We start from the raw sequence: 144179 nt of genomic DNA, 5'->3' as shown, positions 1-144179 counted from the left end.
TTTGGATTAAAATCGAACTGAAAACCAAAGTTTCGGTTTTATTATCTTTCAAAACCGCTCGGTTTTTTTTATTTGGGTTAAAAAAAATCAGATTTGCTAATCGGGCTAGAAATTTCCGGGTCAAAGAAATCTGACCAATGATATTTTGAGATCGGGCCTAATATTTATTTAAGAAAAAAAAATCAATTAATAGAATATTTTTGGCCTAGGATATTAAGAGCTAATAAAATATACTTACGTTTAAAATGATTAATCTCATCCATATCGATAAAACATAAACGATTAACATTAAAAATAAAACAAATATTCAAGTTTTTAAAACTATAAAAACATAAATGATTCAATAAAAAAGCAATCCAACAAATCGGTTTTTTCAGTTCTGTTTTTACTAAAAATCAAAACCGAACTAAAACCGATATTTCTGTTTTTACTAAAAATCAAAACCGAACCGTTGGTTTTTAATTCAGTTTGGTTTTTTTTGTTCGATTTCGAGTCAGTTTTTTCGATTTCGTGCACACCTAATAACAATTTTATTACACAGGTTTACAATTGAACAGCCTTCTTCAATTATGACAAAATCAGATTATGCCCCTTCTCTCTTTAGTCATGTGAGAGTTAAATTCAGTTTTCCTAGTTTTTATGATAATGTTATATAAATTTCATATTCTAAATATACCGACCACAAATTTGACTATGCAAATGCAGATACTTTAACGAACCAACACCTACCAACCGAATGAATCCATTTAACACGTTTACTACTTATTTGTAATTCGTCAACATATTTACAACATGCCAATCCATTTAACTTGTTCAAATAAAAATGTTAAGCAGGTGATGCTTGGGTTAGACAAATTTAATAAGTGTGTATTGACAAGATTAAATGGTTCTTGTTCGGATACAAAAGATTTGATGCTCCAAGTGATAGGCAAAAGGCATCTAAAAGTTTACATCTATGATATTTGGGATATCTTCTAGTGTCCTGTCATGAAAAAGAAAAATAATACTCATCAGCAGCAGTATATTCATATCTAGACGCGTAACCCTCTCCGATTACTAAACACTTAAAACAATGTGTAAGTATGCTAGCACATATTGCTAATCAACCATCTATCAACACTACCAACCCTGCAACCAATGACTCATCAGCATCATTTTAGTTATATATTTAACCTTGAAAATAAAAGTGGGGAATTTGTACAGCATTGGACAATATTGCCATTCAAAGTGTTAAGTGACACAACATGCAGGTTATATTAAAACTTTACATCTACAGGATTCATTATATCTTCTTATGTCCTGTCTTCAGAAATAATAGTCGTCATCGTCGTCGTCATCATCCCCATAATCATCATCAACATCGTCATCATCCCCATAATCATCATAAACATCCTCGTTATCCTCAAAATCATCGCCAACATTCTCATCCTCAAAATCCGTACTATCGTCTTCTTGTTCTTCTTCCTCAAGATCATCATCATCGTCATCCTCAAGAACATCATCTTCAAGAACATCATCCTCACAATCAACATCCTCATGATCATCATTATCCTCAAGAACATCATCCTCAGAATCATCATCCTCAAGAACAACCTCATCCTCATGATCATCATTATCCTCAAGAACATCATGCCCAAAATCATCATCCTCTAGGACAACATCATGCTCAATATCCATGATGTGTTCATCGTCCCAAAGAGGACAAGTGCATGTTGCCTTCTTGTTCTTCCATTCCGCTCCACATGTGTAGCAAAACTCGTATCCACATCTGCGAAATAAACAAACCTAAACCTGTAAGAATACTACGCTGCTGCTATCCATAGTTCTGCAATGCCAAATTCAAAATCTGCCTAGAAATCCAAAACGTATTTGACACATTAGAGGTGTCGGTTTCAACTCGTTGGTCTTTAAATTATTTATCAAAGAGTATTCAGTTCTACATTATTATTACTGATATTAACTGAAAGAAGGAAAATATATTGTTAATTTAAAAAGTAACAATTTTAACTTTGGAATACTTTAAATTTGTTTTCAAAAAGCATAAGATACACAAATTTACATTTACTTTACATGTAAAAATAAGAGTAAATTACATAGTCTGGTGGTATGGTAAGACAATATATTACACTTGCGGGCCAACTTTTCGGAAATAACATCTATTTTTCTCATTGTGCACTCAGCAGCAACACATTAACTCACTAACTGATGTTAAGAAATACGTTATGGAATTAGAAAACCATATATACTAGAAGAAAAAATCTACTTTAGGAATATTCTGTTTCGGGACGGATCAGGGCTATGCTCCAAGTGATAGGCACAAGGCATACTAATAATTTCCAAAAAGTATCAATGGAACAGTTTTTGGAAAGTATCAATGGAATAATAATTTTAATCATATGTTTTTAAAGAGTAACTGGTAAAATAATTTACCTGCATGTCATGTGGTAGCAACCAGCTGCTAATTCTATCATGTGTTTGCATTTTACGCATTGCCGCCACAAATTCCTTGCTGCCAGACTTTTAAGCTTTGATTCTTCCACTATTAGTGTCGGGTTTCTTCTTTTGTACTCTGCACAGTTCATATCATTATGCCATGGAACCCTGCAATTAATGCAGAAATTACCATGACATTTATAACATGTTATAGCTCCAACTTCATCAATCAATCTAGGAAGCTTAAGAGCTTCAGTTTTTGACATCAATGCAGAGCATTTAGGATAAGGGCAGTTAACTTTTTCTGTCACGGGAATTGATTCTTCTTTCACCCGTTGTCTCATCATTTCAGTAAACTTTGGGTTCAAGAACTTCTCACAGCTTTCAAATCTCAATTCATTTCCGCAACCTTCATGAGGGCATTTTGGTAAAACACCATTAAGCAATTTCACCTCTGCATGTTGCTTAATGCAAGAGTAGCAGAACCGGTGTGTACAACCTTCACTTGAAAAGAATTGGTCTACTGATTTATCATCTAAGCATATTACACAATTTTCAAGTTGTTCTTGACTTGATACCACCTTGCTTATCTGGGAATTTATTGCTTCTCTTGCAGGCTTAAATGCAAATTTGACATCCTTACGAGCAATAAGAGAAGGTTCACAGTAGGTGAAACATTGCCTGAAGAGATTCACTTTGTCCAAAAAGGTTATAACCTTTTGTTGTTTTGGCCGCCATTGCCCACTCACCTGAAATTGCCAGCAAGTGTGTTCTTATTGGAAACTTAACAAATAGTTAATACAGAGAACGAACATAACATTAGGCGGGAAGTTTGTTTATGTTCGTTCATTTTATAAATAGATGAACATGAACAATGAATTTCGTTCGATTAAATAAAAGAACAAACACGAACATAACCATGTTCGTTCAATTGTGTTTGTGAACGTTTGATAATGTGTTCGTTCACGTTCGCTAATGTTTGTTCATTTAAGGTTTTTAATACAAATTAATGACTTTTATAATCTTATCATTTAGATATCAGCAAAATTATTATTATCTAAAATACATAAATGGAAAGTTTGGTGCCGCTAAGCAGCCATTGGGCCACTTGGCGGCACTTACTTGCCCATGTCATTTTTTTTTCTGTTTGCTACCGTAACGACATAACGCCAGCTAACCGAATGGCAATTTTGTTTCTTCTTTTATTTGTTTTATTTTCGATACCATAACGAATGTGACGAAAACCAGATGAATTCGCATAAACTCAACGTCATAAACTCAACGTCTCAATGCCCGGGACTGACAATTTTCAGTTTTACCAATGTCCGAGTTTGCTGACCGACATCACCCCATTGGTCCACTCAATTTTTATATTTTTCCGTTTTTAGCTCTGGTACCGTAACAAATGTAGCCGAAACCGACCTAATACGTGTCCAGTTACCGCCTCAGTGTGCGGGAACGACACTTATCAGTTATCACCGCCCGGGTTTACCAACCAAACAAACGTCGTTTTTAATAATTTATTTTTATATGTTAATTTGACAAATATATATATTTTGGACGCTAAGGTTTTACCAATAATGTCTATACTCTATAATGTAAACGATACTAATTGATTCGCGTCAACTCACCGACGCAACGCTCGGTCTTTACCAGCGTTCGGGTTTTTACCAACACCCATGTTTCAACGTTAAGGTTTTACTTTTACCAATTGCCCCAGCGCAACGCGCTGGTAGAAAATCTAGTTTAACTATAAATATATATATATATATATATATATATATATATATATATATATATGAATATTAATGTTAAGAAAAACACCAACACAAACTTGATATCCGGACCGAACCGTGGACACTAACCATTATCGGTTAGCCAAATCAAATAAAATATTGTTTGTGTTCATTTAGTTCTTATTGGCTCATTTTATATTTCATAGAAACATCCAAACGATTTACAATGAAGTGGCAGGTAAGCGGGCAACAAGCTGCGCCGCAACCCCCTTTTGGATAGCAAACCCAATCCGACTAAAAACAAAGTTTTGATTCTTATGGGCTGATACGTTACTATACACAACTTTCTGAACCCTATTCAAAAGGTCCACAGCATCCGGAGCTAAGAAACCAAAAGTGTCAAAGGCGAAGGGGATAAACACGTGTTGATTCTCCAAACAAGCTCTCTCGTGTTTAGCAACCTTGCCCGATGCCGCCTTCAATGCTGCCTGGCCTGCTACAAATCCAGTGTCCCTAATCCCAACAAGAGGGGACACTCCTGTGAGGCCGACACAAGCGTGTTTTCCCCCTACCCACCCAAAAACAAGTATATCGGCCGGTCGTAATGTAGATCTTCCTTCTTGAGGATCCGTAAGAAAGTTTACGGGGGCTTCCTTTTTAGCCGAAATTCCGGCTCGTTTAAGAACATCGCATAGAACATCCCTCACCAAATCATGCCTGTACTTAAACCCAGGCAACTCTTTGCAGTGAACCGCATGCTCGCCAAAAGAATCCAAACAAACCTTACGGCAAACCGGGCACGGCTCATCAACCGGAAACAAAGGGATCATTAACCGATACTTCAGGATGGCCCGGTACTCCAAAGCCGACATATGTTGGCCCAATCCTTCAATAGAGAGAACACTTAAGAAATCTTGAGCCTGAGGAGCCCGAAGACACTCAAACACCGCTTTCTGACGAGGGGATAAATCAAACTTCATTTCCAAACTCTTGATGATTCCACTATAAAGGGCACTCGCCAAAGCATGTTGGGCTTTAAGGGGGGGGGGGGGGCGGTGTCTTTATTAGAGAAACCGCTATTGTCAAAATCGGGAAGTGAAATGTGCAACCGATCTATCGCACTCCCATAATCGGAGTCAAACCCATCAATACCACAACCTCGAAGAATGCGGTCTTGTAATTCCCAAGATTGCGCCCTCGAGGCCACAAACGCATAAGTAGAAACGTCTGAAGCTGAACATAAACCCAAACCTCCAAAACGAGTCGGAAGTGATGCCAACTTCCATTGAAAATCTCCAAAGAAGGGACCACCACAAACCACGAAGTCCTCAATCGCCCCCGAAGGCCATTGTCAAACACAGAAACTGCTTCCCCTACATACATAGGTTGGCATGTTCTGAGACCAAACAACAACTTTCCAACTCCCATACATGAGCGGAGCAAAAGGAGCTCGCATTGAGGGTCCCGCAAATGCGGGAGATAGCTCGTCAACTCCACAGCTCGCGAAGCCCTTTTCATAGCAAGTTCACTGATGAACCCGGCATCCCGGCTAACGGCTCCCCGAGGAGTTTCACACCTAGCACCAGTCTTCCAATCTCACAGGGAAACACCCCTTCCTGCACCTTAACCCCATTGCACGACGGCCAAAATACTTCGGTTTTCTTAATATTAAGTTCAAGGCCCAGGCGGGGACCCTCCGACCTGATAATATCTAAAGCTTTGGCAACCTCTTTAGAGTCCCCAATAATTGTACCATCATCTAGGTACCAAGCATGAAAGAGAAGCTTACAGGAACTCTGGACTAGATGAATTAGTGGGTGCAGAACTAAGGCGAAAAGAAGAGGTCCCAAAAGGTCCCCCTGCTGAACCCCAGTGGTGGACCAAATGTGGTCATCCCCCACATATAGCCTGGCCGGTTGCCCATATAAAAAGTTCACCCATAAGGAAATAGATGGACATCGGGCCCGAACCTCATTCAGAAGGGCAGTCCTATCCACCAAGTTGAAGACATTACAAAAATCAATAGTAAGCATAGCCAATGACCCATCAGAATGGAACTTACTTAAAAACCTGTTCGCGCTATGAAGAACGGCCTCTGCACCACTAGGGACTCCCACCCCAAACTGAAAGTCGCATAGGTATTTAGTAATGTCTTTCCCAACACCCCTCATAGCCACCTTAGAGATCAATCTTCTCCAAATGGCACCTACGGCAATGGGTTTAATCCCATTGTTCGGTTTGAGCAACGGTGTGAGAGGAGCCGACGCAATGAACTCTGCCAAAACCCTTGTGTTCATGAACCGTTAATTAACAAAAACGGACAACAACTTTTGTTCAGTTAGGTGTTTGCTTGTCTGATAAAAGCTTAACGTGCGAACATAAACAAAACCTTGTCTGGTTCGGTAACTTCGGTTAATTATCTGAAATACATGAAAAAGGAATCCACTCACATGTTGATACAGGGGATAATAATCACAATAGAACACAATACTCTTAAGGTCCAACGCAATCGCGGCGTGCAAAGCCTCAATCAAGGCGTGCCATTCGACATCCCGCCTACTGATCCGATCATCTTCACTCAAGTCCAGTGGCTTCTTCATCTCAAAAACGACCTCATCATCATTATTCGAATTGCATACGGCCACACCAATTCCAGCCATTGTAACTGTTTTGATTGAACAAGTAGGACTGTGGACTCTCTCATCACTTAACAAGCCCTTGAAATAAACACTAAATGTTTCTGCATTGTTAGAAGAAGAAGAAGAAGAGCAGTCGAATTGAATGATGATGAGGTCTTTAATTTCTTTCTCAAGGGTTTCCATTTCCATATAGTCAGTCGTTGATTGAGAGTGAGTGAGTGAGTGATGGTTAATTATTTTCTAACTAACAAAAAGTGCAACTGAAGATATTTTGAGTCACTCATTCGTCTTCACTCTTCACTGTTTACCTATGACCTATCGCGCTTAACGTCAAATAAACTCTGGACTAGATGAATTAGTGGGTGCAGAACTAAGGCGAAAAGAAGAGGTCCCAAAGGGTCCCCCTGCTGAACCCCAGTGGTGGACCAAATGTGGTCATCCCCCACATATAGCCTGGCCGGTTGCCCATATAAAAAGTTCACCCATAAGGAAATAGATGGACATCGGGCCCGAACCTCATTCAGAAGGGCAGTCCTATCCACCAAGTTGAAGACATTACAAAAATCAATAGTAAGCATAGCCAATGACCCATCAGAATGGAACTTACTTAAAAACCTGTTCGCGCTATGAAGAACAGCCTCTGCACCACTAGGGACTCCCACCCCAAACTGAAAGTCGCACATGTATTTAGTAATGTCTTTCCCAACACCCCTCATAGCCACCTTATAGATCAATCTTCTCCAAATGGCACCTACGGCAATGGGTTTAATCCCATTGTTTGGTTTGAGCAACGGTGTGAGAGGAGCCGACGCAATGAACTCTGCCAAAACCCTTGTGTTCATGAACCGTTAATTAACAAAAACGGACAACAACTTTTGTTCAGTTAGGTGTTTGCTTGTCTGATAAAAGCTTAACGTGCGAACATAAACAAAACCTTGTCTGGTTCGGTAACTTCGGTTAATTATCTGAAATACATGAAAAAGGAATCCACTCACATGTTGATACAGGGGATAATAATCACAATAGAACACAATACTCTTAAGGTCCAACGCAATCGCGGCGTGCAAAGCCTCAATCAAGGCGTGCCATTCGACATCCCGCCTGCTGATCCGATCATCTTCACTCAAGTCCAGTGGCTTCTTCATCTCGAAAACGACCTCATCATCATTATTCGAATTGCATACGGCCACACCAATTCCAGCCATTGTAACTGTTATGATTGAACAAGTAGGACTGTGGACTCTCTCATCACTTAACAAGCCCTTGAAATAAACACTAAATGTTTCTGCATTGTTAGAAGAAGAAGAAGAAGAAGAAGAGCAGTCGGATTGAATGATGATGAGGTCTTTAATTTCTTTCTCAAGGGTTTCCATTTCCATATAGTCAGTCGTTGATTGAGAGTGAGTGATGGTTAATTATTTTCTAACTAACAAAAAGTGCAACTGAAGATATTTTGAGTCACTCATTCGTCTTCACTCTTCACTGTTTACCTATGACCTATAGCGCTTAACGTCAAATAAACCGGTTAAGCACACAAAAAAAAATTATTAATTTAATTTATTATATGTAAAGGACATCAGGGCAATGTGATTTTATATCAACGCGGTTTGTTTAAGTTTGTTATTTTATTCTAAAGGTTTAAAATTTGCTATTTTCATTCATAAGGTTTCATTTTCATTTAATGTTCGTTAACATATTTTGGACTGAAATAATATATTTTAACAAACCACAAGAACGGAAGTCGCAGTGAAAACGAAATCTTATGGACAAAAATTGCAACGTAAATGATACCATAGGGACAAATATAGCAAATATTAAACTGTTTTACTAAATTAGTAAGTTTGAACAAACTAAAGAACGGAAACTACAGTTCTCTCACGATTTGAATTTTGACATGGGAGTCCAATATTGGAACCGTTGACTGAAATGAAACGAACCGAACCAAAACCGAATTAACTGAAAATCGGTTATTGGTTATTTTTTATACCACTGGTTGTATACATACATTTCATGTATTAGTGTTTTAAACCACCATTTCATTTATTTATACATTTATTTTAGGGTTTTTTCATCCATTTCATGTATATTTTTAAGAAAAGACTCTAACCCAAGTTTGATTTTGGCTATTAACCTAATCTAACCAAAAACTGAATAAACCGATCTAATTAACCATAAACTAATTGTTTGATTTGGTTGAGGCTAATAACCGAACTAAATCAAACCGTACACACCTTTATGTTTTTCTTATATACGTTTCGCATCCACTAACAACTTTTTGCGTTAAGCATGTTGTTAGACATAAATCATCATTTTACGCTATATTGATAGCGTGTAAGTTGTTTTCGTCTTAATTGTTTGGCAACTATTTTAAACAAAATTATGTGTCTTTAGTAGCACAATTGTGGCTCGACTATATTGCAAGTATTACATAAAGAAGGAGGTGCATATAGTGACAAAGCTTGGACGAGAAAGTTGGGGGGAGGGGGTCAAAATGTATTAGAAAAAATCATAAACGTGGGGGCCGGGAAGGCTCAAATTTTCAGTCGAAAAAGGATAAATTTAAATACGTATAATAATTTGTGGACGAAAAACGATTAAATTTATACTACTGCGCAAAACAATAGAGACGCCTGGTCTTAAAGAAGCTTCGCCAATGGGTGCATGTAGAAGATCAAGTAAGCATGTTAAATGGTACTTGTAACAACTTATTGTGACAAGCTATAATCTTTCTACTAAAGTAATTGTTTTATAGTATTTCTCCCTAACAAAACCCCCTCTCGTAAAAAACAAGCGTTACAAACAAGCACAGTAGGGGATCAATGATGCATTGTATTGTTAGTTTAGTAAGGTGAGAAAAAATATAAACAAAGATTTGTGCATACGCTCTGCCCTCTTCGTATGATGCAACGGTTAAGGATTACAAAGATTTGAACACTTCGTAGATCACTTAACGAATAAGCTGATAAGTTCTTAGTCAACTAAGATAAAACAAAATTGACCACCACTTTACAACTTCTATGCTATCTCAACATAATGACCGTGTGTACAGGGGGTTGTGTGTGGCCCAAAACACCCCCAAAGCGTCAGGTTACACGGCCCCTCGGGTGCTTTGGGTTTTATTTGGGTGGGTGGCGCCTTCTACAAACGCCGGAGGAGAAAAGGGATCTTGGTCAATGATTGATGTGTGGTTTTATTTGTTTTATTTTTAATACAAAAAGCGAAAGTAATAATAATGAGATAATGATTGGAAATTGTTTCATCTACCACACCATTTTGTCGTGAAATGCCCATATATTGACGTGACGTCACATAACACAAAACACACGATCAACAAGTACCAAGGCTACGTGTAGTGGAGAGGCTACAAAATGAGACGATTTGCGCCATGTGTCGCCTAGTCAACAAATGGTATATTTTGTTTTTGGGGTGTAATGATATTGTAGCCCTGTATATGTATATATCACACTCACAAACTTATATAATATTAATATATACAAACACAAGCACTGCGAGAAATACTCCCCCACCTCCTATCCTATCCCCAAACTAAACCCAAAGCTTGTGAGGATATGGGGAGCAGGACGCAGTCTCTTATTCAATCTCATACAACAACAACCCTAACCATAACTAACTTCTTATTATCATCGTTTCCTAAATCTATCAATTACAAAACTCAAATTAATCTCCGTTCCAAATGGTTCTCATCATCATCATCATCATCTGCTTCTTCCAGAAGATCATTATACTGCACCTGCAGCAGCAATTCAGATGTAACAAAGGACCCATTTGTCCTTACAACGCCTCTCTATTACGTGAATGCCCCTCCACACATGGGCAGTGCATACTCCACCATTGCCGCCGATTCTATTGCTCGCTTTCAGGTTCTCTTATTTTCTTTTTAACTATTTGAAACCCTAGATTGCTGATATCATTGCTGTCTGGTTGATTATACATACATTTTAGCCTTAGGGCTTTACAATTTGACTTTTTAAAGGATTTATTTATTCTTTCTTTAGTATGTAACTAGAAGCAACATGGTTCATGAGTTAAGATATGTTAATTACTTTCTTTCACATTACTTTAGGGATGGCAATGGAACCCGAACCCGATGGGGAAACCCGAAACCCGGCATAAATGGGACGGGTAATAATACCCGACCTGTTAGGGTTTGGGGCTAGTTTTATATACCCGATTACCCTACCCGATAACATAAACCCATTTACCCGATTATGTACCCGATGTACCCGACATAGCTTATTATATTATATATATAGTTATATACTATATTCCAAATATGTTATTTGTCGAAACGTGTTTATGTTAATTATTTGAGATATTTTATCTTTATGGTAACCATCTTTGTAATCGATTAGTTATATTTTGTCAAACCTGGAGGGTTTTGAGCCGGGTATACCTGACGGGTATTTTATCAAAACCCGATAGGAAACCAGACGGGTAATTACCAGATTAAAACCCGGCGGGTTTGGGACGGGTATGGGATGAACTTTAATAACCGGGTATGGGTTTGGGAATACCTAAACCCGACCCATTGCCATCCCTACATTACTTGCTAAATTTAATTTGTGACTCTTCACTTCATAGTCAAACCAAATATTAACTTGAGGCACGCGCATTGCTTTCATTCATCCGATTGATGTATTTCATTGACTGTTATAAATAAGTTATGACCACAAGTTGTAAGTTTGGTGCTGCTTCTTCCATGTACCGGTTCTAAAATCGTGGTGAGATGATAAGATAAAATAAAATATGGCTCCTGTATTTGGTTTGTTTGTCTTGTTTGCTTTCCCTTAATGGCGATGCAGTTAATAAACTTTCCAATGGCTAGATTTCTAAAAACCACATGTTAGAATTTTCGGGCTGTGTCGGTTCGGGTCGGGTCGCGTCACAGACCATAATAAAAGACGATATCATAATTAAAATATGTAATCATTAGAAAAACACACAATAAAATCACCACATTATTATAACAGGGAACGTGTAGATGGCGGTGGACCCACGTTATACAGTCTACGGATCCCCCATTGAATTTGAATTTTCAATAGTATGTATATATTATTACTTGTAAGTGACCCCATAAATATAGTTATTGTTACCCCATAACCATATGTTAGCGACACCAGACTGCCAGAGTGGTAAAGCCGTGTGTGTTGGAACCTTTTGTTAATGCAGCACCTATGCATAAGCAATAGGAAATAAGCTTGCACCTAGCAACAGGCTGTGCCATTCACATCAAACCTTTAGTTAATCCAGCACCTATGTGCCATTTTAGCAAATGTTAAAATCAAAATGGAAAAATTGCCCTAGAAAAGCAAACACATTACTGAATATTGTGATATCTTAATCAGTTTGCATCTCAAATTTCCCTTGGAAAAGCAAGCGATCAGTGGCTGTGCATACACAATTACATACATAGATTTAAACCTCATTTAAACAAAAAGGAAAGAACACTAGCTGGAACATATAATCGATTGAAAGAAATAGGAGGTGTACCTCAAGTCTGATTCATCGAAATCGTGTATGAGATCGTCTGATTTCAAGTAAGGGGGTCAAGGGCTGAAATCGGGGTTGAGCAAGTGTCGGGTTTGTGTATGTGTTGCGAACCCTAAACTAGGTTAGCTCTTGAGACTTGAACACACGTACTTTTGAAAGGAAAACCACGTCTTTACCACTTTGGCATCACTAACATATGGTTATGGGGTCACAGACATGGTAGTAATATCTAAGAGTTCACTTAGAAAGATTTCACTATTAACAAATCTTTGCATCCTTTTTTGTAAATGTATATACCATAAGTAGAATTTTCATCTCCTAACTTTGTTTAGTTCCAACAAAAAATTCAATGATTATCTGATTGACTTTTAAGAACATTCTTCATCATAAAATGTCGCTTAGGAGATAAAACTACCTTGGATCATCATAAATCAGAAATGAACATATAACGTTTACATATCCGCTAATATTCCACTTAAATTAATTCAATAAGTGAGCATATTAATCTTAATAGCCGTGCATAATTGCCTAAAGTTGCGGTATTTGCTCATTAAAATTATATCAAGTTGGATTTTTACTGATGCATGCATATGATGAATCAAGACATGTAAGTAAATGCATTATTTCACATTTCTTAACATACTTAGTAAATGATGTTCTTGATTCTTCAATCCATGGTCAGTCCAAAATCCAAATGTTAACAAGAACTACAAGTTTCTTATTATGAATTTAGAATTATGTAACATTAACCTGTACGTTTGCTTATAATGGCAGAGGCTTATTGGAAAGAAGGTTATCTTCATCACGGGCACAGATGAACACGGGGAGAAAATAGCTACTGCCGCTGCTGCAGGTGGCTCCAACCCAAACGACCATTGTGACAGAATTTCACAATCTTATAGAGCATTATGGAAAGATGTACATCATATTTATTAAGAATCTCATGTATTACCAAACGTATTCTTTTAATTCTCACTCATAATCATGTGCTTATCTTTCTTACATCTGAATTTCAGTTAGATATATCATATGACAAGTTTATTCGCACAACTGATCCTAAACATGAAGCTATTGTGGAAGAATTCTATTCAAAAGTTCTTGCTAATGGCGATATTTATCGTGCTGATTATGAAGGGCTCTATTGTGTCAATTGTGAGGAATACAAGGTAATATTCTGTTCTTGTTTTATCTCACGAATCAAAGCAAATATTTAAGTTGAAAATAAATTTGTCATATAAGCAAAGAGTTTAGACAAAAGAAGAAACCAGTCAAATGGGTCAAAGCAAAGAGTTTAGCTAAAAGTTAAACCAGTCAAGCGGGTCAAAGCAAAGAGTTAAGCTAAAAAGAGTGATCAGTCAAATCGGTCAACGCAAAGAGTTTTGCTTAAAAACAAACCAGTCAAACGGGTCAAAGCAAAGAGTTTTGCTAAAGAGGAAATCAGTTAAGCACTTAAGCGGGTCAAAGCAAAGAGTTTAACCTAAATATAAACCAGTCAAAGTAAGGACTACAAATTTTACTAAAAAATAAACAGTCAAATTGATCAAAGAAAAGAGTTTAGCTAAAAACTAAACCAATCAAACGGGTCAAAGCATAGTTCTTAGCTAAATAACAAACCAATCAGACAAAGTCAAAAATACCCTAACATGCATATTTAAGGCAGAAAACATCCCAAATCAGTTAATTCAAAAATTGATCATTAGTTTAACAAACTCAAGCAATTAGTTATATATCATTTTTAAACGAAACGAACAACAAAATTTATGTACGTATATATTGACAGATTTTTGAAAATTCTTTATATGGTTTTATGACATCCTTAGTTTTATATGACATTTACAGGATGAAAAGGAACTGCTTGAAAACAATTGTTGTCCAATGCATCTAAAGCCATGTGTTTCAAGGAAAGAAGACAATTACTTTTTTGCCCTTTCAAAATATCAGAAAAAGTTGGAAGATATTTTAGAGCACAATCCAAGTTTTGTACAACCATTGTATCGCTTAAACGAGGTGAGATGATATTTTACTGAGTTTTGTAAAGGCCACTTAATGAAATCTAGCATTGCTGATAGTAAAATTTATTTAGGTTCAAAATTGGGTGAAAACCGGGCTCAAAGATTTTTCTATTTCCCGAGCTTCAGTGGATTGGGGTATAAGGGTTCCTAACGACCCGAAACAAACCATATATGTTTGGTTTGATGCATTATTAGGGTAAGCTTTCTAATATTATTATTGTTTTAAATTTTCTGTTTTGTCTAGTATCTTATTTAGGCCTATAAGCGAACAAAATTTGCATTGAACCATTCGTGAACTGTTCAGTGGGAAGTTTGTTTGTGTTCATTCATTTAATAAACAAGCAAACATGAACACACATTTTTGTTGATTTAGTTAAATGAATGAACATGGTCAAACACATATGCCGTTTGTTCATTACGTTCATGAACACTCATTTTTGTTTGTTCTTTTACGTTCGTTCATTTTGTTGTTTGTTTAATTTTTCATTCAAGTTTATTTATTACTAGTGTTAGTTTAAAATCCATTTGATTTCATAATATTTTAAACTTTATTTTTCATTTGTGTTCGTGAACCATTCGTTTAGAATATTAACACGAACATGTTCATTTTCTAAACGAGCAAACACGAGCAGGAAAGTTTGTTCGTTCAAGTGTTCGTGTTTGTTCGGTTTTTTACAGGCCTCTTAATAATTATCAAATCTTTTATCACTTACTTTGCTTCTTTTATGCAGTTATATATCAGCATTGTCGGATGAACATGAGCAACCAAATTTACAAACTGCGGTTTCATCAGGTTGGCCCGCTTCGCTGCACTTGATTGGCAAGGTATTATTTTATAATAAAAATTACTACTGTAAGTATGATTACTGAAAGTTCCTTTTAATTACTTCTTTAAATTTAACCATTTTTTCAAACATAATGGAAACGGATCCATTCATAAGTGATACTTATATTTTAATCTGCAGGATATATTGCGTTTTCATGCGGTTTATTGGCCCGCTATGTTATTGTCGGCTGGACTGAGCCTTCCCAATACTGTTTTTGGCCATGGTTTCCTGACGAAGGTATTTACTTATGTTTCATACATGTCTCTACAAACTTAAAAGTATCATATACACCCTTAACTACTAGTTAAAACATCAAATTTACCCATTTCATTAAAAACAGTTTAAGAAATGTATTTTACCCTTGTTTTTCTAAAACTTTTATAATTTCATATTTTTCTGATTTTAACCTAAATTTACCATTAACAATATGTTTCTCAAAATATGGGATATACCCGTTTCATAAAAGGTCATTTCTAGTTACATTTTTATAATTTTCTCAATTAACTTATTTTTTTTATTTGGATTTCTGTACGACTTTGTTAATATTATTAAAACACTTATTAATCTTTTTTACTACGCTTATGAAAAATAGTTGTCAAATCAATATTTTCGACTACACTGCTCATTATCATTTTTATGATATATTTAGAAAACCTTTGTTTTTTATATACAATTATAATTAGAGAGAGTTTAATTGGTTTAAAAAACTCATATTTGATAAGGGTAAAACGGTCATACACTAAAATTTCATTTTAATTGGTAATTGGGTATATAATTGTATATGATGCCTGAAATTTGAGCTGTGTATAATAAGTTAATAAACTATAATAATTAAACAATACACTTGAAGATCTGAGTTTTCTCTTAAAAAGCACTTGGATAATAGAACACGAAATGAACACTTATTTCACGCAGATATGGTTGTATTTGTAAAATTATAGGATGGTATGAAGATGGGAAAATCACTTGGTAATACTCTTGAACCGAACGAGTTAGTGCAAAGATTTGGGCCCGATGCTGTCAGGTACTTTTTTCTTCGAGAGGTTGAATTTGGAAACGACGGGGATTATTCGGAAGAACGTTTCATTAATATTGTCAACGCACATCTCGCCAATACAATCGGTAATATTTGATTATTTTTGTTTTAATCATATTTAACATAATCAAATATTAATCACGTGAGACATGCAGGAAATCTTCTCAATCGAACACTTGGACTTTTGAAAAAGAACTGCCAGTCAACTTTGGTTGTTGACTCGAGTGATGCGGCTGAAGGAATTGAGTTCAAGGATACTGTAGAAAAGCTGGTAAGATTTATAACCTAACTACTTGTTTCACACGCTTTATGCTTCGGTTTTGTTATTCCTATTATTAGAATAATAAAGATGCATGCTTGTTACAAACTCTAGTTTTATGAAGTGTTAATCAAAACCGTTGACTTATTTGATATTGGACAATTTACATAACTTCAACATGGTATCTTTTTTATCATTTAAATAACTTTATGAAACTGTTGAGTTATTTGTATTGGACGATAATATAGAGTTGATAAAATAATATATATCAGGTTATTTTTCAGTTAAGTTGACTGTTTTCTTGGTGTAGGTTGAAAAGTCAAAGGTTCAATTCAAAAGCCTCCAGCTGTCATCTGCTTGTGAGAGTGTGATGGAAATCGGTAATGCTGGCAATCTATACATCGATGCACGTGCACCGTGGTCTCTTTTTAAACAAGGAGGTGATTCTTTTGATTCTGCTGCAAAGGTATTATTATTTCTGAATTTTATTGACTTGAATTGTGTACAAATTTAAGTGAAAATCATGAAAATGACCCACTTGTAATATCACGTGATCGGTTTCAGGATCTTGTGCTTGTGTTGGAAGCAATGAGGATTATCGCGGTTGCATTATCGCCTGTTACACCAAACTTAAGTCTTAGAATTTATCGTCAACTTGGCTACACTGACCAACAGTTTCATGCTGTCACATGGGTAGCCTCCCTCTCTAATTTAAAAAAGATTTATATTATTTTTGTAATTTGGCGAAAAGTATGGTTTTATGCATTAAAAACATACTTTTGCAGAGTGATACAAAATGGGGCGGACTAAAGGGTGGTCAAGTGATGGCTCCACCCAGTCCCATATTTGCTAGAATTGAAACGGTTGAAGAAGCCGAAAGTGGGCCCGCTACACCGAAGAAAGTTTCCAAGAAGAAAGATAAATCGTCACGGAGTCAAAGTACCATCGGAGCTTAGAAGTTATTTATTAATGAATATATTAATCTAATTGGAATTTTCATATTTATTATACCTTGATTCGTTGCTGGTCCAATGCGTTGTTGAGATGTACGGTACAATAAGAGAATGCATGGGGTTAAAAGTATAGTTTTACATGTAAAACGATCAAGAAAATCAAGTGGTTTTTTAGCCCTGTTCGATAAAATTCACGTCTTTTTAGTAACATATGCGACCAAGTGTATTAACCCTTAACTCGTATACATGGATGCATCGTTGCACAAGTGTTGTGTCACTTTTTTAGTAGTGAATCATCTTAATCAAATGTCTTTTTATCGAAAAATATGCATTGTGCATATTTTTACTTTCTCTGGTTTATACTTATTCAGAGTTCCTAATGACAAACGACTACCATAAGATACATGAGCAAATTATTCAGAGTTCCTAATGACAAACGACTACAATGTGATACATGATTGCTCGTCACATAGCTGACGCAATTACATACGCATTAATAGATATATAGGCTAGTACACCAACACAAGGTTGATACGCAACTATATAAGAGAGTCGGTATTTCGTGATTTTCTTAAAAGATATCAATTATTTATATATTTGTTTTCTTGTGTTTATGAGTCTAAATATGATGAAGCCGAAAATCGATCATATTTGGATTAATGGATATGATTTAACTTGAATTCTCTCACTTTCTGCTCTAATTGTTCGTTCATTTTTTTATTTGCTATAAGATACACATCAAAGTCCATACCACTTCCACCCAATGACACAAGTTTCCTCAAGACATTTTTAAATTAAGATTTTTGTTCAAAACTAAATGTATCATTTCCTTCCAATCAAAACTAGAGGTGCCCAAATAACCCGAACCCGGAACCGAACCCGAAATAAAAACCCGTAACCGGTTTTTTTAATGCCCGGGTTTTTAATACCCGAACCCGTACCTGACCCTACCCGTAGGGTACGGATAGGGTATGCATTTTGGCACTAAAACCCGAACCCGAACCGAACCCGATTTGTACCCGGTAATACCCGAAAACCCGACTTGTACCCGGTAATACCCGAACCTGGAACCGGGTTTTCCCAATACCCGAAACCGGGTATTTCAAATTCCCGATGTATACCCGAAAAATACCTTAAAAATACCCGAAAAATACCCCTAAAAAGTGTAAACTTTTAAAAAATCCAATCTATACTAAAAAAATACCGGAAAAAAACCCGAAAAAACCCGTAAATAGGGTTTTTTCAATACCTGATAATAGGTTATTCAAATACCCGGTTCTATACCCGACCCGAACCCGATGATAGAGTATGGTTTTCAGAGACAATACCAGACCCGAACCCGACCCGATTATTACCAATACCCGGTCATACCCGAACCCGGTTCTATACTCGAACCCGGGTATTTAAAAAATCCGATATGTGCACCTTTAATCAAAACCACCATTTATATTGGTTGTTGGTTTGACATAAATATATAAACGAACTGCACTAGAATCAACAAGTCAATTTACCAAAACTCATCATCATGCTCAATATAATCATCCTCAAGACCAACATCAAGCTCAAGATCTTCACCGTCAAGACCAACATCATCGAAAATCTCTTCACCCTCAAAACCAACATCATGCCCAAAAACATCATACTCCATAGCATCATGCATAAAATTATAATCATCCTCAACAACATCATTATTAAAACCATCATGCTCAAAATCATCACCCACAAAGCCAATATCTTGCTCAAGATCATCACCCCCGCGTCGTCTTCTTCCACATTATCCACGATGTTTTCTTCATCCCAATAGGGACAAGTGCATGTTGCACTATTGTTCTTCCATTCCTTCCACATGCGTAGCAAAATTCATATCCACATCTACGAAATAAACAAACCTAAAGCTATAAGAATATCAATGGTTCTACAAGTTTGAAATTCATTAAACGTGTTTATAGCAACAACCTCGTCGTATTCAAGATCTACTTAGAAATCCCCATGTATTTGGTACATTGTATAAAAGTATTGACCAAAAGTTATTCTTTCATTCATTGTAATTGGAATATATATACAGCTGAATACAAAATACTAGCCTAGAATCAAGGGATTAATTACAATATAATAGGTAATATAATAACTATACAATATTATCCAAAATTAACAAATCAATTCAAATGTTTCAGTGTCATCCGTTTGGAGGTAAAACACTAATATTCCCCCGCAAGATGGACGATCGACAAAGCAGTCCAATCTTGGATATGAGATTATGAAAACGCGGTTTGAGCAGCGGTTTGGTGAGGGCGTCGGCAAGTTGATCATCGCTGGAAATGTGAGTAACACGTATCGTACCTTGTTGGACCTTTTCTCGTACAAAGTGGAAGTCAAGAGCAAGGTGTTTCATACGAGAGTGAAAGACCGGGTTAGCAGAGTAGTGTGTTGCACTTAAATTATCACAATAAATTGCTGGTGTGATAGCCGATTTGTATCCAAGTTCTGATAATAGAGACATTAACCATTGAACTTCTGTGGTGGTGGAAGCGACAGCTCGAAATTCTGCCTCGGTGGATGACCTTGCCAGAGTCGGTTGGCGTTTGGAACTCCAAGCAACCGGGTTTGAACCGAGATAAACAATATAGCCTGTGATGCTACGGTATGTAGATTTGTCACTCGCCCAATCAGCATCTGTAAATGCATGGAGGTGTAGAGGAGAGTTGTGTTTGAATAATAACCCATGATGCAGTGTACCATGAAGATAACGTAATAACTGCTTGAGGGCAGCCCAATGTAAGTTGGTGGGACAATGCATAAACTGGGAAAGTTTATTAACCGCAAAAGAGATGTCGGGTCTCGTGAAAGAAAGATATTGCAATGCCCCAACGAAAGCACGATATTGAGTCGGTGATGGGAGAGGTGCGCCTTCATGAGGGCTGAGATGGTCTGAGAATGACATGGGGGTAGATGCCGGCTTGCAATCACTCATGTTTGCTCTAGTTAATATATCCAGTATGTATTTTGATTGTGACAGAAATAGACCTTTGGCGTGAGGAAGGACCTCCACACCTAGGAAATAAGAAAGAGAACCAAGATCTTTGAGAGAAAAGCGAGAGGCAAGAGAGGATATAAAACTGTTTACGAGTGAAGGATTTGGACCAGTGAGAATAATATCGTCGACATAGACTAAAAGAAAAATCGGAGATTGAGTAGTGTGATTGACAAAAAGAGATGAGTCGGAAATCGTAGGTTTGAAGCCGACGTGATTCTTGTTTAATTTGCATACGTGATTCGGAAGAGAAGGATCGGTGAAACCGGGTGGTTGAGCCATGAAGACATCCTCATTCAATGTGCCTTGAAGAAAGGCGTTGTTGATGTCAAGTTGACGAAGACACCAATTCTTAGAGGTGGATAAAGAAAGAATGAGGTGAAGGGTAGCTGGTTTAATGACTGGGCTAAATGTTTCAACATAATCTAAGCCGGGACGTTGATGAAAACCTTTAGCTACTAAACGAGCTTTTAGGTGATCAACAGTTCCATCGGGTTTGAATTTAGTCCGGAATACCCATTTGCAACCGACAAGATTGGGTGCAGATTCGGGTGGGACGAGGGACCAAGTTTTATTGTGTTGTAAGGCGTCATATTCGTCTTGCATGGATTTTCGCCAAAGAGGGCTTTTAAGAGCTTGAGTGATGGTTAACGGTTCTTTCGGGTGAGAGGGGGTGACATTATAAAGGACAAAATTGTCATTATGATATTTGGGATTTGGCTTACGGCTGGTTCCTGTTTTAGGTGGGGAAATTATATTGGTGTTATTTGTATCGGAATCAGCGGGGGGATGATCAGTAGGGGATGGCGAGGTTTGTGAGTCGGTTGAGGGTGGTATGCTAGAGGATTGAGCTGTAGAAGTGTGTGGACCAGTGGGAGCAGTGAAGATTGTAGTTGGGTCAGTGGAATTAAAGGATGGGGATGCTTGGACTTGCGTGATATGTTGGCCAGGGGAAGTAGGGTGATTGGAGGTTGGGTTGGTAAGAATGTTATGTTGTGTATTGGCAACTGGGGGGTTATTTTGTGTATTAGCATTAGTGGAGTTGGGTTTAGGAAGGAGATGAACATAAAGGGGTAACCATTCATCAGGATTCGGAGAGAGTGGTGTTGGCGAATTGGTTAAGAGTTCATAGGGAAATTGAGTTTCAACATGACGGGATATGTAAACCTTGTCGGTTGTTGAATCTAGAAGATAGTATGCGCTTTGAGTGGAAGAATATCCCATGAAAATACATGGTTTAGATTTTGGGTGAAGTTTGTGTGCGGAATAAGGACGCAACCAAGGGTAAGCAAGACAACCGAAACTACGAAGTTTTTCATAGTTTGGTAATTTTCGAAATAAACGAATGAATGGGGAATCATTTTTTAGAGTCGAAGTGGGTAGTCGGTTGATTAAATAAGTTGCGGTTGTAAAGGCAAAAGGCCAAAATTTAAGGGGTATTTTGGCATGGGATAGGAGGGTGAGGCCTGTTTCAACGATATGACGATGTCGGCGTTCGGCATAGCCATTGTGTTCGGGTGTATGGGGCGGAGAAGTTAGATGAGAAATGCCCACACGAGGCAAGGTGAGAGGCGAGTTTAATGTACTCACCACCATTATCTGAAAATAGTTGTTTGATTTTACATTGGAGATAGTTTTCAACAAGTCGTTGAAAGTGAATGAATGTATTAAGAGAATCGGATTTTCTTTTAAGAGGATAAATCCAAGTGTATTTAGTATAATGATCAACAAAAATTATATAATATTTGTAGCCATCATAAGAAATCACGGGAGAAGACCATACATCCGAAAATAAAAGTTGTAACGGTGCATTGGAAGTAATAGATGTGACATGGAAAGGGAGCTTGTGACTTTTATTAATGCAACAAGAATTGCACGAGTCATTGAAATGAGAGATAGAGGCCACAATAGAAGATAAATGTTTTGACACTTGGGAATGCGGGTGTCCGAGACGATGATGCCACAACGATGATTTGTTTTGCTGGACATGAAAGACAAAAGGTGGCGATTTTGGGCGTAGTTCATGTTAGTATACTTCTTAACAGTTGAGGGTCTGTTTGTATAATTCCAAATGTTTAGGGTAGTTTCTGTAAATTGTTTTGAGTCTGTTAGTATTAATACTGTTGTAACAGAAGTCAAAGTATTAGTTAATAAAAATTTCGTTTTCCCTCTTTTCATCTACTTGAAACCCTAGAAACCCTAGCTTTCAGTTTTCTCTTAATTCTCCATTGTTGCTGATACCTTGCTTCAATTGGTATCAGAGCACTGGTTTCAATCGATCTTTTGCTTCAATTGATCCAACGAATTGGATCTGGAGAATCGTTTTGGTCAGCAATACACCCGGAGAAAAGCCATGGGAACTCCCGCACCGCCTCCGAGAGAGAACTACATCCTGATTCCAATTCAATGCTCGATGTTAAGTGAGACGAATTACACCATATGTGCTGTCAAATTGAAGGCTATTTTCAATTTGCACGGACTATGGGAGGTAATTCAGCCGACTGATCCGGCACCGGCAACTGTTGATGTAAAGAAGAATAACGCCGCCATAGCCTATCTCTTCCAAGCGTTAGCAGAAGAGATGGTTCTTCAGATTGCGAATCTTGAAAAAACAAGAGAGATGTGGGATGCCATCAAAACACGGTTTATTGGGGCAGACAGAGTAAAGAAAGCGCGCCTTGCGACCTTGAAGAACGAATTTGAAGGCCTGAGGATGGAAGATGGTGACAGTATAGACGGTTTTGCTGCCAAGATAACAGCGATTGCGTCTAAGGCGAATGATTTGGGTGAACCATTTGAACAGAAGAAACTAGTTCACAAATTACTCAATGCTGTGCCAGAAAAGTTTATCCAGATAGTAGCTTCAATAGAATAGTTCTTAGATCTTGATACGATGCTATTTCAAGAAGCCATTGGTCGTCTAAAGACGTTTGAAGAAAGGACTAATCTGAAACATAAGCAAACAATGGCTAAAGATGACCAGTTATTGCTTACTTTTACAGAATGGCAGGCTAAGAAGAGGGATAATGGGTCCAAGAACAAGAAATGGGGATCAAAATCTGGTCAGAAAGGAAAAGATACAGATCGTAGTTCCAAGAACCAAAGAAATTCAGATAGGCCAAAGAGAGATAAGTCACAAGTTAAGTGTTTTAAATGTGAACAATTAGGACACTATGCGAGTGAGTGTTCTGGTTTGAAAGCCAAGAATCAAGAAGCTAATCTCTCTAAGACTCAAGAGGAAAGAAGTGGGCAAGGAGAGAACGGTCCAGCTCTGTTTATGGCTCAGTTGATTGATTCAGAAAACAAGGAAAGAGTTTTTCTGAATGAGCATAGAGTGAATCCTTCAAGTTTTGAATCTAAGGATGATCAAGAGATGGAGTGGTATCTTGATAATGGGGCTTCCAACCATATGACTGGTAATGTTTCAATGTTTTCTCAGATTGATAAAGGTGTAGGTGGTTCTGTAAAACTTGGTGATGGATCTTGTGTTGAGATACAAGGAAAAGGTTCTGTAATTCTAGAAGGGAAGAATCATGAACATAGATTACTAACAAATGTGTACTTTATACCACATTTGAAGAGTAATATATTAAGTCTCGGCCAGATTACCGAAGGTGGTTGTGAGGTCAAGATGAAGGGGGATTTTCTTTGGTTGTTTGACAAAGATGAAAAGTTACTAATGAAGGTAATTAAGTCTGCAAACAGACTGTACAAGATTAGTTTGAAGATTGGTTCACCAATGTGTTTCCAAGCAAAAATTGATAGTTCACCATGGTTATGGCATGGTAGACTTGGACATGTCAATTTTGAATCATTAAGAGTGATGACAAGTAAACAGATGGTGAAAGGAGTACCATTGATTAATCACCCTTCTCAAGTTTGTGAAGCATGCTTGGCCGGTAAACACACCAGAGATCCATTCCCACAACAATCCCAATATAGAACTGATAAGCCTCTCATGATGATCTCAGTTGACCTTTGTGGACCTATACAACCTACAACTTCAGCAGGTAATAAGTACTTTATGCTTTTACTTGATGACTACACAAGGTTTATGTGGTGCTACATGTTAAAAAGTAAAGATCAAGCATATAATTTCTTCAAGTTGTTTAAAGGAAAAGTAGAAAATGAGTTTGAGTTGAAGATTAAGTGTTTGAGGTCTGATAGAGGAGGGGAGTTTACTTCTCAAGAATTTAATATGTTTTGTGAAAAGGAGGGTATTACAAGACTGTTAACAGCTCCATATTCTCCTCAGCAGAATGGAGCGGTAGAGAGAAGAAACAGATCAGTGTTGAATATGACTAGAAGTATGCTCAAAGCTATGAGTATGCCTCAAGATTTTTGGGCAGAAGGGGTAAGACATTCAGTGTATCTTCTGAATAGACTTCACACAAAATCATTAGATCATACTCCTTATGAGGCTTTGAAGGGTAGGAAGCCAGATTTGCATCATTTAAGAGTTTTTGGTTGTGTAGGCCATGTGAAAATCACACAACCAGTGCTTAGGAAGCTAGATGGTAGAAGTTGTCCAATGGTCTATCTAGGAGTAGAAGCTGTAACAAAGGCTAATAGAATGTATGATCCAGTGAGAAAGAGAATTGTAGTTAGTAGAGATGTGAAGTTTGAAGAGAATAGAGAATGGGAATGGGCTGAATATCTAAAAGAGGTTAGTACTGATGATCCTAGTTGGATTGATTTTTCTGTACACGAAGATGAGGTTGTGGTTGCACATGAAAATGTGATTCAAACTGATACAACACCTAATTCATATCAGTATGAAGAAGGTGAGTCATCTGGTACAAGTCATGAAGAGACTGAAGGAGGGTTAAGAAGGTCTAGTAGAGTATCCAATTTACCTCCTAGATTTGGTGATTATGTTCTTGATGGGAACATAAGGTATGGTTTGAATAGAGAAGAAGAATCTCAGTTTGTGCAGTTGGAAGTTCACTATGTCGAGTTACTTCTTGTACAAAAAGGAGAACCATTGTCCTATCAAGAAGCAGTTAAGGAAAGTGTTTGGAGAATGGCTATGGATGAAGAGATTGAAGCCATAGAAAAGAACAAGACTTGGGTGTTAGTAGATCCTCCTCCTAAGTGTAATCCAATAGGTCTTAAGTGGGTGTTTAAGATAAAAAAGGATGCTTTAGGTAAAGTAACAAGACACAAAGCCAGGTTGGTTGCTAAAGGGTATGTACAACAATATGGTGTAGATTTTGAAGAAGCTTTTGCACCCGTTGCTAGGATTGAAACTATAAGGCTGATCATGGCATTGTCAGCAAAGATGGGCTGGAATGTGTATCATATGGATGTAAAGGCGGCTTTTTTACATGGGGACTTAAAGGAAGTTGTATATGTGAAGCAGCCAGAAGGGTATACTAGGAAAGGGGCTGAACTGAAAGTGTTTAAATTGTCAAAAGCCCTTTATGGCTTGAGACAGGCACCAAGAGCTTGGAATATCAAGCTTTGATACAGTTTTAAAGGAGTTGAAATTTAAAAGGTGTCAGCATGAACAAGCACTTTATGTTAAGTCAAACAAAGATTCATTGTTGATTATCGGAGTATATGTGGATGATCTTCTTGTTACTGGAAGTTGCATACAAGAGGTAGAAGAGTTCAAACTCCAAATGAAGTCTAAGTTTGAAATGACTAATCTTGGTTTATTGAATTACTATCTTGGCGTTGAGGTTGAGCAAACGAAAGAAGGAATATTCATTAAGCAGACTGCTTATGCAAAAAGGATACTGCAGATGGCTGAGTTAGAAGACTGCAATGCAACCAAACTGCCTATGGAAGCTGGATTGAATCTATACAAAGATGAAGGTGGTGAGGATGTTGATGCAACAGTTTATAGGAGACTTGTGGTCTCATTGAGTGTAACATCCTAAAATATTATAATGTTAAATAAAGAAAGTTACGTTTAGTGATTTCGCGTTATTTATTAATTAACATCGAGTATAGAACGGACCATGGACTTGGATTAATTAAGATGGATTAAGGGTAATGGGCCTTAGGTCCATGGGCTTTAAGGGATTTAAATATCCCCTTAACCCATCCTAAAACCCTAACTATCATTTCCATCTTATTCTCTAACACACTCCAAACACACACACACACACCATATTTCGGCCGAGAGAGAGAGAGACGTCCAAGACCAAAATCGAGCCAACCATTATTAGATCTTCTATATACGAGATAACCAAGCAAACCGCGACCACACCGAACGTATAAAAGGTATGTTCTTGACCTTTAAAGTTTACGTTTTATTGAACGTTTAGCCTTTTGAATGTCCTTAAGTTTAAAGATCCAAGCTTTATAGTATATACGGGATATATATACGAACGAAATGGTTAGGGAACGTTAGTGGGTGATGTCGAACCATAACAAGGGTATTAAAATCGCCAAAATGCTTGATAAAAACCAAACCCGTAGCTGAACTGGGCAACTTCGCCTGCGAACTGGGCAACTTCGCCTGCAAACTGATAAGTTCGCCTAAATTGATAACTTCGCCTAAGGCTAAGTTCGCCTAACTGATAACTTCGCCTGGCATAAGTTCGCTCAAGGTTAACTTCGCCAAACTTAACTTCGCTTGATGTTAAGTTCGCTTATTGTTAATTTCGCTTATTGTTAAGTTCGCTTAATGATAAGTTCGCTGGGGTTAGCAATTTAGAAAATAAATTAAAAACCTAATGAAAAATGTGTCAAGACAGTTAATGGAAATAAAATTTTTCCAAGCTGACCTGGCAGCTCGACCCCAGCCAGGGGCTCTGCCCCTTGGACCCTGCTAGGGGCTGCCGCCCCTGGACCCCGCTGCCAGGGGCGCTGCCCCCGGACCCCCGTTCGTTGTGGGTCATATAAAGTTAGAAATACAACATGAGTAGTAGTAGTTAATTGATACGTGTAAATATTATACAGTTAGCCGTGCACAGCTCAAGAAGGGAATAACTATTAACGGAGAGCGTAACAGGATTCAGGTGAGTTTCTAGCCCCACTTCTGTGTTATGTTTTCGGGGATGTGTGCATACTCTATATGTTTGTTAATACACTTATCCTAAATGATAAGTGTATGCCTTATATGAATGATGTGAAATGTATGAATGATTGCTTGTTAGTACGTGAACGATCTTCGGATATTGCACGTACTGTCAGGTTGTACGCTATGTATAAGGTAAGTATGATATGTATGCTTATATGTATGAACGTGATAAAGTTAATAAAAGAAGGAAATGATGGTTGTATGGTTGTATGGTTACGAAAAGGGTACCGAGCCCTAATAATACTCGAGGAAAGAGGGTACCGAGCCCTAATAATACTCGAGGAAGGAGGGTACCGAGCCCTAATAATACTCGAGGAATGTAGGGCGTAATGCTCTTTATAACGTAAGATGTGAAAGTAAGAAAGTATGAAAGTAAGAAAGTATGAAAGTATGAATGAAAGAATATAAGTTATCGTGTATTGTATAATGTATGATTAACTAGAACTTACTCAGCGTAGCTGACTTTTAGTATGCACGCAGGTGAGTAGGATGAGACAGCTGGCTTGAGTGGGGACACATGGCAGAAGAATAAGAGTCTGGCATCTGAAGACATATGATGTTTTAATTTTAATGCTTTAATGTTGAAAGACAAAGGATGTTTTGAGACAAGTTATGAATTATGTAATGTTTGATGAAAGTTTTATATTCCGCGTAAAGTTTTAATTAACTCTGATATTTAGAACTGTGTTTATGAGTAAATCCAACACGAAAGTAGGGCTACCGGTAACGGGGCCTTACATTGAGGTACTTAACTCAGACAAGACCTGACATATGTTATGCAGTTGGTTATGTGAGTAGATTCATGCAAAGTCCTAAAGAATCTCATATGAAAGCTGTTAAGTTTTTGCTCAGGTATGTTAAAGGTACTCTTCATTATGGTATAAAGTATGGTAGGTTTGCTGGTGGTGGCTTGGTGGGTTTTAGTGACAGTAATCATCTAACGGATAGTGATGATGGGAAGAGTACTAGTAGCAATGTGTTTTACTATAATGATTGTCTTGTGTCATGGCATTCACAAAAACAACAAACAGTAGCTTTGTCTTCCTGTGAAGCTAAGTTTATGGCTGCAACTTCTGCAGCATGCGAGGCACTTTGGTTACAAGGCTTAATACAAGAAATTACTGGAAATAAACAAGAAGCTGTGGTAATTTGGGTTGATAACAAATCAGCTATAGCTTTGATGAAAACCCTGTTTTTCATGGTAGGAGCAAACATATCAATACTAGATATCACTTTATAAGAGAGTGTATTGAAAAGGGTCAAATCCGTGTTGACTTCATAAGTGGTAATCTACAAAGAGCTGATATTTTAACCAAGGCATTACCAAGGTTGAAATTTGCAGAATTAAGGTGTATGCTTGGTGTTGAAGTAGCAGATTGGTTAGAGTAAGGTTTTGGAATTAGAGGGGAGTATGTTAGTATACTTCTTAACATTTGAGGGGTCTGTTTGTATATTTCCAAATGTTTAGGGTAGTTTCTGTAAATTGTTTTGAGTCTTTTAGTATTAATACTGTTGTAACAGAAGTCAAAGTATTAGTTAATAAAAATTTCGTTTTCCCTCTTTTCATCTACTTGAAACCCTAGAAACACTAGCTTTCAGTTTTCTCTTAATTCTCCATTGTTGCTGATACCTTGCTTCAGTTCATAGAGCCCATGTGTAGCTTGTCCCCGAAGGAGAGGGAGTTGAGTGTGGCAATCCTTGATAACAAAGTTAAGAGAGAAAAATTGGATTGTTACATTATTATCAAGGCATAAACGGGAGATTGATAGGATAATTCGAGATATAGATGGAACACACAGAACATTATGTAAAATGAAAGATGTATTTTCAAAATGAAGTGTTAAAGAGCCAACATGAGTGATACCAAGAGACGAACCATCACCGATGATGAGTTCTTGTGTACCACCGTATGGAGCATGGAAAGACAAAGCATTTAGGTCATTAGTGATGTGGTGTGAGGCACCACTATCAAAGAGCCAAGGGCGATTTCCGTTGTTTGTAACATCTGCAGCGGACATCGTATGTGTTTGGGGTGGGTTATTTTGAGGGTTTTTTGGTAGTGGTGGCAAGTAAATATTTGGATACATGTTTTTGAAAGCATAACATGAAGACAAAGGATGGCCTGTATTAAAACAAAACTGGCATTTGCTTTGAAAGTGGGGGCTGTTGGTAGATGTTTGTGAGGTGAACGTGTGGTGTGGGTTTTGAGAAGGGATGGTTGTGATATGTAAAGAACTTCTAGAATACATGGTGACCGGAAAAAAAATAACAATTATGAGCAGTAGAGAGGAGGGGATCGGAATTTTGGCTGTGATATCATATAAAAGTATTAACCAAAAGTTATTCTTTCATTCATTGTAATTGGAATATATATACAGCTAATACAAAATACTAGCCTAGAATCAAGGGATTGATTACAATATAATATGTAATATAATAACTATACAATATTATCCAATATTAACAAATCAATTCAAATGTTTCAATATCATCCGTTTTGAGGTAAAACACTAATACATTAGATGTGTCAATTTCAACTCGATAGCCCTTTAACTTATTTGTAAATAATAATAAGCTCTAAAACCTAATAAACAATCTTAAGATACACAAATTTATATTTACCTTACATGTAAAAGAAGAGTAAACTACACAGTCCGATGGTAGGACCATATCGCACTTTCGAGCCAACCTTTTCAAAAGTAACACGTACATCAACTCATTAACGAACGTTACAAAATCTGTTATTGAAGAGGTAGGTCCCAGCAGAGATCAGTTGGTCCCGCAAGACTCACCTTGAACAGGGACGTCTGCGCAAAGGCCATCTGCTCCCGCAGGACCCACCATGCTCATAGGATCTTACGCGCAGTACACAAGCTGAACACGCAGGGAAAGCCTCCCAATGGTGAAGTACCCCGCCTGTTCCCGCAGTTGCGGATACAAGCCATCAGGGAAGGCTACCCGCAGACAGCAGGGCTACACGCACAAGACACTAGCTACTTCAGTAGTCACATGAAGAAATGAGCAAGGCGGGAACAATCCCGCCTAAATGAGCCAGTCTGATTCTGAAAGATCTTTTGTACCATGCCTACCAAGGTATGGACAGGACAGACGATCTGACCAGAACAGCCCATGAGCCAATCACAGGGTGACAGCTCATCGACAACAGGGCGAGGAGGAGCACCCTCTAGTACTGTTTGTCACTATTAGCCGCTGCCTACTCACCAACCCTTACTGAGGAGCATGCGCGGCCTACAGTTGGTGGAATAGTGTTACTGTTGGCCGTAACCTATTCACCAACCAGCATGGCCTGCGTACAATCCACAGTAAGTGGGACGTGCATAAACTACAGTTGGTGGAATAGTGCAGCCGACTTTGTTACTGTTGGCCGTAACCTACCCACCAACCAGTATGGCCTGTGCATAGTCCACTGTTGGTTGAACAGGAATACTATTCAGCCGGCTGTACCTTCTTGGAAACCTACCTTCGGCTATAAATACTCCAATATCTTGGAATGGTAAGATGATCTGCTATCCAGTTATCTAGCAATCTCTTAATATACACTTATATTCAGAGCAACCTAGTCTGATTCTCACGCCGGAGGGTGGTCACAAGGAGGAACCCCCCCCCTTCTCAGTGACGAGCTTACGGTGTTTGTTTTGCAGGTCTCCTGAAGAACAGCCTTCTCAGCTAGACCTCATCCGTGGGAAACATTACTTAACCCCCAGATTATCTATAATCTGTGCAGGGTCACTTAGTGTTTCTTCATTGGCGCCATCCGTGTATAAAAGCTAGAACTATTTTAGTTTTTTCACAATTTCTGAAGAAATGGTTAACGTTACTCCGGTTCAAAGGCCAGTAACCGACCAAGAAACCCCGGTAACAACCCCAGCAACTGGGGGGAACACCGGCGGTTATACAATCCTTACGAACACTACCCCGACTACCCAAGCCGGGGCAAATGGAGTAAATATTCCATTGGGGTTCTCCGATACCCAACTGGAAAAACGAACGAAGGTTCCTCGCCAAACACTAGATCAAGTGAAGGCATGGGCCGAAGCACGGCAAAGAGAATTCCAAGCCGAATTGGACGAACGCTTGCGTTCAGTTCAACAGGCTGACGAATTCGCCAGTACTCGCCAACACCTCAATATGAGCAGTGACTGCGAGTACTCAGACGACGAGTTGGAGTCCGACACCGACGCGAACCCTCGCCATAAGGCGAAAGGGAAGCGTAAGGAAACGGACGTCCAACCAAAAAGGAATTTTGGGGAAGCCTTTAAACCAATCGTGGAGAGAAACCCGCGTGACTTTTCCAAAACCTTTAGACCAACTGCTACAAATGCAGGGAAGTCAAAGTTCGCAAGGGACATTGCGGAAGCAATCGCCCCGAGAAGTGCCAAACAAATGTCCAACATTGGCACTTACGATGGTCTATCCGACCCAGACGACCATTTGAACAGGTTCATTGCGGGGGCTACCGTCAGCAACTGGACGGAACCCACGTGGTGCTACATGTTCCAGATGACTCTGGTCGGAGCGGCCAGGGCATGGTTCGATCGTTTACCGATCCACCACATATATGACTGGGCGGACTTTCAGAACAAGTTCAGCCAGCATTTCAGCCAACAGAGGAAGTACACTGAAGAGCAGTGGACGATCCTTAACTGCGTGAGAGAGGAGGATGAATCTCTACTAGACTTCATCACTCGCTTCAACTCCAAAAAGCTTAGTCTCGGCAACATAAGTGAAGATCTGGTTCGCGCCGCCTTCATCCAAGGCGCCGAATACCCAGAACTTATCCGCACATTGACGGGTAAGGATGGCATGCCATCAACTTGGGATGCCATCATGACGGCGGCAAAGCGCTTTGCCGAGACGGAAAAGCAACTGGGAAGAGACCTTCCCCAGAGTACACACCTCTACACGCAGAGGACCAGAGAGAACAATGTCCGGATCGCCCGGCAAAACAAAAAGAGGAGGCTAGGTATTTGGCAGTCAAGGGTAAACTTTGACACCTCATCCAGCTCTCGCCCTCTTGTTGGCGGAAGGGACAACACACACCCTTCAAACCGAAAACACCGGTGGACGCCACTCACGAAGAGCGTCACGGAGATATTTGCCACGGAAAAATTACCATGGCCTAAAGTCCCATTGATCCGGCAGAAACCTAATGCGGATCAAAGCAAATCCTGTGATTTCCACGGGACAAAGGGTCATGGTACTGAAGAGTGCACATCCTTGAAGGATATTATTGAGACATTTGTCAAGGACGGAAGGCTTGCACATCTTGTGGCATCGATCAGGAAGGGAGGAAGGAATGACAACCGATACAGAGGTAACGGACGAAAGCCCGTCGATATCAGCATCAACATGGTTCATGGCAAGGTCAGAGGAAGAAAAAGACGGGTGGCAGAACCATGCGCGTGGAAAGAAGCTGAGGTGCGCTTCCCGAGAGTGCCAGGAGGCCCCAGCAAAGAAGGCCCCATCGTCATCAGAAGCCAGCTGGGGCACTACATCACTTCACGCACTCTTGCTGACAACGGCGCTTCGTCGACAGTGATGTACAGACAGTTCTTTGATAAGCTGGATGATGAAGACAAAGAACGCTTGGAAACGGTCAACGCTTCAGTGGAAGGGTTTGACGGAAGTACAGAAACACCCCTGGGTATCCTATCTTTCCCCGTTACTCTTACTGATGGGAATCATTCACGCACAGAAGACGTGGATTTTGTCGTAATGAAAAAGCCACATCATACGTACGACATCCTATTCGGAAGAGACGGGATGGCAAGATTCAACGCCGTGGTATCTTCAGTCCATGGCATGATGGGATGGCCAACAGCTGAGGGTGTAGCAATGATCTCTGGCATTCCCCAGGTATGCATTGCATCTGTTTCATCTAAACCCAAACCGAAAAAGGCTAAACCAACCATCACTGAACCAGAAAAATGGGCCTTCAATGGCAAATACCCCGACCAGGCCGTTACCATCGGACCTACAATCGTTGATCCCACCCGCACCTTACTCAAACGCTTACTGCAGAAAAACGCTGACATCTTTGCGTGGGCACCAGCTGACATGACTGGTGTACCCCGAAGTAAGGCAGAGCATAAACTCAAATGCGATCCGGCTGTTACGCCGATCGTACAAAAGCGCAGAGTGATGGGGCCTGAGCAAACTAACGCGTGTAGAACCCAAGTCAAGGAACTCCTTGACGCAGGCATCGTACGCGTTAGTAGATATCAAACATGGGTTGCAAATCCCGTAATGGTACCGAAGAATGACAAACAATGGCGCATGTGCATAGATTTCAAAGATTTGAACAAAGCATGCCCCAAAGATTGTTATCCGTTACCAGAAATTGATCTCAAAGTGGATTCGTTGGCACCATTCCGCCTTAAATGCTTCTTGGATGCGTATAAGGGGTACCACCAAATCCACATGGCCATTGATGACCAGGACAAAACCGCATTTCGGACGCCCGATGGTACATTTTGTTATAAAATGATGCCATTCGGACTTAAGAATGCAGGGTCCACGTACCAACGACTAATGGACAAAGAGTTTCATGCCCAAATCGGGAGAAACTTGGAAGTCTATATGGATGATTTGGTCATCAAAAGCCTCGAGCCTGAGGCGATGTTGAAAGACATTGAAGAAACTTTCAACACGCTCCGAAAGATAAACATGAAGCTCAACCCGAGCAAGTGTTCATTTGGGATGGAAGAAGGGAAGTTCTTGGGAGTCATTGTTACTAAAGATGGCTTTAGAGCGAACCCTGAAAAGGTTGAAGCCATTGTTAAAATGGAATCACCTACCACCATCAAACAGGCTCAGACACTGAATGGACGACTAGTCGCACTTAATCGCTTCTTGGCAAACCATGCAGATAAGTCGTTTCCTTTCGTGTCAACATTGAGAAACTGCTTGAAGAAAACGCACTTCCGCTGGACACCAGAAGCGGAAGCAGCTTTTCAGGAGATTCGGTCACGCCTGATCGAACTCCCAACACTTACAGCACCACAAGCGGGAGAGGAGTTAATCCTATACCTTTCCGCAACAGATAGAGCAACCGGGGCAGTCCTGCTAGTAGAACGAAAGGGCGTCCAGATGCCAATCTATTATGTTAGCCGTGTACTAACAGACGTAGAAACCCGGTACTCTACCCTCGAAAAATTAGTCTTAGCACTTATACATGCTTCACGCAGGTTAAGACGATATTTCCAGGGCCACCCAATCACCATTCTCACCAACTTCAAACTCTCAAACGTTCTAGGCAAACCCGAATTATCGGGACGTCTAGCCAAATGGGCAATTGAATTGGGAGAATATGCAATTAAGTACAAGCCAAGACCAGCCATAAAAGGCCAGGTCCTGGCCGATTTTATTGCAGAAGTCCCCGCTTCGCGGGAGAAAGAGTGCCAGGAGGAGGCTCAACCCTCCCCAGCACAGGACGTCAATGATGTCTGGCGACTCTATACTGATGGAGCAGCCAGTAACGAGGGTTCAGGCGCAGGGTTAAAATTAACCAACCCAGCGGGCCAAGAATATACTTTCGCTATTCTGCTGGACTTTCCAAGTACGAATAACGAAGCCGAATATGAAGCATTCTTGGCCGGTTTGAGAATTGCGCGTAAGATGGGAGTGAAAAACTTGGAAGCCCATGTGGATTCTATGCTGGTGGCCAACCAAATAAATGGAACATACACGGCTGTGAACGACACCATGGCCCTGTACCTCGCCCAGGCAAAAACCCTTATGCGTGATTTTAGTGATTGTAAAGTCATACATGTCAAGCGCAGCGAAAACAAATCTGCGGATGCGTTAAGCAAGCTTGCATCACTAGCCTTCACCCACCTGGGAAAGGACATCCGCATTGAACTCCTCGAAGCGCCATCAGTCCCGCACAAGGAAATTTGTGTCATCCAAACCAGTACAGAAACGTGGATGACACCAATAATAAATTACCTTGCAGCTGGAATACTACCAGAGTCAAAAACACAGGCAAGAAAACTACGCTGTAAAGCACTGAATTATCAACTCGTCAATGACATCCTTTACAGACGTAACTTTCTTGGCCCACTCTTGAGATGCGTGGACAACCAAGATGCCAACTACCTCCTAAGGGAAGTACACGAAGGCATCTGTGGGGTACACGCAGGTCCCCGCGCTGTTGTAGCCAAGCTAAACAACGCGGGATACTTTTGGCCGGGGATGCATACGGATGCACTGGCATACATCAGAAAATGCAGGTCTTGCCAGCTTTACGCACCTAACACGCATCGCCCGAAAAACGAACTGGTTCCAGTCACTTCTTCATGGCCATTTCAGAAGTGGGCCATCGATGTGACAGGCCCATTTTCTACAGCAGCAGGAAATGTTCAGTTCCTAGTGGTAGCCATCGACTACTTCACCAAGTGGATAGAAGCAAAACCTTTAGCCCAAACAACCGCAAAGCATATCAAAAAATTTATTTGGGAATTTATAATTTGTCGTTTTGGACTTCCACAGAATTTGGTGAGCGATAACGGCACCAACTTTGCTGACAAAAAGCTACAACAATGGCTAAAAGAACTTCAAATCACCCACACCTTTACCTCAGTGGCACACCCGCAAGGAAATGGTGAGGTGGAAAGAGCAAATAAAAGCATCGTTGAAGGCATAAAGAAAAGACTCTTGAAACACAGATCCGGCTGGGTGGACGAGCTTCCGCACGTCCTTTGGGCAAACAGAACGTTGAAGAAGGCCAGTACGGGAGAAACCCCGTTCAGCCTCACTTATGGCACTGAAGCCATGGTCCCGGTCGAAATTGGTCTACCCTCACCAAGGGTCTTGAGTCAGCCAGAAGACAATGATGCGGAAAGACGGTTGGATCTTATGCTAACCGAGGAACGCAGAGACTTAGCCGCAGTGCGTGAAGAGAACTACAAACGACAAATGCAAAAGTACTACAACACGCGGGTAAAACTCTGCAACTTCAAGGAAGGAGACTACATACTGCGTAACAACGAGGCTTCGAACCAAGAACGCCCAGGAAAGTTGGCCCCGATCTGGGAAGGGCCATACGTTATCAAACAGGTTCTGGGAAAGGGCGCATACCGGCTCGAAAGGCTCGATGGCACTCCCATCCCAAGAACATGGAATGGAGCTCAATTACGCAAATGTTATATGTAGATCAATTCCAAAACTTGTAAAGAAAAGGCCAAGAGCCACTTCTAATGGAAATGATTCTCCTTTCATAATGTGTTTACCTTTATCCTTATGAACTCCCCACTGGTGCCGGTATTTACCGCATAAATGAGGAGAAGTAAGTCATTGCGTGTGGAAGGCGGCAAAACCCGCATAAACACAACGTTAAAAATAGGGGAAACCTACACGCAGGTATGATGTAAGTAAAGTTTAGCCATCTTTGTAAGTGCAAGTGACGGTCTTATCCGCACAATCACAAATAAGGAAGCAAAACTTCAAACTATCATCTACCACGTTCAAAGGTTATCCTAAAAAAAAAAAAAAAAAAAAAAAAAAAAAAAAAAATATATATATATATATAATACTTAGAAATAAGGATAAGGAAAACCTACACGCAGGTCAGGTATGGGTAAAGTTTAGCCATCCTACCAAGTGCAAGTGACGGTTCAACCCGCACAATCACGAAAGAGGAAGCAAAACTTTAACCCACTATCAACCACGTTCAAAGGTTAACTTATCCTAAATACTTAGAAATTTCGAGGAAAAATGAGGAAAACCTACACGCAGGTCAGATGACAGTTAAAATTTAGCCATCCTACCAAGTGCAAGTGACGGTTCTACCCGCACAATCACGAAGGAGGAAGCGAAACTTTAACCCATCATCAACCACGTTCAACAGGTTAACTTATTCTAAAACACTTGGAAAATTGCTAAAACTAAGTATGCAAGTTATGAGTTTATAAAGCAAGGAATCCAAAGAAGGAAATAACAATCTTATCCGCAAAAAGATTTATATTTCAATGATATATTACAAGAATGGCCGGGTTACTACCCGCCTGAAAGAGTAAATCTATACAAGTCTATCTTAGCAATGGAAAGGGATCTTCAGGATCAAGCTTCAGGGCCGCTTCCACTTGGACCCGCTCTGTCAGAAGAACGGGGTGGTTCGAGGAACGCTTTGAGAACAGCTAACCCATCATCAGCAACAGCTACTTCGTCCACCTTTTCCACCACTGGATGCGGGAAGGCGGCGTATTGGTTCAATGCTTGGTCATAAATGGCTTCGGTATCCACATCGAACAAAGGGAAGTTGGAAGGCGGGACGCCTTTCTCAACAAACCCTAGACCAAGCAGGAAGCCGGCCTTTTCCCCATCCTCATGAGAAGCGTTGAGGGCTGCGGTCATAGCATCATCGTAAGAGGTCTCTGAAAAGACCCGACGCACAACCTACAAAAAAAAAAAAAAAAAAAAAAAATATATATATATATATACAAGTGTTAGAACCTTTTCTTACAAAAGAAAAGCGTGAAGACAAAGTTAAACATACCTGAGGCAACGCTTCTCGAAGAAGCCATTGGAGGGCAGCTTGAGCTTCGTTATGGGCGCGTTCGGCTTCGCTCTTGTTAAGGTTGGCAAGTAAAACTTCCTTTGCGGCAGCCTCTTCGACGCCCTTAAGCTTCCGCTGGGTCTGGTCAAGCACCCCCCTCTGGTCCAGGATTTTCTGGAGTTTCTTGGCATCTTCCATTGCCAAGGCATCATGAGCGCGTTGGAGAGCCTCTAATTTGCCTTTCAGCTCCTCATTCTCCACACGCAGAGGCTCAGCAACGGCTTCAGCCTGGGCAGCCCTCTCGGTTGCGTTTCGCGCAGTCTCCCTGGCCAGCCGAAGCTGTTCATTCACAGCTTGGGCAGCCTTGGAGCGGGCCTCGAGTCGCGCCTGAACTTCAACCTCGAGGGCCTTGAAGGCCTTCTCCTTGTCGGCGGCAGCTGCCGCCAGCTGTTGGTTCTCCTCCCGAAGAGCACGCGCCTCAGATACGTCCTTGGCGCGAGCTGCTTTCAACTTGTCGTTTTCACGACAAAGCAGCTCGACGCGCGGCTGCATCCGGGCCTGGAGAACCCGGAGCTCATTGGTTAGCCTACCCTCCTGGTAGCTAACCATGGCTTCCCCCAACGCACCCGGGGGAGCAGCGTGGCGAACCCAGTCCACGCACTCCACAGGTGTGCGAAGGGTTGTTCCTCGGCGTATGTTCCATCGCGGAACATACACTTCATTGGAATCCGTCACTGCAAAAGAAACAAAGGCAGTAAGGAAAAGATGATAAAAAACATAAGGGAAAAAGAAAGGAACCCTACGCACCTGTAGGGTCAATGACAGGCCGATAGCCGCCAAACCCATCACCTGAACCTAAAGGAAATCCATCCAACAGGTCAGGCAGACGGGAAGGTGGCAAAGATCGGCGGGAAGCCCTGCGCGTACCTGATGGTCCGGCCATCGGTGCCGGTGGCGCGGGCATGGTGGCAGCCGCCGTGGTCGCCGTTGTGGTCGCCGCCTCATCAGCAGCAGCAGTAACCGCCGGCTCCGTGAAGGATGCTGTAAAAATCGCACTCACGGACGGCGGTGACGTCATCTCGATCGGAACAGTTGGCCCAAATGAATGAGCAACTGGACCAACGGATGCAGACGCAGGCGCCTGGGTCGACGCCTCAGGAAGGCTGACCGAGCCTACCGTCATTGGCGGGGAGGTACCCCCCTGGGCTTCACCACGGAATGCGTCAACATACACGCCTGCACAAAGAATGTTAAATTTAAGAAGTAATAAATCTGCAGACATTATGATTGTACTTACGGGTTTTCTTGACCCTGAACGTACGGACGGGCGGGGAGGAACCCGATGGAGCCGGCCTATTGGTCCCGGTCACCGTCGTCTTCGTTGGTTCTCCGGCGGTAACGGTCGCAGCCTCCGGAACAGTGGTCTCCTCACCACCGGGCTTCCCCGCCACCTCTTCACTATCTGACTCCGAGTCAGATAGAACCACCGGACCAGCCGTGGAGGCCTTCTCCTTCCCTTTCCCGCCGGCAGCAGCTTTCTTCTTCCGCACCAATGGAGGAGCATCTGAGGATTCCTCAGAAGAAGACAGGTCAAGAATTCCAACAGCGGGTACAACATTAAGGGGTTGAGGAAGGAATATCGCCTTACCTGGCCGCCGTTGGCTCAGGATCTCGTGGCCCAGCGGATAGACCTCCACAAACCGATCCGCTGTTTGCTCCAGGATGGGCAACTCGCCCTCGTCCAAAGCACGAGTACCCATCCGCGCGGGACCGTCGGCTTCCCGCGGAAACAGAAGCGACTCCAAATCATTTCCCTCTGAAAAAAAAGAAACAGTTAGAAGACAAACTTGTATCAAAAAAGAAAAACAAGACATACCATAGGGAATAGAGTTCAAACCGTATTCGAGGAGGATGGGAACCAGAGATGCATCTTTCCACACCCGGCTCATCCCTAACATGACCATCCCGGACTCCGCAAACCGGTAAACTGGAGATTGGATCCGGGATATCTTCGAAAACCATTCCGCCTCCTGGTAGTTGGGGGCGTGAAGGCTCGGTATCGCTTGGCCATTTTTAAACTTCATGGCAAGGGGGATGGCGCGGGCAGAAATGTAGAAGAATTTCTGCTTCCACGCGCGAAGACTGCGCTTGGTGTCGCATATCTTCAGACCCTTAATACGGGTCGTCAGGGTGTACCACCCTTGGATGCACCTCCAGGTATAGAAGGTCATCAGGCGGTCCACATGGGGATCGATGCCCAAAATCCGGCACACCCACTCAAAATGGCGAATCTTGGCGATCGCCATGGGGTGCAGCTCGGTCAAATGGACACCGTGCCTCTCAAGGACACGGTAAACAAATTTTGTCAATGGGAATCTAAGATTCCCATAGACAAAAAATGCAGCATAAACCCCGATCTTGCCACTGGGGGCATCGTACACGGTCTGGTGGGATTCAGGAAACTCAGGCTCGAGATGATCGAGCATGAACTTCCTGACAACATACCGGTACTGATCGCCGGGCAGAGCACACTGGCACTCACCAGCAGTACCCCTGTCGTCAGCTATAGCTTCAGCATCACGAGAGGACATTATTGCAGAAAGAAGAGTGATTTCGGGAAAATGCTTGCCTGAAAAAGGGGAGTATTTGCCGGAAATCACTAAGAAGAAGAAGAGTGAAAAGTGTGAATTGCAAATAACCCTCTCCCCCTTTATATAGTAATCGCAATTAATGCGGTGAATTTAATGCGGATGAGAGAGAAATCAAGGGTGCAATGAAACTATGACACGTGGCAAAAAGCAAGCTGGCAACAGCTGCTGAAAGGACGTGTGCCAGTAATTTCGCGGCCACGCGCCCGAAAAATCATGCCCACGCGCCTGAAAAAGCGACTGGAATGACCATGTTCTGTCACGTCACCATAACTTCCTGCACGACCTGACACAGTCAGAAGAAACCGTCACACGGCGTTTCAGATGTTTGGACTGTTCTTATCCTCACCAACCTTTCGAATTTCAAAATTCAAAATTCAAAAAGATTCAAAGGTAAGCGGGAAAATACCCCTTACCTTGGCAATCAAGTAACCATAAGACGGATGCGGGTACAGTGTTAAGGCAAAACCTTCCACATACCTAGCACCCGCAGGGAATTGAAGCCAAGAATACTCCGGCAACAAAGTAACTATAAGACGGGTGCGGATACAGTGTTAAGGCAAAACCCTTCGCGTATCCAGCACCCGCAGGGAATTGACGCCAGGAGTACCTTGAAAGTAAAGTAACCGTAAGACGAGCGCGGGTACAGTGTTAAGGCAAAACCCTTAACATACCTAGCGCCCGGCAGGGAATTGAAACCAGGAAGGATCTTCTGGGCAATGCTTGTGGAAACGGAAATAACATCCCCGCAGAGCGGGAACGTCGAGAAATACATTGTTTGAGGCTCCAGGATGGAATTGGTGGTTTAAACATAATTGATCACTATGTTCAAAACCACTAAAACCTCAAGGAGAATCCACACAAGTGAGACTCAACGCTCCTGACTTGCGAGAAAGTTACATACCTACCCGCATCATACCCAAAGATCAAGCAAAAAAATCGGGAATTTTTGCAAGTGACATTAGGAAACCCGCGGGAAGAATCCCCACGGAGAACCTTAAAACTAGAAACCCCTTTTCAAAACCCCTTTGCAAGTGACATTAGTCCAAAAGTTCACCTCACTTTATTAAACATTCATGAGAAGAACATTGGACTGGGGGGACTTGAAGAGGTAGGTCCCAGCAGAGATCAGTTGGTCCCGCAAGACTCACCTTGAACAGGGACGTCTGCGCAAAGGCCATCTGCTCCCGCAGGACCCACCATGCTCATAGGATCTTACGCGCAGTACACAAGCTGAACACGCAGGGAAAGCCTCCCAATGGTGAAGTACCCCGCCTGTTCCCGCAGTTGCGGATACAAGCCATCAGGGAAGGCTACCCGCAGACAGCAGGGCTACACGCACAAGACACTAGCTACTTCAGTAGTCACATGAAGAAATGAGCAAGGCGGGAACAATCCCGCCTAAATGAGCCAGTCTGATTCTGAAAGATCTTTTGTACCATGCCTACCAAGGTATGGACAGGACAGACGATCTGACCAGAACAACCCATGAGCCAATCACAGGGTGACAGCTCATCGACAACAGGGCGAGGAGGAGCACCCTCTAGTACTGTTTGTCACTATTAGCCGCTGCCTACTCACCAACCCTTACTGAGGAGCATGCGCGGCCTACAGTTGGTGGAATAGTGTTACTGTTGGCCGTAACCTATTCACCAACCAGCATGGCCTGCGTACAATCCACAGTAAGTGGGACGTGCATAAACTACAGTTGGTGGAATAGTGCAGCCGACTTTGTTACTGTTGGCCGTAACCTACCCACCAACCAGTATGGCCTGTGCATAGTCCACTGTTGGTTGAACAGGAATACTATTCAGCCGGCTGTACCTTCTTGGAAACCTACCTTCGGCTATAAATACTCCAATATCTTGGAATGGTAAGATGATCTGCTATCCAGTTATCTAGCAATCTCTTAAGATACACTTATATTCAGAGCAACCTAGTCTGATTCTCACGCCGGAGGGTGGTCACAAGGAGGAACCCCCCCCTTCTCAGTGACGAGCTTACGGTGTTTGTTTTGCAGGTCTCCTGAAGAACAGCCTTCTCAGCTAGACCTCATCCGTGGGAAACATTACTTAACCCCCAGATTATCTATAATCTGTGCAGGGTCACTTAGTGTTTCTTCAGTTATGCAATTACATTTTGGAAAACCGCATATATTATAAGTAAAAACCCACTTTAATTAGGATTAGATTTAAAAGACTGACCTGCATGTCATGTGGTAGCAACCGGCTGCTAATTCTATCATATGCTTGCATTTTATGCACTGCCTCCACAAATTCCTTGCTGCCAGACTTTTAAGCTTTGATTCTTCCACAAGTTGTGTTGGGTTTCTTCGCTTATACTCTTCACAATTCATATATTTATGCCACGGAACCCTGCAATGAATGCAAAAACTACCATAACATTTATAACATGTTACACTTCCAACTTCATTAACCAAAGCTTCATTTTTTGAATCAACATGGAGCATTTAGGATATGGGCAGTAAACTTTTTCTGTCACCGGAATCGACTCTTCCTTCACCCGTTGTCTCATCATTTCAGAAAACTTCGGGTTCAAGAACTTCTCGCATCTTTCAATTCTCAACGCAACCTTCGTGACGGCATTTTGGTAACACACCAGTACTAAGCAGTTTCACCTCAACATGTTGCTTCATGCAAGAATAACAATATCGGTGTGTACAACCTTCAACTGAAAAGAATTGGTCTATAGACTTATCTAAACATATCACACAACTTTCAAGTGTTTCTTGACATGAAGGGTTCGTGTGCTCATGGATTAGCATATAACCTTAAAAAAATGTTATTAAATAATTTTTTTATTAATACTTGATAATCTAAAGTGTTAAATTTATATATTATTTTTATTTTTAAAAGAAGTTATTTTAAAAGATGTCGATTTACTCTAAAATGTGGTATAGTGATAGGAAACCGGAGTTCTTCAACAAAGACTCGGGTTCGATTCTCATATACAACACTTTGGGAAACGCATGGCTGATGGGTGGCTCAATGAAGGAAGACCGGGATCTTTGTGATCTCCGGTTTGATCTTGAGGGCGTCCGGATTTTACCACTAGTTGGCCTTCATGCGAGTGAGTTTTCTCCAGAACTGGAGATACCTTGGAGGAGCTCAAGGGCTCTGTACTGCTAGGTTGGGCCAGTTGACGGTGGTCTGTTGCCATTGTGTCACCTCGTACGGAGTACCTAGACAATTATTTGTTTGTTGGTCTTTTTTAAAATTTAAAAAAAAATTGATAGAAAGGCATCTGAATAATTTAATATGTTACATAAATGGGTTTGAAGGTGAACCCATTGAAAAATATCCAGAAACCATTTGAAAATTCGGGCCCTTATAACGAGTAGGGTTGTAAACTAACACGACCTTGTTCATGTTCGTTTGTTAAAGAAATAATGCGTTCCGGACGGTTCGCGAATACTTACTGAACAAGATTTATGCTCGTGTTCGTTCATTAAGGAAATGAATGTTTTCATGAACGATTTACGAACATAAACAAACACGAAATAAAATCGGGCGGAGCCTAGAGATTGAGATCTATGTATTCATCAATTTGAATGATGGGAAAGGACATGTGAGCAATGCAAAAACGATATGAGAGTATGATATTTTATATATGTTAGAGGTAATAAATTAAAGAACATAAAATGTTTAGATAAAATAAATAAATGTACATAAAACTTTCATGAACAACATATACAAATGAATATGAACGAACGCATGTGAACACATTACCGAATGTTCACGAACATAATTAAACGAGCTGGGGGCTTTGTTCGTGTTCGTTTGTTTAATTAATCTAATGAAATTTCTTGTTCGTGTTCGTTCATTTATTAAACAAACAAACATATACGAACTTCCCGCCGAACAGTTCACGAACTGTTCGCTTAACTTTTGATTCGTTTACAACCCTAATAATAAGGATTATTATGAAGGAGGTATGATATATGAGAAAAGGTGGTAATACAATGGTCGAGCGATATATTTTTTTCAAACGGTTCGATCAGTGATAGGAGGGGGATGAATGGGATGATGAGGCAGATGAAAAGTGGGTTGGGTACAAAAGATTAATAAAAGAATAAAAAAAATGCCACCTATGCATGCCAAGTCATCAAAAAATGTCACGACAGCAAGAAAACTAATGGAGTTAGGGTCCGTTAAGTTCGGGAGTACCGGAAACAAATATAGTAAGTTCGGAGTGAGGGGTAACAAATCGTAAGTTGGAGTGATATCAACCAACGAGTTAAATGTATTAAAAATCAATATTCCTTTGATTATCATATTCTTAGTAGTTTTTAATTAGTATTATGTAATGCTGAATCAGTTTCCACTCAAGTAAAATGGAACCACACAATGACACACCATGGTCTAAACAACTGTGGTAATTATCAACTATCCAATTTGTAACCTAGAATCACCTTGATGATATTTGTTTATGGATATTCTTCTTGTAATTATTAAGTTTTAATTAATAAACTATGTTATAATATAATTGTTGTTAAATAGAAGAAAAAAAAACCCCTTTTGAGTTTAGATCTTTAAACGCAAAGGAAAACCACCTACTAATGAAAACAGTGTCGTACACGGGCAACAAAGACCACCTAGAATTCAACATTCGCAAGAAAAACAATCAACAAAGTCAATCTATCACTTTTTTTTAATGGCCAATACCATCAACCACACAATAAGGCTCCATAACACACTTTGAATCATTTTCATATTAATAAATACGGAAGGTAGTTATTAAATTAAAAAAGAAGGTAGCGCGTAACAAACTGCGTCACTACCATGTTTTGAATTGCAACCCCCCATCTTTTAAAATCTACATTCACCGCTCTTGGAGTCATACCATTACTATGTATGACCCGTTGAACTTGGCTAAGTAACTCCACAACTTCAGGTGCGAGGAAACCAAAAGTGTCAAAAGCAAAAAAGAATAAATACATGTTAGCTGTTAAGACACGTCTTCCCATGTTTAGTCACCTTGACTGAAGCAGCTTTTAAAACAGTTTGTTCGACTATGAAACCACTACTCCCTAAGCTCACCAGAGAGGAACGAATTAAAATGCATAGCTTTAAAACAGTAAAACCTTATAACACAAAACTCTCATACCAAAAGTACCGAGTATGAACATATTTAAAATGCATAGCTTTAAAACAGAACGGAATAACAAATGAACATGTTTAAAATGCATAGCTCCTCCGGGTCCACTGTCCGCTGTCAATGACATGTCATTGCCAATATGCAACAACAAAACCATCTTGTCGTGTTCGATATTCCGAATTCTAGGCTGGGGATATCATGTGAAATCTGCTCGTACGTAGAGTCACGTCAGATATGGTTTCTTGTAACTTGTCTTCCTGTTCATAATTGATAATACTATGCTTTACGTACTACTTACTATATAAATTATGGGATATGTTATTCATACACCCTTTATAGGGTGTATATAGGGTTTAAATGTGTGTTAAAGGGGGGGTGTAAATAACTAAAAAGGGTGTATGAATAACCATTGCCTAAATTATTGTTCACTATGATAGTGACTTTGTTATTACTTTATGTGCCAGAATTGTCACGGGGTATTTTAAGAGGTTTCTCGTAAATGTAATCATTATTATGTTTTTTTTTAATTTATTTTGTTATTTTATATATTTACTGAATTATATTTATAAGCTAGAAAAATGATTACGGAACATAACTAATCAAATACATAATCCCCCCCCCCCCCCCCCCACATGTGACATTGCATATAAAGTGAATAGAAGTAATTCCTAATAAATCTAAGCTTGATGAGAAAAGAAAATAGGGGCTGTAAATCAATTCAAATAGACAGGGGAGTTTCAAACCAACAACCTAGCAAGCCTATAGCCCTCTCTCTTTCTAATGTCCTAGCTAAGGCAGGTGAAAGCCCAATAGATCCCCGCTCCACCACATAGCTACGACAAGAAATCTCTTAGATGGGCATGCGACGAATCTAGCTGGATCTATCAATGGAGCAATTGATCGATGTCGAAAGGTCAATTAAAACTATTTATAAAAAGGTTTTGAATTCACATGGAATCAACGGAAAATGCACGTTCAGTCTAATGCTTTTACTTAATTATACTATGGCGGACAAACGATGTCAATCGGTTTAAAAGTGATTTGTAAAACGATAATATGAAAATAACCAATCTCCAAGTTTTAGGTTTTGAAGCAAGTTAGACAATTGATAAACCTATTTAGACAAATCCTTGTTATATGTAAACCAAAAGACTTAATATTTGGCTATGCTGATTGTCAGAACTTAATCCAAACAATTGACACACCTTAATAAAATCTATTTGACTATCAATTTTAGATTTTGAGACACAAAATCAATACTATGGTTAATGATAAACGGGTCAATGACGAAAAGAACTCAATCCTAATTATTGATGACCTCAAATCGATTAAATGATAAAAGATTAAGCAATCAAATACTAAAAACTGTTTAAGCACATGAACAAATATAAAGAGTTGATCAACCGAATGATTAACCAAATCCAAATCCAAAGTAAAGGTTTAGAATACCAAAAATCCAGCGTACAACTCAACCCTACGCCTATAGATGGTTATGAAGTCTTTAGCCTTGCATTATTCAGATTAGTTGATTCAATTAACTTGAAAATTTATTATTCGATTCGATGAATATTCCTACTAAAATATAATGCACATGCATGTTTATCGCAATGTACAAGTGGGTTCATGCAATTTCCAATCTTTACTTAACAAATACTCCAAGCTATTTGATACAACCTATATAATATTCATCAAACTCTTCATGCTCTTTGCCCAACTTTCTCTCTCTCTCATCAATGGCTTCCATTGCAGGATCATTCACTTTCATGCCATGCTGTAAACTCAAACAGGTTAAATTCTTAACTTAAACCCTAATTTATATTTTGTTCAATTTTGTTTCTCTTGTGTTTGATTCTAATCAGCTTGTTGCTCGTACGCCTTCTGTATCTATGTAAATACAACTTTTAGTGAAATATAAATATAAATATTGATTTTGTATATTTTTTTTTGGTGATCAAATTTGTTTTATGTTGTCAGTCATGTAACTTCAATGCCGTCAAGCTTGTTATCAATCGAAGATCATTCCCGTCCCTTAAATTGTGTTCTGCCCGGGTTTCTTGTAAGGTATATGTTCTTCACTCTTAAACGTCGTTGCTAAATTTGATGAACAAATGGTGATGGTATGCAGTGGCGAAGGAACCCCCCTGTTTTTTTACGCGGTAGTGTAAATTTACTAGTTTTCGGCTGAAATTTTTTGTACGTAGTGTAAATTTAGCCGCGTTCAACCGAAATGTCATATACGTAATGTAAAATTTAGCCGTTTTCCCCCGAAATTTTTTATACGTAGTGTAAATTTAGCCGTTTTCGACCAAAATTTTATATACGTAGTGTAAAATTTAGCCGTTTTCGCCCAACAATTTCTATACGTAGTGTAAATTTAGCAGTTTTCGATAGAAATTTTATATACGTAGTGTAAAATTTAGCCGTTTTCGGTAGAAATTTTTTATATGTAGTGTAAAATTTAGCTGTTTTCGCCCAAAATTTTCTATACGTAATGTAAATTTAGCCGTTTTCGGCCAAAAATTTAAGTCCGCCCCTCTTTGTTTGTGAAATTCTTTGTACATTTTGAGTCTGACCCCCGGTGTCTTAATGTAAATGTATGTATATATATATGCATGATGTTTAAAGGTCTAAACGAGCCGAACGCGTTACAAGCTTCAACTTTTATTCTATATTTTTATCTTTTTATGTAGTTATGTATGTAACACAATATGTATTGTTTAGGTTAATTGTTGCAACATGTAAAACATATTACATTTTCATCTTCTTACAGGCGACGAGCGATACACTTAACAGAGTTTGTAAAATTGTTGGGCAACAGCTGGGGATACCCGACGGTTATCCTGTAACCGGAGAGACCAAATTTGCTGTGCTCGGAGCTGATTCTCTCTTTACGGTATTGTGGTTTTTGTTTTGTTTTATATTGTTTTATGTTGTTGCGAGGTACACGACAGTAGCTAAATGTACAGGTGTAAACGAGCCATCCCAAGCTTGTCTAGACTCGAGCCAGACTTAAGTTCAATCTCGGCTCGCGAGTGTTTTTACAAGCTCAAGCTTAGCTCGGGGTTGACTCGTTTATTATTATTATATTTTAATTTACTATTTATGAGTATATTTTTTATATTTTAATTATATATTTTTATATATTATTTGATATGTGCATGTTCAAAAGAAAACCAAAAAAAAGTTAAGAAGTAGGAACATCTCTTTTACATTTAAAAAATAATACAAAATTCATTTTTACATGTAAAAAACACCTTTTTATATATTCTATTTTTGAGCTTTTACATACAAGTAAAAGTCGTTTTCATTAAATTTAAAAAAAATCAATTAAAAAACTGTAAAAAAAGTAAATTTTACAAAAAAAAAAATCAATGGAATGATTTTTGCATGTGTTTATAAGCAAAAATCCCCGATTCCTCACCTTTTTTTTTTAGTTTCCCATTAAACCATCTCATTACTTGATATATATTATGTACTTTTTTTCTTCACAGATTTAAATACAACTATTATTACAAAACGATATATATTTAATATGTTAAATAAAAGCCATATAAATTTATAGCTTGTTTAGGCTAGCAAGCTAGCTCAAGCACGACAAGTAAGCTTAGGCCGGCTCATTTGTTAAAAAAATTTGGCACGGTCTTACAAATCCAAATTATTAAATTACTTTAGAAGAAATACAGGTTAATCCATCATTGTTTCTCAGTTGAACTACTATTTGTATAGAATATAATAAATCATAAAATGTATTAAATAGGGTTTTTCTTAGTAATATATTTTTAATACAGGTTGAGTTTGTGATGGATCTTGAAAAAGAATTTGGAATCCGTATAGAGGAAGTAAGTTCTCGATCTATTACAACTGTTCAGGATGCAGCAGATTTTATTGAGGAGCTCATTGCAATGTAAGAATAATTTTTTTTTATTCCAAATTTCCGGTTGGATCTTATTATTATGTTCAAGAATCTTCATAAGATTATGTGGGTGCATCAAACATGTTATAATATGTTGTGTTTGTTTCTAGAATGGGACTTATGCGGAATTATATGTGGTGTTAATTATTTATAGGGATTTTCTAACATATGCCCTAAGGGCACATGTAAGAAACATTTATTATGTGAAATATTCTTAAAAAACTAATAGTTCATATTAATTATGTAATAACTACTATATATAACCTTCTATTATTCATTCTTAAATGTTCCTTCCATACATGAATACTAATTATTATTTTTTTAATTTCCTCTAAAATTACTCTTTTATCATATTTAAATTCCCTTCATTTTTCTATTTATCTATATGTAAAGAATATTGAAATATGAAAGTGATTTTTTCATTGTACACACAAATTAACGGTGACTTTTTTAATATTAAAATACGAAATTTTAAAAACCAAAAGAATAAATAATTTCATTATTATATGATAACAAAAACAGAACATTGATCAATGAATGGTTCATCATAAATTGTTTAATTGTTTCCACTTTGTTCTTCAATAGCATCTTCTTTAACAGAAAGCTCACTCAGATTTAAAAAAAAATGTCCATCCATTTGCATAATGATACTAATGCTTTATATCATTTAATCTTAAAAAAATAGATAGAAATGTAATGAAAGTGGGTGTCTAATATTAAATATTTATAATAAATGATGGAAAATTAGAAGTGATGAAATAGTAATTTTAGTGGAAATTAAAATAAATTAATTAGCAGTCATGAATAATGAAGAAAAGATTTAAGAGGAGATAATAAAAGGTTATATATGGTAATTATTAAAAGATTAATGCAACTAATGTTAAATGATAGTTTAATAAGAATATTCCACAAATATGTGGTTCTTACATGTGCCCTTAGGGCACATGTTAGAAAATCCCTTATTTATATTATTAGCTTTTATCTATCGTATTACAATGTTGTATTATATTATTTATTTATAATATTTATAAATTTTTTTGGATTTAAATTTTATTTATTGTAGGGAAGTTAATAATACACTTAAAATTTGATAATGAAAGAGATTCACAAATAAATGAGATGTTATAACACGGTTTAAAAGTTATCTGGGGTTTAGTGAGAACCATGACTAAATCTAAATGTTGTCCTAAAATAAATCGATTCCTTCCGAACTTTCCGAGACTCAAAAGCATGATCATAGATATCTCTAATTAGTATTTTTAACATCCAATGACCTAAAATGCAAAAACACACTTGAAGTATCATTGTTCACACTAAAAACTTAATAAAAATTATACGATAATACATATAAATACATGATTTACACTATATAATAAATATTTCACAACGTACTTGGTGAAATCCAAAAATTAACAACAAACCATGTTTGTTAAGATTGAAAATAAGATAATCTTAATTGTTATCGTTAACATATTATACTATGTATATTGTTGAATATTGTAAATAAAAAAAAACTCTAATACGCTTTCATTATACGAAGAAACTTTTTTAATCATTAAATTATAAATATATGCTTAAAAGTTGACCCATTTTTTTAAAATCAATTCATTTATCTATTGATTTTTTGTACATTGTCATCTAAATTTATAAATTATAAATATATGATTTAAATCCATCAATTTGTTTTTCTGGTTAATTTAGTATGTAAACTGTATATATATGTTAAATTGTAAGGATGATATATACCAGTTACTTTCAAATATATAAAGTTTATAATATTTAGTTTCTTGGTTTTTTATATCAATGATTTGTTTCGGGTTTTTTGCAGAACTTAAATCTGATTGTTACGGGTTAAAAATTGGTAAATAGATTGTTTTGTTCAAATTAACTACATTTGGCTTAAAATCTGTTACGGGTAAAAAATTGGTAATCTGTATATTTTTTAAAGTTTGAGAATGCAAATAGATTTATTGTCAACCTTGTTACGAGTTCAAAGTTTTAACTTGAAAATGTATAAGAAATGAAAGTCAGAATTTTAAATGTATATGTTGGGCTCATGAGGGATAGGCTTTGTATACTAGTTAGAATAAAAGGTGTGGAAGAGTTGGAGAAAGCACGAGTTAACATGTTAACTTTAGTTCATTTTGCTAGTTGTGATTGTGGACTTTGTAATGTGATCCTGTATGAGTCTAGCAATAGTGATAGTCTCGGTCTTGGAAAACCATTGTCTAGGGCTTATATATATTGAAGAAACACTAAGTGACCCGGGGCAGATTACGGATAATCTGAGGGTTAAGTAATGTTTCCTACGAGGATGAGGTCCAGCAGAGAAGGTTGTTCTTCAGGTGACCTGCAAAATAGACACCGTAAGCTCGTCGCTGAGAAGGGGGGGGGGTTCCTCCTTGTGACCACCCTCCGGCGTGAGAATCAGACTAGATTGCTCTGAATATAAGTGTATATTAAGAGATTGCTAGATAAGATAAGATATCAGATGATGATGTCCTTACCATTCCAAGGTGTTGGAGTATTTATAGCCGAAGGTAGGTTTCCTAGAAGGTACAGCCGGCTGAATAGTATTCCTGTTCTACCAACAGTGGGCTACGCTCAAGCCATGCTGGTTGGTGGATAGGCTGCGGCCTACAGTGACAAGGTCGGCTGTATACTGTTCCTTTACTGTCGGCTATGCACTGTTCCACCAACTGTAGGCTGCGCACGTCCCACAGTAAGGGTTGGTGAGTAGGCAGCGGCTAATAGTGAAACAGTACTAGAGGGTGCTCCTCCTCGTACTGTTGTCGGTGAGCTGTCACCCTGTGATTGGTTCATGGGCGTCTCTGGTCAGATCGTCTGTTTTGCCCATACCTTGGTAGGTATAGTACAAAAGATCTTCCAGAAGCATACGGACTGGCTCATTTGGGCGGGAGTATTCCCGCCTTGCTCATTCCTTCATGTGACTACTGAAGTAGCTAGTGCCTTGTGCGTGTAGCCTTGCTGTCAGTGCGGGTAGCCTTCCCTGATGGCTTGTATCGCAACTGCGGGAACAAGCGGGGTACTTCACCATTGGGAGGCTTTCCCTGCGGGTACAGCTGGCGTACTGCGCGTAAGGTTTTCTAAGCATGGTTGGTCCTGCGGAAGAAGTTGCTCGTTGCGCAGACGTCCCTGTTCAAGGTGAGTCTTGCGGGTCCAACTGGGCTCTGCTGGGACCTACCTCTTCATATATATAGTGTTGGGTGCTGTTGTAAGCTTTAGAATTGGACATGTACGTCCTAAGAAGATTTAAGGCTTTCTACTTAATTTTCTAACTTTATAAAAGTTTTGCCGGGTACCATTCCCCTTTACTTAAAAAAAACCTTAATTTTCTAACTCTATTCATATGTTTATAATTAGTATTATGTAATATTTAAATTAATATTAAATAATGTTTATTTTATATTCAGCTTCATTGTAAAAAATTAATCCTTTAGTTTTGATCTCTTACCACAAAGGAAACCTCTTACTAATTAAACTTGGCCATTCCCACTTTGATGGGGGTGATAAAGTAGATAAGATATGAAATAAGAGGTCATGGATTTAAACTCTATAGTGTATAAACTAGGTTATTGACCCGTGTACTGACACGGGTGGAAATATAGAAATCGTCAAGTAACTAATATATAATTTCAAACGGCAAGGAATTGTTTTAATATTTTATTTGAGACAACAACATGCATGATTTATAAATGAAATTTATATCAACATAGAAAGAAAATAGTAAAAGATAAAATGTTACAAAACACGATGTTACATGGTAGATTATTTACAAATAAAATTCAAAAGTTTCAAACATAATTTTCATAAGCTACTAAATATATTCTTGTAAAGCATACTTCTTGTTTTGTTTGTAAATTTACCGCGTCTATCTAAAATAAGCATTTTAACACCGTCTCCACTCTTCACACAGTTGGCCATGTGTATACATCCTACTCTTCCTCCATGAAATGAAGATTAAGGTTCATTAATAAAAAAACCATATAAAATAAATTGAAGAAACGATAAATTGATGATGAAGATCCTTTATTAATCCAGAATAACAAACCTTGGGTGTTTGATTTTTTTGGAGCGGCGCTTGAGAAAGAAGAAGAAATTTCGTAGGGTTTGATCGATGAAAATGCAACAACGACAGTTCATATTGTTTAGGGTGATATTTTATATTTTTTTAAATTTATTTTAATATATAGAAATCATATAATTAGAAGTTATTTATATAAAATTACAATATAAATAAATATTTAACAATAAATAGAAAACAATAACAAAAGTTAAGTTTAATAATATACAAAATTACATATATTTAGTGATATAGGACTTGCTACAGCAACCACAAGAGCCATTAGTTTCCTTCCATAAAGAAGCTCATTAGTCATTGTTTGAGATAAATTAAGATGATGCGGAATAGAAACTCTCCTGAAAGAAAAACTATAAAGCATTACAACATATTATATATATATATATATATATTAGAAGGTAACTTTCTGTTACCTCACATAATTCAACTATTCATCAAATAAACTTATTAACTAGTTACTTACACGTATGCTTTACCCTCACCAATTTCAATACAGCGGTTACATTTACCCTTGCCACGTCTCTGACTTTTCCCTGATTCCCTTCCCAAAGATGGTTGTTGTCGCCGAACAACCACGTGTTCTCTACTGGTGTTAAACCGGCTTTCGATTCATGCAGGTTAGCCGCCCCTCCAATTACCATGTTAATCGCTTGCTCTTCTGATCTCGGTAGGGTTTCACTAACGAAGTCTACTGTGTTTGACTACATGGGTAATTTGGTGTATGCTTATGTGTTGCGGGGTTGCTTTTTGTAGGTGGATTTGAGGATAATTCAGTTTCCTATTTTTGATTTTGCTTTTGGTATTAGCTTTTGTTTGAAAGGGGATTTTTTTTGTTTTCTGGTGCTATTTGTGCTACATAATCAGGTAATGTTTTTGGGATTTAAATTGCTGCATTTGACTTGCTTAGTGTTTAACTACATGTAAAGAATGATTGTGTGATTTATGTTTTGCCATTTGGCACAACATTTTGGTCCCTCTGTAGCAATATGATTTTATTATTCTTATTTTTGTTTAATGTGTTTACATAATGTATGTTAGTTGTTTGTGTAAATAACTTGGTGTAGGACCTTGATTACAAGGCTGTAATATATTAATTACCATTATGCAGTTTATGAGTATTCTCGAAAGTGAGGACGTCAACATCATTAGACACTTGGTTTTAAAATGAGATCATAGGTATGCAACTAATTAAAATCGCTACCAATAAACCCATGGGTGTAGAGCAACTCAACTCGAATGTGCTGATAACTGGAAAAGGATAAAAGACTGCTGACAAGTTGACACATAAGAGGCCATAAAAAGTCACCATTACAGATCTGCTCAAAAAAAAAAAAAAAAATTCCTAAAACAGCACACTGTAATTGCAGTATCCCTATGTTTTGATCCTAATATGTTTCTCACATGAATATTTATCAACTCAGATTAAGTTAACCATATACTCTTTGTGTTTGTATGTTATAAATAACCATTGGCAAACCTATCAAACCTCAACTTCCTTTATTGTCTTCTGGGTTTTATAAACACCACTAGCAGTACTGTCAGATTCACAAAAACAAAATCTGTTCTAGCTCTATCTACACAAAACCAACTAAGGGATGACCCGTTAACAAGGAAGATGACAAAGAAAAACTTTAGACGTAAAAGATCACGCCGCAACGCGCGGGTAAAGAAACTAGTATTAAATTATTTTACAAATAATAAAACATATTTAATGATGGTGATTTCTTACACTCAAAAGGTAAAATCCAAAGAAGAATGCATGGATTCCACTTGCTGCTGAATTGCATTTGTGTACTTGTGTGTTCCATCATTCCTAGTGACATGTTAAGTAAACTTGGCTCTACATTGACTCGCAAAACATCTTAAAGACGGGAACAACATAAGCCTTAAAACGGTCAACTAAAATCTAGTATGACTTATATGAAACTAATAAGAGAAATGGGTAAAACTAACTTCCAAGACCACATGGACAAGAGTGATAAATAATACCTTTTTTGGTTGTTGAATAGAAAGGCGAGCATTTGCAGTTGCGCCAACCTCAAGAATAATGTTGAGGTTCCCTGCCATCCCTTTCCAGTGGTTGAAGATGCCGAATCCCTCCAACCCCCAGTGACTTTGAACTCGTAATAATACCCAAAGACATGATGTATGAGCAAGATGTATAAGGTAAATACTTAAAGAGAGTTAGAATGCAAGGAACTTACTTCCCTGGTGCAAGACAAACCTCCAGCGAGCCTCCAATATGTTAAATTCAAGTCATATAATATATAAATTAGAACAAAATTAAAAAGTAACTATTAGGAAGAAAGCAACAAAATAAACATTGTAAATTAAGAAATAAGTTACAATTTAAATTTAATACTAATAATAATAAGTCAATTGTCAATAAATTAAATTAATATGACGTTTGTCGAAACACGAAATGAAATCTGACCTGATCCATGACGATGTTTCCACGGATTTTGAGATGAACGAACCACGTCTTGATCTTCTTCTTCTTCTGCTTGAGACCTGCAATGGTTTTTTGGGGGTGTGGAGGTGACTGCTAAGAAATCCTGAGGAATCTTTTGTTTACATACACAAAAAAGTGGTGGTGGCTCTTATTGAGCATGACCCTTTAATAAGGAGGTGGAGACCTCCTTATATAGAGAGACTCATGGCCACCATCATGGTACCCTAATGGGCCTAGCCCAGTTAGGGTTACCTCCACAAAACCCCCTCAGCCCAATAACATTGTATTAGTCCATATAATAAAATAAGCCAAACATAATAAATTTAGGGTCGTAAAACCGGGTTTAGTACCATACCCCTACAAGCCCCCCCAAGTCCAGCGTTGCTCCTGGGTGCGCAAGCGTCTAGGTGGAGCGCTGGACTTTATGAGGTGTGTTAGGTCATAGGGCGGTTTTTTTCCCTTTTCTTTGGCCTTGTCTTTATTGTCTTTGAGTTTTGGGAGGTTTTCCTCATGATGGTGACATGTTGTGGTCCTTATGATAATGATGGAGACCTGTCATAAATAAGATATAGCACGCATCATAGTGGCGCGAGGCCCGATAAAAGATGGAGCGCGCATCTCGATAATAATGTAACATAACTTGCGCGCGAGGCAGCTTACGAGTTATGAGAATAATAAAGCCTGGGCGTGAGGCGACTTACGAGCTATAAGAATAATGAAGCCTGCGCGCATGGCGGCTTACGAGCTATAATAATAATAAAGCTGGCGCGCGAGTCGACTTATGAGCTATAATAATAATGAAGCTTGCGCGTGAGGCGACTTACGAGCTACAAGAATAATGAAGCCTGCGCGCATGGCGGCTTACGAGCTATAAGAATAATAAAGCTGGCGCGCGAGGCGACTTATGAGCTATAATAATAGTGGAGCCTGCGCGAGTTGCGGCTTACGAGCTATAATAATAATGAAGCTTGCGCGTGAGGTGACTTACGAGCTATAAGAATAATGAAGCCTGCGCGCATGGCGGCTTACGAGCTATAAGAAAAATAACAGCTTGCGCGCGAGGCGTCTTATGAGTTGTACGAATAATAAAGCTTGCGCGCGAGGCGTCTTACGAGCTGTATGAATAATAGAAGCTTGCGCGTGAGGCGTCTTACGAGCTATAAGAAAAATAACAGCATGCGCGCGAGGCGTCTTATGAGCTGTATGAATAACAAAGCTTGCGCGCGTGGCGTCTTACGAGCTATAAGAATAATGACAGCTTGCGCGCGAGGCGTCTTATGAGCTGTATGAATAATAGAAGCTTGCGCGTGAGGCGTCTTACGAGCTATAAGAAAAATGACAGCCTGCGCGCGAGGCGTCTTATGAGCTGTATGAATAATAAAGCTTGCGCGCGAGGCGTCTTACGAGCTATAAGAATAATAACAGCCTGCGCGCGAGGCGTCTTATGAGTTGTATGAATAATAAAGCTTGCGCGCGTGGCGTCTTACGAGCTATAAGAATAATGACAGCTTGCGCGCGAGGCGTCTTATGAGCTATATGAATAATAGAAGCTTGCGCGTGAGGCGTCTTACGAGCTATAAGAAAAATAACAGCTTGCGCGCGAGGCGTCTTATGAGCTACTTTATGTCCCGCGCCACGCGCAGATGTTGCATGCGTGTGCGCGTAGACTTTGGTTTTGTGTTATGCGCCACGCGCAGATGTTGCATGCGCGTGCGCGTAGGCTTTATGTCCCGCGCCGCGCGCAGATGTTGCATGCGCGTGCGCGTAGACTGATATGTGTGAGCATGTGATGCGTAAGCATGTGTAATATGCGTGAGCATATGTGATGCGTGATCATATGTGGTGCATGAGCATGTGGTATGAGGATTCCCAACCTTGAAGTTTGGCGCGTAGCCATATGGGATATTATGAGGACTCCCAACCTTGAAGTTTGGCGCGTAGCCATATGGGATATTATGAGGACTCCCAACCTTGAAGTTTGGCGCGTAGCCATATGGGATATTATGAGGATTCCCAACCTTGGAGTTTGGCGCGTAGCCATATGGGATATTATGAGGATTCCCAACCTTGAAGTTTGGCGCGTAGCCCTATGGGATATTATGAGGACTCCCAACCTTGAAGTTTGGCGCGTAGCCATATGGGATATTATGAGGACTCCCAACCTTGAAGTTTGGCGCGTATCCATATGGGATATTATGAGGACTCCCAACCTTGAAGTTTGGCGCGTAGCCATATGGGATATTATGAGGACTCCCAACCTTGAAGTTTGGCGCGTAGCCATATGGGATATTATGAGGACTCCCAACCTTGAAGTTTGGCGCGTAGCCATATGGGATATTATGAGGACTCCCAACCTTGAAGTTTGGCGCGTAGCCATATGGGATATTATGAGGACTCCCAACCTTGAAGTTTGGCGCGTAGCCATATGGGATATTATGAGGACTCCCAACCTTGAAGTTTGGCGCGTAGCCATATGGGATATTATGAGGACTCCCAACCTTGAAGTTTGGCGCGTAGCCATATGGGATATTATGAGGACTCCCAACCTTGAAGTTTGGCGCGTGGCCTGATGCGCGCATGCACGGCGATGGAGTGGTGACTCGTGAATGCGCGTGCACGGCGGAGGTCTCTTGCGCAAAACCCAGATGTTGGTTTCCGCGGCGGCACATGCACGGCTGCGGAGTGAGAATCCGCGGGCGCGCGTACATGGCGGCGGAAGCGTGGTAATTTCTGGATCTGCAATTTTAGAGTCAGACCTGCAACTTTAGACCTAAAATCCAGGTCTATAATCTAGATCTAGATCTTTAAATCAGATCTAGGTAGATCTGAAGCTCGGAGCAGATTTAAAACCATCACAGATCCGGAGACCTGATCATTCGAATCAGGCTGTTTCTTTTCGCACAGATCTGGAAGCCTCTTTTAGATCTATGGATCTTTTTGAGCTTTAATAGATCAAGCCTTGAAGCCTTTTTCTGTAAACTTCCAGATCTGGGTTTTTCCTGGGAGAGATCTGACAGCCGAGATGAAGATCGAAGGGTAGTTCGTTGCCGTCCCACAGATGGCGCCAATGTCGAAACACGAAATGAAATCTGACCTGATCCATGACGATGTTTCCACGGATTTTGAGATGAACGAACCACGTCTTGATCTTCTTCTTCTTCTGCTTGAGACCTGCAATGGTTTTTCGGGGGTGTGGAGGTGACTGCTAAGAAATCCTGAGGAATCTCTTGTTTACAGACACAAAAAAGTGGTGGTGGCTCTTATTGAGCATGACCCTTTAATAAGGAGGTGGAGACCTCCTTATATAGAGAGTCTCATGGCCACCATCATGGTACCCTAATGGGCCTAGCCCAGTTAGGGTTACCTCCACAAAACCCCCTCAGTCCAATAACATTGTATTAGTCCATATAATAAAATAAGCCAAACATAATAAATTTAGGGTCGTAAAACCGGGTTTAGTACCATACCCCTACAACGTTCAAATGTAAACATTATGAAATTTGTAACAGCCAATGACAATAATTGACTTATTATTTTACTTTGACTAAAACAGAACTTTTAAAAACGGAATGAAACTGAAAACGAACAGAAACCAAAAACCGATAAATCCGGAAATGCACCACCATCAAAAATGTAATATGCTAATGTTATGTAGGTTTCCTTACATATGCTTGCATCCTGTCACCCTGTTACATTATTAATACGACAAACAATGTTTGTTATTAAATCTACAAAAATGAGGAAGAAAAAAAATTTACTAAAAACAAATGTATTTCTATAGAATAATACCATCTCATCTTGTAAAATCATTTCAATGGACCAATTCTCTCCGGTTTTATTGTTGTCCTTCAAACACCATAGTCCGAGAATACGAACCTTTAGTACACAGTCGGTGTTGGAAACATCCAAATCCTTGAACATGGTAATGTTTGATGCTTCCATGTTGCTGTGTCAGAAAAAATAATATTAAAGCAAAGATTAAAGATTCAATCACTGATATTTATAATTTGAAGAAAATAAAAAAACCTTGAGAATGACACAAATATGAATGTTCAGTAAGGAAGTGAGAAATGTGAGATTTTCTTTATTCTGTTTTGTAGTATTTATAGATGAACATATTCTGTTACAAAATTTGAATTGTTAAATTAAAAGGAAATGTGTAAATATAGTAAATTTATGGAATAAAATTAGGGATTTAAAAAATGTAATTGATAATTCATATTTACTTAATTTGGTAGTAATAACCGAATGCAATTAGGGGTTGATTAATGACACAATAACAATAATAACAATAATAAGTCATAACTCATATCATACGAATATTGAATATTTTTTAGTTGATTTTAGAATCAGTTACACATTAAAAATTGAATATTTAACAAATACCATAATTGCCAAAATAAACATAGGAAACATAGGAAACCTATTAATATGATCAATATGAATAAATTAAATAAAATGGCCGATTCATGTTTACAAAATTAAACAAACTAAGTTGAATTTGAATTCAAATTGAAATCCGTAAAAAGTTGTAAACTTATAGTAATGATATGATTTAATAAAAATCAATTATTGTTAATGAAATTTGGAAACAGTTACACATTAAACAATTTAAATTACTAATAAATACCATAATTTATTAGGAAACATATCAATTAACAATTACACATTTAAAATATAAGAAATAGCATAATTTAAATTTTTTTTACATTACACATTGAACATTAAACAATAAACATTACACATGAAACAAAGGAAACATATAAATTTATATAAACAATTAACAATTCAACCTAACAAAATAACAATGTAAAATACTAACCTAGGTTAATAATATAAAATATAGGTTAAAAAGTTTACATTAAACATTAATCATTAACCATAGGAAACATATCAATTAAACATTAAACATAGTAACCTAAGAATGTAAAATAATAACCTAGGTTAATACGTTAATGTAATACTAACCATTGATGTGAAGATACAAACCTAACAAATTAAAATACTAACCATCGATGTGAAGATCTGATTAACAACCGTCATGTATCTTATGAAATCGATTCTAGGATCGAATCAAAGCAATCGTTATTATCAAATAACGGACAGCTCGTTTTACCATCGATTGCCCAATTTATAATCCGATATCCGGTGTCGATTTTATATGAAGAACCTAATCAAATCTTTATCCGATTGATATACAATAATGGGTGATTGAATGGAGGCTTTGGTTGATTAGGTTTTTTAGGTTTGGTATGAAAGAGAGTGTGTACTCAATTGAGGATGAAAGAAAACAAAATAGGAAATCGGGTTTCTCTTTCATGGTTACATAACTATTTTAATTATTAGTATTTTTAATTTATTTAATTGGTAAGAAAAATAGAGAATTGGTAGTTATATTTGGAAAATAAGGAAATCGTCCAATAGGAAAAGGCCATGTGGAGGCAAACTAATTTGTTTTAATAGTATAGTAGGATATTTAGTCGTTCAAAAAAAATTAAACCGTTAGCCTATTGGAACTGCATCATGGATGGGCAACAAAGATCACCAAGATTTCAACATTCGAAAAGCAATCAACGAAGTCACAATCCTTAAATCACATTTAATAACATCAACCACATAAGCGACTTGACTCTAGAAGCACGGCGGCTTGATCCGAAAACTCACAACAAGTGAGGGTATATGTGCACAATTAAGTTGTTAAACGAAGCAACCGTGTAAATAGTGTTACTAGTTGTGCGTAGGTAAGTAGCGAGCGTACCAATAGTAGAAGTGAAATAGCTATTTTAAAGGGGAAATTTGAAAAAAATAATAATAAAATAAATAAAAAATTGAGCGGCTAATGAATAAAAGCCTAGCTACTCATGGAAAGTTGGAAACCCCATGGCAAAAGGTGACCATATACACCCGCGATTGCAAACAACATTGGGTAGCCAAACCCACCATCTCCATCTTCGGGAAAAACCCCCGTTGGAACTCAGAAGGCCCACTGCGGTAAAATTCATTAGGATCGGATTTGAACTTGGAGTTGAGACATTCCAGCCTTTAACCCAAATTTTCACAATGTCAGTTGAGCTAAGCTAATGCTCATGAGTTTAAAGTGCAGTGCATACATGCAATTGCCCCTTTGATTTTATTGAAAATTATTAAAGTGACGTTTCACCCGTCTTAAAATATAAGATTTACATAATTTTCAACATTTTTTTGTAATGTATTAAAGGTAAGGGTATAAATGTATAACTAGAAAAACAATATTTCTAAAAAAGTTTTAAAAATATGAAAGATATCTTGTTCAACCCATTTATGATTTATTACAACTCTTAACCAGGTGAAGTTTGGGTGTATTTGACAAAATTAGTTATATAAATTCTTTGTTTGAATCAAAAGATTTCATGCTTCAAGTGATAGACAAGGCATACTATAACTTTACATCTATCAGATTCCGGATATCTTCTTGTATCCTAACTTAAAAAAAATAATACTAATTATCAGAAGCATTCACATTCTCAAAATCGCCAAACATCCTCACCGTCAAACTCATCATCATCGTCTTCTTGCTCAATATCCACGATGTTTTCTTCATCCCAAAGAGGACAACTGCATGCTGATGTTGCCTTCTTGTTCTTCCATTCCGCATTCATCTCCACATCTGCAAAATAAACAAACCTAAACCTGTAACAATATGCTGCTAACAATAATCCACACATGTTTGGTTAATATCATTTCATTAAGATAATAGACATAGTGTACCAACAAAACTAGACAAGAAAAAACATGTAAAATTAGTGAGAAATGTAAAAAATGTACCAGCACGCCATCCTGAAAAAAACCATCATCGTCATCGTCCTCGGGGGCGATTTCTTCTTCATCGGTATCCACGATGTTTTCTTCATCCCAAAGAGGACAACTGCATGTTGCCTTCTTGTTCTTCCATTCCGCTCCACACGTATAACAGAATTCATATCCACATCTGCAATACAAACATAAAACTGTGAGAATATGCTTTTGAGCATTAACTTCGGTTTCCACAGCAGCTTCTGTTCCAAAACATCTATGTGCTATTGACAAATTTATATAAAGATACTGGTTTTAAGTGTTATTTACTGTTGCTTAGTGAAAATAATGTACCTGCATGTCATGTGGTAGCAACCAGCGACTAATTCTATTATATGTTTGCATTTTATGCACTGCCTCCACGAATTCCTTGCAGCCAGATTTTTAACCTTTGATTCTTCCACAAGTTGTGTCGGATTTCTACTTTTATACTCGGAACACCTCATATTTTCATGCCATGGAACCCTGCAATTAATGCAGAAACTACCATGACACTTGTAACATATTCTAGCTCCATATACATAATTCAATCCACGAGTCTTAAGTTCACTCCTCGACATCAACGTAGAGCATTTAGGATACGGGCAATAAACTTTTTCTGTAACCGGAATCGACTCTTCTTTCATCCGTTGTCTCATCATCTCAATAAACTTCGGGCTCAAGAACTTTTCACATCTTTCAAATCTCAAATCAATCTTGCAACCTTCATGAGGGCAATTTGGTAACACACCATTAAGTAGTTTCACCTCTACGTGTTGCTTCATGCAAGAATAACAATATCGGTGTGTGCAACCTTCAACTGAAAAGAATTGGTCGATAGATTTATCATCTAAGCATATTACACAATTTTCAATCATATCTTGACTTGATATCGCCTTGGTTATTTGAGAGTTTATTGCTTCTCTTGCAAGCTTCATTGCAAATTTAACATCCTTACTAGCAATAAGAGTAGGTTCACAGTAGGTGAAACAATCTCGGAAGAGATTCAGTTGATCCAAAAAAGTTATCATCTTTTGTTGTTTTGGCCGCCACTTACCACTAACCTGAATTTGCCAACACAAATCATAAATAACCAAGATTGAATATTTAATAAGGGTGAGTGTAGTGGGCGGAAAAAGTGGGCGATAAAGGAGGGGGGGGGGCGAGAACTATATGTCGCCTGGTTTTGTGTGTGTGTGTATTATTATTATAAATGTGTGTGTGAGATATATATATATATATATATATGTGTGTGTGTGTGTGTGTGTATATATGGGGCTACAACACCATTACACCCCTAAAACAAAAACTCACCCTTTGCTGACTGGGCGCCACATGGCGCAAGTTGCCCCATTTTGTAGCCCCTCCGCTAAACAAACTGAACGTTAATGTTCGTGAACTGTTTGGCGAGACATCTATTTTTGTTCATTCGTTTAATAAATGAATGAACATGAACAAAAAACTATGTTCGACTAACTAAACGAACGAACGTTCGATGATGTGTACGTGTGTGATCATTAATGTTTGTTTGTTTTAAGTTTGTTCATTAAAGGTTTTCAATTTTTCTATGATTTTTCTAATCTTAATCTTATCGTATAGCTATAAGCAAAATTATTAACTATAAAACAAAAAACGTTTATTAGTATCATGCGATTAATTTACATGTAAAATTAACATATGAATATTATAAAAACACTAAAACAAATCCCAAAAAACATTTGTGTTCGTTTAATTAGTGTTCATGAACAGTTCACGAACAAGAAATTTTGTTCGCCTTTTCCGATAAAAGCTTAACGAACGAACATGAACAAATAAGCGAACTTGTAAAAGGGTGAAACCCACTCACATATTGATACAGGGGATGATAATCACAATAAAACACAATCCTTTTAATCTCCAACGCAGCCGCGGCGTGCAAAGCCTCAATCAACGCCTGCCCCTCGACACTCCGCCTACTCACCCTCTCATCATAACCCAACTCCAAATTCTTCCCCAATTCAAAAACCACCTCATCCTTCGAGTCGCATATCGCGACACCAATCCCCGCCATTGTCACCGTCTTATTCAAACCCTTAACTCTCTCATCACTCAACAACCCCTTAAAATAAACCCTAAACACCTCTTCACTGTCTTCTTTGTTCTTCTTCGAACAGCCTTCGCCGTACGGCCGGTTGATATTATCACCGATTATTATCCATTGATCCTCTGGCATTGGAGGGTTGATATTCAATTGGGTTTTGATGATCATGGGGTCTTTTATTTCTAGGGTTTGTGATGATGTTGATGAAGGTTGGATTGCGATTGATGCAGCCATGGCTTCTTCGAGTTGGAGACGGTAGGCTAGTTCTACGTCGGACTCGAAAGCCATTAACTCGCGGTGTTGGTCGTCGATCAGCTGTTGTTCTATGTTGTCGTCGACGTTCATGTTCCTGTTCTTGTTTGGAAGTTGTATAATTTAGGAGTATCCAAATATAGTTATAGTTAGGGTTTGTTTGTTGCCCAAATTGTCGGGTGTTATTTGGAAGTTGTGAAAAGAAATTGATTTGATTTGATTTGATAGTCAACTAGGGTATAGGCCCGCGTGACACACGAGTGAAATAACTTGTCACTAAATATATTGAAATATAAAAACTTTTCTTGGCCGTCATTTTATACTTCAAATTTTATACTCTTCTAAAACAACCTGTTTTAAAATATTTTCAAAATAGTTACAAAAAATAAAAAAATTGGAATTAGTCAACTTTAAAAAATTATGAAATTGTGTTTGATTTTTGACCAATTATGGTAAGTATTTATAGTTTGACAATCAGTATTTTGAATATTAAAATGATAACTTATTCTAGTTAATGCCAAATCACAAAAATTAAAATCAAATCGGTTTTAATTTTACTAATATGACTAATTAATTTAGAAATAATTACCAAAATGAAAATTAAATCGGTTAATTTGAAAACTTCAAAAAGTTATGTAAAGATTTTGAAATGAGTTTAAAATTATGTAGAGTATTAAAACTTTTAATAATTTGTTGAAAGATTGGTCAATATTCGAATTTAAAAAGAGTTTAAATATGTTAATTAAAAAGGAGTTTTAATTTTGTAGTTTTAAATTTGAATTTGGTCTTCTATGTAAAGATAAAAATAATTCGAAATATCTTGATTTATGAGAACAATAATATTAATAAATTATAAAAAGTTGTCATGTTTAATAATATTCACTAAATCATATGTGACGAATAATATTTATAAATGATGATAAAACGGTTATTTAATTTATGATATATTAGGTATTGATTACTAGAAATTATGTCAATTTGAATATTGTGTTCTAAAATAACACGGTTATTATTTACTAATATGACTAATTAATTTAGAAAAAAACTATAAATATGAAAATCAAATCGGTTACTTTGAAACCCTAAAAAAATTATGGAAAGATTTTGAAATGAGTTTAAAATTATGGAGAGTTTTAAAACTTTTAAAAATTTGTTAAAAGATTAGTTAATTTTCGAATTTAAAAGAAGTCTAAATATCTTGTAATTAAAATCATGAAAACTTTATAACTTATTTATTGGGTTTTCAATATATAACGTAATTGGTTACATATAGAAAATATAATGTATCTTACAAAATAATAACATAATAATGTTTTAAGTCAAATATATCGAAATATAAAAATGGTAAGGTGTAAATGTTATTATTTATGTTAAAATAAGATGCAACAACTAATTAGAAAAGGTAATGAATTAATAATAACAAAATTACTAAAATTATAATAATTATTATAAATTATAGAGATTATCATTAATAAATAGATAAATATAAGATACAAAAATAAAATTTTCTTTAATACATCGGTTCTGATTAAAATATATTAAATGGACAGAACCAACAACTATATATGATTGATTATATAAAAATCAAATAAATTACATGAATTGTGAAAAATACATAAATACATGAATAATAACAAAAATATATATCAATATTAAACAAAAAATAAGATATCTTATCAACAAATCTTCAACCCATGAAATTAGCTATATCAACTTGGGAACATAACCTGAAATGAGAAAATTAAATATTAATATTCGTTTTACAAATAATAAATTTTAATCATGGTAATGTTACATTTAATAAAAATTTTACCCAATAATTCATAAAATTCAACTTTAATTTAAATTTGGAAATTTATAAATTTTAAATTGCATCGTTTTAGAAATAATAAATATTAGTGATGGTAATTTTAGAAATTATGAATGTTTGTTTAATCACCCATTTAAAAAGTTCAACTTAAAGTTAAAATCAACTTTAATGTTTGACCAGACAATTTAAAAATGTTTGACCAACTTAAAGGTTTGACCAGCAATTAAATAAAAAATCAACTTAAATTTAAATTTGGAAATTTAAACTTTTTTAATCAAATAGTTTTAGAAAATAATAAATTGTAATGATGGTAAGTTTAGACGTTATGGAATATTGACCAACCATTTACAAATTTCAACTTTAACTTAAATTTGGAATTTAAAAGTCGAAATTGTAATCGTTTTAGAAATATAAAAAATTTAGTCCCGGTAATACTACATCTTATGGAATGTTAAACCACTAATTTACAATTTATTATTGGTCTTACCGGAAAAAGAATAATAATAATGTCCATGAATAAAACTTTTTATTTAGAACCTAGAAGAACAAAATGTGAAAGAAAAAAACATATATAATAATTAATGCAATTATGGCGTCAATCAATTAATGTTCCTAATTAATAATAAACTCAAATAATGTAAAATCAATTGTTTTGTTTAATTAAATAATTTTTTAACTATAAATAAATGGTAGAATTAACAAATATAATTATAGCTTTTCCTTTTTCTTCAAAAATACGTAATTATGTCAATCAATTAATGTTCCTAATTAATAATATACTCAATTAATGCAAAATCAATTGTTTTGTTTAATTAAAAAAACTCAATTAATGCAAAATCAATTAATGCAAAATTATGTCAATCAATTAATGTTTCTAATTAATAAAAAACTCAATTAATGCAAAATAAATTGTTTTGTTTAATTAAATAAATTGTTAACCATAAATAAATGGTAGAATTAACAAATATAATTTTAGCTTTTCCTTTTTCTTCCAGAATTCGTAATTATGGCGTCAATCAATTGAATTTTTGGAAACCGTAATTACAGGTTCAATTAATTGAATTTATAGAAACGTCGTAACCTTCCAAATTCTTACTCCAAATTGGCGTTCACGGTTTCAACTGAATCAGATCGTGGTTCGAATTTATAACACATGAACGGAAAAACGTTAAAACGTAGAAATATTAGCTTCATCGCCTTTTTTGATTTAGAACCTAAACTAATTTTAAAAAAATTAGTTAACAATGAAAACAAAGATAAAAAGGTTAGATCTACAATAACCGGAAGAAAATATGATGTTGCCAGAAAAATACAAACAAAAACGGAAAACAAAAATCTTACCGGAAAACCGTAATAACTTCAAAATATCAATTCAATCTTGGACTTTGATATACAACCTAAAGAGATTATTACAAAATCATATAACAATTAAAATAAATATAAAACCATATCGAAAAACCTTACCGGAAAAGATATTACCTTGCCGGAAAATCAAATAACATTGTTGGCCATTACCGGAAAACGATTAATCTCGATGGTGGAAATTACCGAAAAGAGAGAGGGAGGGAGGGAGGGAGGGAGAGAGAGAGAGAGAGAGAAATTATAATGATTAAAATGATGGTGGAAAATTATAAGGTTTAAATAGTATGTGAGATGACAAATGGCACAATATTAGACAATCTTATAATGGAAATAAGATGACATGGATGCCTAGGTGGACACCCTAGGAGAAGAACATGTGGAGACATTGTTTTGATTTAATAGATTAGTAAGATGTTCTTGACTAAACTAGAGGTGCCCAAAATCGGGTTTTTTTTACCCACGGGTCGGGTTGGATAATAATTGGTTTTGGGTTTTTGTCGGGTTTCGGGTAAGGTTGAGTTTTGGCCGGGTATTTTCAGTACAAGTTCTATCGGTTTTGGTTCCGAGGAGAAATCTAATATCAGGTCGTACCCGCAAATCGGATACGGGTAGGAACTGGTTCTGGATCGAATACACCAGGTATTTTGTGCACCTCTGTTCTTGACCTCTTGCTATGAAGATTCACTTGCATTATTTTACAAATCAATAATCATTACCTTTTCTTCTTTTTTTTTTTAAATGGCATTAGTGAAACTGGTTACTGACTGGGGTCTCTAATGGCTTAGCGTTCACATAAAACTCATATTACCTGAGTTTAAATCCTATACTGATCAAAGCCATGTTCAAAAAATAACTTAATATTTCGCATTTGAGATGTGTTTCCAAAGACAATACAAAACAAAGCAAATAAAATTGCTCATATATCATATCATGCCATTATAACATATTATTATATTATAAGCAAAGTCCATTAGTGTCAATCAATTATCATGGATGGCGTGGTGTAGCTAACCTATACGTCTATACGGAAATAGAAGTGCGGGCAAATCACACAACTTATTCCCCTGGTAACAAAGTCATCTAAATTATCATAAACATAGCCTCTTAAGTCAAGCTTATAGTTATAAGTTTGAGACATCTAGTGTCACTTCATTGTATGCAAAATGATGAGTTAGTTGGTCGACTTGGGTATCACAATGCAATACATATATAATTTGTGAGCATGTGAAATAACTTGTTCTGCAATCATAGTCATAACACATCTTCAATATGCTTTCAAATTTCATAACGTGTTTAAAATAGTACCCATGTGACGAAAAGCAAAAAAGATTCATATGCATAGAAAAGTTTTCACTTTTCAGATAGTTAAAGTTGTGTAACTTTGTCTAAAAAATTTAAAAAAACCTAAATCAATTCTATTCGAGATTTCAAGATTGTTCTTTGAGTTTTAAAATTTGAGGGTATTTTTGACGTTAAGGGTAAGACCAATTTTAGAAGATTTAACTTCTAACCCTTAACGCCCTCAGTCTATTTATGTGAGCTCATTTGAGTGTTAAAATATGACCAATTATAAATTGCACAAGTCTTGAACTTTGTATATCCGAAGTTTTGGATGTTACAATTGTAAATCATACCTAATGACCAAAATAAGTTGTAGTGCATTGCATTAAAATAAAGTTCGTGCGTGATTACATAAATCATCCTTGAACGATAACTCTTTGACACATTGAGGATCGCCCCAACTAACAAACCCATGTTTGATACACGTTCATGTTTTCCAGAAATAGGTTCGATTTATTCGTTTTGGAACATCAAATATTAGCTTACTACTCTAGCACAACAATAGAAACGATGCCTAGGATTTGAGAACATCATGAGTTGTGAATTGATGTTGGAGAACCACGTTAATAAATCACCATTATTAATCTCTCATGTTCCATCATTTGCGTGGACGAGAAAGAAGTTTGAAGAAACAAGTGGCATGAACATCTAAATGAAATATTTGAAAGAGGGAAAGAAATCACACATTAAACCTTACCATTAATTATACGCAATTATAAGATTGGGAAAGGGCGTCAAAGGGCAAGTTGCCCTTAGGGGCGCTACTTGGTTAACAGGGAAATGGGCTCTTTTAGTGGGGTCCGTCAACTTTCCAACCAATCAAAATCATATGTTCTTTTTTTATATAAAAATGATAATAGTAGAAAAGTTAGTAAGAGCATTCATGCATACATGATAGTGATGTGCCTGGTGTTTTTCAATTTTTAGTTGGATCACTACACGTACTCTTAGTACTAGGGGTGTTCACGGTTCGGTTTAAAACTGTGAAACCGCCCAAACCGGTCATCGGTTTGGTTTCATTGTTGGTTTTTAATCCTAACTTTTGGTTGGTTGGTTTCAGTAGCGAACGGTTTGGTATACTGTGTATGTCGATAACCAACCGTAGACCAAACCATATGATTTACTTGATATGAATTTTTAAATACTTTCTATTATACATGATTACATGCATGTACACAAATATTTTGATAGACATAATTAAAATATAGTTATTAGTGTTATAAAATACTAATAGGAAAATATAAATGGGCCAAGCCCCAAATCCCAATCACTATGTTAGGCTTACTATTAGACTTGTGTTTTTGCATATTTCAAAACATTTTGTTCTGGACAACATGTGTATAAAATTATCAAATTCTGCAAATTATTTACAACTTTTTTATAAATGTATCATAAGGCATCATGTAACCTAACAATCCTAAACCGTGAAACCAAACCGTTACTAATAATTCGGTTTAAAAGTTTTATGATTTAGTTTCGGTTTACAAAATTCAGAAACCGTTACTAACAGTTTGATTCATGATTTGACTTAAAAACCACGAAAACCGAACCGTAACCACCCCTACTTAGTACTTTAACGCTTCTAATTAATCTCATGCGTCAACATATGACTATGTGACCCTAATATTCAACCCACTCACTTCCACTTGCAACAACTTTTCTTCATATTTAAAAAACCAACCAACCATATTTACACATGTCCAACTCCCTCCAAAAATATATCAAATTCAAAACAAAACCACCTTAAAAAAACATGGTCCCATCAAATGGACAAAATCATCATAATCCAAACAACAATCAAACCAACTAGAAATGTATCCAAGTGGGCCGCGCCTTCTCCATCCTAGTTTCACCATACGGTTCTGAAGAAATACGGATTCGCTTCCCGGGTATGGGTCCCGGATCCAATGTGTACACATGGTACAATACGATAACTACCGCACGATATGAGTAATACTTCCCAAAGTCCAGTGACCGGAACCTGCAAAACAAACACCGTGAGTCTCGTTACAGGAAGGACAAGAGGGGGGGTCTTCCTGTAACCACCCTCCGGCGTGAGAATCAGTAACGTTCGTAATAAAGAAAGTACTGAAGTATATAGACTAAGTATAGTCAGAATATAGATGAGTGAATATCTATTGAATATATATGATAATGATGTACCTCATACCGTTGGACAAGGTATTTATAGCCGAAGGATGATGGAAGATGATAGGGGCAGCTGTCCTCTTCTATAAGATCTTTGATAACTGCCTGGAGACGTGTCCTCTTATGATAGGTTGAGCTATACGTCCCATGTGCATGGGTATAACAACCTGGACACGCGTCACCCAATGATAGGATGAATTGCACCCTGGCCATGTGCACGGTTATAACATACTTGGCCAGGTGTCCTTTGTTCATTGGTTAGTATGTCACGTATTCCCTAAGTAAGAATCATGAGTATTCTTTTAGAGGATATATGAGCGATGACAGTCGTCCGCTGGCATTGTCTTACGGATGTTTTAGGCGGACAGATGTTCTGTTCTGCGGATGACTTGTGAGAATGCCATGATGCTTCAGCGCATATTATGAGGATGTTCCTCCTTATCTATGGTATGCAGATGACCCCTGTGTCCCGCAGGTGTCCTGCATAAGGACCTTTTATGACCCGCATGTGGTATTTAAGGGTATTTGGGTCTTTTTAGTACCCTACCTCTACAAGTCCCCCCAGTCCAGTGTTTCTTCCGTGTGAAATCTTTAGGCGGGTGAAATTCTGGACTTAATGTATTTTTGGGGATTTTTTGTTGTCCGAGGTTAGGTAGAAAATATCTTATGTTGGTGTGGATAGTCATGAAAAAGGACAAGTTGACCACTCGCAGGCACGTGAACAGGTGATGTGACGTTTTTTACGGCTGTCACTGTACCCGACTGTGCAACTTTTTCTCTTTTTCGAATTTCCCGCGTGACGTGACGGTCACTGATTGGGTGATGTTTCTCTCTCTCTACTATTCGTATCCGATCGCATTGATTGCGATGGGTATAAATAGTGAGAGGCTTCTTCTGTTAGAAGTTTTATCGCTCTCTTCTTCTGATTATCTTTGCGTTTTCTCTCTAATAAATCATCAGATTTTTTGTTATATGTCTTCTTCTAAGATGTCAAATGTCCAGACTGAAGTTGATGAGATCGAGGTTTCATGGGATTATTCGGACTATGAAAAGTTATTGGAGACGTATGGTATTCCTCCCGGATGGGAACCTGAGTTTCCCGCCGACGGTTCTATAGCCAGTTTCCCACCGCCTGGGAAAATGGCTTTGTACTCCGATTATTTCGTTCATGGGAACTTTCGTCTTCCTATAACGAAATTTCTCGAGAGGCTTCTGACTGCTTATGGAATTCATCTGTCTCAACTACACCCTCGTGCGATGATGCGGATTCGTCATTATGAATTCGTATGCATAGCACGTGACTTGGTACCGCATGTTGATCGATTTCCGGTTTTTTATCGTCTTGCCATGCGTAATGGCTGGTATACATGCCAGGGGGTTCTGACCGGAGCATCGGGTATGAAGTTGAGAAGGTATCTAAAGACTGGCGGAACAAGTTATTTTGGATTTCTGAGGACGTGGTGCCATTAAACATGGTACGCCGTCCGGTAAATTCTGCCCTTCCCGACGTTGTTATCGCCAAACATGAGGGTCAAGAATGGTACCGCGTACTTACGATGGAACCAACACCCATGCGGGCTTTACCGGAGGAAGCTTTAGTATGGGCAGGCATGAGTCGCTTGTGGCCAACCGAATTCATGGAGCCCATTTTTGTGGACTTGAATGAACGTGAGTTACTTTTACATTGTCTCCTTGCTTTTTGTGAGTGTCCTCATGATTAAGTTTCTATCCTTTTTCAGGTCGGAGCTCTATGATCAATGCTCTTTTTGAGGACAGGGGATGCGTCCGCAAGAGCATCCGTGAAGCAGGGGACCAAGCTGTTCTTGAAAAAACTAAGTCCCAATTTTTATTTCCAAAGAAGGGTAGAATTGACCCCATCGCTTCCGATGCCACCTTCGAGACAGGTGCGTATGTTCTAAACCCTCCTCCCCTTATTGCTGTTACTGCCGGCGGGATGATTGGCATCTTATTGTCAAGTGATGATGATAAAGATGACTCTCAGTTCTCCGCTTCAGACGAGGAAGAGGATTCTGATGAGGATGTTTTTAAACATTCCTCCGTCTCATCTTTATTGGCAGAGTTGGAAAGAAAAAGAGCTTTTTGGAGCCAAGCGGGTATGGCGACTGTGGACTCTGAGGCAGGACCATCAAAGAAAAAACGGAAAGTCCAACGCCCCAAGAAACCTCAGTTCAGTCTTTCTGACCGCCTCGATGCTGTTGAAGGTATATGATGACCTTTAAAATACTGTATTTGTTTACTAATGTATGGCTAAGTATAACTTTGATATGTAGATCCGCTGATCTTTAGTGAGGACATCTCTGAAAGGTTACCAACGCCTACTCCTCAAACAGAACAGCAATCAACTCCTTCTCCGAAGAAGCATGTGGAGGATAAACCTCCAACTCCTCCTAGCAATACTGACATAGAGGAGCAACCATTTTCTTATTCGGCGGAAGAAAGAGTACCAACCCCTCCGATTGATACTGCTACTGTAAGTGAGGCTAACTTTCAGTCTGGGACTGATGACCGTTTTGCCTATCTTTTTTAAGCTGGGGGTGGTACTGGTGGTCAGCAGGACAATCCTGCTGTTAATGAGGAAGGTTACAGGACTGAGGAGTCTCCTCCTCGACCTCCTCCCCAACAACCTTTCTCAACCCCGGCTCGCTTTAAGCCTTCGGGTTCTCGTTATTACAGGGATACGGGCCTGGGTGACAAACATGAGTTGTTTGTCCCTCCGTGGGGTATTACAAACGGGTCCCGGTTTTCTCATCCTGGGACTTGCATGGATTTCGTTGAACATTGCACGCCACCTGCTGAAATGGCAATTCAACGAGATCTCTCTCGCCATGACCTTCACACCAACGTAGCTTATCATTTAGCTAATGCTTTGGCTGGTAGCCAGGAGGTTCTAAGTGAGTGGCGAACTCTTGGTGGCAAGGTGGCAGAGGCTCGACGGGCCATATAAGCTGCCAAAAAAGAGAGTGAGGAGCATCGAATTGCTGCCCAAACTGCTAAGTGGAAGCTGGCTGATGCAGAAAATGCCCTCAAGAGCGAGCAAGAGTGGAATGCTATTGCATCACGTCGATGGAAGGAAGCTTGTGAAAAGCAAAATGCCATCCTTGAAGCTGATCGGGTCAAGGCTCAAAAAGATAAAGATGACTTAGCCCGTGTTCAGGAGGCCAATTCTGTATTGGAAAATCAAGTGGCTCCTCAAGGTGCCCGGATCCATGATCTGGAGGAAGAGCTTAAGCTGCAGAAGGAGCGAGTCGAACTTAAAGACAAGAGTGCTATTGAAGTTCAAACTGCTTATGACTCTCTCCTTCTAGCTCATGAGGAAGCTACTGCGGAAGCCAAGGAGTTCCTGGCGCGAGCAGAACGGGCGAAGCATGACCGCCAATGGTTTCTTACTCGTGGCGTCGATGCTGTAAGTCATCCTTTATTACTTGTTTCTTGCTTAACTCTTATTTTGTTATTGAGAGTCTTGTGCTTTTGTCTTGACAGGTCGTCCGCCATATCAAGGGAAGTAAGGAGCTAAACGATAGTTTTTCCAATCTGATGACTGCTTCTTCCTCCCTTGGGCGCATTATGGGGTTCCAAGAGGGAGTAAGTTATACCCGGAGCAACCGCTCGTTCAAAGATCATCCACTTCATGGGGTTGATGTCAAGCAGGCCCGATTGACGCGGGTGAAAGAGCATGACGATATGGTGTTCCCGCTTCATCGAATGCTTCCAGAATTTGCGTCCGCGGATGATGGTCTTCAACTTTTGAAAGTTTATCTTGGTGAAGAATCTGAGGATGAATCTTCTGAGGACACATCTGTGAGAGCTCCGGAAGATCCGTCTGCCTCAAACCCTTAGATTAGACTCGTAGGGTTTTCTACTTGTAACTTTATTTTCTTTTGTAATTATTTTTTGGATAATTAATGAGAAAAAACCGTCTGTGGATCTTCCGTTGTTCAAAGAAAAATATCTTTTAGGAGATATTTCTAAAATCTTCAACTTTTTTGAAATAGCTATGCTGACGTGGCGGAAAGAGATATTTGTTAAAAACAACTGATGAAACGTGTATGACGCCTTTGACAGGTTGTTTATCTTATCTTGAACTTCCCGCCTGACGTGTCAGTTAACTGATGGTCCGCAATTTCTCTCTCCTCTGCCAATTTATGGGTCGCATTAATTGCGACGAGTATAAATATGACCTTTGCGACCCCCATTTAAACTTTATCACTTTCAGATTTCTCTGAAGCATACAAGACTTTCAGTCGTTCTCTGAAATTTCTTCCCTTTTCTGAGACTTCTTAATTATCTCTTATATTGAAATGGCTAAGGATAAGAAGAGTACCCCTACGATTACCGATGTCACCGTCAGTCTTAAAGAAGAAGAGTATAACGATGTCGTTAACGTTTATGGATTAAGGACGGAGTGGGAGCCGGAACGTCTTGTTAGTGGTTCCGTTGCCACTAGTCCGCCGCTGAATAAAATGGCTGTATATGTAGACCACTTTACAACCGGGAACTTCCGTATTCCGGTGACTAAGTTTGTCGAATCGGTTCTGACGGCTTATGGGATTCATCTCTCCCAGATCCATCCTTTTGGGATGTTGAGGAATCGGCATTTCGAGTTTTGTTGCCAATCCCGCGATCTTGAACCAACTATTGGCATGTTTGCCGTTTTTTATAAGATGACCTTCCGAGACGAATGGTATAGTTTCGCCTCCATTGAGAAGAGGACCATCGGAACAGAGTGGCTCCGCAGTCTTCACGGCTGGAAGCCCAAATTTTTCTGGATTCGTGAGGACGTCATTACCTTCACGATGACTAAACTCAAGGCGGATGCCGCCATGCCTGTGGTCCCCGCCATTGCTCATGAGGGTCAGGCGTGGTATAAAACGTTGACAGCTACACCAACTCCTCTACGCCCGCTGCATGAAGGGGCGATGGTATGTGCGAAAATGAGCCGGTTATGGCCATTTCCAACTTTGGAACCTTACTACGAGCGGACTGATAAGAGTAAGCTTGAGAATATTTACGCTTTGCTGATACCCCTTAGATTTCTAACTGTTATAATCGCTTTTTGTAGGTGAAGGTTCTGCCTTTAGCACTTTATTAGATAAGGAAGGTGGGATGATGGTGCGACGTCCGACTGACCCAAGAGATGGTCCTTTTTTGGATCGGACGAGCAATTATTTCATGTTTCCCACTGCTCTCCATCCGGAACCATTGGTCTCCGAACCAATGTATTCCCAAGGTGAGAAGTATGTTGAAGAGTGCATCCAAAAAGGTGAGGGCCCTTTGAAACCCAAACCTATAACTGCTATTACTTCTTGCGGAGTGATTATGCTCTACTCGTCTAGTGAGGAGTCGTCACTTTGTGAAGAACTTTGTTCAATTGATGTTAACAAAGCTGTGGATTCACTTATAGGTCTCCTTTGCCAGAGGGCTTCATCCAGTCAATCGGCGGACCAGGATGATGCTACCACTGTAGCGGAGGGTAAAAGACCTATTTCTGAGGACATCACTGCTGAGGGTAAGCGTCCGGTTGTTGATGCGGGTGCCTCCAAAGTGGCTGGGAAACGTAAAGTTAATCCAGTCAAGGTTGTCTTGAAGAAGAAGAAATCCAAAAAGACAACTCCTGCCACTTTGGAAGCTCGCTTGGATCAACTCGATGTTGACGATCCTTCGTTAGGTATGCCAAATCTTTTTGCTTGTTATATGTTGAGGGTTAGAATGTTTTCTAACTCAGTTGTTTGATATTTGTCAGTGAATCTGGATAACTTGTCGGAGCATGTTTCTGGCTTGAAGGATTCTCCTGTTCGTCCGCCACCACCGCCTCCAAACACTGTTGAGGATCCGGTTATTGTGGAGGACGACTCTCCGTTGAAGAAGAAGGAGGCTGACACTAGTGGTCCTGCCAAGATGTCTCCTTCTTACCATGTCCACCACTTCAGGGATCAGGGAGGAGTGAGTATGTTTCCTCATGCTCCACGGACGTCTCCTGATCCTCAAGTGGAGGATCCTACTCCTCATCAACCTTGCTGGACACTACGTCGGGATTCAACCTTCCGGGACGTAGATGTCTGTTTTGAGTATTTACGGGAGAGTCTTCCTCCCGCCGAGAGGGATGAGTTGGCGGCCTCCGCGACTGCTGCTAAGGAAGAAGCTTTTAAGGTGATGAATGAATCACAAGACGTCCGCCAGGCTCTTGAGGCGGAAAGGGCCGCTCGATCCGTAGCCGAGGAGGCTAAAGTTGTCCTCCAGGAGCAACTGGAAAAACAGGCCGAAGCAATGGCTGAACAGGCCAAGCTGATCGAGGTCCTTCAAGCTGAGTCCTTGGCCAAGGATAAGCGTTTGGCTGATCTTAATGCCAAGAACCGTGACCAGGCCTTGGAGTGTGCCGGCCATAAAATGGATCTCGTCCGAGCAAAGGCGGACCAAAAATGGTTGTTATCGGAAGCTATTCCCAAGGTATGTGTCTTTCACTCTTACCATAAATAATCTAAGTGTTTAGAGTTATTTATGTGTGATGAATTTTGACAGGTTATTGCTGACGTTCGAGCAAGTGATGAGCTTGGGAATTGTGACACTGTCCTCCTCAAAGCTTCGAAGCAAGCTGGTCGTCAACTTGGTTTTAAAGAAGGCTATGAGTTTGGCTCTACTTCCAGGATTCCTGAGGAGTATGTCTTAGCTGGTCAGGACACCAATGCCATCCTTAAACAGAAGTCCAAAGATTTTGATCTGTTGAAATTTTCTTTGACTGATCAAATATCCGAACTTGCTGACAAGGAAGAAAATATTCAACAGCTGAAGACCCTTCTCGAGCTTGATGAGGAAGAAGAAGAAGAAGAGGAAGGTACGGAGCATGCAGATGCTGTAGCATAAATTTTTTCCTTTCTTCTTGTAACTTTTGATTTTCTATTGTAACCTCGTTTGTGTATATAAAGAAGTTTTGCTTTTGTATCCGGTACACTTTTTTTTTTGTCTTTATCATAATATAAGTGTTTTTGTCGGATCTTCTTTGTGTGCCAATAAAGGGTTATATGACAATACAAGTCTGAAAAGAAAATTTCCATAACTAAGTCTTACACCAAATTACAAAGGAAGAGATTATCTAGGTGGGCGCGCATGCCCAAAGACAAACTTTCTAGATGTAACATTTTCTTAGTTGGGCCCCGTTCCAGGTTCTAGGGATTTCTGTCCCGTCCAACCTTTCGAGTTTGTAGGCACCTTTAGATAGAACTTTCTGAATTCTATAAGGTCCTTCCCAGGTAGGGGCCAACTTGCCTGCAGGCTCTTGCCCTGAGGCTTCATTACTGCGGAAGACAAAGTCTCCCACATCGAATTCACATCTTTGGATCCGAGAGTTATAATATTTTTGCAATTGGCGTTTATAGTTATGCTCTCGGATTGATGCCAATTCTCTCCTTTCCTCAAGGAGGTTAAGGTTCATCCAGAGTTCCTGATCGTTATCCTCGATCATGAGGACTCTAGTGGATGGGATTCCTATTTCGGCCCGAATCATGGCCTCGATGCCATAAGTTAAACTAAAGGGGGTTTCGGAATTGCTAGAATTCTTCTGGGTGCGGAAAGCCCATAACACATGGGGTAACTCGTCGACCCAACCCTTCCTTTTAGTACCTAGTCTGGCTTTGATTCCTTCTTTGATGGTCCGGTTGGTTCTTTCCACCTGACCATTCACTTGCGGGTGAGCTACAGAGGTGAAGGTTTGAGAAATGTGTAACTCTTTCAACCATTCTTGTAACCCACTGTCCGCAAATTGTGTCCCGTTGTCACTAACGGGCTCGAGGGGGAGGCCGAACCGGCATATGACGAATTCCCACAGGAATTTCTTAACACTTGCCGCCGTTATGGAAGCAACTGGTTTGGCCTCCACCCATTTTGTAAAGTAGTCGATGGCTACTATCAAGAATTTGACACGTCCGGGGGCTTCAGGGAAGGGTCCCATTATATCGATAGCCCACTTTTGGAACGGCCAAGCTGACGTGACTGAGACTAATTCATTCTTTGGTCGTAGTGTGTTATGAGCATGCCGTTGGCAAGAATCACACTTTCTGATTTCGTTCACGGCATCCAAGTGCATCCCCGGCCAATAATATCCGGCATTCATTAACTTCGCCACGACTATACGTGGGCCCGCGTGAAGACCACAAATACCCTCGTGAACTTCCCTGATTAAGTAGTTCGCGTCCTCGGCATCTACACATCGTAGTAATGGTCCGAGGAAGGAACGTCGGTATAGAATACCGTCAAGTATTTGGTAGTTCAAAGCTTTGTGCTTTATCTTTTGGGCTGACGTTTTTCCCTCCGGGAGTGTTCCGGACGACAGGTATGCTTTAATCGGTGTCGTCCAGGATTCTACTCCCGTTTGGATTATTAAGACTTGATGCTGCGGAACAGATGGGCGATCCAAGATTTCGATGTGGATGTCTTTGGCGAAGTGTTCGAAGTTTGTTGAGGCCAATTTGCTGAGAGCATCCGCCGATCTGTTCTCACTTCTCTTTATGTGAATGACTTTGCAAGAAGAGAATTGGAGCATTAGATCTTTCGCCTGTGACACATACGAAGCCATGATATCGTTTTTTGTCTCGTATGTGCCGTTGATCTGTCCCGCAATCAACATGGAGTCCACTCGGGCTTCCAGATGTTTAACCCCAAGTTTTTTGGCTATCCGTAAACCCGCTAAGAAAGCTTCATATTCTGCTTCATTGTTGGTACTCTTAAAGTCCAACTTTATGGCATATGTGAACTCATAGCCTTCGGGATTGACCAGCCTGAGGCCTGCGCCACATCCCTCACTACTTGAAGCCCCGTCCGTAAATAAGGACCAAATCTGTCCCGATTTCGGGGGTGCCTGGGTTGTTGTTCTAGCAAACATTCTTTTTCTTTGTGATGCGGGACTTCTGTCATGAAGTCCGCCAACACTTGCCCTTTGATTGCCGGTCTAGGTTTGTACTCAATTGCATGTTCACCTAATTCGATGGCCCACTTGGCCAGTCGCCCGGACAACTCTGGTTTGCTGAGAACGTTTTTAAGTTTGTATCCGGTTAGAACATTGATAGGATGCCCCTGAAAGTATCTGCGGAGGCGTCGGGCAGCATAGACTAATGCCAAAACAAGTTTCTCTAGCATGGAATATCTTGTTTCTGGGTCCGACGATAATCTGCTGACGTAGTAGATCGGTGTTTGAACATTCTTGCGATCTGTCAGGAGGACGGCCCCAATAGCAATGTCTGAAGCTGATAGATATATTGTTAAAGGTTTCCCCGCACATGGTGCTGTTAATGTGGGCAGTTCCATCAAACATTTTATAACTTCCAAAAAAGCTTGTTCTGCTTCCGCAGTCCAATTAAAATGTGTTTTCTTAAGGCAATTTCTCAGAGTCGAAATAAACGGATGGGACTTGGCTGCATGATTTGCCAAAAAACGGTTCAAGGCAACCAGTCGACCATTCAGTGTTTGAACCTCTTTGAGGGAAGATGGGGAAGGCATGCGGGCTATAGCCTGCACTTTATCTGGATTAGCTTTAAAGCCCGCATCCGTGACGATTACTCCCAGAAACTTTCCTTCTTCCATTCCAAATGAACATTTGGCCGGGTTCAACTTCATGTTGATGCTTTTTAAAGTTTCAAAAGTCTCTTCAATGTCCCTTAACATCTGGTCTTCCTCAAAACTTTTGATTACGAGATCATCCATGTATACTTCTAAGTTTCGACCAATTTGACTTTTGAATGCTAAATCCATCAATCGCTGATACGTGGCTCCCGCATTTTTCAGTCCGAAAGGCATCGTTTTGTAACAAAAAGTGCCTTGATCGGTACGAAATGCTGTTTTGTCTTCATCGCCCGCTGCCATGCGGATCTGATGGTAGCCTTTGTAGGCGTCTAGGAAGCATTTGAACTTGAACGGTGCCACGACATCAACTTTGAGATCTATTTTCGGAAGAGGGTAGCAATCTTTTGGACATGCCTTGTTCAGATCTTTGAAATCAATACACATCCGCCATGTTCCGTTGCTTTTGGGGACAATAACTGGGTTAGCGACCCAGGTTTTATAACGGATAGGGCGGATGATCCCAGCTTGCAAGAGGTCTTGGACTTGCTCGTTCATTGCTTTTGTTTGTTCCAGACCCATCTTACGTTGTTTCTGAACAATAGGTGTAAATAACGGGTTTACCCTTAGTTTGTGTTCCGCAATGTTCCGCGGGACACCAGTCATGTCCGCGGGTTGCCATGCGAACACATCCATGTTTCTTGATAATAACTGTTTCAAAAAAGTCCGTACTATCTCTGAAATAGCAGGTCCTATTGTTACAGTTTGATCAGGGAACTTTTTATTCAAAACCCATTTTTCCGGTTCAATCCGTAGAGATTGTTTTGGAATCTTGCTAGGTTTTGAGCTGTCGGCTGCAAAGCAGTGCCGATTGACATGAATTATCGCGATGCCAGTAGGAGTTGGCACTCCTACTGCACCGTGTGCTGTAGATGGATGAGCATTGAAATCGCCAATCGCTTCCCACCCAAAGATAATGTCATGTTTCGATGTTACTGGCAGAACCAAAAACTCGACCTCTTAGGTCCTGGAATGAATTCCATCACTAAGGGTAACTGGAAATGAAATTACCCCTCGTGGGTGCATTACTTCTCCTCCAAACCCAGATACTGGGGCGTGGATGGGTTTTAACCTTTCTTTGTCTTCTTCATCAAGCTGTTCAAAACATTGCTCATACATAATGTCTGATGTACTACCCGTGTCAAAGAAGACATAGTGAGAACGATAGTGTCCGAATAGAGCCGTAATGATCAGGGGATTTTTGTTATTCGGACCCCCTTTGACTCGCGGGAAGATCACTGGCTCATTCTTCCACTCCTCATCATCAGACTCCTTCCTCTTTTTCTCTGTGTTGTATCCTCCTTGTATCATATGGACGTTCAGATCTTTAATTTGCTTCTTGCTTGGGCCTTGAACGTCCCGCATGGGAGCTTTACCATTGCCAGGCCTTCCTCCTTTCACTAGATGCTTGTGTTTTCCAGATTTCACAGCCACCTCGATTTCGCTTTTTAGCGTTCTACATTCATTCGTATTAAGACCGATGTCATCGTGATACGAACAATGTTTCGTGGCATCTTAAATTGTTCGTTTTGTTAATGGTTGTGGCTTTCTGAAACTTATATTCTCTTTGGTGAGGATTTCAGCGGGGGTCTTTAAAAGAGGAGTCCAACTGCTGGGACCTCGACTTGAGGGTCCCGATTTGTTCTTGTTGCCTATGAGGGATCTTGCATCGAACGGTTTTACACTTCCGCACTTGGTTGAAGCCTTGACCAGATAGGGCCTTTCGCCTGTCTATTAGGTCTTGGAGTTTGAAACTCAACTTTGAATTTTTGCTTCGAGTTACCACTTCTCAATGTTTTCTCAGTATTAGCGTATTCCTTTGCCGCGGTCATAAGATCATCCCATTCTTTGGGCTTCCCATCCCTACCGGCGAGTGTTCGGACCAGGTCATCACACTTGACGTTCTTGCGGAAGGCACCGCGAAGCATATCTTTGCTTATCCCGCCAATGTTCAGACTTTCGTCGTTGAACCTAGTGATGAACTCTTCTATGGATTCATTATCACGGCGGAAGACATCCAGAATTTCTGACTGGTCTCGCGTATGTTTCTTCTGCTGGCTGAAGTGTTGAGAAAATTTTTTCACGAGATCGTCCCAGCTAGAAACTTCTCCGTCAGGTAACTTTTCAAACCATTCTCTTGCTGCCCCGGTCAGTGTTAATGCAAACATGTGACACCAATAGGGGAGCGTCCAGCCACTGACACCTCCCACTGCTATAAAATTCTGTAGATGATCGCTTGGATCAGTCATACCGTTGTATTTACCTACTGATTTAGGTATTTTAGCGTTAACAGGGAAAGGTGCTGTAGCAATACTCGCTATAAATTTTGACTTTTCAGCGAAAGCAGCCGGACGGTAAGGTTTAGTAAAGTCTCGTTCGACATTGCTATGGTACTCCGTGTGGCGGACTATGTCATGCGGACGGCTACTTCTCGCCAGTGAGCTCATCCTACTATCTCCGGTGTACGTACTGTAACCTCCCGGGTTGTAAGATGAATCATAACTATCAAACTCGTCCAAGTAAGATGGCATCCACATGTCTATGCGGGGACGAGGACGTAGCCTTGGGAGTTCGCCAAATGCTGACTCCGTTTGGTGACTGTAACGAGTTTGGCTTCCTCTCACTGTTGGTGGGGGAGAAGGAGATCCTCCAGAAGATTCTTCATAATCCAACGCGCGAGCATTTAATTGTTCGTTACGTTTCTTACATTCGTATTCCGCCATCAAACTTTGTTGTTGAGCATAGAGCCATTCTTCAGGAGTTAACGTTCCTTTGGGTCTGGAATTACGTTGTTGAATTCTGGCTCTGTCAGAATCACCTAGATCGGTTTCCGGATTGAATATTGACAGGTTTCGACGAGTCTCTTCAGTAGCTCGTCTGAAATTACCCAAATTAGAACCTTCCGGTGCCGAGGCACGTCCCATATCTGTGGGAGTACGGCCAGCCGGTACTGTAACATTTTCTGGGGTGAAACCCTCAGGTTTTACTTCAGTGATTCGCGACACCGGAGCAGTGACACATTCAAGAGCACGACCATTTGGAGTCGTGATACGTGCAAAAACACTAAGACCCGGAGGTGCTTCAGTGTTAGTTACACGTGATTCGGGTGCAGGGGTTCCCGTCGGCCATTCAGGAAGATTACTCATATCAATCGAACCAAAAAACCAACGAGAATTATTGCTATTCTAACAAAAACACGGATGGCGCCAATGAAGAAACACGGATCCGCTCCCCGGGTATAGGTCCCGGATCCAATGTGTCCACAGGGTACAATACGATAACTACCGCACGATATGAGTAATACTTCCCAAAGTCCAGTGACTGGTGTAAATAATGGCCGGAAAACACTCGCCGGAAAACCGGCTGACCGGAAAAACGGCGCCGGATTCAAGGGAGGCAGCTAGGGTTTTGTTTTTGTTAAGGTTACCATAAATAGAAATCATACTAATGTATTTATAGGTAACTTATTTAGGGTTTAAAAATTAAACCAACTTGGCTTAAGCCCAAATAACAAACAAAGCCTTTTAATCAATGTCCAGTCCATCTAATTAATCGTGTCGGGCCTAATTAGCGTAAACGTTTAAGTAGACCATTATCTTGTTACCCCCGGTGTAACTCAGTCCGGGTCAAATTCGGGTCGGTAGCGTTGACTTGACCCGAAACGACCATAAAATCCAACAGTCTCCCACTTGGACGTATTTGGGTCAAGTGTCACAACGCTGACAGCCAGAGGCGTTCTAGCTACACATAGCTGTCCCCAACCGAATATGACATTTTAAATTCATAACCAAAGTATCTTGGAATACCTTATTGCAAGATAATGAATTTATAGTAATCGTTGTCATCTATCCTTTCTGTATAAGACATTAAATGAACTATGAGACATGGATCATATCATTCTCATATGTCGTTCAATTATTGTAATTCTCGATATAGAGTCAAAGTGGTCCAATCAAACACACAGTTAGTTTGGGTGAGGCCTCACACTTTACCAGTTTGAATCAACGAGGGCGCCAATATGTCTAACTGTTACATTTAAATGTAAGAGTACAGAATCCCATCTTGACTACATACAACTCCCACTGAACTCCAGAACATTCCCAACCAATGCCTTTATGGTTGGCAGTTACGCAACAGCGGTTGACATGATCAAAGAATATTCCTCGGTAAACGAAAGTTCTAATATGTATCTCAGGTCTAAGGATACTACATGAGCATACTATTATCAAAACATCTTATGATCAAGATCCATGAAGATGATTTGATGCGAGTTACATCCAACGTCATTCATAACAAGGTCCGTGAGTTTGGAAGTCAACTACTTGAGTCCAAAGTCAGAATAGTCTTAATTCAGAATCACTCCTACGAGTCTGACCGACTACGGATAATTTAGAATACAATGTTCACGGATTAAACGTATTGAAATGAACACAGTTGTATCATTCAAAATTTGCATTTAACCATTAAATCAAAACTGAATAGAAAAGTACAACTGATAAAACGTTCATACATCCAAATACTAAATCAAAACAAATCACTAGCAAGTCTAAGCCCGATAGCATCTCTATGCTGATCATGTTTGTCCTGAGTCATTGGCTTAGTGAACGGGTCGGCTAGATTGTCACACCCTCAAAATCCACTAACGGAGTTTTACCCTCAGAGGGTGTGAACTAACAGGATCGGAATCATTAGTTATAATCAAACAATAAAACAAAGTTTCAAAACCATGAAAACGTTTACGAGTAATTAAATGCGGAAGCGTAAAACCATAGAAAACAATGTTACGTCACGCAGGACGACTTAAAACCCAATGATCACAGTTTAAAATAAGTTTGCATAATTAAAAATGTTTCAAGCAATGCATGTTCCTAGACAGCGCCCGCCTCGGCTACCTGAGAATAACATACTAAAAGTGTCAACACAAGGTTGGTGAGTTCACAAGTTTATATAAAATAAAGCGATTAGCGTTTGCGTTCAGCGTTTTGCGTTAAGCGTTTTGCGTTACAGCGTTTTGCGTTACAGCGTTTTGCGTTACCAGATAGTGTTATGTCAATTATATATCTATAGGTAGCTAGCCTATAAAACAAGTATCACTAAGTGTTCGACACCGAAGCTGACTGTTTATCATTTGCCTTGCCACCAGGTCATCCAGACCATGGTATGTGTTTAGCCAAGATTACACCCACTCGACCTCCAGTCGAGTTTAGCGTTGGGTGGGGTTTGTCAAACCCAGTAGTACTACTCAACAATGACTCGCTATTATCCAAATATTAACCGGTTCGATGTTATGAAGGACTTTAGTTAACGCGTTTGCCACTTAGTCTTTACAAGTGATATATAATCTATATTAACAAAATCTTAAATGCGTTTTCGGAGTATGTTATCTCCCCCAAGTGAAAAGCGTTTAAGGAGTTTAAAAGGGGTAAGTGAACTCACTGTTTGCGAAGAAATTCCCAAATTAAATCACCAAGATGCGCGTCACAGAAAAACTCTCTCTAGCGTTCTAAAACAACAAAGAGATTTTTCTAAGTATCGGAATATTATCGAGTCTCTAGACCCGGCACACAATACCTATGCACATAACATGTTTCGTGTTTCGTTTGTGGATCGTGTGTGACTTTAACAAGTGTATTTGTGATACATTACATGTGTAAGCAAGTATTTTCGTGTCATGTATTCATAAAGTACATCACTAGCAATTACTCCCCGTAAGGGCAATTTGGTCAACACATAACAATTAACTAGTCATTATTCCCCACGAGGGTAATTTGGTCAAATCATGACAATCAATTAGCAATTATTCCCAGCAAGGGCAATTTGGTCAAAACATAACAATTATATAGCAAGTATCATGTTTCATGCATTTTCACCAAATTCAGCCGCTAGTTTCACCGAGACAGAAATTCTACTTGAAAGATTGTACTATCTCACCGATCATAGCATCACAATTAATTTACCAAAAATCATCACAAAAGCATATATGTCTTAGGTTTCCAGAACATATTTTATTATATTTTTATTCCACATAGGTTTCTCACAATCATCAAATCATTACAGCAAACTCATAACAGTTAAATTCATGCGCAACAGAATGTTATTTGAAATTCCCGTTAAACGAAAAATCCAATAAATGTAAGACCACTTGGATTAGGTTCCTAACTCAATAAGTCAACTTCCAGAAGTGGAACCAACCCAATTGGTCTCGTAGTTCATGAGATATAACATTTACAAAACAACCTAACAGCAGGTCTAACAGCTCAGCTTTGCACACCGTTCTTGTAAAATCATAAAAGTTAACTTCTACACGTCCAAAAATTGCAAATTTATATTCCTTAGAAACTAGACTCAACCTAGTTTACTGTAGTATCAATAATCTCAACCAATTTTCAAATTTACACTTCGTTACAGTCAGTTAAACATTAATAACACAATCTATCCAGAAACTGTTTGCATCCAAACTCAACATATTAACTATCTATGGATCATCATACATTCATATAACACTCTAGACTCCATAAACACTATCCATGCACATCAATTACACATTACATGCATGATTAGGGTTTTTGTTTGAACTCAAATCAAAGACACAAGTAATTAGCATGTAACAATATCCATCTAGTTATCATATCATCATCAAATCAACAACAATCATATAAACTACATACACACATAAAAATCGGCTCTTAGGGTTTTCAATTAACCCATTAAACATCAAAATCAAGTATAAAGGATGCATAGGATAGTCGTTTATACCTTCCTAGCACCTTAATCTTCGATCAAAGGCTTGAATTCTTGATTGTATGTGTGTGTATAGGTGACGGCAGCCAAGGGAGGGGGGGAGAGGAGTTCCGATCGGGATTGTGGGGGAAAGAAAAGAATGAGTTAGGGTTTTATTATTATTATTATTTATAATAATCTATGTTACACTTTGGCCCCTCCACTTCTAAGTATTACTTATCTAGCTTAAACTAACTTGTTTACATCTTGAGTTAGTGTTTATAACGATGTTATCACATAACACATAAGTCTAACACATAATTATCACATAATTACTGTTTTGACGTTTTTCGTTTATTCACCAATCGTTTGTGTCAACTCGTTTGCGTTTCGGTGTAATTCCCGAAAGACTACACATGTAGTAAGTGTTAAGCGTCATTTAAACCCTAGTTTAAATGTAATGAAGTGTGCGTTATAGATTCAATGATCTAAAGTTTGAATTGACGGAGTTGAGTTAACGGAGTTAACCTGAAATTGACGATTGTCACATCATTCCCATGTTAGAGAATTTTCGTCCCGAAAATTTGAGTCAAGTCGTGATGAGTGTCTGAAAAAGTAAGAAAAATTTTCAGTTTGTCATATAGATTTTGATATGTGTCTACTTTGCTTATCACGATGTCACCTCGTTCCAATATTTCCCGAATAAGATGGAACTTCCTTAGAATGTGCTTGGTTCTGTGATGAGACCTTGGCTCTTTGGCTTGAGCAATAGCACCTGTGTTATCACAGAATATCTCGATTGGTTTGTGAATACTCGAAACCACATCGAGATCGGTGATTAACTTCTTCATCCAAGCAGCCTCCTTAGCAGCATCAGATGCAGCTATATATTCGGATTCGGTGGTAGAATCCGCCACAACACTCTGCTTGGAGCTCTTCCAATAAATAGCTCCTCCATTGAGAGTGAAGACGAAACCCGACTGTGAGCGAGAATCATCTCGGTCAGTCTGGAAGCTAGCATCAGTGTAACACTTTACAGTGAGCTCCTCTTCCACTCCCCCAAACACCAAGAACATGTCTTTGGTCCTATTCAAGTACCTTAGAATGTTCTTCACAACAGTCCAATGGGCAATGCCAGGACTCTGTTGAAAACGGCTGGTCATGCTCAAGGCATACGACACGTCAAGTCTGGTACATAACATAGCATACATGATAGAGCCAACCGCAGAAGCATATGGAATTGCTTGCATACGCTTAGATTCAATGTCCGTTGCCGGAGATTGTGATTTGCTCAACACAGTTCCCTTAGTCATTGGAACAACTCCTTTTTTGGAGTTTTCCATTGAGAAGCGTGCCATCACTTTGTCTATGTAGGTACTTTGACTAAGCCCTAGAATCCGCTTAGATCTATCTCTATAGATCTTAATTCCCAGAATATATGCGGCTTCTCCAAGATCTTTCATTGCAAAACAAAATTCCAACCATTGCTTAACTTCCTCAAGCATAGGAATGTTGTTTCCATTTATCAGTATGTCATCCACATACAAGATGAGGAATGATATAGTGCTCCCACTAGTTTTTCTATAAACACAAGGTTCATTTTCATTCTTGACAAAACCAAACTCTTTGATTTTCTCGTCAAAGTGAAGATTCCAGCTTCGAGATGCCTGCTTAAGCCCATAAATGGACTTGTTCAATTTGCAAACCTTATTAGGATATTTTGGATCGACAAAACCTTCGGGCTGAACCATATAGACATCTTCAGAAAGATGTCCATTTAGGAAAGAGGTTTTAACATCCATTTGCCATATCTCATAATCATAGTATGCAGCAATGGCAAGCAATATCCTAATCGACTTGGTCATAGCAACGGGAGAAAAAGTTTCATCATAGTCAACACCTTGAGTTTGAGTGAAACCTTTCGCGACTAGCCGTGCTTTGTAGGTTTGCACATTTCCATGCATGTCGGTTTTCTTCTTGAAAATCCATTTGCTCCCTACTGCCCGACAATCGGGGGGTAGCTCAACCAAGTTCCAAACTTGGTTATCATGCATGGATTGCATCTCAGCATTCATGGCATCTTGCCATTTCTTGGATTCCGGATCCAAGATAGTAGACTTGTAGTTAGTAGGCTCGTCCCCAGACTCGGCTACTAATAAGACTTCGGCACCATCTAGATGACATAAGTATCTAGAATTTGGTACGGGAGTCCTACTACTTCTGCGAACGCTTGTGTTCACGTCTGATGTATCAGCAACAGCAACCTGTTGATCAGACTCTCCAACTACCTCAGCTGTTGATTGTGGTTCTTGAATTTCTTCAAGATCGACAATATTACTTCTAGTTCCTTGACTAAGAAATTCTTCTTCAAGGAAGTAGCCTTTCCTCCTGACAGAAATCGTATTTGTATCAGGATGAAAGAAGTAATAACCGCTCTTGTAATAGTATCCGACGAAAACAACCTTTTCGCCGCGGGGATCAAGTTTGTCATCAGACTCACTTGTGATATAAGCATCACATCCCCATACTCTAAGATAAGACAACTTGGGTTTCTTTCCCTTATGCCATATCTCATATGGAGTCTTGTCTATCTTCTTAGTTGGAGCTAGATTGACAATGCGGGCGGCGGTCATAAGGGCGTAACCCCAAAAGGAGTGAGTCAAGTTGGTTCTACACATCATCGATCGAACCATGTTTAGCAAAGTTCGATTTCTCCTCTCGCTCACGCTATCAAGTTGGGGTGTGCCAGGTTGAGTGAGCTGTGAAACAATTCCATTCTCTTTTAGATGAGTGATGAACTCTGTGCTGAGATACTCTCCACCTCGATCTGATCGAAGTATCTTAATGGTTTTGTCAAGTTGGTTTTCCACTTCGCTTTGAAACTCTTTGAACTTTTCAAAAGTTTCGTGCTTCTGTTTCATAAGATACACATAAGCGTATCGACTATAATCGTCGATAAAAGAAACAAAGTATCTTTCATGGTTTCTAGTCATGGTTCTAAAAGGTCCACATACATCAGTATGTATGAGTCCTAATAGATCACTTGCTCGTTCACTTTTATTAGTGAAGGAGTCTTTGGCGAATTTGCCAGCTAAGCAAGATTCACAAGTGTTAAAAGAGTCTGGTCCTGTGTATTCAAGAATACCTTCATAATGGAGTCTTTTAACTCTTGCCTTGCTTATGTGGCCAAGTCGGTAATGCCATAGAAAGTATCGTTAACACTAGTCTTGATACGTTTTGAAAGATGATATACGTTATTGTCAGGTTGAACATCAATCTCATAAATACCATTTCGAGGTTTAGCCTCAAAATAAAAGATATCATTTAAGTAAGCAGAAATAGCCATGCCATTAAGAACATACTTAAATCCTTGTTCAAATAACAACGAAACTGAAATGATGTTTCTGGTCAAGCTAGGAGCATACAAACAATTATTTAAAGGAAAAACTAGGCCAGATGGACAAGTAAAATGAAATACTCCAGTTGCCAGAACTGGTACTCTCTTCCCATCTCCAACGATGAGTTCCATGCTGCCTTTATTCAGTTTTCTCCACTTCTCAGGCTCCTGCAAGACATTAACGATGTGGTAACCACATCCGGTATCAAATACCCATGTGTTGCTAGAGACCGTGAAAAGTTCAATAACGTATATGGAAATACCTTCAGAAGAGCCTTCACCATTGGCTCTCTTCTTTCTGATCTCAGCAAGGTGCTCGGGGCAGTTTCTCATCCAGTGCCCCATTTGGTTGCATTTGAAGCACTTGCGCTCCTCAAAGGGCGGCGGCTTTTTCTTTGCAACCACCTTGTTAGTGTTGGTGGCAACATGGGCAGCAACAGTAACTTTCTTCTTGCATTTTCCCTTAAAACCCCGATTCTTTGGTTTTGGCTTCTTGACACCAGCAGATCGAATCATCAGAACTTGATTGGTCCTAGAAGGAATGTTCATCTCAGCCGTCTTGAGCATGTTATGAAGCTCCGGTACTGTCTTCACCCAGCCATTCATATTGAAATTCATCACGAACTGGTCGTACGAGTTGGGGAGAGAGTTGAGGATGAAATCCGATGCCATTTCATCGGGCATGGAATAATCAAGTTTCTTGAGCTGATCGATGTGCCCCTTCCTCTTAAGAACATGAGCACTGATGGGAGACCCCTTTGCCATCTTGCAACTGATGAGTTGTTTCATGGTGTCGAAACGTTCTTGACGGGCTTGGATCTGGAACATGCCCTTGAGTTGCTCAAGCATCTCATAGGCACCAAAGTCTTCCAAGCCTTTAGCAAGCTCAGAATTCATGGTGGCTAGCATAATACAGGAGACCTCAGCCGAGTAATCCTTATGCTTGTCAAGAACTTTTCGTGCAGCGGCTGTGTTGTTTTCAGGCTAGGTTGGAACAGGTCCATCGAGAACATACAGGCGCCTTGTCATGGTGAGAACAAGTCTTTAGTTGCGGTGCCATTTGATGAAGTTGGTACCATTCAGTTTATCCTTCTCAAGGATAGTCTTAAGGGCGTAGGGTGAAATTTCGTTTGACGACATCTGATTAGTTAAGCAAAAGTAAATATAATTAGTATTTTCGACGTTGTAGTCCTATTATTAATGACCCAATAACATTAATTAATTAGGAGTATGAGAATCTGGCTTCTACTTATTAAAGGCAGCTGTAGCACACAACATTAATAAGTGATTAGGCAGACCGACAACGATTGTCAATTGTGAATAGAGCACAACTCTCGGTTATGAGGCCTATAGAGACAACGATTGTCTGTATGGATACGTTTAGCCTCATCTTTGCCCACTTTAAGTCTCCAGACAGCTTTAGCACGTAACAGGAGAGTAAAGTAATAGTTTTCCTAGTACCGTGACTTGTGAAACCTCCGGATGTGTCAACGAAACGCTTTCACCTTGATGGGATAGGCTAGAAAACAAGTGCGGTGCTATAGCTCCAAACACTCGAAATTTCGCAGTATGCCTCAAGTGTGACTTGTAGTAGGATTGACATAAACTATTGGTTTTAAATTGGGATTAATTTTAAAATTACCAAATAGAGTAAAAAGTCAAATTTTACTGTATTTATTACCGCGACGAATAGATGAACCCTTTCATCTCTCAAGATACTTAGTTTTAAATAACCTATTTAAAAACTAAGTTTGTAGCGATACGACTAACCAATTTTAAGTTAAAGTAACTTATTAGTTTTAGAAATCAAAACGCTTTTAATTTGTAAAACGGAATCGGTTAATAAAATGTTTATTTTCCAATTTATTTGGTATTAGGTTGGTGATAATATAATCCTATTATAATCAAACCAAGCAACCACAAATAGCAAATAACAAAAATATGTAAATCCTTATGGCCAAAAGGTGATCGGTCTCGCTAGAGCCAATTAGGGAGACCGATCGGGTCAAGGGGTTCACAACACAAACAACCACAAGGATGGACTTGTCCGTGCATCTCGTCGTCTTGTCCGAACTCCCACTAACTCCAAGATGTCCATGAGCTCGTCCTCGGTTATCTTCACGTCTTCTTAATTACAAATTTATAAACTAACAATAATATGTCCTATTACAAATTTGAACAATCTTTATGGCCAAAAGAAAACTGAAAATTAAATAATAACCTTTTACAACTTTTGAACCAACCATATGGCCAAAACAAGCTTAAACACCAAACACAACCAAACAAACACATAGGTCGGGGCCGGATTTACATATTCAAAATAAACGAATTTCGGATCGTTTTGACTTGGTCAAATAAAATAAACAAAACTTTGACCAATTCAAAATCACCCGAAAATAAATCTAGATCTATAAACTTTAAACGATTTAAAGTTTAAGATGTAGATCCGGTTTTAAACGAACCGGTATCGACTCGTACGTTGTAACCGCGGCTTTGATACCACTGTTGGGATTCAACGGTGGTTCGAGTCAAAACGGATAAACAAAATAACCCGTTTTAGTAATAATCTTGTTTCGATAATTATTAATCCATATTAATAATCAAGCTCATAAACGAAACAATAAAAACGCAGCGGATATTATACTATTTAAAACGAACCATAGACTGAAACCCGAAACCCGGATCCAATTACAAACGCGTACGAGTACGATTAACATAAAGTAAACAACCATAGGGTGTTATTCGATATACCTCGGTTAACAAGAACCGGGAAGACACCGAGGGATTAACAAGAAGAGCTAGATGACACGATTGACACCCGAGGAAGATCCGGCGGCGGCGGCGGGTGATAATCCTCAGATCCGGCAACTATAATGGACGGCAAAAGGCAGCAAACAACAAAAGCAGGCAGTAACAGCTTCAAATCACCGGAAAGGAGTTTGCCGGAAAACCGAAGCTCGCCGGAGAAGACGAACCAGGTCGCCGGAAAAACGCGAAACCAACTTTAGCAGCACCGGAGATCGTGTAGGACTGCGGTGGTGCTTGTGGTGACCAAAGGATGCAAGGTGGTGGTTGTGTGGTGTAAATAATGGCCGGAAAACACTCGTCGAAAAACCGGCTGACCGGAAAAACGGCGCCGGATTCAAGGGAGACAGCTAGGTTTTGTTTTTGTTAAGGTTACCATAAATAGAAATCATACTAATGTATTTATAGGTAACTTATTTAGGGTTTAACAATTAAACCAACTTGAGCTTAAGCCCAAATAACAAACAAAGCCTTTTAATCAATGTCCAGTCCATCTAATTAATCGTGTCGGGCCTAATTAGCGTAAACGTTTAAGTAGACCATTATCTTGTACCCCCGGTGTAACTCAGTCCGGGTCAAATTCGGGTCGGTCGCGTTGACTTGACCCGAAACGACCATAAAATCCAACAAATACATGTCAGCAGTCTCCTGATACCCACCAATGACCCGACCCGTTTTGGCACAAGCTTTTGAATCATGAATACAAGATCTGATTTTACCCCAGTAACTGTCACTGGCTACCCGGTCCTTGAGCCAACCCGAATAATCCTGCAAATGAGAGTGTTCATAAAACCGAAAAACATATCAAAAACCGACTTACCTAAATAACCAAAATGAAACAAAAACCAACGGTTTGAGTTTTCGTTTTTGTAAAAATCGAATTTACAGTTCACTTTTTTGTTTTGCGTGTAACAAAAACTGATCTTAAAACGAATGTATAGATTTTCATTTTTCATTATATATAATTTATAAAAATTTAATAATAATGTAACTTAAATATTTTAGCTAAAATATCTTATAAATTTATAATACGTTAACTATTAATTGAAAAAACGATTTACACCAAAATTACTTATTTTGAGTCTATTTTTTTATCTAAACAATTTCTAATACTTAATAACAATGCAATCTAAATATTTTAGCTTAAATATCTTATAAATTAATAATCCATTAACTATTAACTAAAAAGAATGATTTAGACCAAAATTAATTATTTTAAACCAATTTTTTTTCTAAACAATTTCTAGCTTAAATGGCAAAACAAACAAATAAAAGCTGAAACCGAACAGAACCTAAACCAACGGGTTTTTTTAATTTTAAAAATCTTAAAATTTTAAAAACCGAAGTTTTGATTTTTGGTTCAGTTTCAACCCAAAACCGACCAATGTACACCCATACCTGAAATCTAACATAACCTTAAAATTTTAAAAATATAAAAACCGAAGTTTTGGTTTTTGGTTTAGTTTCAACCCAAAACCGACCAGTGTACACCCCTACCTGCAAGTAGTAATCCGGGTAGACCCGGTTCAACACGGGTCGACCGGATCCTTTATCCGTAACCGCGTAGGCAAAAATAATAAACCCGATCAACACCGCAATAATAACAAACATTGCCCACAAGTAAAGGTACATGAGGAAGGTGTTTCTATAACACGCGCCGGCAATACCGGCGAGTGAGACGACCATGATGGAGACTCCAATGACGATTAACGGCCACTGAAGGAAAGTCATGCAATCGGAGTTGTTGGCAGGGGCGGACCCACCTTAGTGAGATCGGGGTCCCGGGACACCAATCTTTTTTAAAAATATAGTAGAGACAATAGGTTACTTTTTTAAAGTACCCCATAAAAATACTTAGGTGGAACCCGTTGTATCAAAGCTTTCTTTGGTGTAGTGGCATACCTTTTCTCTTCCAACTTAAAGGTCACAAGTTTAAGCCTCACTAAGGGTGGGTTTAACATTTTTATTTTGTATTTCTAATTTTTATTTAAACATAGTGTTTTTAAGGGTGGTTTCAACATTTTTATTTTGTTTTTCAACATAGTGTTTTGTTTGGTTTAAAAACAAATATTCTTTTTCGTTTTTCTACATTTTTATTGAGATTTCTAAATTCTAATTAAAACTAAGGGTTTTATTTGGTTTAAAAGCAATTCTTTTTTGTGTTTTTTTTTATTAAATTCTAATTTAAACTTAAGGTTTTATTTGGTTTAAAAACAATTCTTCAAAGATAATATTATACAAATCAACAAACAATTTAACGAAAACTTAGATAAGTTAAAAAGAAAGTTTGAGTCTTTATATTCTTTTAACAATATTCTCTCAACCAACCGGAATGGCAACTGCCTCAAAAATTCTAATGTTGGGTAGTGAAAAATGTACACCGAAAAAAAGGGACCCCATTGGATGAAAATCCTGGGTCCGCCACTGGTTGTTGGCGCGTGTACTGAGCCATATGCCGCCAGAGAGAATGGGTACTGAGAGGAGGAAAGTGAGGAAGTTGAGTAGGCCAATTAAGTGGTTGCTTGTTCTCATGATTTGAATCTGAAGTTGTGTCGTGTTTTGCAAAGGTTGTGGGTGGTGAATAACTGAATATTATTATATGTGAACAAATATATATTGGTGCATTTATAGGAAGACAACTACACATATTATTTAAAAAAAAATTGAACGGCGAACGAACAAAATTGTCTAGGTATTTTGTACGGGGTGACTAAATGGCAAAAGGTCACCGTCAGCTGGCCCAACCCAGTTGCATGGAGCCCTTAAACGCCTCCAAGTTATCTCCAGTTCCGGGAAAACCCACTCACCCAAAAGCCCACTGGTAATAAAACTCGTACGCCCTCATGATCGAATTGGAGATTACAAAAATTTTAATTTTTCTTCATTGAGCAACTCATGGTAATAAAACTCGGACGCCCTAAAGTGTTGTTAGTAGGGTTTGAACTTGAATTTCCATTAAAAAAACCCAAGCTTATTATCACTACATCACATTGAAAATGACTTATTAAAATTGAAAAAACTTTTTTTACATAAAAACATTTATTGGAGTAGTTATGTAACTTGTTAAACAACGGGTTCAGATAAATCGTAACTTGTCAACAGCCTATATATATTAGAAACTGAGTAGAAACAAAATGCGAAGTTGATACTCAATTAGTGGCTGTTTGTTTACATCTGAATAGAACCATTCGTATGTTAACATCTGATTAATTCAGACTTCAGACTGTTTGTTTTTAAACAAAAAAACATCTGAATGATTAAAATTATGTCTGAATCATTCAGACTTACTGTTGTTGCTAAATGGGACAGATGCTCATTCATATCTGAATGAACCAAACAGTCCCTTAGAAATCTACAGTTCAAGTTTTGTGGTGAACCATAGAGTACAATTAGTGCTAGATTAAATGAGTGTGTTTGAGTTGTTCTAACTTCTAACAACTTTTTTAAAAATAAATAAATAAATAACTCCAATAGGGCGAAACTATATGAAAGAACCTCTTGGTATCAAACGACTAATTAACCACGTAACTACAATTATAAGTTTGAATTCATGCTGTATAATTTTTATCGATTGGCTTCTAATTATTGTATTTGAGACAATTTAAGTAGTCATAATAACACGTTAGATAAACTTTTATTAATGGGTGTATATGTTGTTATTGGTCCCAAAAATTCTCTTTTAAGTCGATGTCGGTTCAAACTAACGAATTTGTTAATAACGAACCCACATATTATCATATTTGTTTCCAACGGTCCGCGACTAATAGAATTATAACGATGTTAGTTACAGGTCACCGGATAAACATTTTTGGTCGGAAGACTCATATTTTTCGGAAAACTTGATATTTTCGCCTCAAACATCTTTGTAACCTTGGATCGGTGGAACTTTTTTAGTAAAAGCCCCAATTATTGAGGTCGTTGAAACCCTAGACACATTGTCGGGGTCGGTTGGTGGTTGTGGTGGTGTTCAGGTTGAGTTTTCCGGCAGAAAATGTGAGTTTTCCGGCTAAAAACGTTTTTTTCGAAAACTTGCAAGTAATGGCGTTAGAATTATGTTAATCATAGACGTTGAGAACAAATACATTAAAAGATGGAACCTTTAGTTAGTTAAGAACGGCAATGACCAAAAAATAATATTTTTGATTAATGACCACTTATTAATATAACGTTTAATAGGTTGGATCATGCACATGTAGCGTCACCATGACTTGTTCTTAAGAAGGACTGGGAAAGGTATGGATGTGTGCATGAATGAGTTTTAACTTAAACCAAAAAACAAACGTCTAGAAGTCTTTTCGTTTGGTATAATATATAAGAGACACTTGAAAATATTAAATAACTTAATTGATCGAACTATATTCGGTTTTCAGAATATGAAATACGTGCACAAATATGCTTGCGTACACTCATATAATATATTCGTTTTTAAATAAAGAAATGTGAGAATCACGTAAGTATATGTAATGCTTGTATGGTGCAATGCAAGAAAAGAATAAATTCTTTTTTTATTATTAATTTTTGTAGAACTAACAACTTTCATTAAAAAGAAAAATACACAATTTGTTCCAAATTAAAGTTGGAGGTTAGCCATGGAATGGATATAGTGTGTCATAACTGGTCCTTAGGCACTACGAACATCTAGATAGTATACATGGCATTATACAGGATGACTCATGGCCCTATCGATATACGAGTATAGCCGTATAGCAACATTCTCGTTATTTTCGGTTGACACTGTAAGTATACTATCACAATGTGAAAAGTAGTAATGATAACTCACCTCCGATGTGGTGTAGCAAGGTTTACTATCTAAACATGGTTTTCTAGTCTCTAGGAGTGGTAATGTTCCTCACTTCTTTCCAACCTTAGACATGGTAACACAACATGTATCACCCTGCCTTCGAGAGTTCTTAATGACTAACCATGACTTGGTATTTGTCTCAGAGCGTAAGAAACTTAGATAATAACTCACTAGTTATTACCATGGTTAGCTTTGGACAATGCTACCATGTTGAACTGTTTAAGCATGTCTAATTAGTGTATGCTTAAGAGGTACTATCCATTCACCGGTCAATCATACATCGTTATTTCAATTCTACCCTCAAGTACTCGAAAACCATAAAATAACTGGAAACGCCTACCCATAAGTATCCTAAAACTTTTTTTGTAATATATGTAATAAAATGATTATTAATGGGTATTTTAATTTCTTCAAAAGTCATATAACCACACAGTAAACCTTTGCCACAAATTGTAATTTGGTAAACTACCTGACCATATAATTAGAGGTGGGTTTGTCATGCGGTAAACTACCCATGAACCTTACATACACTAGCGCCCCGGCACCTCTAAGTAAGGTTAAGTTAATTAGTTAACTCCTACCTTTACCTTTACCTTTACCTTGACCCTAACATCCTATCTTAGATAACTAATTCTAATTTATTGGGCATAACCATATCTTGGTAAATCTACGATAGTTGATGCAGGTTTCCCTCGACGCGTACACCAAAGATAACCAACTCGTAAGACCCAAAGGGTATTGCAAGCTCGGGAGTCTCAGAAGGAGCGTTCTCGTTGTGAGCCTCAAATGAGACCCTTTAGGACCTATTTATAAGTTGTCACTATGGGTATTGTAGCAACCCCCCCCCCAACCGCTGATTAGTCAGCACACATCGTGGATGCCTTTCTAGCCATGTAGCAGAGTGCTAAGCTTGGGGTAGCGATGTGTTATACCCCTTTTTTACATTATGTTTGTTGGAACATCCCAGTTTTATATATATCATGGTTTACGTAAGTTTGTAACTCATTTCCTAGCCCGATATATGCTAGTTTGAAGTCTGAATTGCACCTTGTGACATGTAATTGCGCATTTTGGGAAATCAGGGTGTTACAACTAAAAAACAAAATTTGAATCGAGTAAACACTACTTTTTTATATTCATTCAAATATATAATTGGAATACTAAACACTCCTAACTCCTATGACCAAGCTTAGATGTGAAAATGTTGGTATGAGTGAGTGTAATAAATGAGAAATACGAGTTAATTCATATTGGTAGTTAGCATGTCTTTGTGACGCATGCGCTTGTCTATTAAATGCCATTCTATTTTCGGCTAAGCGGCCCCTTCCTGTCCAATCTGGGACCGGACATGGTTTGGGAAATGTTGTGCTAGGATGATCGATTCTCTTGAACTTATCCCGATGCTAATATACTTGGACAGATGTTCTGAACCAAACCGGTCATCATATGTATTGTTACATGATGGCCATGTGTTTTCATGTGACCTAGCTTACAACATCTCATTAAAAGCAATTCCTTCCCTCTAATCATGCATCTATTTGGATAACTTTGGCTTTCATATGCAAATTAAACAAGTCAGGTTGTTTGGTTACGTCATGATTCTTAGTTTAAGTGGTTGAGGTGATACACCCAAAGACTTCTATTTAAAAAAAAAGAACGTCTTGAGTTCAAGTCCTATATATGACAAAGGTTGAACCAATAGGTTTTCTTACCTATGGTGAGTTTCTCCTAAGAATGTTTTCGGTACTCGAAGAATAGAGTTGAGTGATATGGGCCAATGGTCTGTCAGTGATCCAAATTAACCGATAACAAGAAAAGTTTGTTTGGTCTCACTTGCTCTGTGTGAGGTTGCATGCTTAAGATTAATGTATATATTCGTATTAATATATTTATGTGTTAATGTTATATATTATAATCTATTAAATGACCTATAGGATTATTTATATAATTATATATGATCAAATATTAATATCTATATAATTATATTGATCAAATATTAATATCTTATGACAATAATTACTTGATAGAGGATATTGCCCTTTTGTCATAAATCTAGAGTTTCCCCTTTGATGCATATAAATAGAAAACATAATGAAGAAAAAACACTATCACTCAAGACGTGAACCTTAAATGGAATCCGACATCATCAAGACTATGATGAGTTCAGTACTCGCCTACAACGGCATCACAGGTACACGACTTATCATTTCAACGTGTTGTTCTTCTTCTAAACGGAATTTAATCAAAAGCATGCCGAGCAAAATCATGACTCTTTTCACGAGCCTGCCTTTTTGGTAGAATCACACTTATCCGTTTTGGAGGATCAACTTGAACCACCCTCCACATCCTTCTTGTTGTCCACAGTTTGTCCTCTAAGTTCGAACCATCTGTTCGAGTGCTTATTGTTTGAATGTTTTTGTGTGTCATAATAAACAAATGCAAGTCATATATTTTGAGTTTTTGTTTTTTAATTTGTACATCTCTAAAATTTGTCTTGTAGTTTTTAAAAAAATAATAATAAAATAGATTCAAGTCTCTCTTTTTAGTTTTTACACTTATATGGATTTAAGGAGTTTTTTTCTCGTATATAACAAATTTTGTGTTTCTCATGTAACGACGTTACGATTTACCTTTTTTTTATAAATGATACTAGTTTTTATCCTTTGTATTACGGGGTTGTTTATATTGTTTGTTTCTAATATTTATTTATTTTTTGAATTTTTATTTTTTTATTGTATGAAAATTAATAATATACTTATGGTTTAATGATAAATTGTCTTACAAATAAATGAGATGTTATAACCCGGTTTAAATGCTATATGGGTTTGATGAGGCTCAAGACTCGTTTATTTTTTTTACAATAAAATTAGTTTTTTATTTATAAATAATATATATCTTTTTTAAATAAATCATATTTTATTTTTTAGTATATCCATACTTTATAGGATTTTTATATCAAATATTTGTTGAGGTTAGTTAATAATTTTAATGAGATATTATAACCCGTTTAAGAAATATCTGGGTTTGATGAGACACATACTCGTGAATTCAGGTCAAATGCATGAGAAGTCTTCATTTAAAAATCAAGCAAATCTGGTGGCTCCAAAAAAGGGGGAGCGACCACATCGTGACACGTATGATTTTTATGGTTTCGTTTATATATAATAATTACTAGTTTTTATCCCCCGTATTACGGGGGTTGTTTTATATTGTTTGTTCTAATATTTATTTATTTATTGAATTTATATTTTTTTATTGTATCAAAGTTAATAATATACTTTTGATTTGATGATAAATTGTTTCAAAAATAAATGAGATGTTATAACCCGGTTTAAAAGCTATATGGTTTTTATGAGACACAAAACTCGTTTATTTTTACTATAAAATTGTTTTTTTAATTATAAATAATATTTATGAAAGTTAATAATATACATATGGTTTGATGAGACCCAAGACCCGTTTATTTTTTTTTTTACTATAAAATAGGTTTTTTAATTTAAATAATATATATATATTTTAAAATAAATAAGATATTAATTTTTAGTATATCCTATTTTATATGATTTTTACATCAATAATTTAGTGAGAATAATTTTTTATTTAATGAGATGTTATAACCCGTTTATGGAATATTTGGGTTTGGTAAGACCCATACCCTTGAATTCGGGTCAAATGCATGAGAAGCCTCCATTTAAAAATCAAGCAAATCTGGTGACTCCAAAAAAAGGGGGAGCGACCACATCGCGACACCTAGGATTTCTGGATCTTCGTTTATATATATTATAGATATATATTATCTTTACTATATATAATACACCAAACAAGGCAAATTAAGACACTAATTTTTAAGGAATTTACAACATCCAAAGCATTATGTACATCTCTAAGTAAAGATACACTCTTTTACACCCATAAAACCCACATTCATTTGATTTTTATTAAAATAATTACAAGTATGATACCTTAACTTACTTAAATTTTGTTAATTAAGAAAATAGTTACAACTTTGATCCCTCACTCTTTACTCAACTTTAATTTTTTTAGTTTTCTTCATATATGCCTTACAAAAATAAAATTAAAATTTTTTCGAACAAACCTATTTAAACGTGTTTGTTTTTGTTGACGTTTCAGTATAAATTTTTATCGAAACAGATGAACGGTTTAAAATATACAAGTCATTACTGCATGAAATTATGTATGAATGCACAAATTTGTAAAGGATAAAATTTACAATCTCATGTTTCATTTAGTTACATATAAGCCCTTTACTTTTTTCTAAAAAAGATAAACAAACTTATTACAATTCAAAGTTTAAGGAATACTTACAACTTTGATAACTTATTGTTATCTAAATATTACTCAACTTTTAAAAAAATGTATTTCATGTGTTTTATAAAAATATGATTAAAAGAACTTAAATTATATAAATATCAAAATAATCAAGACGGACTTGATCAGGTTGAGCTTGGATTGAAGTTTGAGTCGAGCTCGAGCTAGGTTTTGCTTGCTAACAACCTTTGCGTATTGTTTCCCGCTGCATCGCGCAAGCACCTGAGTAGTAGATATGAAACCTATTCAAGTATCATATATACTCATAAATCATAACTTCTTTGAAATTATTCACCCGCCCACAAGAGAGAATGCACTTATCAAAATTGGAGTCTATGCTTTTCATAGTCGTTCAACCCATAGTTTATGTGCTACAAGTTCATATTTTTCATGATTTTTCTGATATATTATGATATTAGTATAAAAACATGAATGCATGATAGCTACTTTCGTGATCCTTCTTCTGGTTTCCACTACTATATAGCCACTAAATTTTCCTTTTCATGGCTTCCTACATATATAAGAGTATAAAACATCATGTCCATCTTTTATCCATTATTCCATTTACCTGACAAATGCTTTTAAATAATAATTATATACTGTCATCAAAATGTAAGGATGACAAAACACATGTAACGGGTGTTAAACACGTTAGATCGACGTGTTTAATATAAGTATCAAACATGAATATGATTTTTTTAGATTTCTTATATCTCTAGTTTATGACACATTTTTAAGTTCCATGTATCAATAAAGTGAAATGATATAACCTAGCCTATTAATTTCATTTATTTAAAAATAAAATAAAAAATTGCATAGTATATATATATATATATTTTGTTAACAAGCTTGATTGTGTCTTAAACAAGTGCTCAATTGACCGCCATAACAAAAAAAAAAGAGGCGTAGGATTTAAACATTTTATTATTAAATAAATAACATTATTTTAAGTGATTATAAATTAGTAAGAGTTAATTACAAGAATAATCTTGGAATGATGCTGTTATATTACGGTAACCGTACTAAAATTACCAAATTTACCTTTAGAGTCCAATGGTAACTAAAGAGTAATGCTTTTTTTATTATATTTTTCAAAATTACTAAACATGCCTTTTTATTAATTAAAAATTTATACATAAAAACTATTACTGTTTATCTTAATCTTTTTCCTTCACCCTTCATGCTCGACCACACGGACACCGCCACCACTTCTTGAGTAAAAACCATTCTCACCGCACAACAACCGACTTATATAGCTCAACATGGAATACATTGTTTATTTAGATTAATCTAGGTTCAACAACTGACTTATGACCACCCGACATGTAGCATGAGAGATTTTTATATATTAGATAGATATAGATTAATTTTACTTTAGAAATTACATGCAAGAAATTTTGTACATTAATTTAATTTCTAATTGCATATTAATTTTTCCCTTCTACTTTGTTCATATTTGTTTTTTTTTCCGCATTAATCCATGTACATGTGAACTTATCATTCTTAAAAATTAGCAAGTCTACTCTCATAAACAATGTTACTTTTGTGATAATTCACTTCATCAATAAAACCTCTCTTCGAACCACCCCAAAACCTATATGAACCTTCCCACTTAAGTATTCATATAACAACCCCTATATTTAGGCTCACATCTATAAAAATATTTATCTAAATATTAGTTTAGTTTGATAACTTGATTTGCAAGGTGTAGAATTTAATATGAGGTATACAAATTGTAGAATGTTTTTGATAAAAACATGTATAATTATAAAAAAGTATAAAAACATAAAAGACACGTATAAATATTTGTTCGGTATAAAAGTTTGCAACTTTTTGAAACAAAAAGTTAAGTTTCATAAACATTCAAACATACCTCAAGAATCCTGTTTTACCGTTGAAAGAAAAGAAAACCATACGTCATGATTTAACTTGTGTACCACTTCAGCGCTTGTATTATTGCATAAGGTTTATTTTCCTTATTTTATACACCGGGCGGAGGCTCTTACGGGTAGCCTACGTGGCACCCGTGAGACCATTTGGACACCGCATCATTGCCCCTTGATCACTAGTGACGGGTGCAAGTGATTACAATTGCGTGGGTCACTTGCCCCATCAATCAATTATATTTTTGTTTTTGTTTTTATTTCTTTAATTTAGTTTTTTATTTAATAATATAAATAAAAAGGAATGATGGAGATTGATGAAGAATAGTGTATAACATGAGATAAATGGTGAGGTCGAATGATGAAGGAAAAACCTAGATTGCGTAGACGTGACAAATGATAAAAAAGAGGGGAATGGTATATAACACATAGCACTAGTAGGGTTTCAAAGAAATCCAAACCATGCTGAGTAAATCTGAATATTTGAAAGGCTAATGAGACGGGAATTTGGGTAAGAGTCGGGTATATGATTAGTTTAAAAAGGCTCGATGTGTATAAGACGTGCATGATATTAAACTCTACGTGATCGATTACTAGAGACATAGATATTCATTTACTTTGCATACATGAAAATATAACTTTTTCTTTATATTTTGTCTTTTCATATGTTAGAATAAAATACTAACATGCATATACCTGATATTCGACAAGTACTTAACCAGTGATACTGACGGGTATAAGACACTGTTTCTGGTAATGAATTGATAATCAGAAAACACAGCAAAGAAAGAACACAGAGCGTATTGCCAACTTGCAAATATTATTAATCAGAAAATCTACATCAAAAAACTGATTACAAAGAGTATTTATAAGAATTAGATAACTCCTAATTCTACTCAAACTCAAACACAAACTATCTTTATCTAATATACTTGAATAGATAAACCAACTTGTTTATTTATTCCTTAATATTAGAACGAGTTTGATTACGACTCGAACTCTCGGTTTGGCCCAACTCACCGAAACCGGTTCGATAATTCCCAACATTCACCCCCTGAATTTCTGAACCGTATTCGGGAGTTCTTCAATTCCAAGTAAATCTCTCATTTCCTTGAACTTGATTTTGCAAGTGCCTTCATTAGTATATCAGCTCGTTGCTCGCTTCCGCTGACGTGAACAACATCTACTTCTTTGGCTTCAAAACATTCTCGAATAAAATGATAGCGAGACTTTATATGCTTAGTTCTTTTGTGAAACACGGGATTTTTGACGAGTGCAATAGCCGAGGTATTGTCAATGTAAAGATTTACTCTTTGAGGCGATTCACCCAACAACTCACTTAGTAACTCGCGAAACCATACCGCCTGACATGCTGCTTCTGTAGCAGCCATATACTCGGCCTCACAAGACGAGAGGGCCACGGTTCCTTGCTTTTGCGAACACCATGAAACCAGCTTGTTTCCAAAATAAAATATATTTCCCGATGTGCTTCGACCGTCATCCGGGTCAATATTATGACTACTATCACAAAAACCAACAAACCTCTTCGTTCCTTTTCGTTCATACTTTATCCCGAACCCAACAGTTTCTTTTACATACCTCAGAATCTGTTTTATAGCTAACCCATGAGACTCTCGTGGACTTTGCATGTACCGACTCACCACCCCGACCGAGTATGCGAGATCGGGTCGGGTGTGAAGTAAATATCTGAGGCAGCCGACAACTTTTCGGTATTCGGTTGGATCGATCTCGGCTTCATCTTCAGCTTTCGAAAACTGCAACCCGGACTCCATAGGAACGAGAGTTGGGTTACTCGGTTCCATCCCGGTTTGAGCCAAAATCTTCCTCGCATAAGCCTCCTGCTTGATTTTAATTCCACCTTGCTCTTTTGAAACCTCGATTCCGAGGTAATACGTTAATTTCCGAGGTCTGACATCTTGAACTTAGAAGCCATTCGTTTCTTGAACTCGTTAATAATGCTCAAACTCGTGCCTGTTACAAACAAATCATCAACATAAACAACAACGATTAGTAAATGTATTCCGCCTGTCTTGCGATACACCGACTGTTCTTTTGAGCAACGAACGAACTTCATATCCTTTAATATCTGATCCAACTTGGTATTCCAAGCTCTCGATGCTTGTCTCAACCCGTACAAGGCTTTAAACAACTTAAAAACCTTATATTCCTCTCCCCGTTTTTCAAAGCCTTCCGGTTGAGACACGTACACGTCTTCTTTTAACTCGCCGTGTGAAAACGCGGTTTTCACGTCTAGATGGTGAATTTCCCATTCGTTGGCAGCCGCTAAGGCTATCAATAAGCGAATGGTCTCGATAAGGGCCACGGGTGCAAATACCTCATCGAAATCAATCCCGTGTTGCTGAACATACTCTTTCGCCACCAAACGGGCCTTGTGCTTATTTATTGTACCATCTGAATTCCTTTTAACCTTGAATACCCATTTTACCCCTATGACTTTAACACCATTCGGTGGCTCTACAAGCCTCCAAGTTTCGTTCTTCACGATGGAGTCAATTTCAGCTCGCATAGCTTTCATCCACTCGTTCCTTTTTCTCGCTTCGTCATAACAATTTGGCTCTTCATCAGTCGTAAGCCAAAGCTCATCATAATCAAGATCGACATGAAGGACATAGTCGTCTAGTTTTCGGGGTAAAATATGAACTCGCTCAGATCTGCGAACCGGAGTGTGAGCTAGGTTGTGGTTCGTTGCTGTTGTTTCGGATGCTATTTGACGAGTCGAACCAGCTACGGGTGGCGGTTGTGTACCCATATTTACACCTGCAGAACTATGAACAATTTCTGGGTTGTTTTGAGCTTGACCAGAGTCTGCAACTTCTGTTAACGAGCTGCTGCAAGAATGGTTTGGGCTGCTATCTACGGTTTCAATGGATGGGTTGTCGTTACCGGGCCCGTCTCCTGTAACATGTACCGGGCCTGTTCCGGAATCAACAATATTTCCCCAAATATAAGTAAACATACCCGGCTGATTTTCAGTTTGTTTACCTGTTGTAGTCCAATTCCAGCCCACTCTTTCGTTAAAAATCACGTCTCGACTGACATGAATTTTTCTGGTTCTCGGGTTGTACAAACGATACGCCTTTGAGCCCGGATCGGTTCCGAGATGAACCAGTGATATTGAGCGATCGTCTAACTTCTTTAAATGCGTAGCTTCAACTTTAGCATATGCTATACACCCAAATACTTGTATATGCTTCACACTCGGTATTCTTCCGTTTAACTTCTCATACGGCGTTTGATTTGTTAACGCCCGGGTTGGAACACGGTTTATTAGGTACGCTACGTGACTGGCCGCTTCCCCCCCACAAATAATTTGAAACTTGTAACACCTTCATGATACTTCGAGTCATCTCCATAAGTGTTCGGTTTCGACGTTCCACCACGCCATTTTGTTGGGGCGTATATGGCGCGGTAAGATGTCGAATGACCCCATTATCTTCACAAAAAGATCGAAACTCATGTGAAGTGAATTCTCCTCCCCTATCGGTTCGGAGTGTTTTGATCGTCTTCTCGGTTTACTTTTCAACAAGTGCCTTAAATTTCTTGAACTTGCTGAAAGCATCACTCTTTTCCTTCAACAAGATTATCCACATATACCGTGAAAAATCATCAATTAAAACAAAAATAAATGTGTTACCTCCGAGTGTTGCCGGTGTTATCGGTCCACATAAATCACCATGTATTAACTCCAATACTCGAGTGGCTCGATACGAGGTTGCCGTTTGAAACGATTGACTCGTTTGCTTTCCCACCAAACACGATTCACATAAACTCACTTTGTGTTGGATATTCGGCAGACCATGAGCCGTCCCCTTTTTTGCCATGGTGTTTAGCTTATCAAAGCTAATATGACCGAGACGTGCGTGCCACTTCCATGTATCTTCCTCGATCACCGTCTTTAAACACATCGGACTACCGACCTTCAACTTTATCTTGTAAAGTCGGTTACTCGTTCTCATTACTTTCATCAATAACCGACCCTCGGTGTCGTGCATCGTTAGGAACTCATTTTTCATCCGAACATCACACCCCGACTCGGTGGCTTGTCCAAGACTGATTATATTACTCTTCAGTTCCGGTATATAATATATATCAGTCATCAGCCATTGTTCCCCAGATTTTTCTTGAAAGAGAATCGACCCTTTCCCTTTAATGTTGACACACGAGCCATCACCGAAACTCACTTTACCGGTTATTTGCTCGTTCAACTCCGAGAAAAACCCGCGATTTCCTGTCATGTGATTACTAGCCCCATTATCCAAATACCAAACGCCTTCCATCTTGGTGTCGCTTTCATATCGATCTGGCCTTAAACGCTCCTCGTTCAACTGGACCGTTTCATGCATATAAACGACCCCGTCGGCTTTTTCGGTTTCAGCTACGTTCGGCTCCCGTTGTTTTGGTGGTTTTCGGTCCGGACACATTGGCGCGAAGTGTCCGAGCTGGTCGCATCTGTAACATTGCACCTTGGACCGATCTTTCTTATGTTTGATTGTTCCTGAGCTCGAACCAGCCTCGTTATTAACCCGTTCTCAGTCTTGACTACCAGGCCTACCACGTCCACAACCCCGGTTCCGATAACTACCTCTTCCTCGACTCCGAACATTATCGCCTTTTCGGTTATTATACGAGTCGTGTCACACCCCGATTTAGGGCTTAGGCGTGTGACCACAAGTTGGCACCTCTTTTGTAAATACATCAGAGTTGCGGGTTTTATTTCACCGGAAGTCTTTAAAATAAAATCATATTGAAAACTTATTATTAAAAACTCGGGTTTAAATACCCGTTTGATATTTCAAATACATTTCTTTATAAAACATAACTCTTTTATAGTATTTTCAAATAAAATATTTGAGCCATCAGATAACATCTAATGACTATAACTCCAATCTTCTATCCCTTCTTGCTTTGTATATTCTAACCTTTCTTGTTTCTCTGTAACATGGGGGGAAAATACGTCAGCACAAAGTTGGTGAATAACGCTGACTCTAAAATCTCTTTTCAATACCTTTGTGAAACCAACAATAATACATTTGCGACTACTCATTAGGCACCCAACTAAATTGGGATCAAATTACCTTAAGTACCATGTACAATTAATTATATACACAATATCATTTCTCTGAACAGTCCCGTAGACCTTCAGAGGCATGTTGATGATATGCATGGCCTCGGGGAAATGCCGAGTCACCATGTATGTTTAGATCCAGACACATGTATACTCTTACTCAGAGTGTCTATTTCTTATTATTGTACACAAAGTTTTAAACCATTCAGACTCATTATAAAAGGTTTGGGACGTATTCACCTTTTCCGTTTATAATCAATTTCTGATACTAATTCCTGTTTTCTGATTATGTCTCTTGATTGGTTACCTCGGACCTATAGTACGAGAATAACATTTGTATAAATAACTAGATCAGCGATCTAGCTTCAGACCTTTAGTCCGTTTTTGTATAACATTAACCTTGATAAAAACATTTGTTTATTCAAAACATTTGGACTTATAGTCCCTTTCTTTATTTATCAATCATATGCTGCGTTTCTTCATCGAGAAGAAACGTCTATACTGAGTTTCTTCTTCAAGAAGAAACTATATTCTTTTGAATATTATATTTCTTAACTTAGAGAAATACCATTTAGACTATAACCTTCACTTAAGAAAAGTTATATATAACTCTTAATCATAATCAAGGTTTGGCTATACTTCCGACTTATGGTCCAAGCCATAATAAAATAACTTAGGCAGAACCCCTTACCTCGCACGGGTATTAGGAGTTAAATATTACTAAGCTTATACGAGCAGCACTTCTACTCTATGCACGTCTATCGAGTCGTTCTTGATCAACTCCTCATGGCACGCAAAACGAGACAACGTTCAGTCGCAGGGTTGTGCACGTACTTCGAGACGGAATGTTGGGTTTCTTGAGTGGCACGCACTTCGAGGAAACACCGGGTATGTGGCACGGATTACGATGTAATTTTATCTGGTCCGTGGCACGTAAAACGGTGTTTGGCACACAAACCGAGGTAGAGAGAGAAAGTATGTTAGAGAGAGAGTGGCTGTGGGTGTGTGAAATGAAAGTGCCATTGCCTCCCTATTTATAGCCGAATTCCAGTCCCATCGCAATACGCGATGGCACCTTTCTATTGGTCATCGAGTATCGCGATGACACGTGTTTCTCAGAGAGTGCCACGTGTCGCCACGTGGCGGACACGTGTCACACTCTTACACACCCTTTGCCACGCGTTGACACGTGGCGTACACGTGTCGTTTTCTAAGACACGTTATACCACGTGTTGACATGTGGCCTGCCACGTGTCGCGATGTCTGCCACGTGTCACCTCCGGGTGACACGTGTTGATGAGTCATCACGGCCCATCGCGGTACGCGATGGCCATCCTCTCAGACTCATCGTGTAGCGCGATGGGTCCCTGAATATTATTTTTCATTTTCAGTCCTTCATCTCTGATAGCTTGTCAAAATTTGGATCTAAATTTTGGGGATGTTACAAGTCGGACCTGCCAAACATTAGCCCCCCGTCCGCATGTAGTTCTTCGTTACCGATTCGTTCCTTGTAAGCCTTCAATCGACCGACCACATCTTCATACCTAACTTCCTTCAAATTAACTGTTTGTTCAATTGAAGCAACAATGTGAATATACCTTCGGGGAAGGCTAGTAAGAAACTTCTTGATGAGCTTCGTCTCATCCACAACCTCACCAAGTGTTGTAGATCTTGAAGCAATACCGGACAACCTGTTGGAATATTCGTCTATAGTTTTTGTCTCCTTCATTCTCATGTTGTCAAGTTCTTGAATTAGGGTTTGTAACCTAGCCTCCCTTACTCGATCAGCACCCATGTGACGAGTTTTAAGTGCCGCCCACATCTCCTTGGCGGTAGCCATGTTTCCGACTTGCATTACCTGATCTTCCGAAATTGATTGAAATAAGAGAGCAACAGCCAAACTATTCTTTTTGGCATCTTGCACACCGGGATCGATCGCTTCCCAAACCCCGTGTACATTAAAAATCTCCCTCATCTTCATAGCCCACACGGTGTAATTAATCGAGTTTAACATCGGGTTCTAAAGGGTTGGCGTCGCACCTTTCTTCGAACCACCTGATGATGAGCTTGTTTCAACCATATTGAACTTGCCTCTTCGACTATACTTCTGATTAAACGACTTTGGTGTTGGTGGCTCTGGATCCAGAACGTGACTTTAAACCCTAGTCACGTTGCGGCTACTCTCTTAACCCAACTTCGGACGTCTCCTCTGTTGAATCTCCACAGCAGCAGGTCTTGATCAGAACTAAGCTCTGATACCAATTCTGGTAATGAATTGATAATCAGAAAACGCAGCAAAGAAAGAACACAGAGCGTATTGCCAACTTGCAAATATTATTAATCAGAAAATCTTCATCAAAAAACTGATTACAAAGACTATTTATAAGAATTAGATAACTCCTAAGTCTACTCAAACTCAAACACAAACTATCTTTATCTAATATACTTGAATAGATAAACCAACATGTTTATGTATTCCTTAATATTAGAACGAGTTTGATTACAACTCAAACTCTCGGTTTGGCCCAGCTCACCAAAACCGGTTCGATAATTCCCAACACTGTTTACAAACAAATATAAAACTGAGATAACCAAATACATACATTCCAAAATGTCTCGTGATTCCTTAGCAATTTTAACCTGAATTTAACCTTGTTTTCATAAAAAGTTAAAATTTACTTAATTTATATGTTGTGATATAGCTTAATGACGAATCAACGTATAAAAAAAGGAACACTAGCACATGGTAACAAGACTAGACGGTAACGTGGGCGGTGGCTGATTTATTATTTATATTTGATCCGCAATTTACTCCCACCCATCTCACACCCATCCCCTTTTTATGTTGAGTGCAATAAAAACTTTATTATAATTTAAAATAAAAATAGTCAAACACACGTAAGATTTTCTATCATGGATTAGTTTAAAAGTATATTTATATATTAGTTTATTTTCGAATGCGAAAAAAGATCCAATAACTTCTAAAGAATTAAACGAGGAGCCGTATAAGATGAAAATCTCATGTACGGTTCTGTAAAGTGACAGTAAAGGTGACTTATTTGTCAACTTTTCCACTATCGCCCTAAAAAACCAAACTCTGCCTTACGTCATCAAGTGCCAGAGTACGATTAACTTTTGGATTTGAAATCACTACTTATATACCCGGTATTGGCCATAATTCACAAGAACATTCTGTGGTCTTAGGTAATTAAGGATTTGCGCGGTGTGAGATATCACATTGTTCGAGGTACCCTAGATGTTGTCGGAGTAAAGGATTGTCAACAAGAGCATTCTAATGCGTTGTAGATTCTCATCCAAGACTTGTATAATTTAATGATGCCATGTGAATCGCTAGAAACATGTGAAGTGTATGGCTAACCCAATAATAACACATAATTTTGATATTGTTGGAACTTATAATAAATCTTTTACAGTTTATTAATCCTTACATTTTTCTCTTTTTTGTAACACCTATTTTTCATATTTATCATGCGTTTGCAAATAATTGAAAAGAGAGACACCATACGTCCATACTATTAGACCAACAGATTAGGGGTTAAGGCCATGCTATTTTGGGTCGCGTCTAATAAGATCAAGTCCATTCTTGATCAAGGTGTTAACGTTATTTTAGGCATTTTGCCTCTTCAAAAAACCATAAATAATTTCAAGAAACAATCCCAAACATGCTCTAAAAAGGAAAAAAAAATTAATCCCAAATGACAAGACGACAACTCTCTATGTACACTTATTATACTCATATAATGTTGTTCATCCTCTGTATATAATTATATACTTAACTTGTCTATCGGAATGGGGGAGAGGACCCAATGAACTAAAGTCAACTACTGTTAATATCTATCCATTTTAAAAAATAATAATAAATTATGCCCTTGTCATTTCTATTCTAGGAAGCTCCTCTGGTGCCCATAGACCCCATCAGTTAAGAATGGTGTTAAAAATTTAAAATGGTTCATTGTGTTCTATATTTGGCCACCAATGTGGGGGGGATCTACATGTGTTTCACGTTGGCCCACTGTAACCTTCAAGAAGTTGTATGAGTTCATCAAAATGACTTACTTATTGAATTTAGTTAGTGTACTTTGATAATCAGAAACAATTTATAATATAAAAGATTTTTATGTCAAAGCATTTAACTTGTGAGTAAAACGATCAGTGGCGCAACTTATTGCATGTTTGTTTTCCATTCAATATAAAGACTACTCTTTAATGAATAAAATAGATCATGTCAAAAACTTACGAGTTCATTTAAGCTGATTAGTAAAGTTGACTAATTTGTTTGGAAAACTAATAATATAAACCCCTATAACTGAATTTATCTATGCAGTTAGATCCGTTTTGATCGACATGTTTTAACCAACTTAAATTTGCCTTCACTAAACAAAAATCTTGGATCTGCCACTAGTGTTTATTGCATGGCTACCCGTTTAGAAAAATGAGACGCGACACATGTCACAACGAAGACCATCCCAAGAGGGAAATATCTTACACTTCAACAAATCTCTAGGCCAATTAGAAGGATTTTTATGGCAACATGTATCAAGCTGGACATTTTTACTTGTATAGCTTATTAATAGATTTATGAACATAAACTTTTAGCATTCAAACCGGATAGCTTGGTGGCATGTCTTTGAGCCAGCCATACGCGGTCATGCTCGGCTAGTGACTCACACTCTCTTGGAGCCAACCACTTATCGGGATTTTCAAATACCCGGTTTCAGGTATGGAACCGGGTTTGGGTATGACCGGGTATTGGAAAATCGGGTATTGGCAATACCCGGGTCGGGTTCGGGGTATTGCTTCTAAAAACATACCCTATGTATCAGGTTCGGGTCGGGTATAGAACCGGGTATTTGAATACCCTATTTTCGGGTATTGAAAACCCCTATTTTTGGGGTTTTTTCGGGTTTTTTTCAGGTATTTTTCGGATATAGATTGGATTTTTAAAGGGTTGCACTTTTTAGGGGTATTTTCAGGTATTTTTTGGGTATTTGAAAAAACCGGTTCGGATATTGGAAAAATCGGTTCCTGGTATGGAACCAGTTTCGGTTTTCGGGTATTACCGGGTACAAATCGGGTTTGTTTCGGGTACGGGTTTTGGTACCGAAATGCATACCCTATCCGTACCCTATGGGTAAGGTACAGGTTCAGGTATTAAAAACCCGAGTATATAAAAACCGGTTTCGGGTTTTTTTTGGGTCCGTTTCCGGGTTTTGGTTGTTTGTGCACCTCTGTAGGAAAGTATCTATGTTGAGACCTGATTTGTGGGCCTGTAGCTTGTCAAACAGATAAGCCCAGACTTGGGTCTATTTTTTAACGGTCCATAAAAGTTTAGGCCTTGTTACAGGCCATATAAATGAAACTCATAGTTCTATACTCCTATAACCGGTAGTCCTATGCATTTGGGATATTTAGGCGGTACTCTGCTAGTTTGTACCATATAGAACTAATAATTAGTATAAGTTACGACTTGAAAAACATGAACATGAAATTTCAACTACTTTTCTTCACTAAGATATGGTATACATTAGGGTGTTTACGGTCCGGTTTTGACGGTTTTTAGGATAAACCGTGAGTCAAACCGTTAATAACGGTTTTTTATCATTGAAAACCGAAAATGAACCGTTGAAAACTAAAACCAAACCACACCGAACCATTACAAACAGTCTGATTCCGGTTTTTTTTCATGGTTTGGACTTCGGTAGTAATTTGGATTCAAAATAAGAACTAACGGCTTAACTATATCTCTAAATGTGGTTGATTAACTATACCTCTAATGATCTATCAAAATTATGCATGCTTTTGTATGAATGCGTACGAGCGTGCTTGTGTACGTAAGTATTATGCTGCCAAAATATTAGTCTGCTAGATAACTATAGCTACAACACATTGTAAAATTGGATACAATTGTTTACACCCTTGCTACACTTCTACAAATCTCCAGACTAACTTTTATTTATTTAAGTATAATTCTTAAGTATTTAAAACTGCAAGTTCAATATTTCGACTTCTTATGACTGAACCATCACATAATGGTTACAACTGTAAGTGAAAAATATGTATATCATATTGGAAGATTCATTACCTTCGATTATATAGTTGACAGAGTCTTGTGCCAATGTGTTGTATGACTCTTAATCAATAATTAGAGGTTACCAAATAATTAATAGGATTTTCAATCTTGTAAATAATAGACGGAATCTTGTGTCAAATCATTTAACGGATTTCTTTTAATCTTTATTATGCGTGGGACTTGAAGCCAAAACCTCTCTCACTCAAACCAGGTGTTTACAGGCTTTCCCTTTGACAATGGACCACCACCCCATTAGTTTATATTTGAGAGAATCATGTGTCGTGCAAAAATAATAAAAATTTAAATAACAAAAATTAATAAGAAAAATATTTTTATTAAAAATATTTAAATAAAAATGATATCCTTCACACACCGAATGGTGATAAACGGTGTTTTCAATAATAAAAACACTATTGAAATAAAAGAAAACATTGGTTGGCACATATCAGAAAATATTGAATGAGTTGCGTGCAAAAGTGTAACAGGTGGGGTGGTGTACTGAATTAAGATGGGTAAGGATGAATGGATGATATAGTTATAGTAGCATCATAAGAAAATTCATATATATATAACTGTTATAAATATATAATATTATGGTTATCAATACCTAATATATATTAGTTTTCTCCCCAAGTTTTCCTATCCTATATTTACATCTCATGTCCCTCTTTGTAATACGCACTTATTAATGAAATCTCTCTATCTTTCTCCCTACGTCTCATTTTCATATTGTTTTAGCTATTAGGCTTGTTTTACAACACGTTATCAGCACGAGTTGCTTTTGAAGTATCATCAAGAGGTAGGTATCGTTTAATTATCTTTTACTTGTTTTTTTTTCTCTCAAACATAAACCATATTATAATTAATATGATTTTGAGTTGAATTAAAATTTATATTTATATTAATAATACAATTACAAATTATGTATTGTTCAAAAAATCGAATATTTTGGTTTTTATTTAGTAAGATTTGTTGGGTAACCAGAAACTTGGGTTTTATTGGTTGGAATTAGGGTAACAGGGTTGCTTCTGTTTTTTTCTTGAAATCCGAACACTGAGAATTTGCAAAGTTACGATTTCCTAAACGCACGTGGTTTGATGATTAAAACCCTTTTAAAATTTTGTTGATCTGTATTTTATTTGACATTGACAAAGACATACCTGGGTTACGGATTTGAGTTAATTTTCTTTGGATATTATCTAAAATATTTCAATATTCTTTCTTTCTATTAGTATTTAGTTATATTGGTATTCTCTTATTATAGATATTGTTTATCGTCGTAATTTACCTTAATTGATAGAGATTGTTTATGTGCTTTATACAAACTTTTATTTTATTGTATAATCATCATATATTAAGTTTCCTGAAATATAAATATATGTTGCCGAGCAAAATTAAGCTTTTGTTTTAGATTATTTTATAGTTCATAACTTTGGTTCAAAAGTTTCTTGTAGAAATTTTCAGTTGATATATATATATGAGAAGTTCATGTTATTCTTTATTTTATCATGATTGATTATCATATACATATGTTGTATTATATTATAAAGGTATTTTTTTTACAATCAAATTAAGAAATTTCTACTTCACATCAGAATAATTTTATAATTATTTGTAAGATAGTTATATACTTACATTGGTTATAAGAAAAGTTCTAAATAGTTATTTGAATATGGGTTTAGATTCTTATCTATACATCTTGTTATATGTTCATACCCTTATTGGGCTTTTTTTATATAATATGAAATTAAACCATATCATGTTAGTTGTTATATAAACGTACATGAAACTTGAATGCATACTTTAGTTATCTATAGAAGTTATTAATTGTATGCCATAATATTTGTGCATGTTATCATATGCATTTGTATTTTAAACTTCATTAAATTGTATAAAGATTTAAATTTAAATATTTGAAATACTTTTATGGCAAAAGATATACTTGTAACATTTAAAGAATATCTTGAAATCAAAATTTGCTTTTATGAATAAAAAAAACCTATTTAGCCATAAGTTATTAAATGCTATTATATCATCATCAAGAATTGATGTAGATATTTATATATAGTGATGAAAAGAAGTTTTGTTATAATTAGTTTTATATGGTGAAAAGTTATATCGTTGTTTGTATTACGTATGCTATTATTTTTTTATAAAGATAGTTCTGAGTATAACAACTCAACTAAAGTTTGGATGTATTCACTTTCGTAAAAGAGTATAAATATGTTTAGACAAATTTATAAACGGTCATAAGATTCTAGACCGAGACATCATACGTGACTTGGTCATGTAAACACTTCTCACTTTATATTACTTAAAAGAAAAACATTGAATGTGTTTGTCACACCCTAAATATGCTACCGAAGTAGCATATTATTATATAAAGAAACGTACAAGGTGTGAATTATTTAATATCCATATTTCTGGGAAAAGTTTGAAGTGATTTTGTATTTGGGTCTGAGAAAATTCTGAATAAACCATGAAAATGGTTTGGTTTTATATCATTCCCTGAAGTGAATGTGACTATAATTGATCGTTGTGATCATGGATATAATTGAGTAACTGTAATGATGGTCATGTTAATAATGAGATCGACCATCAGAAGTTGAAAATTATTTACGCGAATAATGAGATCGTCCACCAGAAGTGGCACAAATTTTGATCATATATGAGAACAAATATGAATATATAAAAGTTATATAACATGGTTATTTGAAACGACAACAAATTGTTCTCTCGCGTATTCTATCTTGTATGAAATACATAAACGATCTTAAACATGAAGTTTATTGATCATGATTATCTAACGGCATAACCGGTTAGACCACACCGAGTCAATGATGTGAAATTTATTGAAGAACCAAAAGATTCTTCTTAATAATTATACATGTAATATTGCTCTCGAATGGAATTATATAACCAAATGAAGGAGGGTGTGAATTATACATGATACCATTTAGTGTTTTCAAAATCGATGCATCGTCTAAATGGTTATGAATTTCTCAACTTAAAGTTTGCGTGATTTGTGGCTTAGCTAATGAGATAGCAAGCACAATATTCTGGATTTTCATATTTATTTTTGGTTATAATAATGAATTCGATTCCCAAGTTATTAATAATCATTAGGATAATTGTTGAACTCCATATAGATTATGTTCACAAATAAATTGTTTTTGTTGTAAGACAATTATTGAACGTCTACAATTGATTTCAAAGCAAGTGATTATAAGAGCAACAATTCATGTTTTCATTTGGGTACATGTATGTTACATACAATATCATAATTCACATCAAGCCAATAAGTTATAATAATTACTCCCCATTAAAGTTGGTTTTTGGTTAGGAACCAATTATTTATCATCTAATATTTGATGTGTGCTATATATTGAAGATAATCCACCACAACACACAAAGATGAGACCACAAAGAAAGTTGGGAATTTATGTTGGGTATTAAATATTATCTATTATTAAATACTTAGAGCCAATAGTGAGATATATTTGCTTATGGCTCATCGGTTTTCACTTTAGTGAATCAACATTCCCAACATTAGGGGGGAGATATAAAGCAGTTAGAAAACGAATTTAATTGGAATGAATTATCGCTGATCCTCAAACTTATATGAACTAGAAGTTCAAAGGATAATTCATGTATGAAGATTAACGAATTAATTACCAGACGATTCATTGATCAAAAGAAAGTGTCTAGCTAAGACACTCATACGAACTGCTAATGCTCCAATTAATAAAGGTCCCAAAAGGACAAACGCGTATTGATAATAAGTCTAACGCGCGCGTGTAACGTGGTAGACTGATCGGTTCCAAAGGTAAAATTTTCTCGAAAATTGGAGCAAATAATGAAGATGGTCAAGTCAAGGTATAGTAAAAGTTCTCTTTTCTAGAGAACCTCAGGTACCTGAAAACAAAGAGCTCTCAATATATTATAATCATGTCTACAAAGATATATGGAATCGAAATAAAGTCGACGTCGCTATATTTTTATATATATATATAGTTAGTGCTTGAAATGATAATGATGAGGATCAAGATTCTAAATCTGCCTATAGAAAAATGATTGGCTAAAGGGGAAAGACGCAAACAAGGCAGAGTTGAATTCTCTAAATAACGGAAAGTATGATGGACCAGCAGTCCGTACAACTAAGTTGTAAAATGTATTAGATACAAACGGGTATTTTATGTAAGTTATGAAAATTCAATTAAGTGATATAAGGCAAAATTGGTAGCACAAGTATTTTGCAAAGACCCATGATTAATTATGAGGAGATGCATTCTCCAATGGTGGAAGCATTGACTTTCCGATATCTAAATAGTCTAGTAATAAAAAGAGAGAATTGATATGCGTCTTATAAATATTGTGATTCAGTTGATACTGAAAGTTTACAAGAAAGTCTTCGAAGGATTTGAATTATCAAATCATGTAAATTAAATTCTCGAGAACACTATGACTCATGTTGTATACAGATTCATATTTGAATATGTTACGTTTATTGTATATGTTGAACATAAATGTAACCTAAAGAGTTTCATAAGGTAGTTGAATACCTGAACGGTTAACTAATACATCTTAATGATAGAATTCTTGTGCAATAATAAGCATACACATGGAAGAGAATCTATATTGATGAGTACACTATCTCAATAAACAGAGAAATGGTACAATATGGATTTTTGATATGTGATACAAAATTGATGTGTTAAATGAGCAAGTTTATGCAGCAAAAATCCTAGAAAAGTGAATACGCATGCATGATTTGTCAAGTTGTAAAGAAGTTCATGATAGATTGGAAAATGCATAGAGTTATGCTTATTGCGTATGGACTAATATAGTCGGATTGAGCATGGTATAATCAATAATTATTTTGATAAGGAGGGAGATAAGTTGGATGTCATTAGTCATACTTTTATCAAAATTTTACTCTTAAAGGTTCATATAATCACAGTTTACAGTGATGATGCACACATCATCGAGAGAAACTGCAGAACTTTTAGAAGGAGAATTTTTGAAATACCTTGACACGTTGTGATTATTGCTCGACCTGTCGTTTGAGTATATGTGTAATTATATGCTTATCAATCTATCAAAGTCCAATTGAAAATGTTGAGACAATTTACCAAAGACAAGATTCATTCTTTGAGTACGTTAAAGGATGTCCAACAATGCACTCTATATCATTTCCTATCACAATATGAAATATTATGGGTTCAAAGTATCATAATTAAATGCATATGCACATTAATATTTATTGCTAACTATACAAGATTTCTATATCTTTTATTTATATTTATCAGGATGTGTATAGCTAAGAGACATCAGATGGGTTAAAAGATATATTTCAGGTATGAAAGATATGTACTTATACTTTACTAACCCATCAAAACAAGTTTGGCTAGTATCGTCGATGTAGAAAAACACAACATGGTTATCAATACAGTGGTATATGTTTACGAGATGATGCAATAGAAGTTTTCAAATGAAGATCATGAAACGTTATTCAACCAAAGGATTCGCAAGTCAATGGCTAAGGATGCAAATGATCGAGTACATAATTTTAGGACAACTTTCACAGAAGATCAATATTTACCATTTAAACGGATATATAAAACAGGGGGAGATAATATGCATTGCACTATTTTTCCCTTAGCTATGGTTTTGTCCAACTGAGTTTTCCTAGCAAGGTTTTTAATGAGGCAACATCTTCAAGCGTATTATGTTGATAACCAAGGGGGAGTGTTATAAATATATAATATTATGGTTATTAATACCTAATATAGATTAGCTTTCTCCCCAAGTTTTCCTACCCTATATATACATCTCATGTCCCTCTTTGTAATACGAACTTATTAATGAAATCTCTCTATCTTTCTCCCTACGTCTCATTGTCATATTGTTTTTAGCTATTAGGCTTGTTTTACAACAATAACTAGTTTTTCTACCCGGCGCGTTGCGCTGGGATAGATGACAAAATTCCAGAGTTGAAGCCCGATCGAGTGTTACGATTATGAATCGACGCAAATTCGGTAAGTATTAGTTATATTCGTTAGGGTATAGACATTGTTGTTAAAATTTTAACGTTAAAGCCCAAAAAGTTAGTCCATGAAATCAACATATTAAAAAAATAACATATAATACACAAAATTTTTAAACGATTTTTATTTGGTCGGAAAACCCGAGTGATGGAAAATACAATAGTTGTCGGTCTCGATCATTGTGGTATTAATTCGATACGAATTCGGTCGGCTTTGATTACACTCGTTACGGTGCTGAGCTAAAAAATGAAAAAAAAAACATAAACAATATAAATATGAAGGCGGACCAATGGGTAATTAGAGGGGGGGGGGGTAAAATTGCACGTTGGTAAAACCCAAGCGTTTTCAGTCACATGCGTTGAAGAGGCGAGTCTACTCAACTTTGGTCGCTTCCGTCAGCATTGTTATGGCACTGAAACTAAAACGAAAAAGATTTGACATTTAGTCGGTTTTCTTTGCATTCGTTATCTTAACTGAACTAAAAAACACAGACTAAAACGGTGCCGCCAAGTGACTCAATAGGCCACTTGCGGCACCAAAGTTGTAATTTATATATATTAGTAATAGTAATTAGATGATAAGAATTGTGTTACCTTTTTTAAAACTCCTATTGGTTTATGAGTTTGTCAATCTATTTGAAAAAATATTTCCAAATCTCAATGAAGCACGTATGACCTAACCAAAATTTCGTGTTTTTGTATCAAACTAGTCAGTTGCCCGCGCGATGCAGCGGTGTATGCACAAAAGCAACCGGTGTTAGTACGTTTGTAACCTCGCAACGGTATGTGCGTAACCCGAAGGTGATATGCATTTAACGTGGCTTTGGACGTGTAACCGGTGCAGTAAGCGCGCCACATAATGACTATACGCGAGCAACCCGGTATGTATAAACAATATCATCCATGTAACTGATGCTTGAACGCGCGTAATGTGTGGCGACAAGCAAGAAGCAAAGATGAAATGTACAATAATTTCAAAACCTAGTCCGTTTTGATGAACATGTTCCGACCCATAAATGTTTTAACCCGAAGCCCGTTTTGACATGAACCTTTTCGATCTAAACTCATCCCAACATGAACTAAATTAACCCTTTTTATATTAATCTGTTCCAACCCTAACCCGTTCCAACACTATTAGCCGAACATGCCCAACCTGTTGTCGGTAATAATTGATCACGTAACATGTTAGTTTTTTTTAAATTAATAAACTATAGCAATACTATACTTAAATTAAAGAGAACACAATACTCGTTTTTATGGTGTAATTTTTTTTAGAAAAAATATTAACGTGTGAAAAAGTTACGGCCGTTCAAAAGTCGTAGGGTAGGTGGTTTATAATTAAGGGGGAAATGTGTAACTATTTAATATATTTACAAAACTTGATTAAAGTTGAAGGACTATTATTGTATATTATTTTGGATTAAGTAAAGTCTATTTTACCCCTAAATTTTTAAAATTATGTGCATTAATACTTGTACAATATGCAACAAGAGTGGTACCTCTTAAAATTTAAGAGGTCCCTCACTCCTATATTATATATAGTATAGATATGTGCAAACGGTTTTGTTAAGAAATAAATCCCAAAAAAATAAGTAAACAAAAATTGAAGTTTAAAAAATGTATAACTTTATATCAATTTGCAAACAGTAAATGATAAATATTCTGTCTCTCACCACATAAATCAGTTACATTATATGATCCGGTGTAGGTCGTGATATTTTTCACATATATTACATAGTGTAATTTTTTCTGAACAATAACTTTCAATAAAACACGTCAAATTAGCAAAATGCAAGACCAACAAAATAAAAAAGAAAAATGCGCCAATCTCTTCAACTTAACGAATCGATACCATTCTGATCACCTCTTTCTAGCACATAAATAAGGAATTTTCCATGCTCCTCAAGAGCCTAAACACTTTAAAAGAAGATCTATTTTTTTAATTCAAATAAACTCTTAGGATTTAATATTTTCAATTATTGTACCCACCATAACCTATATACCTTCAATGAGGACTTCATTCCTCAATTTCTATATGCACCAGCAAACTGTCATAATAATATCCCTTGAAGAGTCATCTTCATTTTAGAGCATAAAATGCTAGTTTTGTGAATATCAAGAAGGTCACGAACCCAAAAAAATAATGACCAAAGGAGGGATGTTACAGCATGTGTTAATAAATTGCCAAGTCCAGTTTGCAATCTAACACAATGCACCCGTAAATTTTCCTGAAGGGTCCTCGAGTCAAATCCGTTTATCATTTTAATTTGATAACTAATCTCATTGCATAAGTGCAACGGGTCCGACATCTCCCACATTCAAAACCGGTCTTTTCCATGTCATTTTCAAGTTTGTTTCGAGTGTCAGAGCATTTTGTAACCGTACAGTTTCTATTCCACACAGTTTCAAACAAATTTGAAGAAACGTCTTTAAGTGGTTCTGGGTCAACAAGCAGATTGTCAGCCCGTAATATGATCTTTTACCATTCCCCACCCATCCCTTAATCATGTTTCCCAAATTCACGTTTGAAAAATCAAGATGATTTTCTAACGTTGCAATCGAGTTTCACACCCCATGAATCGCTTCGCATTTAGCAATATCGACCAAGTTCTAAAGGAGTCATGAATTTAAATGATTATCTTTCTCCATAACAAATTCGGTTCAACTTTAAATCGACACCACAATTTTTGTCAATAAAACAATATTTTTATTCGGTAAAATTAAGAACAAGGCTGCCTTGCGCCCTCATCAGTTGGAGAAATAATTCTATCACAACTAACTCGACATATTTTATTGTTCCTAGCCTTTAAAAGTTTTTTTTTTTAAATCCTTCAAAAGTATATATATTTAGCTAAAAAGAAATAAGCTAGAGTTAATGTAATAAACGAATCACTAAAAATTTAATAGAGAAAAAGAAAAGAACTTTTAATAGTCTTGTGTAATTAATGGCATTATTATGTAATTACTTTTATTACTGTTAGTGACATTTTTATGTAATTAAGGATATACCCTTAACTTAGGGGGTGTTTGTTTTTTCTTCAAACATCTTCAAGGGAGCTAATGTCTGCAGGCGCGCAGACATTACCCTTGAAGACTGTTTGTTTTTTTTCTTAAAACAGATCTGAAGTTATCTTCTTTCATCTTAAAAGAAAAGCAAGGAAATCTTGCTTAAAACATCTTCACAAAAAAACCCTACTCTTCTCCCTTTGCAGCCACCCTCTCATCCACTGCTCCTACCACCGTCCGCCAACACCACCACCCACCGTACGCCGCCACCACCACCCCCGTACCCCGCCGCCACCGTCCACCACCATCCACCGCCACCACCACCGTCCACCACCCACCATCCATCACCACCACCGTCCACCACCCACCATCCATCACCACCACCGTCCGCCACCACCACCACCATCCATCACCGCCACCACCACCATCCATCACCCACCACCACCACCATCCATCACCGCCACCACCACCACCATCCATCACCGCCACCACCACCGTCCACCACCCACCATCCATCACCACCACCGTCCACCACCCACCATCCATCACCACCACCGTCCGCCACCACCACCACCATCCATCACCACCACCGTCCACCACCCACCATCCATCACCACCACCATCCATCACCACCACCACCATCCATCACCGCCACCACCACCATCCATCACCCACCACCACCACCATCCATCACCACCACCGTCCACCACCAACCAAAACCATCCATCACCACCACCCATTGTCCACCACCACCATCCACCGCCACTACCCACCGTCCGCCGCCACTACCACCATCCACCACCACCACCTTCCACCACCCACCAAAACCAAATCGGCATGGCAAGCAAAGACTAAAAACTAGATGTAACTTGAATAAATGACTTCTATCTTGTGAGATAAGTTTGACAGTTATGCAGACAGTATCAGCTTATAAAAACAAACAGTCTTATATTTTCAGCTTGCAGATCTTCAGACCACATCTTCAGTTGCAGACATGAAAACAGATGAAATCAGCTTGCAGACAGTTTATGTCTGCAAAAACAAACAGCACCTTAATGGTTTTGTGGCATGGTGACCACTCGTCCAAAATAAAGGTGATTGGTTCAAATCCAAAAATTCTTTCAAGTGAAAGGTTAGAGAGATTTTAAATGAAAATAAACTTACTATTAAGAAAAATTAATTAAGAATATGAGTTATGAGATGTGTGAAATGTTATTTGTGAGTTCGTTGGATGTGTTGTGATTTAATGAAATATGAAATATGGTTGTATGATAAGGGGGAGTGAAATAATTGTTTTTTACATATTCATTTAATTATAAAAAAACTAACTAACAACGCCTCATGCTGGCAGGTTTAACATCCTCTCATCTTTGTCATAACACATAGCTTAATAAAAATACTGTCAAGGGACATACCAGTGATAAGGTGTCTTCCCTGTTTAAGAGGCCGAAAGTTCAAATACAACAATAGTAAATTATAAGCCGTATTTATAATAATAATAATAATAATAATAATGAAATGATATGTTAGAGCATTCACAGCCCATTCCCTACCATATATTCATATATATCATATAATTACACTAAAAATCACTGTATTTTATCTTTTCTGTTTAATTAATTAATATTTTTTATAACTTTATCATTACCTTTTCTCTTTCTTTCACTAACAACCACTTTTAGAAAATATTAAAATATTAAAATATTATACGGTATGAACAGTAAAACCCCAAATTTAACTTTCCCATATAACATTTTCTCTCTCCTCTACTCACAACTACTCATAACCATACCATATAATTTACAAAACCCTCTCACACAAATATAGGGAATGGGCTGAGAATGCTCTTAAGTGTCTACTTGGAATTAATCCTTTATATACGGACCCAAATTCACGTAACGGGCAATAAATTCCCGGCTTATCCACAAATTCACAGAAATGTTATGTCACTGTTCCGATCTATCCCCATCTCTCTCATTAATTTCTTAGTTCAAATATCTTGTTCTTTCATAAACATATATATTTATATAACACCTTGATTTTCCAAAATAAATTCAGATTTAAATCTGCAAAACATTTCAACATTAAATCCATGATTACACATGTAAACCACATTGCATTGTTAATCATTAGACCCTTTTTTTTCAACAATTTATTATTTTATTAATATTTGTCATGGTGCAAATAGTCAAATTTCTGACTAGTCTACATTTTCTACCACCTTCAATCACGGATAAAAATGTAGCACTGTTTGAAATGACGAAAATGCCCTTGGTAGACAGGAAATATCCGGGTTGTAATGAGGGTGATATGGGTAATTTCTGTCGCTCATCCTTCTGGCCTGACACTCGTGAAAACAATAATGGAGAGCACCAAACATGCTTCAACTGCTACTCAGATACTCAATTATTTTTCATTAAATTTCATCACCATTGCTTCCTGCTTAAATAATTGCTGCTTGCAGGATATTTTATATACTAACTTATATACATATTACCTAAAGTTATTGTATTAGCATTTATTTATGTATGTCAAATTTATTACAAGAAAATAATGAGGTAAAAAGAAGATAATTCGGTTGAGAGAAAACAATTGAACTTTTTACTAACGTACAATTTATGTTTAGTTTTTAGTTTATTATTAAAAGGAGAACTTTGATCAAAAGTAACTAAGGATAAGTATTAAAATTAATTAGGTGGACTAAAATTGAAGGCAGGGGAACATAAAAGGTAATACATCATTGTTGGTTTTTTTATCTACTTTTATAAATATTTTTAAACCCAAATAAATTTATATCATATATGATTTTATTAAAGAAAAAACTATACCATATAAGTGGACATTTTTTTTCTGTAATTGATGTAAAATATTGTTATATATATTTTTATTTCTAAAAAACATTTATTTGAAAATGATGAAAATCTGGTTCGTATAAGGCTGAGGGGTGTGGGGGGCGCGAGAGGGGGCGCGAGTGGGGGCGCCAGCCAATAATATTGTGACGTGTGGCAGAGAGAGAAACTTGATAAGATGGGTGTTGGTAGTGGTGCTCGCGCCCCGGGACATGGTGTGGAGGGGCGCGAGAGGGGGCGCGAGCGGTTTTTTTTTATTTTTTTATAAATGTATTAAAAAAACGTATTATTAAAAAAACTCAAAAATTATTTAAAAAAACACACATTTTTTTGAAAATTCATAATAAAAAAAAACATACTAAAAATTAAACAAACAATAATATTTAATAATAAAACTAATCTAATACAAGATCATCTGGTCGCCTCGCCCACAAATGTTCAACCAACTCATGTCGAAGATCCCCGTGTATCTCACGGCTCTTGATATTTGCTATGTTATGAAGTTTTTGTTGATCACTGCTTGTGGACGGTTGTGGTGGAATGTCACCTTGGTAGTTTTGGCATATAGCTTTGCCCTCGTCTTCTAACGTCATGTTGTGTAGGATAAGACACGTGTAGACGACGTCCATTATCCTCTCCCGAGTCCAATAACGTATCGGGTTCGCCAGAACATAATATTGTTTTTTATAGCTCCAAAAGCTCTTTCAATATCTTTTCTAGCAGACTCTTGCTTCTTCGTAAAATACTTCCGTTTGTCGGCGACTGGATCTGTAAAAGCTTGAACTAACACAGCCCATTCGTTGTAAATACCATCGACCAGATAGTACCCGTACTTGAAGAGTTCTTCATTTGCAAGAAAAGATTGAGGTGGTTCAACCCCGTCGATAAGGTCGTTGATCAAATGTGACTGATCGATAACATTAAGGTCGTTATTTGACCCAGCAACACCAAAAAAAGCATGCCAAAACCAAAGATCCTGTGACACCGCCGCCTCAAGTATGAGGGTCGGCCCTTCATGATCACCACGGTGGAACTGACCTCGCCAGGCCGTTGGACACATAGCCCATCCAACATGCGTACAATCGATGCTACCTAGCATCCCAGGAAAACCATGTTTTTCTGCGTGCAACTCATATATGCGTTGGATGTCATACGTTGTAGGTTTACGCAGATATCTCCGAGCGTAAGTCGATATGACTCCTACGTACAATATATATTACAAAATGTAATAAATATTTAATAAAAAGTAAAATTAATGTTTTTTACCTTGGCAGAAAAAATGAAGGGATTCACGTGCAACCCTTTTCGACATCTGTAAATACTCATCCAAAGCGTCCGACGAGATGCCGTACGCTAATTGACGGATAGCATGAAGAAGCAAATCATCCTCTTCGGAGGAGTCGGAATCAGACGAGTACGACGACATTATTTAAAAAAAAAAATTGGTTTTGGGATATTATATATGAGTTTGGAGATTGAAGTTGTGTTTGATATGGTTAAAATGGGTTGATGGTATGTGATATTGGTATGTGATATGTGGTATGTAATATTGGGTTGATATTGGTTTATATAGAGAAAAAGTTTTTTTTTTTAATAAACTTTAAAGAGCCAACGGCTCTATTTATCCACACCCAACGGCTATGCACGAATTCCCAAGCCACTTTACGCCCTTTTTCAGGCGTGATCCCCCTTGCGCCTGCCTTGGTCTGCGTGCTCGCGCCCCTCTCGCGCCCCTCTCGCGCCTCGGTGGTGTGGTGCTCGCGCCCCGCGGCGCGAGCGGAAGGGCTTTCGCGCCCCTTCTCGCGCTCCGCACCCCTCAGCCTAATGGTGCGTCAAAAATCAAGATCCAATTACGTGATGTGTTAGGATCTTATTTTCACCGTTGTCTGTGTCAGGTTGTCACTGGACGCATTTACCCTTTAGCTTCGAAACACGTAGCGTCTTCTCATTACTCATTACTTTTCTCATTTAACTATTCAACTTTTCATTTTAGACTAACCAAATTAGGCTATATATTAAGTTTTATAAGGCTGAGGGGTGTGGGGGGCGCGAGTGGGGGCTCCAGCCAATAATATTGTGACGTGTGGCAGAGAGAGAAACTTGATAAGATGGGTGTTGGAGCCCCCGCTCGCGCCCCTGGCCCTGGTGTGGAGGGGCGCGAGCAGGGGGCGCGAGCGGATTTTTTTTTTTGAGCCCAACGGCTATATTTAACATTCCCAAGCTTCCCTCACGCGTATTCCCAGCCGCGAGACCCCTTGCGCCTGCCTGGATTTCCGCGCTCGCGCCCCTCTCGCGCCCCTCTCGCGCCTCGGTGGTGTGGTGCTCGCGCCCGGATGGGCTCACGCGCCCCCTCTCGCGCTCCACACCCCTCAGCCTAAGTATTATTCTTATAATTTTTTACTTATTTAGTCCATAAAAGCCAAAGGATACATTTCTGTTCATGAGCATAATTTGATATATATGTATTATGAATACAAGAGTCCAAGTCAACCTTTGTAAGTCGACTATATAAGTCATATAAGATGCTTGTTAATCCTGATTCATCGTTGGCACATAACATCACTAGCTAGCTACTTAAATATTTCTTATATTATTTCTTTTTTCCTTTCATCATTAAACCCTTCAAATTTCACATTAAATTCTCTCCCATTATGCTCATGAGTGCTCCAACATCTTAATCACATCTTTATGACGTCATAAATACAGTATGTGCATTTAAGTATTTAGCCACCAATATTATTTCGTTACATCTTTCCTTTATTCCGGTTAATAATAACTTTTTGATCCTCTTGCTGCAGGTCTTGTGGGTCACATAGCATTTAATATGGCCGGTTGGTTATAAACATCTCATTCCGTTTAATTTTGATGAATTTAAGATTCAAATGCAGACTCCTAAAACAAGGTATATACCTAATAGTCTAATAGACTAATACCTTCACAACCTTAAATAAAACATTTAGTGTAACTATTTATATGTGTTTTATTTTGTTTGAATTGTTTTTAGTACAAAGAGTTCTTCGGGATCTGAAGGTGGGCGGAGGATATCTCCCCGATCGGTATCGACAAGTGGTGATCGGGGCTCGGGTCGAGTTGTGAGACAACTTAAGACTACCCGGCTTGAACCGGCTTCTTTGACAAGCCAACCGAGTGCTAGAACACCGAGGAATACAAGTCCTAAGGTCGTTGATCGCGTGTCGCCGAGAGGGCACGTTAACGAGGTATAGAATTAGCAAATCTAAGGTTTTGATCAAATTCATGTTATTTGTTTGTTGGGAAGGATATTTGTTTTTAGATCAAGCAGTTAACCGGTTGTCTTATTGGTTCAGTGGTTGGACCGGATTTTAAAACCCGTAATAATATAATATATATATGTATATTTTCATATATAACAAAATATAGATATATGAATTTACAACTTTAAGAAATTAAATATGAAGTGAACTACTAAATGAATTTGTTAATGAGATTTTAAAAGTAAAAGGTTACAAAATAAAAGATAATTTAAATTTATTGCAACCGGTAACTGGCCGGTTCAACTGACAACGGTTCATAGTAGGATAACCGGACCGACTAGTCACTTGGTTTCTGGTCCGACCGAATCGGTCATGAAGACATTGCCGTGTATAATATGGCGAGTTTAATTATTCTATTCGCTTTCATATATCACCGGCTAATTTGAAAGTGACTGGAATATTAACATTTTTAAAATTTAAGAATTATAACATTTTTTTTATCATTTGTAAAAGTATAGTTTACACTTTACATAATGGTTAATTTGGTTAATAACAATAATAAATTACATTATATATGGTAGCTTTCTAAGTAGGTTGATGTTTTTACCATATATATCCAATTTGACATTAATTGTAATGAAGTGTAACAGTCTGAAATATTTTATTTTTCATTGTAACAAATTTGGACAATGACTTTAATTTGGGTAATGAGTGGTGACTTGTCTCAAAATATATTAAAAATTGAAATTACGCAAGCTATTATAAGATTCCCAACTACAAACTAGTTTACTCATAAATTATAGATTTTATAAAAAATATACACATAAATATAATTAGTTTCAAGTTGGATAGATACACTTAAACCTCTAAATCCTAATTAAAAGGGTGAATTGAACAAACGTGGTTTTGAGGGTATTCAAAATTAATTATTCGGGCCTAACCAACTTGTTGCATAAAAGAATCTTTATAATTGATTAAAGTAATTTTTACTAAGGAGGGGAGATTATAATATGAGTATCTAAGAGCATTCACAATAGCTTTCCATTGCATTCAAGGTAGAGACGAGCTCGGTATCGTACCGGTACCGACCGTTACCGGTACCGAAAATACAATCCCGAAAATCTCAAAATCTTGGTACCGGTACTGGTACCGAAATATTCGGTTCGGTACCGGTACCAGGATAGTACCGGTACCGAAGGTAAAAGTTCGGGAAATACCAGTAACGGTACCGTACCAATCTCGAAACTCAAAATTTTGGTACCGAGTCAGTACTGCAGTACCGAATTTGCTCATCCCTAATTCAAGGGGTGTTAATCAGGTCAGCCTATTTATGTTTCACGTTAATTGGGTCGGGTTAGTTGGGTTACTCTGCATTTTTAAGTTGATTTTTGTGTTGGGCAGCCTGGGCTGGATAACTGGTGGGCTGCTCTATTTGGGCGCAACAGTGGACTACAAATTGCAGTTGTGGCTGAAAATATAGATATTCAACAAAAGTTTCAACACGATATAACATTTTAAACAAAATTATCTTAAATAAACTGTTAGTGACTGACCATATGATATTATGGTACACAAGGTGGAGTCATTGTTATAATAGATTGGCATACATCAAATTTTTTTATTTTTCTGAACTAAACATTTATACTTTATAAGAATTGAACGCATAAACTTCTATTTCGAAATATTAATATCATTTACATAACATTAATATTCACTCTTGTTGTCTTTTATAATTAGTTATAGAATTATAGTTGTATCATAAAAATATTTCAAAAGTGAACTTTACACGATTTAAGATATCCAGATCCTTTACGAATCACAAAACCTACAATATGTATATAATAATTAATAATTAGAGGTGACAATATGGATGGATTGGCCGGTTGGGTATGATGAGGTTTGGGTCCGGATGAGTATAGTCTAGGACAATTTATTTAAAAAAAAAGTTAGGATAGATTGAGGTCAAGATGAGTTAACTTAACCTGTCTTTTTTTTTTCTTTCCTGAATGGCGGTTAACTATACGTAATAAAAACGCGTGCCCACGCCCGGTTACACGTTCCGTGAGTGCCCGCACCGAGCTACGAGTTTTGCGCGCTCCGGCGTCTGGTTACGCGTTAAGCTCAGCATTTCACGAATTCGCGCCAGCCATCGCCTGCTTACGCGTTACGCGAATTCGGCGCTTGGTTATTAATAATCATCTTTACTTTTACTCAAGAATTCTCTCAACACAGAGTCTTAACTTAGACTTTTTGATTAGATTTTAATGAATGGTTTTCACCTAATTAGTTTGTTAGAACACCAACATGTCTTTGGTCTAGCATGATGAACGTGCCTTTTGAGTTTTTTTTTTTTATCAATTATTAAGTAGTTAAGGCATAGAAAAATGTATAAACTAGTCGTAGGAAAAAAAGACACGTTTTGTTTTATTTAAAATCTAACCAATAAACACACTTAGCAGTAGTTTGAACGGTTCAACTTACAATTGTTTACGTCTCTTAATTTAGTATTTTTCTTTTTGTAAAGTAGTGACCCATGCTAACATTTTCACATCAACGAATAAAGAAAATAATATTATATTATTACCAAAACAAGTGGAAACTTAGGACCGCAATTTTGAACCTTGAATATCATATGTACACAAATTTGTATTTCCTTCTTTTGGGATATTATTATAAGAATATAAGTTTATAAACACCACTAGTTTTTATGTATAAATGTTGAATCAAAGTTGCTAAAATCATATCTCCTGTTTGAAGTCGCAGAAGAATCGTTTAGGAAGGATTTCCGAACTCGAAACACAAGTTACTCAACTCGAGGATGCTTTGAGGAAAGTTAAGGATCAACTTATCGTGTCGGAATCTTGGAAAAAACAAGCTAAAATAGACGCCGAAGAGTCGAGAAAGGAGCTTTTAACCTTGAGTTTAAGGCTTGAAGAGTCTCAAAAGCTCTTGGATCAACCAACTTCCGTTGAAGCGCGTGTAAGGCCTTTTCTTGAGAACTATGTTCTTATTCTAGGTGTTCGTAAACTATTGAAACTGACCGAACAGTCTAAAGTAAAAAATAAAATAAAATTATACAGTTCGGTTTTGACGGTTTGGCAGTGTCACATTCCAACCAGCGGTTTGAAACTTGAATTGGTCGTGTAACTTGAACCGTATGTTTAAACTTTTTATTTTTATATTTTTAGAAAATGCAATTATTTATACATATTCATGAACTACCTTTAGCATTTTAATACAATACAAAAATTTGGAAAAAAAGGGTTCAAACCGTTTAAAAAACCCGAAAACCGTTTGTTGATCATCTTATTATGATCAATTGACATATGATATTCAGTATAACTGTGAAGTGTGTTGACTTGGTCCAAAAGTCAAAAATAAATTTCATTCAAGTTTGAAGTCACATTTGAATATCAACAACATGTTAACATATTCTCCTGACAGGATGAACACAATGATGACTCAGCATTCGAAAAACCAAACTCAGATGACTCAGCAGCATTGACTGCAGCCTTACTCGAGATTGACCAACTAAAAGTCAAACTCGATTCCACAACCGAATCAGAAGCTACAAAAACCAAACAAGCAGAATCAGCAGAGGCAGAAATACATATCTTAAAACAAAACATGTCAGAAACACTTTCACTCGTGAATGATATGAAGAACCAACTCGAAGATTCCAAAGTTTCAGAATCTAAAGCCCGGTCTTTAGCGAATGAAACATTACTTCAACTCGAAACCGCTAAAAAGAACATGGAGTCCCTTACTTTAAACAGTGATGCATTTAACGCAACGGTTTTGGAGTTAGAGCACTCGAGGGCGCGTATCCGTTTGTTAGAAGAGATTGTTAACAATAAGAAGAAAGCAGATAAAGAAAGTGAACAACAGTCTAGTCAAACATTGGAGTTGACTGCGGAACTGAAGAAGTCAAAGGAAGAAATTGAGGAGTTGAAGGCTAATTTGATGGATAAAGAGACCGAATTGCAATGTGTTGTTGAGGAGAATGAGGATTTGAGTACGAAACTGGCGAATTTGGTCTCGGGTGTACGAGAAAACGAGTTGGAACAAGAAGTCAACGGTTTAAAGTCAAAGTTGACTAGTTTAGAGACCGAGTTACACAAAAAGTGCGATGAAAACGAGAATCTAAAGCTCGAAACCCGTAATTTGAACGACGTCATGAGAAAGTCAAACCAAGAGATTGACATTTTAAAGTCAAAGTTGACGAGCCTCGAGACATCATTATGCGAAAAGTCGAATGAGAACGAGAAGCTTAAACTCGACATTAAGAAAATGGATGGTGTGACGGAGGGGGTGAAGACGAGTAACTATGAACTTGAGGAAGAGTTGAGGAAGTTGAAACTGCAAATGAGTCAGTGGCGGAAGGCAGCTGAGGTGGCAACCGCCATGCTATGTGATGAAAACAATGATAATAATGGGCGGATGGTGGGGGATAGGACTTGGTCAATGGGACATTATAGCCCTCGAAAAAAGATGAACATCGGGTCGCCTTGCAGTGTGGAGACTGACAATGATAATGATGACGAGAATGATGACGAGTTTTTAAAGAGGAAAAATGGTAATGTGCTTAAAAGGATTGGGGTGTTATGGAAGAAGCCACAAAACAAATGATTGGTGATCATGATGAGAAATATCAGTTGGAAATTACTTCAAATTTATATGTGAACTGTGAACTTTCATCATATTTGTTAATTTCTTGTGTAACAATCTTTGTAATTCTTTAACATACTAAAAACCAAAGTTTGCAAGTTGTTATTTTGCACTTTGATTTGTTAAGAAAAGTTGTCTCATACACATAAAATACTACTAGAGGTGCAAACGAGCCGAGCCGAGCCCGAGCTCGACTCGTTTAACTTACACAGAGCTTGAGCTCGGCTCGTTTCGAGCTCTATTTTCAAAGCTCGTGAATGGATTTTGAAGCTCGAGCTCGGCTTGGGCTCAACTCATTTACTATTTATCAATTATTTTTTATATAATTATAATTATTTTATATATTTTTTTCTATTATAATTTTATGTATAAAAGAATATATATATTACTTATTTATTTTTATATACTTTTTCATAACATTATTTATATTATAGTATCAAGCATACGTGATGGACGAAAGAGTAATTTCACAATTAGAGGACAAGGATAAAAATGATAATTCATAATAGAACAGGAAAAGTAATTTGTCAATATCATATTCCATTCTTAAAGCATTTGGTGCTAGTTAATTAAGCTTCATCTTTTATAAAATTACTTTTTTATCCTTAGAATCTAAGATACATATGGTTTAAATATTTAATTAATATTAATATTAATATTAATGCAAACATATAATAAAAGCTCACTAAACTCCACAACTTCATATTCAATTAAACATCATACGGACATACATTAAAACACCATTCAATCCCAACTCAACAATCGTTTCAATTGCTTGAGTAATTCAATTAACTCAGTGGTTGATTGCAAAATGAATGTGCCAACTTCTGTAACGGTTATGGGTTTGAATCCCAATTGATTGAATGGCGGTTATGGAAATTCAATCAACACCTGGTTACCTATCCTCTGCTTTAAATATGCCCCATGTACTAAAGGTGATTATTAAAAGTTTTTTTTATTTTGTTTTAAGATATATTGTGTGTGTGTGTGTCTGATGGCAGGGGACTTAGTTTCTGGTGATTCATGGAAGGAAGCACTTTATAGAGTCACTTCTATTGTATTTATTTCCTATATTTTTTTCCTAAATGTCCCTAATAAAATGTTTTATTTTATAACTTAAAATGGAAATATAAGGAAACATTAATGTGTTTTATTGTTGTTTTAAGAAAAATGAAGACTCAATGCCCTTAGAGCTACAACTGAAAAATGTTTAGGCTTTTTTCCTTCTATCTTCTTTAGTGTTTTTTATGTTGTTATGTATGTGGTATATGATACAACCTGAGAACACATTGAATAGAACTGATCAAACATTTGGGCTTCTTATGCTTTTAGCAAGCTAACACGGATAGTTTTGCGACCCCAACAACTTAAGATGTTAGGACAATAAAATCAGTTTCTTAACCAACAAGGCTGTCAAAGAAAATAAAGGATACAACACTCTTGACCTATGGTTAATAAAACACACAGAAACAATCATGTTCTAACACGCCATTTTATATTTTTTGGGCGGAAAGAAAATTATATGAAATCATATTTCAAACCGAAGTGCATATTGAATGAATTTCGATCTTAACCATTAGGCCTCATTTTGAAACAATGTTGCTCTTACACTGTCAGTTATGGTTTTCCAGTGTGAAAAGGAAGCAACTGACAGCTCTTGATCGCAACAAGATAGTGATTCATTGTTTTGTTTGATAAGATATATATAGCTTATGTACCTTATGAGATGTTTGTATCCGGTTAAAATTAAACAAGGCAACCCCAAAAGGAAACCGAGTAGAATAGGGTTCCTAATGAAGGAGACATGCATTTAACAACATTTTTTCAGTTATTTTCTTTGGAAGTGAAATAATAATTTTCTTTTCTAAGTAGCCTACCAAAAATGGGGATGTGAATGATAATTATTTTCATTTGTTTTGTTCTTCGTTAGTATGACACAGACAGTAGTTAATGATCTATAGTTTTGTGCTATTTTGGTCTTAGTTGTTCACTTGGGTCTAAAATGGTTCATCTATTTATTTAGGTTTAATAGAGACTGGATAGAGACATACTTTTTAGGAATAATTGCTTATATATATTGTTTAACTGGTTATTGTGAGTAAAAATGGCTATTTGTTTTTCTGTTTCAATTATTAAAAAGAAAATAATCAGTAGTCTACTTGGGTATGAAAAGAAACACAAGATCATATGGTAATATTAGAGGAATTAATAATTTTGTATAGTTATAGGATACTGATTGTGTGTTGAAATCCTTGTTTTGCTTATGTCTGGTCATCTATATTTAGGTTTAATAAAGATTGGATAGAAGCAGACTGCTTATAAATAAAAGTAAAAAGGAAAAGAAAAGAGAATAGGATGGTTGGATATGGAAGATTGCATACTTTGCTTTATGTAACTCACTTTTGATGACATGCTTAAATGTTATGCTCGCAACCGAACACATAATTAATCTAAATTAGTTTACAACCACAAAACCTACTTAAAATAGTGTTTTGACTTAATATTATCTAGATCGTTTATCTTCGGCTGCGAGTAGGATAGTTGTTTGGTTTTGGTCGTACAGGTATCAGTAGCAAGGTTTACAATTCACGTCCAAATGCTTTGGTTAAAATGTTGACTAATTGGCCTGAAATTTATCGAGCTCTTAAAATGTTGACTACTTATATAGAATTTGAAATCATATACTGTTTTTCATATTTATGTCCAATTTAATTCACTTAATATTGTTAACCTCCACTTTTCAATCTTAGTTTATTCAAAATTAAAATTTATTAGTACTAGAATACGCCAGTTGACAAATGGTTTTTAACTGTTATCTCAAGTATTGTACCGGTAGCTAATCCATATAGAAATATCATGTTTTTATGCGGGATTGGTACATCGGGTATGTTGGGAGCGTGAGAAACTTTTACGGGTATCAGCTCGCTCAGTTTTCTTATAATTTCCAAAATACCCCTGCTGAAAGAAATCATATGTTAATTATTTTAAAACTAAAAAGGTACTATAGCAATATGATACTTAGGGGATGTTCAATAGCTTCTTAATGGTCATTAAATGAATACTTCTTAATGGTGCATAACCTTTGAATGGTTAAAATGTAGCTTTAAGACTGAATTGTTAAGAGACTACCTCTTAAACTACTGTAGTGGGAGGACAAAACAAGAAAAATGGGGCGATATTTAAGGTGAACATCGCCCCTCGGGCTACAAAAGGGGCGATTTGATGGGGCGACATATTCTTGTCTAGCGAATTGTTGTGAAGAATATTATTAATTTAATATGTTGGTTGTGTTATATATATACATATACATATATATATATATTACTATTTGTAGCCCCAACACCATTACACTCCAAAAACAAAAACCTACCATTTGCTGACTGGGTGCCACATGGCGCAAAACGCCTCATTTTGTAGCTCCTCCACTAAACATAGTCTTAATAGTTACATCTTAACCATTCAGACTTAAGTCTATCTCTTAACCATTTAAAGGTTATGAGTCATTAAGACGTTGTCTCTTAATAATTGTTAAGAGGTTACAAAACAACCCATAAGTATCATATTTCTATACTTTTTTAGTTTTAAAATAATTAACATGTTACCTGATTACCAGTTAGAACTTGCAACAGGTCGAGTCGAGGAACTGGATTAGGGTCAAAACGAGTCGACAAAAACGGGTTAATTTGGTTCGGGTTGGGTTGGGGTAGGTTTGAGTCGAAACGAGATAGGTTAGAACACGCTTTAGGTTAGAACGATGTCGGGTCATAAATGGATTCGACCCAAAATGGGTTAGTTTAAAAGGTTATTTATTTGAAATTACTTTAAATTTCAGTTTTGTTTCTTGATTTTCGCCACCAACTATGTGAATGCCGTTGTTTACATGTATCGGGCCGATAAAGCATGCCCAGCACCGCGTAACGCGCTTAACTCAATCTTGGTAAGAGCTTAACCCAGCGCCAAACACCAGATCATCGTGAATTGCGCGCTCGGTTTCGATAAGCATGTTTAATGCCGGCAACGTGCATTCCATTGCTGGTTACACGTTTTCAATCTTCGGTTACACATGCACCGGCTTTGCACGACTTACGCGTAGAATTTCGGGTTATGTACGCACTGTCATCAGGTGAAGCATGTACCAAAACTTATTACGCGTTCAATGTCGGGTTACGCACGCACCTCGTCGCATCACGCGAGTACCCATGTGTTCACAAAACACGGATGTAACCCCTACACAAAAAAAAAAGAAAAAAATATCCTACAAACCATTTGCACATGTGGTAGCGCGCTCGCATTGATAACCCATTACACACCACACAAAACACTACAAACCAATACAAGGGGATAATTTTATGAACCCCCAGCAACGCGCGGGCACTTCTGCTAGTATTCATTAATAAATAATTATTAAATATATATTTTAAAAAAATTATATAAATGGCTATACAACTCATACAGTCATACAGCTATAGCGCACTAAATTATAGCGTGTATGAAGTATTTTTACTTACGGTTGGATCCTGGCTTGAGTAGTTAGGCTTGTGATTTGAGTTTTTCCAACGCGTCTAATAAAAAAGGTTACAAGATAATTGTATAATAATATTTATCTACACATAATTTTAACACAAACCATGTTATCATAACAAGACTTTTCGTTATGTTCGCAGTTCGCGTATAATTTACTTTATCAGTTATACTTTGTATCTCTATAAGATGATGTATGCTAAACCTTACTAATGCATGTTATACTAAAACATGAATACCCGACAGTCGGATATCGCAAATTCGCAACCACACATTACTTCATTTTCTTGGGCCTCATATTCAGTAGACTTGTAGTGGGCTAATGGCTTTTGTGTTCTGAGTATATGGGCCAAGAGAGACAATAAAAAGCCTGTTGTAGCTTGTTGCTAGTTTAACAAGATGGGCCGGGTCGAGATTTAAATATATTTTTTTTTTAATTTAGATGTTGATTATGTTTGACGAAATTAGCTGGTGGCTGGAGGCCCATGGTTGGTAGTTGTTCCTTGATATATTTCGGTATTTGGAGAGTAGTTCTAGTTTTTAACAAAAATGACCAAAATGAGTATAACTAAGAAACATAATACTAAATGTATATACCTTGGACGGTTATTTAGGTAATTTTGAATATTAAAAGCTTGCAACTTTTTTTAAACGCTACTAGTAGAAACTTTAGCTTCAATCTTTTTCTCCTAACCAATTCAACGTCCTTCAACCAAATAAGGTTTTTTTTATTGGGAATGAGTTTTTTTTTAAAAGTTTGAAGCTAAAAGCTCTCTATCAAACAAACCCGTTAGCTCTTATTGTTAATTAATTATTTTGGGCCCGAGTTAGATGCTTTTAATGGAATAGCCAGCGAATTAAAAAAACAATTTCAAAAATACTTAAGTAATCTATTTTGATACTTTAAAATACAACTTTTAGAGCCCTTAAATAGGAGTTTCTCTTTTGTTCTTCATATGCAGATTTTAAAGATTGTTATATTTTTTCTCCATTCCTAATCTTTTAGATTTAAAGATTTTGTTGTAGTGAATCTCTATATATAGCGAATCTCTATATATTCTGATTCAAATAAAGTTTAAATTTTGTACGTTAAGAATTTCAGGTTGTATCTCAAGTATTTCGGGCTGTATCTCAAACATGAAAGAAATTATGAAAAGAAATATAGAAAGAATATAGAGATAAAAATGAAGAATGAGATGTGAAAAGTAAAAAACGTAATAAATTCATGTGTTGGTATAATGGTATTTGACGAATTGACATAATAAAATCATTGGGTTTACGTGTCCAGCAAGAGTTCTGAATTTTTATTAAAACATTCATGGATAAAAATAAAATATTAACATTACCCGGGAGGCAGGTTCATGTACATTTTAATCTTAACATGAGAACGTAGGAAATAATACCAATTTATAAAAAAATGAAAACGTAAGAAGCAATACCAACTACAATACCAATCTACATAAACAATGATTTATAGTAACAAAGAAAGAAACCTAAAAATTACAAAAAAAATAATCAAAATCAAGAATAAATTAATAACAACAAATACCAACAAATACTTATAACAGCAAAAGAAACATCTAATAATAACAACAAAATATAAATCAGCAAATACTTATAATTATGTCTCATAATCGAAAATTAGCAAATACGCACAAAAAATAACAACAAACACCTATAAAAATAAACCTAATAATAACAGCAAATTGGTTCTCATCGTTTTCATGTTAAGAATAAAATATATTTTATCCTATTTGGTACCAAAATGTTCTAAATGTGTTGCCAACTTAACCCATATTTCCTGACAAGCTTGCATTGATATGTTAACATGCTCCTACAATAATATTAAGGATTTACAGTAATTTAAAATAAGCTTTAATCATAAACAAACTTTAGAAAATATATTTTGATGTGTACTCTCGTCTGAAAAAGTTACACTCACTTGTAGATATTTTTACCGAGTGCTAAGTTACACTCACATTGTCTTTTTTGACCACGTACATAATAGTCAACAATGGATTGTTTCAATTCAAGCCAACAACCCCATAAAGCACTTTTACCATTTATGATTTAGTGCCTTAGATTAGGCATATTGCACTTATAATTCATCTATCTTGTAACTCATATTAGAATAGTTAGGAACAATACCAATTAAGTGCTAAGTTAAAAAAAATTCAAAAAAAAAAAAAAAAACAAGAACTAGAATCATTGGTGTGGGGCTTATGCTCATATGTTGTGTCTTGTTATATTCATACTACACTGCTAGATGGTAGAGGTGCACATGCAAACTGGTCGAATCCAATATGAAACTGATAGTGAAACCAGTTGGGGCAAAACTGTCACGATCCGACCTATCTGTCAATTTGAATTTGGTTTAAGAATATATCGACTGAGCTAGTTGGAAACCGAACATATTTGGTTTCGAACAGCTCGATCCAGTTCTTTCCCCTTATGAATTGGTTTGTAATCCGATCTGGTTTAGGTGGTTTTATTTCATCTAGTAGGGGTGTTAAATATTTGATTTTAATCGATTAAACTGAACTGGAGTGAAGCCATTTAAAGTAAACCTAGCTACATATTCGGTTGGTTTTAAACTAACGGTGAGTTAGGTAGTTAGATTTTTTTGTTTTAATGAAAATAATCCAATTAAGTCGAGGAAACATGAAAACTGATCGAGTAACACTCTCCTTGTTAAAAATCAGGGTTTTTCGATGAAACCTAAACGAGTTACAGTTTGATTTTCATCGGTAACATATTGAATTCGTTTCACTTAATTTTTTTCCCAAAACAGATTAAAATCAAGAAACCGAAACCCAATCTAATGGACACCTCTAGCACTAGTTGCGCACTTATTACATAGCCTCCACACATATATAATTCGATTGTAAAAATTTAACCAATTTTGGTGACATCCTACCATGGATGTATTATAACATTTTTCATTTATTTACCACTAATTAGAGCATTCTTAACTTGTCCCTCATCCATATCTATATAGTTACACTAAAAAATATTACTCCCTCCGTCCCATTATAAGTGTCATAGTTTGACTTTTCAAGTCTTTTTTTTACAAC

The 144179-nt window shown here is 37.5% G+C and overlaps 6 protein-coding genes and 2 pseudogenes across 12 annotated transcripts; 4 read left to right on the top strand and 4 right to left on the bottom strand.

The window, feature by feature from the left end:
* Positions 1-844: 844 nt before the first annotated feature.
* Positions 845-7040, bottom strand: LOC143536270 (E3 ubiquitin-protein ligase RSL1-like). 2 transcript variants are annotated; one of them, XM_077030305.1, is made up of 4 exons: positions 6620-7040; positions 2431-3182; positions 1627-1768; positions 845-1593 (listed from the first exon to the last, which is right to left on the bottom strand). In XM_077030305.1, the coding sequence occupies exons 1-4, from the start codon at positions 6995-6997 to the stop codon at positions 1306-1308; spliced, it is 1560 nt and encodes a 519-aa protein (XP_076886420.1). In that variant the 5' UTR covers positions 6998-7040; the 3' UTR covers positions 845-1305. The 2 variants fall into 2 exon arrangements, with proteins under 2 accessions (XP_076886420.1, XP_076886419.1); XM_077030304.1 differs by having other exon boundaries at positions 845-1768.
* Positions 7041-10455: 3415 nt separating this feature from the next.
* On the top strand, positions 10456-17550 carry LOC143536268 (methionine--tRNA ligase, chloroplastic/mitochondrial-like). The gene is made up of 12 exons (XM_077030302.1): positions 10456-10689; positions 13094-13237; positions 13336-13485; positions 14159-14326; positions 14403-14527; positions 15063-15156; positions 15297-15395; positions 16100-16280; positions 16350-16465; positions 16764-16919; positions 17018-17146; positions 17239-17550. Exons 1-12 carry the CDS (start codon positions 10639-10641, stop codon positions 17407-17409), a joined length of 1584 nt encoding a protein of 527 aa, XP_076886417.1. The 5' UTR covers positions 10456-10638; the 3' UTR covers positions 17410-17550.
* A 10722-nt stretch (positions 17551-28272) lies between these two features.
* Positions 28273-28859, top strand: LOC143536255 (secreted RxLR effector protein 161-like). Its single transcript, XM_077030287.1, has 2 exons — positions 28273-28614; positions 28728-28859. Exons 1-2 carry the CDS (start codon positions 28273-28275, stop codon positions 28857-28859), a joined length of 474 nt encoding a protein of 157 aa, XP_076886402.1.
* Positions 28860-47353: 18494 nt separating this feature from the next.
* LOC143536242 (acyl carrier protein 1, chloroplastic-like) lies at positions 47354-49792 on the top strand. 2 transcript variants are annotated; one of them, XM_077030279.1, is made up of 4 exons: positions 47354-47539; positions 47727-47813; positions 48523-48645; positions 49541-49792. In XM_077030279.1, exons 1-4 carry the CDS (start codon positions 47486-47488, stop codon positions 49658-49660), a joined length of 384 nt encoding a protein of 127 aa, XP_076886394.1. In that variant the 5' UTR covers positions 47354-47485; the 3' UTR covers positions 49661-49792. The 2 variants fall into 2 exon arrangements, with proteins under 2 accessions (XP_076886394.1, XP_076886393.1); XM_077030278.1 differs by having other exon boundaries at positions 47355-47539; positions 47727-47819.
* A 13076-nt stretch (positions 49793-62868) lies between these two features.
* On the bottom strand, positions 62869-65506 carry LOC143536269 (E3 ubiquitin-protein ligase RSL1-like). The gene is made up of 3 exons (XM_077030303.1): positions 64876-65506; positions 63345-64093; positions 62869-63186 (listed from the first exon to the last, which is right to left on the bottom strand). The coding sequence occupies exons 1-3, from the start codon at positions 65452-65454 to the stop codon at positions 62883-62885; spliced, it is 1632 nt and encodes a 543-aa protein (XP_076886418.1). The 5' UTR covers positions 65455-65506; the 3' UTR covers positions 62869-62882.
* A 29578-nt stretch (positions 65507-95084) lies between these two features.
* Positions 95085-97208, bottom strand: LOC143536254 (tetraspanin-3 pseudogene; annotated as a pseudogene). Its single transcript, XR_013135860.1, has 3 exons — positions 97010-97208; positions 96069-96334; positions 95085-95339 (listed from the first exon to the last, which is right to left on the bottom strand). The product of XR_013135860.1 is annotated as a tetraspanin-3 pseudogene (transcript).
* A 9479-nt stretch (positions 97209-106687) lies between these two features.
* On the bottom strand, positions 106688-107407 carry LOC143536253 (secreted RxLR effector protein 161 pseudogene; annotated as a pseudogene).
* A 23828-nt stretch (positions 107408-131235) lies between these two features.
* LOC143536267 (interactor of constitutive active ROPs 3-like) lies at positions 131236-136731 on the top strand. 4 transcript variants are annotated; one of them, XM_077030301.1, is made up of 6 exons: positions 131236-131388; positions 131482-131585; positions 131688-131901; positions 134674-134895; positions 135361-135384; positions 135415-136731. In XM_077030301.1, exons 2-6 carry the CDS (start codon positions 131566-131568, stop codon positions 136543-136545), a joined length of 1611 nt encoding a protein of 536 aa, XP_076886416.1. In that variant the 5' UTR covers positions 131236-131388; positions 131482-131565; the 3' UTR covers positions 136546-136731. The 4 variants fall into 4 exon arrangements, with proteins under 4 accessions (XP_076886416.1, XP_076886415.1, XP_076886413.1 ...); XM_077030300.1 differs by having other exon boundaries at positions 134680-134895; positions 135361-136731; XM_077030298.1 differs by having other exon boundaries at positions 135361-136730.
* The last annotated feature ends 7448 nt before the right edge of the window (positions 136732-144179 follow it).

This window comes from Bidens hawaiensis, unplaced genomic scaffold (assembly GCF_021521415.1).
Source record: "Bidens hawaiensis isolate Kalapana, Puna unplaced genomic scaffold, B.hawaiensis_p1.1 tig00010770_1, whole genome shotgun sequence".
NCBI lineage: Eukaryota > Viridiplantae > Streptophyta > Magnoliopsida > Asterales > Asteraceae > Bidens > Bidens hawaiensis.
The sequence above is the reverse complement of the archived record's forward strand: the minus strand, read 5'-3'. Positions and strand labels throughout refer to the sequence as shown.

Bases quoted from the DNA above. Each gene is read 5' to 3' on its own strand.
- LOC143536270 (XM_077030304.1), bottom strand. From the start codon at position 6,997: ATGGAAATGGAAACCCTTGAGAAAGAAATTAAAGACCTCATCATCATT. The intron at 3,183-6,619 runs GTGAGTGGATTC...TGGCAATTTCAG, and splicing joins ATTATCCCCTGTATCAACAT to GTGAGTGGGCAATGGCGGCC. The intron at 1,769-2,430 runs GTAAATTATTTT...TTTATTTCGCAG, and splicing joins TGCTACCACATGACATGCAG to ATGTGGATACGAGTTTTGCT.
- LOC143536268 (XM_077030302.1), top strand. From the start codon at position 10,639: ATGGGCAGTGCATACTCCACCATTGCCGCCGATTCTATTGCTCGCTTT. The intron at 13,238-13,335 runs GTACATCATATT...TCTGAATTTCAG, and splicing joins ATAGAGCATTATGGAAAGAT to TTAGATATATCATATGACAA. The intron at 13,486-14,158 runs GTAATATTCTGT...TGACATTTACAG, and splicing joins TCAATTGTGAGGAATACAAG to GATGAAAAGGAACTGCTTGA.
- LOC143536255 (XM_077030287.1), top strand. From the start codon at position 28,273: ATGCAAAGTCCTAAAGAATCTCATATGAAAGCTGTTAAGTTTTTGCTC. The intron at 28,615-28,727 runs GTAATTTGGGTT...TGTATTGAAAAG, and splicing joins GAAATAAACAAGAAGCTGTG to GGTCAAATCCGTGTTGACTT.
- LOC143536242 (XM_077030278.1), top strand. From the start codon at position 47,486: ATGGCTTCCATTGCAGGATCATTCACTTTCATGCCATGCTGTAAACTC. The intron at 47,820-48,522 runs GTTCTTCACTCT...ATCTTCTTACAG, and splicing joins GGGTTTCTTGTAAGGTATAT to GCGACGAGCGATACACTTAA. The intron at 48,646-49,540 runs GTATTGTGGTTT...TTTTTAATACAG, and splicing joins GAGCTGATTCTCTCTTTACG to GTTGAGTTTGTGATGGATCT.
- LOC143536269 (XM_077030303.1), bottom strand. From the start codon at position 65,454: ATGAACGTCGACGACAACATAGAACAACAGCTGATCGACGACCAACAC. The intron at 64,094-64,875 runs GTGAGTGGGTTT...TGGCAAATTCAG, and splicing joins ATCATCCCCTGTATCAATAT to GTTAGTGGTAAGTGGCGGCC. The intron at 63,187-63,344 runs GTACATTATTTT...TTTGTATTGCAG, and splicing joins TGCTACCACATGACATGCAG to ATGTGGATATGAATTCTGTT.
- LOC143536267 (XM_077030298.1), top strand. From the start codon at position 131,566: ATGCAGACTCCTAAAACAAG. The intron at 131,586-131,687 runs GTATATACCTAA...AATTGTTTTTAG, and splicing joins ATGCAGACTCCTAAAACAAG to TACAAAGAGTTCTTCGGGAT. The intron at 134,896-135,360 runs GTAAGGCCTTTT...TTCTCCTGACAG, and splicing joins CAACTTCCGTTGAAGCGCGT to GATGAACACAATGATGACTC.